General features: G+C 41.2%; 8 protein-coding genes, 1 long non-coding RNA gene and 3 pseudogenes across 15 annotated transcripts in view; 7 read left to right on the top strand and 5 right to left on the bottom strand.

The window, feature by feature from the left end:
- The window catches only part of gigyf1a (GRB10 interacting GYF protein 1a), a 27,833-nt gene extending 697 nt beyond the window's left edge, over window positions 1-27,136 (bottom strand). The window contains exons 1-26 of one of the 2 annotated variants that reach the window (XM_085143360.1): window positions 26,910-27,136; window positions 21,016-21,649; window positions 20,847-20,910; window positions 17,945-18,074; window positions 16,970-17,065; window positions 16,677-16,794; window positions 16,101-16,209; window positions 15,575-15,774; window positions 14,865-15,094; window positions 14,650-14,770; window positions 14,322-14,507; window positions 13,295-13,452; window positions 11,588-11,753; window positions 11,230-11,453; window positions 10,840-10,943; window positions 10,622-10,722; window positions 10,443-10,516; window positions 10,206-10,343; window positions 9,776-9,985; window positions 9,432-9,652; window positions 9,171-9,328; window positions 8,863-9,026; window positions 7,113-7,157; window positions 6,721-6,865; window positions 2,635-5,903; window positions 1-1,490 (exon numbers count right to left, since the gene is read on the bottom strand). The exon at window positions 1-1,490 is cut by the window's left edge and continues 697 nt beyond it. In XM_085143360.1, the coding sequence (XP_084999486.1) occupies window positions 5,836-5,903; window positions 6,721-6,865; window positions 7,113-7,157; window positions 8,863-9,026; window positions 9,171-9,328; window positions 9,432-9,652; window positions 9,776-9,985; window positions 10,206-10,343; window positions 10,443-10,516; window positions 10,622-10,722; window positions 10,840-10,943; window positions 11,230-11,453; window positions 11,588-11,753; window positions 13,295-13,452; window positions 14,322-14,507; window positions 14,650-14,770; window positions 14,865-15,094; window positions 15,575-15,774; window positions 16,101-16,209; window positions 16,677-16,794; window positions 16,970-17,065; window positions 17,945-18,074; window positions 20,847-20,881 (3,201 nt within the window). In that variant the 5' untranslated portion in view covers window positions 20,882-20,910; window positions 21,016-21,649; window positions 26,910-27,136 and the 3' untranslated portion in view covers window positions 1-1,490; window positions 2,635-5,835. The remainder of the gene's footprint in view (window positions 1,491-2,634; window positions 5,904-6,720; window positions 6,866-7,112; window positions 7,158-8,862; window positions 9,027-9,170; window positions 9,329-9,431; window positions 9,653-9,775; window positions 9,986-10,205; window positions 10,344-10,442; window positions 10,517-10,621; window positions 10,723-10,839; window positions 10,944-11,229; window positions 11,454-11,587; window positions 11,754-13,294; window positions 13,453-14,321; window positions 14,508-14,649; window positions 14,771-14,864; window positions 15,095-15,574; window positions 15,775-16,100; window positions 16,210-16,676; window positions 16,795-16,969; window positions 17,066-17,944; window positions 18,075-20,846; window positions 20,911-21,015; window positions 21,650-26,909) is intronic. The other variant, XM_085143368.1, reaches the window with a different exon arrangement.
- Window positions 27,137-27,280: 144 nt separating this feature from the next.
- On the top strand, window positions 27,281-34,836 carry LOC146521610 (endonuclease domain-containing 1 protein-like). 2 transcript variants are annotated; one of them, XM_085143419.1, is made up of 3 exons: window positions 27,281-27,700; window positions 30,808-31,121; window positions 32,369-34,836. In XM_085143419.1, the coding sequence occupies exons 1-3, from the start codon at window positions 27,610-27,612 to the stop codon at window positions 32,987-32,989; spliced, it is 1,026 nt and encodes a 341-aa protein (XP_084999545.1). In that variant the 5' UTR covers window positions 27,281-27,609; the 3' UTR covers window positions 32,990-34,836. The 2 variants fall into 2 exon arrangements, with proteins under 2 accessions (XP_084999545.1, XP_084999536.1); XM_085143410.1 differs by lacking the exon at window positions 27,281-27,700 and having other exon boundaries at window positions 30,258-31,121.
- Window positions 34,837-35,342: 506 nt separating this feature from the next.
- Window positions 35,343-37,536, top strand: LOC146521609 (endonuclease domain-containing 1 protein-like). The gene is made up of 2 exons (XM_085143446.1): window positions 35,343-36,054; window positions 36,175-37,536. The coding sequence occupies exons 1-2, from the start codon at window positions 35,764-35,766 to the stop codon at window positions 36,766-36,768; spliced, it is 885 nt and encodes a 294-aa protein (XP_084999572.1). The 5' UTR covers window positions 35,343-35,763; the 3' UTR covers window positions 36,769-37,536.
- Window positions 37,537-38,776: 1,240 nt separating this feature from the next.
- On the top strand, window positions 38,777-41,519 carry LOC146521608 (endonuclease domain-containing 1 protein). Its single transcript, XM_085143432.1, has 2 exons — window positions 38,777-39,562; window positions 40,621-41,519. The coding sequence occupies exons 1-2, from the start codon at window positions 39,239-39,241 to the stop codon at window positions 41,200-41,202; spliced, it is 906 nt and encodes a 301-aa protein (XP_084999558.1). The 5' UTR covers window positions 38,777-39,238; the 3' UTR covers window positions 41,203-41,519.
- ufsp1 (UFM1-specific peptidase 1) lies at window positions 39,931-43,010 on the bottom strand. Its single transcript, XM_085143459.1, has one exon. The coding sequence runs from the start codon at window positions 42,491-42,493 to the stop codon at window positions 41,735-41,737; it is 759 nt and encodes a 252-aa protein (XP_084999585.1). The 5' UTR covers window positions 42,494-43,010; the 3' UTR covers window positions 39,931-41,734.
- Window positions 43,011-44,323: 1,313 nt separating this feature from the next.
- On the top strand, window positions 44,324-46,438 carry LOC146521606 (zona pellucida sperm-binding protein 3-like; annotated as a pseudogene).
- An 11,945-nt stretch (window positions 46,439-58,383) lies between these two features.
- On the top strand, window positions 58,384-68,143 carry epoa (erythropoietin a). 3 transcript variants are annotated; one of them, XM_085143317.1, is made up of 5 exons: window positions 58,384-58,482; window positions 62,993-63,123; window positions 63,244-63,330; window positions 63,516-63,680; window positions 66,595-68,143. In XM_085143317.1, exons 1-5 carry the CDS (start codon window positions 58,404-58,406, stop codon window positions 66,745-66,747), a joined length of 615 nt encoding a protein of 204 aa, XP_084999443.1. In that variant the 5' UTR covers window positions 58,384-58,403; the 3' UTR covers window positions 66,748-68,143. The 3 variants fall into 3 exon arrangements, with proteins under 3 accessions (XP_084999443.1, XP_084999452.1, XP_084999461.1); XM_085143326.1 differs by lacking the exon at window positions 58,384-58,482 and adding an exon at window positions 58,544-58,911 and having other exon boundaries at window positions 62,990-63,123; XM_085143335.1 differs by lacking the exon at window positions 58,384-58,482 and adding an exon at window positions 58,545-58,911.
- A 55-nt stretch (window positions 68,144-68,198) lies between these two features.
- Window positions 68,199-71,705, bottom strand: pop7 (POP7 homolog, ribonuclease P/MRP subunit). The gene is made up of 2 exons (XM_085143349.1): window positions 71,583-71,705; window positions 68,199-69,250 (listed from the first exon to the last, which is right to left on the bottom strand). The coding sequence occupies exon 2, from the start codon at window positions 69,191-69,193 to the stop codon at window positions 68,738-68,740; it is 456 nt and encodes a 151-aa protein (XP_084999475.1). The 5' UTR covers window positions 69,194-69,250; window positions 71,583-71,705; the 3' UTR covers window positions 68,199-68,737.
- A 12,840-nt stretch (window positions 71,706-84,545) lies between these two features.
- Window positions 84,546-90,042, top strand: LOC146521603 (up-regulator of cell proliferation-like; annotated as a pseudogene).
- A 10,157-nt stretch (window positions 90,043-100,199) lies between these two features.
- Window positions 100,200-102,002, top strand: LOC146521602 (uncharacterized). Its single transcript, XR_014870375.1, has 3 exons — window positions 100,200-100,257; window positions 101,258-101,352; window positions 101,463-102,002. It is a non-coding gene; the product is annotated as an uncharacterized LOC146521602 (long non-coding RNA).
- A 12,082-nt stretch (window positions 102,003-114,084) lies between these two features.
- On the bottom strand, window positions 114,085-121,926 carry LOC146521601 (alpha-tectorin-like; annotated as a pseudogene). Its single transcript, XR_014873463.1, has 13 exons — window positions 121,126-121,926; window positions 120,431-120,666; window positions 120,052-120,208; window positions 119,837-119,924; window positions 119,666-119,728; window positions 119,324-119,523; window positions 119,073-119,204; window positions 118,792-118,979; window positions 118,260-118,411; window positions 117,913-118,158; window positions 117,671-117,830; window positions 116,201-116,287; window positions 114,085-115,491 (listed from the first exon to the last, which is right to left on the bottom strand). The product of XR_014873463.1 is annotated as an alpha-tectorin-like (transcript).
- A 13,059-nt stretch (window positions 121,927-134,985) lies between these two features.
- On the bottom strand, window positions 134,986-140,101 carry LOC146521600 (low affinity immunoglobulin gamma Fc region receptor III-like). 2 transcript variants are annotated; one of them, XM_085155173.1, is made up of 6 exons: window positions 139,853-140,101; window positions 139,442-139,477; window positions 137,757-138,017; window positions 137,432-137,677; window positions 137,159-137,356; window positions 134,986-137,071 (listed from the first exon to the last, which is right to left on the bottom strand). In XM_085155173.1, the coding sequence occupies exons 1-6, from the start codon at window positions 139,881-139,883 to the stop codon at window positions 137,022-137,024; spliced, it is 822 nt and encodes a 273-aa protein (XP_085011299.1). In that variant the 5' UTR covers window positions 139,884-140,101; the 3' UTR covers window positions 134,986-137,021. The 2 variants fall into 2 exon arrangements, with proteins under 2 accessions (XP_085011299.1, XP_085011298.1); XM_085155172.1 differs by having other exon boundaries at window positions 137,757-140,101.
- Window positions 140,102-142,668: the final 2,567 nt, after the last annotated feature.

Here is a 142,668-nt window from a genome sequence, read left to right as displayed (position 1 = left end):
TTTCAGACACACCACAGCCTGGTCGCTTCCGTATCGATTCAGTGCCATCACTGATGGTCAGCAGCACTATTAGATACACAGATTTTAGTGTCAAACCCCACAAATACTACCAACCATCATGCATGCCTGTTCTTACAAGCACTTCTATAAGACAAGTGTGAATCACTATGTCAAAACTGTAAAAAGATCCAACTCCTAAAACATTTTATTCCCCTGGAGTGTAAAGAAAACAAATCAATTTGAGGACGACCTGCCGCTCTGGTTCAGTTTAGCCGAGGACTGTATCCAACAACAGATACGACACAGCAACAAGCGCGTGCTCTGAGATGAACCTCTGCGTATTACCCAGTAAGCCCAGCTCCAGGCAGCACAGACTTCAGCCCTTTGTCAAGCCTGCACCTTCAGCAGTAATCTAAATAGGAAATCTCAACGAATCCACACTTTATTTGGATCAAAACGGAAAAAAAAGGGCAACAAAAATCCAACCACCAGTAAAATTAGATCAACCAAAAAGCCCTCATTGCTCTATTCTTTAGTTAACTAGTATCTTTAAAGTAGATCACATTTACACTTTTATACAGGACAAGTCTGTCAGCGAACAGACGTCTTGTTAAAACGTTCTTTAGAGTACAGTTAACGAGGTGGTTTCCAACTTAAACTGAGAACGTTTTCATTAAGCCATTTCAGACTGAACTATACAATTTAAGGCATGTTGAACAAAGAAATAAAGCAAAAGCCATTATGGAGAAAACTCAAAAACACTAACTTTTACATTATTTACAAAGCTCAGCGTTTATGCTGCTGGGCGTTGATGCTTGTGTGTCTTTGTGTCGTTTGATATTGTGTATCTCTGGTGTGTGTGTGTGCACGTGTGTGTAGACATTGTTCCAGAGGAGAGCCGATGTAACTTTAGCTGAATGTGTGCATGTAGTGTGTCTGCCTGCTCCTTTGGACTTGAGAATTTATTTGACATATGATAGTTTTGTGTTTTGTTTTCAAAAGTCCTTTTTTTCCTTGTACAATTCTTTCAGTTCATCCAGTTCCACAGCAGCAGCCTTTTGCGATGGCTGAGATGTAATCCGACCACGTCCACCAAAACTCATCCCAGCACACTGTCTCTGACATCTGGGCAGGAGAGCGGCTCGTCGGTCCCAATGGCTAGAAGACCTTTAAGACCACCATCCGAGAGTTTTCCCGGCTGAGGTGGATGATGAACTTCTGGGCAACGCAAGCCTTTGTATCCTCTTCTTAGATGGAGTGTGGGATTAAATCCTTAACCGAACATTTCCAGCAAAAAGGGGATGAAGAGTTGATAAACCTGTAACTTCATCTGTCCAACGTATAATGCCATTGGCCTGCCCACACTGAGGTCAAAAAAAGTTTCTTAGGGTCTAAGTTCAAAAGGACAGGTTTAGGGTTCACTGGTTCATGGGTTGGCTGTAGATAAGATCCTCCTTGCAGAGGGCAGCAAATAAAGCACAGCCAGACTCCTGTGAAAACACACAGAAAGAGTGCAAGACATAATCAGCAAAACTTGGACACAAACATTAACAGAGGACAGGACTGTATATAAATGATGGAAGTGGCAACTGTTAAAAGTTCTGTTGTGAAGCCTTGAGCTGAATATTTCCACTGTGGTGTTTTTGTGAGCGCTTATTGAGACACCAGAGCATAATGCAGACTCACAGGCTACCCCCACTTTTTCATGCTAACCGGCACCAAAATTTGTTAAATGAACATAAAAGTTTCAGCAAGACTTGAAATGCCCACAAGACCACAAAGTCTTTCACCAGGAAGGACTTTAAATAAGGTCACACTAAAGCTTAATTTTCTTGTAGCCTTCCAAACACCCTCTGCTGGACGTTAGAGAGAGAACGGAGTTACGGCAACGCTACACTGGCTTCACTTTTTATTCTGGCCGCTACATCTAGTTTTATTACAGCCTTACAATGATCATCTACCACAATTTTAATTTGCCATAGTAAATTATCCATTAATTTAACAAATCCATGAAGGTGCAAAAGCAACCTGTAACTTTACGAAAGCTTCATTGACCAATAATTTTTGTCATAGTTTGTTAGCAACCTTTTTCCTGCTGACGGAAACAAGTCAACTAAATGAAAATGTATGGATACTTCCATCAGCAAATAACAAGATGAAGATATTCTGGAGAGACTAGATCCAATCTGAACCAATTCATTAAATTAAGTAATCTCCTCGTGCAGCGAGGTTAGACGCACAAATTTGATCTGCCCCAGGAAAGAGCAAGTTTTCTTTTTTTTTTATGAGGTGGCGAGAAACGACACAACTCCCATCCTTGTTTCTCATGAAAAAGCAACAATTTTGAGGCTTGAGAGGAAGAGAAGACACATGTACACAGTTCACACGTCGAGGAAAATAAGAGGTTTTGCCAAACGTGTGGAGCGCCGCTCACCAGTAAAAACACGACAAATTCTAGATTTTGGTCAAATCGATTTTAGATTTACTATATTTAGTCAACTAAAAGAATTTAGGCAACTAAATTATGACTAAAAGTTAAAAGTTTTAGTCAACAGACTAAATTTACTGTGAAAATTAGCATTAAACAAAAACAAAAAGGAGAAAAACAATTAAAATTCTGGAAGAACATCTTACCAACGCCAAGCACTTGTCCTCCGGTAGTCACTCTGCAGCTCTTGAGGCTGTCATCAGTGTCCATCTCTTTACTGTGCGTGTTGATCAAACACTCTTGGTGGGCTCTTTGTAGCCACTGCAACATCCATTTTAATAAGTAGCTATCAGTCAGTCTTGGAGCCACTGCAGTATGGCCACCACCCCAGTCCATGTGGTTTTACGTTCCTTCCCCGATTACTTCAGGGCTACTGGCAAACTAAACTCTCAGCGAGTCCCATCTCAAACTAGATTAAAAAAAAAAAAGATTGGTTTTCTTGAAGAACATTCACTCCATATAATCAATGAATTTTCCTTCATCCATTTTGCATTTTTTTCTTTCTACTCTGAAAGGTAATACAAAAATATGGTTATGTACAGGAGGTGGGAGAAGACGAGCTTCTCGAGTCTCTTATTTCAGTTTGGGAATTTCTTTTTCAGTGACTTTGTCAAAGTCGTAGCAATCCTCCTGTTGTAATTGTGCTCCCATCCCCAAAATTGTACCTCACAGCTTGAATGAACAAAAGTGCATAGGTGAGTCGGTGAGGGCAGGGTGCGAGTGCTTTCGAGGGCCGAGGTGAAGACGAGAGCACCGAGCGGATGCGCTCATACCGTCCTCTCAAGTTCCCCCTCCAGGGTTTGCAGCCCTGCACTCGGTTCTCCACAAAACACAGCCACGTCCTTGATTTTTCTACCTCCGCTCCACGGCTGATCAAGTCTCAGGACCCACGACACAGATCTAGTTAGAGGATCCTGTCCATGTTGTTGTGATGCCTGCCACTCTTCCTCAAAAACAACGAACCAAAATAAACAAAAACACCACCACACCACTCAATGTCCTTATGGCAGAAGCGCACTTGCAAACCCCACCCGTCTCATGTGGGAACAAAAAGAAGATAAAACAAAAGAATAAAACTGCACCCACAGATATCCATGTGGCTTGTAAACAACCAAAGCTCCAGTATGGAATAGAAAGAGTCCTTTCTTTAGTCACCATTTGTACGACCAGGATTGTAGAGGCAGTGTGTTCAACTGTATCCATCTCGAGTTTGTCTCTCTCCTCCACTGTGTAAATGAAAAAAAAAAAGAAAAAGAAAAAAAAGACCCCGCTCAACTCTTTGAAGCTTTTTTCGGTTTTGTTTCCATTTTTGAAATCTTCTGAGGAACAAAAACAAAATCTTGTATCAGCACGGGTTTCTTGTCTTTTTTTTTTTTGGGAATACATTCAATATTTTCTTAAGAAAAGAAAAATAATACACACTTCACATGGCAAAAAATGAGAAAAAAAAATTAAGGAAAAGAAAATTAAAAACACACAACAAAAATAGCAGCCCCAAGTGCTCATCTTAGTCCAAATACTTTTTAAACTTTGTATATAATGTATATATTTATATATATTTTTCATTTAAAAAAGAAAACTCGTCATTATCAAATTGCAACAACGAATATGTAACACAATATGCTAACATTTCATGCACCGCTCTGTGCACTCGCACATTAAGATGCTGTATTTTTTAAATTGTTTTTTTGTGGTTTTTTTGTATTTCAGAGTCAGAAACTCGACACCTTTCATTCACAAGTTCGAGAGCTGACAAAAGGCAACGTGATCACACCCCCAGGAAAAACACGCTGGACTAAGCCTTCCGATGGATCACCCCTAGACTCAACTAGAAATATTTACCATAGAAACGTACATACTTTACATACACTGTGCTGAGCACTGACACGCACCACACTCGCTCTCAAAAAAGAGTTAATGTCTCGATGGCCATGCACCCTATCCAAGTTCTTAGGCACAAATGTGCATTCATACACATACAAGAAAACAACAACAAGAAAAATGAGTACCTGTAGTTTTAACTCATTTCTATGAACAGTAAATGAACATGTACTCTAAACACGCACGCTGAAAATCTCACTCGCATGCGCACACAGTAATGTCCCTCATGATTCGCCACGTCTGCTTAGTCCCTTCCAGGTCTAGAGACGGCTCCCCATGGGGAGAAGCTCAGGGAAATGAACTAGTGGTGGTCGTCATGTGATGAGAGCAAAGCTAACATTTACAAATATATGCATTTCTGGTTTTCTATCAGGGGATGAAGAGCTGGTGAGAGAAAGGATGTGTTGTGCAATTGCCCTCTCTCTCTCTCTCATACACACACACACACACACAAGCATTCAGTCACACCCATAAAACACACACGTCCTTGTCTGGAAAGGACCACACACACACACACTCACTCGAAACATGAATACAAAATGACTATCCAAACAGAAAAGACAAAAATGGCCTCTTATGTTTCATACATCTCGGTAAGCAACAAAAGACAAAAAACTTGTGCAGACTGTATATTACTGACACAACTCAGCCGCCACACATCAGCCACTCCCAGTCGCTCATACACATTCACAAAAATATTCACTTCTAACTAACCCCATTTGTTTTCTTTTTTTTTTGTCGTTTTTCTTATTTCGTTTTTTTAGGCAAGTGCAAATCTTCAAGTTTTTTTATAATCCATTTTTCAATAGCTTTACTTTTTTATATAAACGTAAAAAACAGAACCAAGAAAAAAAAAAAAATGCTAAACAAGAGAAATATCAACAGTGTTTGTCTTTTGAGAAAGGATTTGCTCTCTGATAAGGTTTCAACTAAAGGTCCCCCTGAATTTGAAAACCTAACGTCCCGCCCGCTCGGCCCTGCTCGCTGTTTTCACCGCCGCCTTCCAGTTCTGCTGCACATGCCGATAATGTGCATGTACACACACCGTATGCGCACTGATTCTGAACACGCACGCATACACACACACGAACAAAAAGAAAAACTATTCAAATCCCATCTCAATAAAGTGCATTAGTTCAGTATAAGGTGCTTAATCTTTTGAGTGCCAGAGGATACCCATCATCCTTTTAACCTCACCGAGCCTCACCCCCCCCTCCCCTGCTCTAGTGATCAACTGGTGCAGCAGGGAGCCCTTTTTTATTTTTTTCTATCCAGAGGGAAAGAACGAGTGGGAGGCGCTGAACTGGGCGCCTCCACTCCACACCTCCCCCTCACCACCATGCTTGCCCCCCTTTGTACCCCACAACCCCCAGTTCGGTTCCCCCAGCAGTGCACATTCGTCATCAGGTTTGTCTGATTAAAAGACAGAAGGCCTCAGGTAGCTATTGCTGCTGCGCTGCGTCACATCAGTAATCCTCCACCATCTCCATCTCATTCAGGCTCATACAGTCGCCCGTGTTGTGGAATGAGTACCCTGCAGGTAGGAGAGGGCACAGGGAAGAGAGGGGAGAGAGTACACCAAGATTAGAGAAGGGTGGCACAAGGGTTAAAGGCTGGCTTAGACACTGACAGGAGGGAATAAAGAAAACGATATTATAAGCTCTTGGCTTCTTTTTGGTTTCTTTGCTGATTCGGATTTTGTCTGAAAAGGTTTTCGGAAAGCGAATAAACAGCTACAGTGTGGGGGACGCAACCACAGCCCACTGCAAATTACACTGTGTCAGAGAAGAGTGAATAAGCTGTGTTTATATTTTTTACATATCAACGAGTTGGACTCTTAACGCTCCCTGAGACGGAGCATTGGTAGCTAGCTGATTTATTATTGCATCTCTGCTCTCGGTAGGTCATTTAAGCAGATCAGTGTTATACAGTGGAAACAACCTGGTTTCACTTCACAGATAATCCTACTGCACAAATGACTACATTTTCCACTTTGCGTTTCCATGCTAAGCATTTCCTCTAGTGAGTAACTCATGGACTTGATCTGGGCTCTGAACTAAAAGCTGAAGGTAGGTGTGAATAAAAACGACGGCTACGAAAAGGATCGAAAACTAACTCAAACTAAGCTGTGTAAAAAAAAAAACAAAAACTGGCAATATGAACATATATGGGAACTATAACTAACACCAACAGTACTAAATACACTCTAGAAACCTAGTGAAACAAAAAAAATGGACAGAAGAAAACTAAACAAAATTAAAACCTAAGAAAAAAGCTTTTTGGTAAAGCTGTCCATGTACGTGGTGAAGAAGCTCAAAGGAAAAACCTTAAAAGCTCTTGAGGTCGCATACCTAAGATGCTGGGGTCAGAATGCAGCATCATGGGCTGTTTCTTCTTCATCTTTCCTCCCTGGTTATCATAGAGACCAGCCTTGCCCATGTGGTTGGCCTGAAACATGGACTGCAGAGTGTTGGGATTCATACCTCGCATTGAATCCTAAAAAACACAAAGTAAAAATGATCAAGATCGTAACAGTGCCAGGTTGGACGTGACCCTTTGATGTTTCCGTTTTCTTTTCGAGTTTCGATCCAGGAGACTCCTCATAAAGAAATTAAAGTTTTCACTGTCTATGAAAAGTCTTTAATGCTGTAGTAAAGTTATAGTTGTAGTAAAGGGGAGCACTCATTGATGCTGTGTTAATAACAATTCTGCGTGTATGGCTTAGAGGCATGTCTGCATTTACCTGCAGAGGGAAGTTCATGTTCAATCCAGCCACTTCCTTTGATAACTAGGACACAAAGAGAAGAGGAGGAATTAAAGCCACTCTCAGCCTGTTAATAATACTTTTAAACACATATGTGCAAAGCCTGACCTTCATCCAAAATATTCACTTCCTACAATTTCAATCTAGCTAACCACAGAAGGTTTGTGTGTGAAACCACGTCCATAATGTCTTAAAGAGGACTTTTATATATTACGTCGACTATCAAAATCGTCGATGACTAATTTAATAGTCGACGCGTCGTTTGAAGCTTTGCAAGATCCCAAAAGACGCAGGAATAAGTAGCAGGATTTAAGTGTAATAACGGACTGAAACAGAAGATGGCAGCACTGCATGTACAAGGATGCCAGCTGCCGTTAAACCCCGAAGAAGAAGCTGTGTCCCAGAATTCATAGCGCATCCCTGCTCAGTTTCCAACAATGGCGGCAGCTAGTTAGTTTTAATATTACTCTTGTTAATCTTTCTGGGTCACAAAATAAACTTTTAACATATTTTTAGGCGAGAATGTTGCTGTGTAAACCTCAAATATCTGCTCAGTTTATCAAGACACCACATATTTTCAAAAGCGCTCCGACATTTTCGGAGACGTCTGTTACCCACTAGCTCGATAGCGAGCCGGGGGCAAGGCTCACTAGAGCCGTGAGAGCACCGGACTCCCGGGAAATCGTTTTCAAACCCACTGCCATCTTTCGATACTCAGGTTAAACATGATATATAAGTCACTTAGATAACTTAAAAATGTTATTATTTGGCTTTTTTTTGTATTTTATTTGTTTAAAGTTATAGTTTTCACACAGCTGAATAAACGTCAGGCAGACAACTGATTATCAGAAGTGTGAGATGCTCGAGAATTTACTCCGGTGTCCTGTTATATTTTAGATAGCAAGGAGCAGACGGCTGTTTCATTAAAATTTAATAAACTATCATCTTGTCTTTATTTTTAGTTAGCACATACCTTAAACACTTAAAGCTGTAAGCTAATGATAGTTATATATGAGCAGATGCTGCTGGTGCAATAAGCTGTAGGTTTTACGTCCAATGGATGATGATCTGATTAGTCGACTAATCGCAAAAATAATCGGTGACTAGTCGACTATCAAAATAATCGTTTGTGGCAGCCCTAATATATACATATACAACACACACACACACACACACACACACACACACACACACACACACACACAAGTATATACAAGTAATCCCTGAGCTTTGACTTCAGACTGCTCTAAACGTTCAGTTTCAGGCAGTTTTTCTGTTCTTGGTTGTGAATGATGGCAGTGAGGTTTAAGTGTCTCAAGCTGGCACTGAAAAACAACTCAGTGTTGGTCAAATAAAAAAAAAAAATGTCACAGCGGCTCCATCCATATATTTTATACAGCCTATGAATCCCCTAGGTTTCCAAGTTAAATTATACAAATTGAACACTACATCAAACACTTGTACAGACTAGAATGTGCCATCGATTCACACCTGAGAAAACCATCAGTTTCCGACTGAAAATGCAAACTACTGAACACAGTCTGTGTCTATTCACAATTAAAATGAACAATTAGCCACTCGTCATACTATAGATTAAAGGAGGCTTTAATGGGCAGGCTTTCTGTGTTCTATAAAGAGAACATTTCAGCAATGTTTTTCTTTTCTTTAAATTACACTGATGTCGTTTACTGAGCAGGTGACATTTTGGACCGATGCTCTTGCAGCCTACCTGTTGCTGCTGTCTCTGTTGGTTGGCTTTCTGTTTGGCACGTCGCTCCAGAAACTGTTTGGCGAACTCTTTGGCTTCCACTGTGTCCCCTAGGTAGGACCGGATGAAATCCAGCACTGCATAGGGAGACTCCACCTCCTTCAGGTATGCCACAATTGTGGCAACTTGATAAACACACAGCGTGAATGATTAGTGACACAGAATTGTTGCTGTAATTTACACAGACATCAATAGCTGATGTCTGTAAGCTGAGGGTAAACTCTAAACACCCTTTAGATTGCTAAATGTGATCAAGTTGAACAGCCTACCATCCACAGAGGAGGAGGAGTTGTTGGCAGACGTGTTGAGAGCGTGCAGCATCTGTTCACACCAGGTGGTGAAGCCGTCCTGAGGCTTCATGCCCTGCAGCAGCTTCAGCAGCTTCTCCTCCTCCTCGGTGCGCTTACGACGGATCATGTACTGATCACTGTGGAGGACACCCAGGCAAATGATATCATTACTATCATCAACTAAAAGAAATTCATTTATAACCTTAATCCACATCAGCTGAGTTGCCCAGACATGCTCACCTGAGTGATGGGCTGCTGCGGCTGTTCTTAAGGCCCATGTTGTTGTTGCTGTTCCCACGCAGGCCGGTCTGGTTCTTCACAGCCTCGTCCCACATGCCCATGCTGCCCGAAGACCCTCCACTACTGCTCTTACTCTCCAGACTACCCGGCCCTCCCCACATACCCACGCCATCCACCCACTGCCCTCCCATGGAGGAGCTCCCCATCGACAAACCAGAGTGCTGCAAACAGATAAAAACCAGACTCCATAAATGACCAACAATATGTACGTTTTTATTTTAAACATGCAAACTCCTGCTACATGCTAACATTATCACTGCTGTAGACCTGAATGGTGAACTCACGCGGTCTCTCTGCTGCTGGGCTCTCTGCTGCTGCTTCAGGAGTCTCTCAGTCTCCTGCTGTATTTCCAGCAAAGCCAGAGCCTGGGGCTTTCCTGCCTTAGAAAGCCCAGAAGAGGAAGCCCCACTCCAACTAGAGCTGCCTGCCCCCGGTCCTTGCTGCTGGGGGGTCTGCTGCAGCAATTTCATGATCAGTTCCTGCTGCTGACGACACTGCGGGAACATATGACAGATCAGGCTATAGCTGTGGTTCTCGTTTCTTAGAGGAAAGCAGCATTTAGTGCCGCTCAGCAAAGCAAATAAAATATCAAACAATATGAAAACTACATCAAAACGCAGCACGGAATATTTTTGCTTTAATGAACAAAGCCAGTAACATATTTAACAACCCCAAGGCAACACATGGGATAAAATGAATGCAAAATGTCTCCACCTGCTTGCGTCTGAAGATCTCCTCCTCCTCCCTCCTTTTCTGCTCCTCCTGTTGCCTTCTCTTCTCCTCCCTTCGCTTACGCTGCTCCTCTTCCTCACGCTTCGCCCTGAGTTCAGCGTCTCGCCTCTCCTGCTGGAGCTAAAGGAAATGCGGCATCAGGAATTCTGAATGAATATTTGGATCTGACGCTGGTATGACTCAATGGACTCACAGTAGTCACTATTCAACAGCCCTCACCTTCTGAAGCTGTTCGAGAGTTGGACCCTGAGTAGAAGGATTCATTGTTATGTCCCAAAGACTGGCTTCACCACCTACATGGAAATGAAGAAGGATCATTTTAGCGGCAGCAGCTACAGTTTGTGTATTTTAACTGTGCCTGCCTGTGTGTGCACAAACAGCAGCAGTCCACACTGTACCTGACGGCTGTGAAGCTGAGGTATGCATGTCCCACATGGACCCTGTATCTGGCACTGACATCGATCTGTTCATCGAAGGCATCATACTCTGCTCACTGCACCTGGGACATAAAGCGACACCCGACGTGTACGTTTACTTTGAAACTCAACATATCCTCCAAAGTTCAAACTATGACCGGAATGAACTCCAACAAATTTAGGGCGAAGCCTCCACCCACCTGTTCATGAGCTGGAATAGCTGCTGCTGCTGCTGGAGCTGTTGATAAAGAGCTGCTGCTGCGAGCTCCTGTTGCTTTTTCAGGCGCTCCTGGTCCAGGTTTCCCTGATGAAGGGGAAAGATTATGTCAACACAAAGGAAAAGTCAGACTCAAAATTACAATCGCAAATTACTGCATCTAGAACAGACTTGCTTCTGGTAATATTTCAGCTACATTTACACACTTTTATCCAAGTCAGCATGCAATAGAAACTTCATTAAATCAACTGTGTGACATTAAGAGGTGAGAATTTAAAATTACAATTCCTGCCACCATAACCTGTCTATAAATGTGCCCTCTCATTTGCATCCTCCCCTCCCCATCCTCTCGGGTGGCTGAGCTCTGACTCACAGTCCCGGCGGGCCCCCGGTTGGGCTGCGGGCGCTGCGTTGGTGGTAGCTGTCTCACCAGCAGGGGCGGCGGGGAGGGACCCGGGGCAAAGGGCACGCGGCCCCACATCTTGATGACATCCCCCAGGGGTTGGAAACCTTCATCACAGCCCCGCTTCACCAGCAGGGTCATGGTGAAGTAGCCCGCCTGAAACCACTCACACATCTCCACCGTGGTGAATGGACCTGGTTGGTGGGCAGGACAGAGGAGAGTTTGCAATGCAGAAACTGACCTTAGGTGGCGGACTAGCTTCATCTCACCTCAAGAAATTAATTTTTATTCATGTTTTTAGAAAGTATCATCAGGAGAATAGGAGTACCCTGGATCTCTCCCTGGGGGTCCTTATAGAACCACTTCATGGCAGCCTCGTGAGTTAGCGGCAGAGCAGCTGCTGTGTTCCTGCTCTCCTGCTGCTGCAGAGCCTGGGTGAAGCACTCCTCCTCCAAAGAAGTATCCTGCAGTGATGCCACCATCTTCTCTGCCTCCTACACAAATATAAACAAACATTCATTATGTAGTCGACAGAGTTGGTGTAGCAGGTTCACCCGTAGGATGAAAAGGTGGCGATGCTAACAGTACAGCTAAGACTCACAACTTTGAATGCACCGATACCGGCTAAAACAAAGCTCAGCAGGTTTTAGATCTAGTCAGACAAGGTTATGTTAGTGATTGTTTAAAGTAACATATGTGAAAATAGGGCTGGGCGATATATCGAGTTTTTAAAAATATCGATATATTTTCATACGAGATATAAGATGTGACAATATCCTTTATATCGATATAGTCTATGTTATAATTATACTTGTGGAGCCACAAGTTTGCCTCTCTTTCGTCCACTTTTGTCTCTACGCAACGTTACTCGGCCCGCCTCTCCTTCACTGAACACAACTCCCCCTCCTCCCCCATCGCTTCACCTGCAGGCAGTGACAAGATGGACACGGCAAATCTCCGTTAGCGAGTTGTGGGGCTGGACGGCGTCAACGTGTTAGCGAGCTAACCGCGCTAACGAGCTAACCATGCTAACGACATACAGCCCACAGGGGCTGCACGGCCTAAAATCCTTTCATTTTCTCAAAAGTTGACAGCGCGCCTTATGTATGAATTCTGGTTGTGCTTACTGACCGCAAACCGATTTTAAGTGGTACACGGCGCTCAGCAATCTGTCAAAAAATGTTTTAGTACGACTTTGGTAAGCTACGGAGATGCAGCGCTTGATGGATTGTCGGAGCATTACGGCTACCGTAGTCTGGAGCCTCGCGGAGTGATACGTACTGTGCTTCAACGTAATATTACCCTACTGTGTATAAGGGCCATAAATGGCACCTGTTAAGAGACGTGGTTACGAAGAGGATTTCAAACTCAAGGCTGTCAGTCACGCAGTAGAAGTTGGGAACAGAGCAGCTGTGAAATCTGTCTTTGTTACTATGCTCAGCGTCTGTTAGTTTACATTTTGACTGCACAATTATGAGCTTTTTGTTATGCACAAAAACAACATTGTTTTCTTTTATTTATGGAGCATGATTATTTAATAAATGCTCATAATTTCTTTTTGAGTAATTTCTTCATGTAAATCTATGCTGTATGTAAATAAAAATGCCTGTGTGACATCTGGGACACAGTTTGACTTACGGCTTTAAAACAATATCGAGATATATATCTTATATCGCCACCCAGCTAAAAAATATCGAGATATGAATTTTGGGTCATATCGCCCAGCCCTATGTGAAAATATAAACAATATATAGAAGAGCACAGAACGGACATGCAGACGTCCTTTTCAGTTTCCGGCACATCAATCAGCATCAAATGAACTGCTCTATATTTGCAGCCTCCCCCCTAACCATCGCGTTTTTATTCAAAGCAGTGAGTTTTATCAAAAGACAAAAAAAGAAAAGTGCAGTACTGGTTTTGAATATTCAGCAGCAAAATAATCACCAGTTTCATCCCTCACCTGAAGGCTGTGAAATGTAGTTTGATTAGACATGATTACATAATTTGTCTGAAATGTTCCTCTTGCTGCTCCTACCTGCTGCAGGTGTTTCATGCCTTCGTCGTCCTCGGCGTCTCCTCCAGATGGCGGGAGTAGAGGAGCAGCAGATGAGGGGGGTGGAGGAGGCAGGCTGGAGGAGGTGGCTGCGGCGCTGGGACTCGGCTGGGCCTTGGAGCCCCCTAATGGAGCTGCATCTGACATACGCACATGAAAAGAAAAAGAAGAAACAAGTAAAACAATGGCCCCTATTTTTAGTGTTTCTATTTATAGTTTAGCGTTTGGTGTCGTTTGATGTGAGCTGTAAAGCCGCCTACTGGCTCTGTGTCACATCCAGCAGCCACAGCCGGTTCAGTAAACAAAGTATCAAATGACTGAGGCAAACATATTCTATATCAAACCAAAATATCAACACGGCTGAATTTCCTTGCTCAAACACGCCGACCTGAGACTGAAAGGGCTGAGGTCATGAAACCAAAGGTTCAGGATCTCTCACTTTAGAAGCCTTTTTAAAATTTAAATCATTGCACAACAAAAAGTTGTCTAAATAACTTTATTTCCGGATTTATACAAAATTAAACAGTCTAATAATTACTGAAATGCAAAAGGATTATTATCAGGATGTCCTAAAAACTCACTGAAAAGCCTTCAGCTAATCCAAAATGCTGCAGCAAGAGTCCTGACAGGGACTAGAAAGAGAGAGCAGATTTCTCCTGTTTTGGCTTCATTGGTTTCTTCCTGTTAAAAGGGAGTTTTTCCTTCCCACTGTCGCCAAAGTGCTTGCTCATAGGGGGTCATATAATTGTTGGGTTTTATGAATTAGGATCTATGAAGCGCCTTGAGGCGACTTTTGTTGTGATTTGGCGCTATATAAATAAAATTGAATTGAAAAGCATGTATATTTAATATAGACAGTGAACATGTTCTTTTTTTCTTATAAGAGTTTAACACATTAATGAAATTGCCTAAAACAAATTTAAAAAAAAAAAAAAAAAAAAAAAAAGGATAATATTGCCGTTTTGTCCCGTTGGCACACTAACACAGAGGTATGTGGAACATGACCTACCTTCACCAGACGTGCTGCTGGCCTTCACAGACTGGCTGTTGCTCAGCTGATTATTATCCACCACTTGACTCGCACTGCTGGGTTTGGACTCCAGCGATGGAGGAGGACAGTGAGCTGTTGGAGAAGACGAAGGAGATGCTGGCTTTGTCTCACCATCTCCAACAACAAAGATGGCTTCTTTAATCTCTGTGAGGCCAGGAGTGGAAGAAAGGAAGGAAAAAAAAAGTAATGAATCCTCCATTGACTGTGATCAGTGAAGGTAAAAGATAGAAGACAACATGTAAATGTCTTCTACAAGATCAAATAAAGACATCTGGTCTCGCCTCACCCTTGTCCTTGTCTCCTTCAGCGCTGTTCCTCTCCATATCAGCAAGGCTGTCTCCCTCCTCTTCCTCTTCCTCAATCCCCTTAAACTCAAACTCCTCCAGGATTGTCTCCTTGCCACTCTTCTGATACAAGATACAGACCAAAAAAGTGAAGCAATCTCAACAAATAAATATTAAAACAATATCGTAACAGTAACAGAAAAATCATTCTGAGTACCTTCATAGGCATGAACGCTCCAGACGAGTCAAAAGTGCCCATCTCCCCATCCTCCTCATCTGTACACCACTCAGGCAGGCCGTCCCTATCGTCCTCTAGACCATCGCTGCCTGCGCGCCGACGCCCGCCGCCGTGACCGTCAGAGTCCCGGAAGTCGAAATCAAACTTCCTCCTCCGACCTTCTCCTGGACCGCTGTGGTCCCGCCAGCCCGCTGAGCGAGGACCACCATCTGGTAAACAAATGGAAAGTTATTAGCTTCAAAACTGCCCTGAGCCTCAGAAATTTATTAAACTCAATCTGGAGTTTCATTTTCAAGATATCTGGTTCGGAAAGATCATAATTCATTGAAGCCAACTGCTGAGTCTGCAGAAACTCAGGAAGCTTTAGTTTAACCTAAACCCAGCTGCTCGGTCTTCCCATCACTAACCACTAGATGCCAGTACAATGTCCTTTAAGCTCAAGTTAACACACACATTGTTAACATAGGTTTAAAAACTCAGGAATTTAACAGTGGAATGATGAGTAATACAAATCTTAGTGATTTTAATGAGGCTATACCAAAGTGTAGCTTCCACACTAATGAGTTAGGGCAAAAGGTTTATGTTAAAGGAACATTAAAAATTTGATCCAAGTCTTAGCTTGTGTTGACAGCAGAAAGAGGAATAAACAAAGAGTTTATGACAATAAAAAACGTTTGTGTTTATCACACCATCCCTACGGGATCCAGCAAGTCTCCAGTTACTGCCCGGCTCCCCTTCGTCTTCCTCCTGCTCCTCCCGTAGGGTGCGCCAGTTATCACTGTCAGCCCTTGTGTACTCTTTCCTCCCCGGACCCCCGGGACCTCCAGTTTCTTCAAAGCCAGGACGTCCCACCTCCCGCCGCAGCGGCTTTTCAAATCGACGCTCACCCCTGAGAAAAGGAGGGAAATGAAGGGAAAATTAGACCAGTTAGCAGAAGAAAACATGGGCCAGTTTTTAACCCAAGAGCAGTGTGTGCAACCAACACCTCACACCGGAGACAATACATTTGCACAGCTTATCCAGATCTTGGAAGGAAAACTGGAAGAAATACAAAAAATACCTGAAAGGATTACAGACAATGCTACACTGCTTGACAGCTCCTCTGAGTAGTGATAAAACAGGCTTCTGTTACAACAGAGCACTTGGAGTCATTATTTGCATGACCTTACCAACATTTTCAGGACAGTGCAGGTGCCGTGTGCAGTTTATCCTTACCGGTCGTCCCAGCTCTGGCTGCGGTGAATCTCTCGGACGCTGCGACCGAAACCCACCTCGGCATCTTCAATACTTCTTTGGTAGAATCCACCTTCACCACGGCCTCGGCCTGTTTATACACAAAGAGAACAAGGCATGTGTGGTTAAGTAGCTTCATCCTGCAGGCAGGTGCACACATCAACACACCATCGAACATCATTCTTCTTTTGTGGTTTCCTTTGCTGGGCTGAACTGTGCATGTGTTTACATTGGCATGTGTTGACAAGGTAAGCGCGTAAGCCCCGTGCTTTTAGGCTGCGGCTGGACAAAAGGAGGACTATTTTAAACAGGCCAAGAGGAAGTGTGTTTCACCAAGATGGTGGAAGAAAGAAGGAAATAAACACTTTAGTAGCTGCCTTAAATAAACTGTTTTATTTTAGCTGGGCAGCAGCCATTGTAGTTTGAGCCGAGGGCTTTAAGCAGCCCTTCTGTTGTTGTTGTTGGACTCTGGAAGCACAACTGATTGTGAACAGGCTCAATCGGGGCTATACTTTATTGCTTGTGTCCCTCATCCAACTTTTTTTCCCCTGCCGTTACCTCGACCACCCCGTGTGGCTCCTCGTCCACGGACCACTCCAGCTGGGGCCGCACCACCCACTCCTTTTCCCATGAGCCTCAGCACTGCCACACTGTTCACAGACATGGAGAAGTTCCTCTGCAGAGTGAGTTGAACGAGCCAAAAAAAAAAAAAGGAGAGAGGAATGTGAGGAATGTGAGCTCACAGGCACATCTGTCAACTGAATCTGTATGAGGGTGAGATACCACAAGATAGGGCTCAAACAGTTTAACATTTGCAGATATGCATTTGTGAGAGTGTGGCTGGTGCAGACCTGCTCCTCCTCAGTGAGAGGCACCAGTGCCAGTGGCTGCATGGGCTCTTCTTGCAGAATAGCAGCAAACTCCTTATCCTGCATGTCCTCTGGGACCTAAAAGCAAAAGCAGCAGCAACAAGAGGACAAAACCACCTCTTAAAAACCTGAACTCTGACTTCAAACATGTTCATATGTTTAAGGATACGGACTTATACAGCACTTTAGAGAGGTCCTATTGTGGTGAATTCAAGTTCTACACTATTTATGCTGCTTTGTATGAGTCGCAATTCAGAGTAAGCCTTATTTTCTTCTTTGTGGGCTTTGTTTCAGCCCGTCGGGTTATTCTGTCTGAAAGAAGCAGTTTTCCTGTACGGCCATCCTCTCTTTTCTTCTTCTCTAAGACAATTACTTCTGATTGACTGCCCCTCACAAACAGGGGTGAACTGCAGTTTGGTGTTCTGTGCTTACAGACAGATATTAAAGGCAGGGTTTTTGTCAATGCACTCCAAGCCCGGCATCTCATAACTTTATATTGTTTAATGTCTTTAGCTCAGCGGCCCCCAACCCCCGGCCTCGGACCGGTTTGGTACCAGGCCACGAGAGTTGAGGCTCAGGTGTGAAATGTATAGTTTTCAGGGTTTTTATCGGTTTTCAGCGTTATTTTGTTATCGTTTTTATCGTTAACTCGGTTTTCCTGGGTCTTTTCACGTGTGTTATGAATAACTCTTCTATTTTTCAGTAGCAGTACTAGTTTTATTTTGTTGTATTTATCCGCGACACCTTAAAGGCCGGTCCGTGAAAATATTGTCGGGCATAAACCGGCCCGTGGCGCAAAAAAGGTTGGGGACCGCTGCTTTAGCTGATATCCATCTGCTTGTGTCAACAGGTGACTGTAAGCTGACATCATTTTTGCCCCATGTGAATGGGATTCAGTGTTTCTCATTGGTATAGACTGTAATAAATCGAGAATGACTGAGTAAACTATTCACCAACCTTGTTGTCTTTGACATAAAGTGCTAACATCTCCTCTCGGCCGTAGCGGTACTCGGCCAGCTTGTACTTTGGCATGGCGGGGGAAGGAGGGGGAGACGTCACACTCCCCCCACTGGACAGTGCACGGAGCCTGTGAGTAAAAGACATAGGATAAAGTACTTTCAACAGCAGGAATTAAAGCAACTGTCCAGTACAAGAAATAGGTGTTTTGCAACTGCATGCTAAAGCTTTCAAAGCTGTGTATTTGCTCTACTTTTCCCCAAGCTAATAACGATCTCTAACATGTAATGTAAAAAACAAGCTTTATAAATAACTTGGTGCAAATTCCCCAGTTGGCTCTGAACGCACGCACACACACGAAAATCAGAGCAATTGCGTAACCTTGATAGAATTCCTTTTAATCTCAATTGAAGAAAAATAACTAATAGCATCCATCTTGCAGCAGGAAAATTTTTTTAGTAAATGTTCTGTAAAAAATTCCTCCCACACAGCTCCCCCTGAACACACTTGGCTCAATGCTGACGATATATTAGCTTTCCAATCTCAAGATTTCATTTTAAAAAGCTATTACTAGCTGGCCAACTTCCAAGGCCTGCTGTTTAACAATGGCTCCTTTCACATGCCTCTACAGAGTGTGTCAGTGACTCTCAGCTCCACATCAAAACCATATGCAGCTCAGAGATGGAGAGGCGGGTGTGGGGGGTAGAAAGGTAAAGGGAAGCTTCATGAAAGCCCAGTTGGTAGCATGTAGCAAATCAAAGAGGATAAAAATAAGTGGAGCAGCAACTAATATGCATAATAAGAGAAGCGCTCAGGAAGCAAGCCAGTGGGTGGGTTACTAAGAAATATTTGTGCATCATATGTACCCACTTCACCTGCATTTACCTGCAGCAAAACATGAGCTTTCCTCCCTAACAAGGATTCAAATATCCTCGACACACTTAAATCTCTACATGAATAATCCTTTGAGAGTCTTACAAAGATTGGAGTAAGAGAAACTACATCAACCTAAAAGCATGGCAGAATATTTTACTTTGAATTCGACCACAATGACTAACATAGTTGCGGGCTGCGCTGCCAACTAAAGCTCGAATGGTCTAAATAATTTCGTAAGGTTAACTGGCCTTTAAAGACGCGTAAACATGCTGGTCAGGCAGCTGTATGTGGCGAGCACATGAACCGGCCGCTCTGTAACTATATTAAAAAGGGTACGAGGATGAAAGTGAGCTACGAGAGCCACTGAGAGCAAAGCAGCTGCAGATGTGTAAAGGCAGAAATATTCTGTGAGACTGGCACTACACCAAGAATGCACACAGCAGTCACAGGCCGTTAGAGATGGAGAGCTACCAAACTGCAGACTACGCCCCCCCATTAATCGCTGCACAAACATTCACTGAGCTACAGAAACAGCAGAAGGAAAGAGAGAGATGGACAGGACAGAGCAGTGACAAAGCCGACACTTTGTTACCACTGAAATGACTAACCACGGCGGGGCGCCTGCAAGCAAGACTCATTTTTAAAGCACTTTCATATCAAGTTTAAGCGTCTTCAGCAACGTCTTTTTTTCCATGTGTTAACAGACTGTAACAGAATTTAAAACTGAGACCTTCCTCTGTACTATTTGTTGCCTTTAAGAACCTGTGGACTGATTTCTGTGTGAAGACTGACCGAGAATTTATTGTAAAAATCAGAGAATATTATGCTCGATTCTTAGTGTCTACCATTAGTGTCGCTCTTTTCTATTCCCAGCGCCAACAGTGAGCAACACTAGCCAAGAGTAGTACCGAGTCCACAAAAGCTCAAACACACATTCCAGAGAAAGACAACATTTCACTTATGAAAAGTGAGTAGCGAAGCTAGGCTTAGCCAGGTAGCTGATGTGCTTTGGGTATACCATGTAATTTCACCTAATGGTAACCATTAGCTTACCTGCTAACATGGTGACTAAAGCCACAACAAAGTCAGTTTTATCCAACTGAAGTTTGATCAAACAGAAAATAAGGCCTTCAGGGGAGAACTACAGTTTAGACGTCGATGATTCATTCTGGCTAACACTTGTAAACGAACTGCATGCTCTCTCCTGTTCCAACATATTGTCTTGTGTGGTAACTTGGCCGCCTATATTCAAACTGCAGAAAGATCCAACCAGGTTATGACATTACAAATGTTTATATTTCAATTTAAGTGTTCATTTTTTGGTCACATTGCCAAACCAAACACAAAGGATAGGTCAACACCCTGAACCCAACTGAAGAATGAAGGCTGCTTATACCATCTGCACAGCTAAGGTTACTTAACGGCATCTCTAACAGCCGTTTTCATACCGGTTTACTCTTACGATGATTTCCTCAGGTAATGCTGGTGCCACCTTCACACAACTCATTTTGTCCAACAAAAACTCAAACCAAAAGACATCAGCTCTACTTTAGTAAGAGACCATTAAAAAAAATCTAAATATTTCAGGTCATCTCTTCCATTTTGGGCCTTTGTTTTCATGGTTTTTGGTACGGACACTCTGAACCGTTTTGGTTGTGCTGAATTTGATCGAACAGCAGCTTATAACCTCACTTCACTAACCCCTGATCTTTTCCTAGTGTCATTTTCAGGGGAACGAGTCCATTTGACACAGGACGTTAAGACTTAAGCAAATTGCCATTGCGATTTAACGGCCACATTCAAGAAGGTCATTTGGAGGTTGCTTAAATCTGCACATTTCATTATGCCCAAAGTTTCCTTAAAAGTAAAAACAGAATGGCACTCAGCATAACTCATCCGCTTTTAATTTTCCCCCACAAATAAAACAAACAAAAAAATAAGCACTCTGTTCCTCTGGGAAATATTTCTTTATAAAAAAATTTAAAATATATAAATAATAAAATATAAAATAAAATACAAATATTACCATTCTGGGCCGAAGTTAAGAGTCTCAGCAGTCATATTCCTCACGTCCACACAGAACTGAGTATCTAAGGAGGAAAAAAAGTATCCAGGTTTCTTTGTGTTTTTTCTTTTTGTGACGAATAAAATGCAACTTTGAAAAGGACGGTTAACAAAAGAAAAAGGTTCCTTACCCTGTCCAGATAATCGGAGCAGGCTGGACTGGGCTGGACCAGGCTCGAGCTGGCTGGCTTTAGTTAGGCTTAGGTGACTAGAAGGCTGAGTGGTGCTTAAGCTGTGGTCACAGAGCTCCCCAAACACACAAAGAGAATAGCTGCCAGTTTCAGGTGCTTGAGGAATACCAGGTTATCAGGTCCTAACTAAGGAAGGGCTTTCAATGATAAGTTTGGAGAATGGAAGCTCCTGCTACTCACAGCCAAAAAAGGTTGTTAACATAAAAAAGAAACGAAAAGAACCTTAGAAATTAACAATGGAACAAAATAAAACACTCTTGCTAGTAATGTCTTCTTTTTTTTTGTTTGCGATTTCCTTGTTTTTTTTTTGTTTTTTTTTACAGCAGTTATATCTCACATTAACGTTAAAAATATGAACTGATTGATCAAAAGACGTAACGCAGGAACAAAATAACAGCCGAAAAAACAATGAAATAGGCTGCTGGAACAGCTGCCAAGAGCAGACGCGACTCGCACTCCTCTTCTCCTTTCTCTCACTCCCTCTGTGCCGTTTTCTCTCGCTCCAACTGAAATGTGGACTGACGGAGACCTTCTAGGTAACTCCTTTATTTCCTGACCTCCTCCCTTTGCACCACTGGAAAAAAAAAGAAAACAAAATACTGTTAAACAGAGACAGAATGAGAGAAATATAAAATTTCAAAGAAAAATGGGAAGAAGTAAACACTTCATAAATTAGCTCCTGCTCTTGAGATGCTTTTTAACCGCTTGGCAGTCCACCTCTGTTGTAAGTGAATGAAGGAACCATAATTTGATTTTCTCCGCAAAGACTCGACATACCATTTACGCAGCGTGCCTGGGACTCACCAACAGATACCCAATTTGATCAATGTGTTGCAGCACTCTGAGTTGAGAGGAAAGTGCTGTGGTATTCCTTCACTGAATAAATGAAAACTATTTCTAGTATAGCACTCAGTCATACTCCAACATTTCTGCTGCTCACAGGAGATTTTCCATCCTGAAATACACCGAGTCTATTTCAGTCATGTTGTGAACCAGATGCTTCCTAAACCATGCAGCTGGCTGGGGATGGTTCCTCAAAATGTCATGGCAACTAAAGCAATATCCAGGCAACTAAACTTCAGCAGCAAATGCTCACATACACATACATACATATATTGCCCCTTTAACATGAACACCACTTAGGTTTGCACACTGATGACTAAACACAAGCCATATTTTCCAGCTTCTTCCCATCTTGATGACTACTTTCCTTCAATATTCCCTCACCACAGACGCTGAACAAAAAAGGTTAAGTTCACAAGTTTTCACAACATTTCATTAAATGGCCATCATTGCATATAACCGACACTTGCAAAGTTACCTACACACTTTACAGAGATTGGCTACATGGTGCTAGCAAACTAGAGAAAATAGACATTGGTGTTTCAATCGGTTTTATTTTAAATTAGCTTTGTCATCTTGCATTTGCACGGATGCTACTTTCTCTGCCCTCTAATGCACTGTTTTGCTACACGCTTAGTTATGTTGGTAGTAAATACTGCACATGAGGAAAGCGTGAAGTGAAGAAAACTTTACTTAGGCTTATTACAGTTTGATTTATTTAAACTGAAACAAAAGATTCCCATCTATGTGAAAATAAATAGATAAATAAATTTAAAAAAGAAGATAAAATGATGTTGGCTAAGATGGTTTGAAGCCAATTTTTCCTCTCCCTTTTTTGTTTTTCCTTTTTTTAGATGAAGCCTGTTGCAACAGAGCCAAGAAGCTCTTCTGTTGATAATGTTAGCCAATGACACACACTGGTTCAGAGAAGCTGTATGTTTTATTATTCTTACAGTTGGGGCTGTGCCATCCTCCACAATAATATTGGTATAAAATATTTTCACATCTTATAAAACCGTCACAGTGCAATATCATTGCTATAGTAAGGCATGCATTTACAATCCCTAGTGTGCACTACAACAAGACAAGGCCCAGACATGTCTGAGAGCAAGAGTCACATGTCATTCTCCAACGACTATTTAACTAAAGACTGAGCTACTTAAACAACCTCCAACAAAGCACTATGCTAGGTGGAAACAAACTTTTCATGACTTGAAGAGAAAAAAAACAACAACAAAACACCGCCAACTACAACCAGGCTACAAATGACTCAAACTAGCATGGTTAGCTGCACTTGTTATGAAAAAGAAGAACAAACAGTGGATGGAAATTAGGAAATTACTGATGCAGTTACATGAAAAAAGAGACTTAAGCACCTGTTTAAAAAGCTCAGCCTTAGATAGAAAATACCAGGGAAAAAAAATACTGCTTTTTTTTTTTTTTTTTTTTTTTTTAAATGTGACAATATTGTGCAGCTTCTGTAACTTTATTTACTGCTAAACTAAAGTGTTACGCACTTATTCACACTTTTGCTTAAAACTTCCAGGGAAAACACTACCTGGGCTAACTGTGTCACTAACATTTAACTATAAACGCTGCCGCATGTTGTTTCATTAGACTCACAATTGAAATTAGTACACGTGCCATCAGTGACAGCAGCTCACCAGAAAATAAGGATGGAAAATGCACTTCATTTAGTTACACTTATAAATGCTGCTGCCTAGGAGTGGGCAATAGAAACAATATACGATAGAAACGATATAAATTTGGCCAACGATAGAGATTTTGACTATATCGCTCTATCGCGATAGCGCATGTTGATGATGTCATCAAGCTGCGCCTGTTTTGGTCGAAAGCATCGCAGCGGCTACAACCATTATCATCTGCAAATTATGGCGGGTAACAGTTATAGCAAAGAGATGAAGCACTTTTGAAATATGGGGAAAGGAAAAACTGCGCTTCCTCCACTTCCGTAACATTGATTCATTAATGTTGAATTCTCTCGCAGCTGCTCTATTCCCATGTTGTTGCAGTATATTAATAACTAACCTCGCATTGTGGATGAATAATCTCAGTTGTTCTCCTGACTGAAGTTTGGCCCGTGTATAGCATCCTGCTATGCAATTGCATTTGTCCCTGACCACCAGAATCCCTCACGTTAACTTTTACTGAGTGGATAAAAAGTTGGCGTTCATCCTCCAGCTTCACTGTGCTAATGATATGCTAACATAGCTGTGTCGCTAGCAATCACGTAGCACAACATTATATACCAGGTAGTCCAACTTCAGTAGCCCTGCAAACGCCACTGCTGTTTAGTTTTCTGTCTTCATTTAAATCGGAAGTGGTAGCAGAGCTGTACGTTTTACTTAGTTTCAAAAATCTCTCAGTCAGAACATGGTATGTCATGTTTAGGTGGAAACTAGCGAGCTAACTTCCTGTTAACTTGTAACTCCGTTAAATTTAATAAATTCTGTTTTCATGGATGCCTGGATGTTAAACTTAATTGTTACACCCGATAAAGCAGCAATGCTGATGATTTAATTAAAGATGAAAGAATTTGGACCATTTTTAACTCTTAGTGCTTGTTTGACTTTGGGACCTGAAGGGGACGGAGTTTTGGACCCAGATTACTCCACGAAGCTCCTCACTACGGCAGCCGTAATGCTCTGACAATCCATCAAGCAGTGCGGCTTACCAAAGTTGTACTAAAACATTTTTTAACAGATGCACGCCAAAATCGGTTCGAGATCAGCAAGCACCAGCAGAATTCATACATAAGGCACACTCTCGATTTTTGAGAAAATTAAAGGATTTTAAGTGTGCCTTATAGTGTGGAAAATACATTATACAGAAGAAAAGAATATATTGTGATATATATCGTTACCGCACATGCTTCAAATTATATCGCGATATGAATTTTAGGCCATATCGCCCAGCCCTACTGCTGCCTGCATTTTTCAACATTCAGTATTGTTTCTGTAAAATATAATTTTGAGGCTCAACTGGACACAGCCACTAACAATGTAGTTGCTGCCCTTTTAATCAGAGCATCTCAAATACAGACAGAAACTTTTTTTAAACTTTTCACCTAAACCTCTCTCCAGGAAATCCTAGCAGCTAGGATGCTGGCTTTTGTTATTTTAAAGCAAATGTCCAAAACTAGTTAATTAATCTGCTCACCTGTTTAAAGACCGCTAACCCACTCAACCAACAAATGAATGCAATTTCCTAGCAACTGCACAGTACATCCTCCTATTGTATTACTAAAGTTCAGTTTTTAAAAAAAGCCCCACTGCTCACATATCCCTGTTTTCTTGGTTTAAAAAAAAGAAAAGAAAAAAAGTAGGAAAATCGAGGTCTTAATTGAACTTTTGTACCTATAAGAAATCTGCTACATTGCCAGTAGATATGATTGCCTTATTTACATTAGTTATTACATCCATTATCATTTTAGAAGGCAATACAAATTGATGGAACTACTCAGTGCATAATCACTGCAACTGGTAAAATTTTTAAAGACAGAAAATACAGAAAAATTTAAAAAGGAGAATTTAATAATTACCAAGTAAGCAGATTTAAGAGCAATCCACATTAAACTATTAACACTGCAATACAGACATGTTTAAGACAAATGGAAGATACTGAGCAGGTCCAGTTTACATTCCAATATACTGCAAATATAAAATCTTAATTTAAATTTCTCTACTGAATTATTGGGGGAAAAGACAATTTTATGCATTTGTAAACCGAAAGCATAACAACTTCTACATGAATTTAAAAGACAGTAGGACCTAATGAACTGTCATGTGTGAACAGGAAAATTTAAACATGCCCTTTAAAACAGGATTCAAACCATTCCAGTCACACAGTTCCCAGTTTGTGTTTGTCAGACATGTTCAGGCTCCTGATCAGAATGCAAAGTACTTTTTTTTTTTTTTTTTTACATGAGTACTGTACTTTAAACAGGTGTACTTCGCAGGTGTACCAATTGTCAATTTAAAAGCAGCACAATAAAAACACCTGTAATACCAGGCTCCAGTTATAATGGCCAGATCAGTTATGGCTTAAGGGAAATCCAGAAAGAAAATAATTTCACAGAGAAAACCTCACCGAATAAAATGACACTTTATGGCTCTTTAAGCTACTAGCAGATATGGCAAATTTTTCTTTACTTTTATGCGCCGTCCAACAGACAAATTGTTTTTACTTCGTTTAATACGCTGTATCAACTTTGCTTAAAAAAATACAATAAATAAATAAATAATGCAAGGTCGGTATGTGGGATTTCTTGTGCGTATGAATATTAGCAAAACTCATGCACTCCAAAACGTGGCGGGATAAAGATTTCACTCTGAGTGAAAGGGAGCGGTACCAGTGGCTCAAAGTGATACAAGTGCAAGCAAACTTGCAACTCTGACTAAATTAACTAAACCGATGGTGCTAAATGTGGCTAACATTTAAACAGAGTTGACGTTAGCTACCGACAGTTGTGGCGAGCTACGCTAGCGCGTACCCTGCTCGCCTCTCAAGCCAATTAGAGCGAACTGATTTGTGGGCAAAGTGCAATAAAGCCCTAGTTACAACATAATTGGCCTCGATATCATATTTCTGTTGCATATGAGCAGTTGCTAGCTAGCTTGCTTCGTAACTTAGCACAAGGTATGCACTGATCGTAAAGGCCTTGGCTTGTAGGTTCAAATGACACCAGATATGTCGGCAAAGGGGGCGGAGTATTGGGATCTGAGTCCCCGGCCTGCTCCGCTAATGTGCGGACGACCACCAGCGCCACTCGGTTGTCGGTACTAATGCGTTGTAAACAAAAGAAACAACAGCAGAAACAACATAATTTTAGCTCTTAAATAACTCAGTGAAAATGTTTTTTTTTCATGACAGATAACACCGACCCGTTCGAGCTGCAGAAGCTATTAGCATGTTAGCTCCCGTTAGCCAGCTAGCTAAAAGACAGGCAGCAAAGAGGAACCATGGCTTACCTTCACTGTTTATAGCTACCAGACTGCTTGTCTGCACGGCGTGTCTACAGCCAATTTATCGAATGCATTGGTCTCTTTAAACACTGTAAACGTATTCATTCGACAGAATAGTACTTTCAGAAAGTCGTGCTCTGTATTTTATTTATTTTTTTTTTCCCCTCTCCACCAACGGTCGCTTCTGCGTATCAGTATGTGTCTGCTGGCTCCCAGTCGCTGCTCTTCTTGTTGTTTGTGTTTCGGAAACATGGCCGTCAGTGTGACACCACGTGACTGGACATTGACAAGCGCCTAACCAATGCTGTAGCAGGGCAAACACACCCCTATTTACCAGCCTGGACACTGGAGTGTACCGCACGCCGCGATGCTTTTACAGGCAGAACGTCCGGAAGGTTTATTTAGCCAGTAAGCTGGCGAGCGAAAGCATTTGCTAGCACGCAATTGTATTAAATGCACAACACAGCCAGAGCAATGCAAACTCGCGAGGCAACAGTCACAGAATAGCAATGAAATTAACTTCCATTAAACTTGCATTTACAAACGCTGCTGTCAGTAGCGTTGAGCGTAAAAGCACAGTTAAATATTGTTTCAACAGTGAATTGTATGCCTCGCAGTACTGGCAGCAAACACAAACACTTACTGAGCATGCGCAATGCTTTTCTGGCGGTAGTTGTAGGAGTTAGTCGTTAGAGGGTGCTGTTGAATGCACAGCAGCACAAGTGTGCACACAACCGGATGGTTTAAATGGGGATTAATGAAGATAAAAGTAGCAGTCCTGCCCTCTTCAGTTGCTGGTAAAGTAAATTTCAGAAATGTAGTTTATTAAAAACTAAAAACAAATAATAGGTACAACAGTATGTATGATAATTTTGCACAAAAAAATCTTACAACTTCTAATTGTTGTATGACAGCGGAAAGAAAAGAGGTTGAAGACTAATTTCATTACATATAAATATTTTCCATACAGTGTCATCGAAACACTTATTTGCAAATTTCAATATGGAATGTGGATTATCAGCTTTTCTTGAGGTGGATTCTCTCTAATATTTTATTCCAATATGCCATATATTGCAAAGTAAATAGTTTTCAACTCAATGTTAATCAAATGAAGCACATATTGGACAATGCTCAGATGGTTAATAACACCATCAGTTTGGGAAAACATGTTGGCACTGGCCCCCTTGACAGAGACAGTGGACCTCTACCAGTCAGCTGGTAGGGGATGTTGCAGCTGTAGATGGTGGTATATTGTTTGCCTCTCAACCTTTTCTTAAAGTTTCTGAAGGCTTTGATTAAGCAGAGGAATTTAGTTATACTACCACCACATTATTGAACCTCTGCTCAAACTGTCTGCAGAAACGTAATTGTTTTTTGAAGTGCCCAACCTTTTATTTCACCAGTCTTGATAGAGTTAATTCTTAACGTCTTTCTGGTCTTCAGGTCATGTCCCAGTTTGTCATGGTTTTACATCGTCCTATGAATTCCACACTGGATTCATGCAGAATGATAGCTCATTTGTGGGTTCAGGCGTACCCAGTTCTCTGCAACCGCACTAACACCTCTGGAGTTTCCCCCTATGGAGGATTTTGTGAAGGCTGCCAGATGTTCATGTCAGTTACATGGGCTCACTTATGCTTCACAGCGATCACATCAAAGCCATGTCCAGCTAGCCTGGTCCCAGGTGCTGTTCTTGCAGCGTTCAGCTTGGCTAGTGAAGCAGGAAAGTGGGCCGCGTGGCACACAGCCAGCAGCACTGTTTGAGATGCTGTGAATGAAAGGTGCAGGAAGAAGCCAGCTGAGTTTATTATTCTCAGTTGGACCATTTCAGCATTTCTGGAAAGGTTATTTTACATTAGCTGGAAGTAAGAGTACAACACTGTGGTACAATGTAAAGTGATATTTTACTAACCAAACATTACATTATTTCATTCTTCAGATTTTTTTACAGACAGGATGTGATTCAGTTGTTAATTAGATATTTTGTTGTCTTATTTACACTTTTACATCACCTCACATGCTGCATATGTATATTTAATGTAGACATAGTGTTTAATCTCAGAAGACAGAACACTGTAAAATATAATCCGTTATCTTTAACAGTCCAGGAATTCATTTTTACTTCAAAACATTAAATTGTGTTTTTATGTTTGTTGGCTACTGAGATTTTTGTCAAGGCTTTTAAAGCCATTACCAACAGACTCTGAAGCAAGACCCAAGAGTGAGTATTTGACTGTTAAGTGGCTTTAATGTCGTAGAGCATTGAGCAAAAACAGAGGAACTGAGGATCCACGGGAATGGAGGCGGCTACTTGGTAGAATTACCCTAGGACAGAGGAAAAGAAAGTCAGTCCAGACAGAATCTGATGCTGAGCTGTTTATGAAAGGTGTCAGAAGGTGGTGAGGATGCTTACCATGGGTAGGGCCACTGATCCGATCTCTGCAGGCTTTCCTAATTGTTGGAGGATGGGCAGGCAAGTGAGCTGCTGAGGTAAGTGTTTAAGCAAGGATTTCCTGAAAACATGGACCAGCTTGACGGTGACATGTGATTGCATCTTTCAGATGGTTTGTTCTTCCGCCACATGAGAGTCACAGAAATTTGAGAAAAAGAGGACATCAGTGCTTGGAGAATGCAGGCACCAAGGTCATCAAGGAGATGGATCACCACTCTAGTGAAGACGACAATCTGGTGGTGGAGCTGATCCTTAAATCCTGACAGAAGAACGGGACGTCAGGAGCTCAAATGAATCCAGCCCATCCTTGATTCAGAGAAGTGTTAGGGCACAGGAGACGACCAGTGCAGGAGCATGATAATGGAAATTTCTAATATTAAGGAATCCTAATTTAGAAACGAACTGCGATAACACAAATTATAAAGTAAAGTCAGAGAAGTCACATATACGTACATTACTATGACTAGTCAAAGGAGCTTGCAAAGAAAAGCGTCTGGACTTCTTTAGGTTACTTGAAGACGTTTCACCTCTCATCCGAGAAGCTTCTTCAGTTCTAAGGTCAAATAGTGGAGAGTCCCAGATATAAACCTAGTGGGAGTGTCCCCCCACAGAGGGACAAAAGGACCCCCTGATGATCCTCTAATCGCCTGAGCCAAGGTGTGGAACTGAGTGTGGGTCCCAATCAGCCAGAGTTTCGGGTGAGTTCATTGTGAAACCTGGCCCCACCTTATCATGCGAATTCCTGAGGTCAGATGGCCCAGGATGTGAGTGGGCGTTAAGGCGTCTGGGAAGGGATCTCAAAACTGGATTATAGATGGCAGACAGTTGGTGTCGTAAACCACCGCCTCTGTTCAAAGACGGTCGCTCACAGTGGACATAGATGGCTGTGACCACTGATGACTAGTTGCAAACTCAAGAGGAAGTAACTTGTAAATCATTGTGTCCTGCTTTGAGTTACATGTACAACACCCCAACGTTTTATATTGTACAACATCCATATCATCCATCCAGGGTGTCCAGTATCTTTGGAGTTTACATTTTTACATAGTGCATACTGATAAGACCATGTGCTGCATGAAATATAGAAAATATAAAGTTACAACAACACACGGGTGTAGGAAGCCTAGCCTATAGGGTGAACACGGTGATGTCATTTTTAGAAAGGTAGAAAACGAATGCAGTCTGACAAATGGCTGTGCAGACTTGCATGACTAAACCAGATAAGTGAGGTATCCAGCCAACCAGGCCAACCTGAGCCACTGCTGCTTTGCATAGAACGTCTCTGTCCAGCTGTCATTGTACGCGCCTGCTGAAGGAAATGCTGATACAGGATGACACGTTAAGCCGAACCGGAGTATGGAGTCTGAGTCTCTCGGTCTTTTATTGGTGCGCAACAGCCATAGCAAACATGTCAGACCCGATAAAGAAATAACCCAGTTATATTTTCTTCAGGCAACTCCAGCTGTGTGAGGATGCATCTGTTTTTCACGTCTTTATTCCCCATCACCCTGCTGATGGCGTCCCACCTGGTGAGCGCCACCGTGTCCAAGAGCTTCAAAGAGTGCAGCCAATTCTTCTACATGCAGACCCCGCCTGCAGGGATGAGAGGAACAAGCCTCAAGTGGATCTGCCAGAAATATGCAGACAAACTTCGCTACGCCACACTGTATGACAGCAGTCGCCATCTCCCCCTCTACTCAGCCTACATCTTTAAGAAGTCTGACGGGAAGAGGAGGATGGACACCCCCTGGATGTATGAGCCTCAGGTAGAGCCTCAGAGCAGCACAGTAGCTATAACTTGCCACTTTTTGAAGAGATGTTACACGTTTTGGGGCATGATAACATTTTGTTTAAAAAATATAATCTATACAAGAACAGTGCATATACCGGGTACTAGAATTTTTATATTTTTTTTCCCAGAGTTACTTTAGTTTACATGAGTTAATTTTACTTCAAATCAGTCTGGTGCTTGTTACCAAAGACCCAACAGCACAGTATGAGCTGTTAATCACCCAGACATGCCCCCAAACACACTTCTATTTTAAAGACACAGTTTGGCAGTTTGAAAGATGAGAGTTAAAGTCGAAGCTTGTTTGTGTTGGCTAAATATGTATTCTAAGAAAGCTGATTAACGGAGCCTCTTAGTTTACCAAAGTAGGTTTGGTTTATAATGATTCATATCCAATGGGCCAGAAGAAATAAACTGCCTCAAGTGCTACGGCTGGGTCTATTCTGGCTCTGGTTCAGCCTTGGACTCAAGGCTAAAAGAAATACCTTCTGGAGCTGAATTTGACTAATTGTTGCTCCTTGCTACATATTGATTTCACATAAATCACCGTATTTCATCTGTTTTCACTAAGTCTGTGTTTTAAGCTTTGACAGCATTTTACTGTTGAAATAATCGCTCGATCATGATGATTTGATAAGCTAACTTAAAAGACTAGCTTGGAATGTTGATCCATATTCTTATTCATCACTTTATTGAAAGAAAACATTGATATTAATGTTATAACATCTTTAAAATCAATGTCTAGCTTCAGACAATAATTAATCAGCATTTCGTCTGTAGCACATTCACTGTATTCATCCATAGCACACTTAGGGCAAGTTATTTTTTCTTGCTCATTTGATGTGAGTCATTATAAACCATAATTACTTTGGTATCCCTGCCAACCAGCTTTCCAATTATATTTTCTTGTGAGAGATGTGTGTGTGTTCAGTTTCAGCATCCAGAGTAGGGTTGGTTGGGTTATGGTAAGGTACATCTGACCTCCTGGATCTGGCTCTTTTTTTTTAAGATGACCTGAATCTGGCAACACAGGATTAAGAATCTGACACCTATATTTTTTAACTGTCATGTGAACAAACAATCAGGCTGTGAAATATGATGTGTAATACCTGCCTTAGATTAAGATGCTTCCAGGCTTTACTGCTCTTATTTAAGTGTCTTGGCCTGTGGATTGAGGACTTTAACATTGCTAAATGTCATGTCTTTTATTTCCTCTTCTTACAGCTGCTTTCAAATGATGAGAGTAGTAACATGAAGGCACTTCCCCTGAGTGAAAAGACTCCCCCTCTGATTGAGGACAGCCAGCTTGTTTTAGAGGACTACACAGATGCCATAGGATATCGACGTGGCCCACTAAACCCTGACCTGCACCAAGCAGAACCAGATGACAAATCCTCCACTTACACCCTGACCAACGTAGTTCCACTGATCACAGATTTCCTGGAAACCTCTTGGAACCCATACTTAGACATCGTTCGCCGACGACTCAACAATTTCTGCCACGGCAAATCTTTTGTGGTGACAGGGGTGACTGTTTCAGGGGCTGCCATTCAGCGTAATAACAGGGACCGTCTCATCATTCCAAAACACTTATGGCTGGCATACTGCTGTCCACAGTTTGATCATAACTCACCATATGAAGTGAGGTTTATGTTCCCTAGCTACGGGGGCTATGCACTGAATGAACAGGCTGGATTTAGTGTAGTCGAGGTACCTCTAAAGACTCTGGAGACATTCTTAAGGAGCCAGACTGACATAGACAGTGACATGGCCGTATTCTACAAGGGATGTGTGGCAGAAAATACCTTAAAGAAGAGGAGAGACCTTACCAATGTTTTAGTATGATGGAATTTTCATAGTTGATCTTCTACATGAAAAACAGTATTTTGTCAAAAGCTAGCTTGCAGTTAGTAGCCAAGCTAGTGTTAGCTAACATGAGCCAGCTCAGAGAAAACCTGAATAAAAGGAAAACATGTTTTCTAAAAAATATTCTGCAGCGTTTTTAAACGCTTAAAAAAATCTGCCAATTATTTTGTTAAAGTTAATGTTTAGCGATTAATGAATCAAATTAAAAGCCCAAACAACTACCCAGAGGTATTTTAAGAAAGATGACTTGATTTTAGAAAAACTTTATAATTGACTTGAAGTCTGTCCTGATTTCTCTGCTGTTTTTGTCCTACAGATAGACAGGCTTCATTAGATAAAACTAGCCATTAGCTAGCTAAGCTAATGCATTAGCATTAGCTTACCCTACTTTTATGGAGAAACTGGCAGCTCGCTGGCTAATGCTAATTTGCTTGCTTGCTAAGGTCACTTGCAAATCCCTGTCTGAAGCCACATGTTTTCTATTTTGAGTCCATTTGTATGCTATACTTGGCTAAAGCTGGTCAGTGCTATCTTTGGGAGCTGAGGAGAAACATTGTGACCATAATGGTCATGTCCTTGTCTCACTCACAGGCTCTTAGAGGCAACACAGAAATTAACAAACAGTATAACTTTAAAGTCACATTGCAGTCTGTTTCACACACTGGCAATAAAAAAAGGGTTTCACACATGAAAAAAAGTTGCAGACTTTTTAACAGGATGCAGAGTAATGCAGGAATGTTGAAATGCATCTATTGCAAAAACAGGACTAAGCCAACTTTACAGTGTTGAGCAATCCTGCTTCACATGTTATTGAATAAATTAAAGTATAATTCAGTTAGAAAGGAATAGAGCCATTGAATTGTTACAATTTATTAATCTTGCCTTTATGGAAAAAAATTATGAACCCAATAGCATCTTTATTAAATCCTTCCTGGGGTAATTGCCATAGCTGTTAAAATTTCCTGCACTTAAACTGAATACATTCAAGCCAAAATGACCTGACTTGTGATTTGTCCACATCTTTGTCTTTATCCCACCTATTGTTCTCCTCGACTCTATTTGTATTATGAACTCTAAAGTGCTCAATTTCAGAGTCCAGATGTTCAAACCAAATTTAAAACATTGTGCTTAAATATTCTACCTCATTTTTGATCTAGGTGACGGAGAAGAATTTGCCTGTTGCTGACCTGTGCTGTATATGGTAATGCTGAACAAATAAAGCTCAAATGTGCACTTATTTATATAGTAAAATACAATTTTCAGAAATTCCTCCATGGAAAGAAAATTATAGCCATATATAAGAACTGAGCAACCACGAGTATCTTTAACTTATATTCTGTCTTTATCCAAAAATGTTTCATTATTTTGCATTTCACAGGATGACCAGTAGATAGAAAACAGCATGTCACATATTGCTGCTGGAAGAAATGAGTGCTTCTATGTCTGGAAAGTGTTGAAAATATGCATTTGGTCACAATCACATATTTGATTTTGTTATATCTTCCTGAGAACTGAGGAAAAAATCTTCCCATTGAACTTTTTTGTGATTTCCTTCCTCTTTGGAGCTAAAAGGGACCGCCCAAACACACGAGATATCAGTGGAAAGCCCAGGATTTCCTCTATTTAGTACATCATCAAATGAGTCAAAAGATATAGACCAAAAACAAATGTCCATTACAGAGGACACAAATAAGCTGGTTTTAATGATATCTCAGGATATGCCTCTTTTGTGGCACAATCATTCTGTATTTTATTTATAATGTATTTTATTCTGTATTTTATTTTAGTAATCTCTTAATTTTGCAAATAAAAGTTCTTTCATGTTACTACCCTGTTGTTGTGCTGCAAGTTATTATTTTTGAGGCAGTTAGAATTAATAACTGTGGGGCTGAGGTAGCTGTTAGCAAGTTTATGCAGCTCTGTGGGAATTCTACAGCTACCAACAGTCACAACAGTCTTGATAACATAGAATGCAGCCATGATCATATCATAGCAATTGTAGTCATTTTAGTAGTCTGCATTCTGTACTTGCAGCATTTACATCCTTAGACGAGAGTGTAACTCATGTTTCTGTAAAAAGAAAAAACCCCAAACCTTACACATGTACCTTAAAGGCATCACATGCAGCGATTAATAGTTACTACTTTGAAAAAAAGGATGGCTGTAAGGATACACTCACTGTATACATGGGACCGTGCCTGTTAAAAATGAGGCTGTGCAGAACAGGCAGATGGTGGGTTTTTAACAACATGAGTGTACACACACAAAAATGTATGTTAATGTAACCCTAATATACTTAACTTGTATTTTTTCTGCATTTGTCAGTGATATCAGTAGTAGTAGAGTAGAGTATACACTTCATTGGTAGCAAATATAAAGTTCATAATGACGCACAACGATCTTTAAAAGCCCAAGGCACTTTAAAATTGCAAGTATAGCTTTGTGTTTTTGATAAATGCTTGACCATCTGGGAGGATGTGCTCAAAGAAATAACATTACTCTAACCAGTGTGAGGCACCATTGGCCATAGTCCCTGTTTCGCCAGCTGTGGGTGGATATGATAAGGTATAAAGATGGCATTACTTTGCATACTGAGGCCAGATTACAGAGAGCAGAGTGGGAAATGTGTATGAGCTGTTTTACTGAGCATAAAGACGCACGCAGTCATTTGTAGCAGAGCTCAAAAATATACCTAACATACTATTTAACAGCTTTAACTTGTTACCAGAGTGGCTTCAGGATCCCTCCTAGCTATGGCAGCTTGGGCACAGACAGCTTTTCTACTTTTCAGCATAATGTTAGCAGTAATAGGCAAAGTGGAAAAAGAGCTTTCTCCAGAGTGCAAAGAATTCCTCTACATGGGAACGCCACCGAGAGGACTGGAACACCACTCCGTCCAGTTCATTTGTCAGTACTACAACAAAAAGCCACGCTACGTGACTCTGTACAACACTGTGGACCATATACCGATCTACTCTGCCTACATATTTAAACGCTCAGAAGGGGAGAAATGTATGGATGTCCCTTGGATGTACGAACCTCAGGTAAAGAAAACTAGAAAGTTCACTGCTTTGAAATGTGTGTAAGAATTTGTTGCCTAGTTGTGTAATCGCATTCAGTCATACTCATGCTCTCATTTGCTGTGGGTCTGTCTCTCTGCACAGCTGTCCACATCCTCTGAAACAGACGAGATGCAGCCCTTTCCACGGAGTTACGTGCACATGAACTTTGAAGATGCCCAAGCTGTTCTTGACGATTACACAAATGCCATCCTTTACGAGCGCGGCACGCTCAACCCAGACGAGCATCAGAATGAGCCTGACGACAAAGCAGCTACCTACACCCTCACCAATGTGGTACCCGTGGTGCCTGAAGTCAACAACCTAATCTGGGACAAACAGGAACACATGATCCGCAAAAGGCTTAACAACTACTGTCGTGGAACGGCTCACATTGTCACCGGGGTCACCACCTCTGGCAAGATGATCCGCCGGGAAAACATGAACCGCATTGCAGTCCCCACCTACCTGTGGTCAGCATATTGCTGTGTTGACTATGACCACAACACACCTTTTATGAACCGTTATAAATTCCCATCTTTTGCTTACTATGGCCTCAACGAGGATGAGAACAATGACATGGTGGAAGTCTCCGTTCAGAAGCTGGAGGAGTTTCTCAAGAAGACAGAATTTGTAAGCCAGAACTTTCAGATCTTTGTGGGCGACTGTTCCATACAAGCACCTGAGAAAACTGCATAGGGAAAATATTTAGAGATATTTTAACATTTGACAAATTAAAGAAAGACAAAAAAAGTAGTCCTACCAGAAGAGTGCCAGTGTACCTTCTCATTGGTCTCTGGAACATCAATCTCTCAACAGACGTTCCTGTATCTTTTTTATTCCCTTTATTATTTGGTGTTTTTATGATTTATCTCCTATGATTATTCAATTGGGTTTTAATCCTGTTATTACAGAGGCCATAATCTATGAACTGCTTTAAATTCATCAAACCATTCAGTAATCCTCATGCCCTCTGGATTGGGGCACCGTCATCATAGAGGAGACCACACCCATCAGAATAAAATGTTGTAATCATAAAACAAAGGTTATGAAAAGTTTCTTTTAACTCACAGTGCCCCTTCTAAGAGAACACATAGAACTAAACCATAAAGGAGCTGTAGAGGTTACTAATTTTTCCTTTAATTTGTCACTGATCTTTGTGGTGTTTGTAAGTAAAAAGAGGTGCCATCATGTGCCAACAAAACATCCAGGTAAATTATGACAGTGTGACAGTGAGCTATCGCTAACAGCATCCATGAAATTTGCAACCATAATTTCTTTTGTTATCTACACCTGTGCTTTTTCTACTGTGCATGGTAATTTATATGACACGTTACATCAGGTAAAACAAAAGCTTCCAAGCGGGTCATAAATTCTGCAGACACTGGATATCGCGTGTATTTTTTGTTGTTCTGCGTAGCCTTTACTTTGAAGGCAGAGGCATAGCCAGCTATCAAGGACGGGGGGAGGGGGGGATTTACATTAGTAGGTTGTTCACGTGTTGGAAAGGTGTGGGGGAGGGGCCATACTGTACTTTAAACACTCTTGCAATGTAACAAAATGTAACTTTCTCATATATTTCACAGGAATAAACCACTGAATGAAACTATCTCTGAAGTTTTGTTTTTGACATATTCTGGCCAATTTGAAACCTGTCATCAGACGTCATATGTATATTAAGTTCAGTGTTGGGAAGGTTACTTTTAAAATGTATTCCATTCCAGAATACAGAATACATGCCCCAAAATGTATTCCGTTACGTTACTCAATGAGAGTAACGTATTCTGAATACTTTGGATTACCTAATATATTATCATGCTGTTTACAACTACATGAATGTACTATTGCTGTGATTTATTACTGTTACTGAAGGTCCGCGGCTCCGAACCGTAGTAAAGGGACCTCTGGCTAATACGGTGGGTTCTGTGTCGGGCTCGTAGCTGAAAACTAGCTTTACTTTGTTGTCTGGGTCAACTTTGCTAGCGAGAGACAGAGAGAGGCGTTGAAAGGCTGCTCCAACAGAACTTATTGTTTTTGGAGGAAAACACGAACACGGTGTACAGTCGAGTCTTAATAGCTTACTTACAACTGGGCTCGTCAGGCTCTCTTCTTGACTGCAGTGGTTATTATTATATTTACATGCTTCCAGCTCCCGTTTCTGCTCGATGACAGCTCGTACTTTTCCTTTATCTCCCGCCCTCGCTCACAGACACATAACGTGTATGGCAGTCCATTCTCCCTGCAGCACGGACTACACTGCCCATGATGCTACATTCTTTAGAGCTATACCTGTAGCATTCTGCCTATTAGCTTAGCACAACAACAACAAAAAGGCCTCTTTCACCCAGGAAACACGCAGAGAGAGCGTCACCCTGTAACCATGGCAACCGTGCTGCTGCCTGGAACAACAGAGCGTAGCTGTCAAACAAACCCCAAACAGTCCTGACCCGCCACAATATGAAACAGGGAAGTACCACCGTGTAATCCATTTATTTCAACAAAGTAACTGTATTCTAAATACCACCTTTTTAAACTGTAACTGTAACGGAATACAGTTACTCATATTTTGTATTTTAAATACGTAACGGCGGTACATGTATTCCGTTACTCCCCAACACTGATTAAGTTACAGCACCAGCTTATGATGGGATAGAGCTTTTTAATTTGCCGCTGAAATGAAAAATCTAAACTTGATATGTGGGAATTCTCCAATACAAGTCTCCTTCTACACTTTAAAACAAAAACTGGCTTTAAAACATGAGTTTCCCATTTCTACTCTTTCATTAAACTTCAGCTTCATTTCATTCACTGCAACAAGGCCGACGATGGAAGAAAGGCTATTTTTGAATTGAAGGTCTCAAGTGAGTGGCATTTGTCCTCTGCACTTTACAGTAATAAAATGCTCTCGGTGACTGATAACTAGTGCTACGACACTCATGGGAATTTGAATATATGGAAAAGCCTTTACAATGAGAGAATTGCTCGCTTGAAGTGCAGGTGAGGCATGAAGGGAAATGTGGGGTGTGATAGAGCTGGGACAGAGGCTGTACTTGTTAGGCAGTAGTAGATTGCAGTGGTGTGTCACAGGTGAATTAGAGACATATTAGCAAGAGCAGACACATCGAAAAAGACACAAAAGAGAGCTGCTGAGAAAAAAAAAGCTGCAGTGATGATACCTACATTTACAAATTGTGCCTTAGCAACGGCAGCTGCCATGATCTTCCTAATGTGTGGATTGCTTGAAGTGTCCCAGGCAGGAGTGGTAGGAGACTTCAACCATGCGGAGCGCTGCAAGGACTCTCTCTTTATGGGAACGCCACCACGAGGATACCTCAGCAACTCTTTTAAGAAGATCTGCCAGCGGTATGAGGACAAACCCCGCTATGTCACCCTGTACGACTCACACAAACACGTCCCCATCTACTCAGCCTATACATTCAAGAAGTCAGACGGGGAGAAGAAGGTGGATTTCCCTTGGATGTTCGAGCCTCAGGTGAGAGCGCTGGCGAGCTCAGTCGAAGATGAAACAAATAAAACAGAAGCCTGGTTTCATTCTCAATTTTGCATGTTTGCCCATACAGTGTGCTATATATCTATAATACTATTCACACTATATATACCATATATTCACAGTACTCTGTATCTATTCACATGCATTCAATGGAGATTTCCTGACATTTTTGGAAGTGTAAAGGCAATATCACCTGATGTTTCTTAACAAGCAGCTAAAGAACTGCAGCAACTATGCTACTGTAATAGAAACAATGTAAAGCTGAGATAAGCTGCTTTATTAGCTCTGTGTGCTATTTCACTGAGCTAGTGTTGCCATTACCATTTATGCAAATTTGGCATTTTTCTCTAAAAAATGACAAAAGTTAGTTTCTTTTCTGTAAGAAGTGGCTGTTTAATTGCAGAAAAGCACTGGCAGCTAGATTTGTCAACTTTTAACGGTGCTTTGTGTAAACTACAACAGAGTTTACAGTTCATGGCTGCACTTATTGTAAGCTTTAGCAGCTGACTCTCAACCCTTTGGACGCTGTTATACTGTTTGTGTCTTCCTATTTTAATTCAGTTTTATTTATATAGAGCCAAATCAAAATAACAGTTGCCTTAAGCTGCTTTATACTGTAATGTAAAGACCAACAATCAGATGAAGAGCAAGCACTTGGAGCCAGTGGGAAGAAAAAAACTCCCTTTTAGCAGGAAGAAACCTCCGACAGAAACAGGCTAAGGGAGAGGCAGCCATCTGGTGTGTCAGGTTGGGGTTAATCTTCATAAACAGATTTTTTTTTTAATATAACTTCAAGTCTTTGCCCACATACCATGAATTTTGTCTCCTATATTTGTATAAGTGTGACAAGATATGAGCTTATTCACATTTCCACTGAGTTACTGGACAACTACTGGTCTATTTAAACAGTCGCACAAGCAAACAATACCATCATATCATCTCTATTCCCATGAGTCTTTGCACCATTCCCAGAAAAAAAATATTGTGCAAACTGTGAGTAAAACTACTTTGCTTTTTCTTTTCTCTCTGTCTCTCCATAGTTGGCCTCAGAAAAGAGCAGCAGTAACATGGAGCCTTTTCCCCAGTCTGCAAACATGCACATGAACTTTGAGGACTCCCAGGCAGTCCTGGAGGACTACGCTGATGTGGTTCAGTATGAACGCGGCCAACTAAATCCCGATGAGCATCAGGCTGACTCTCTAGACAAGGCGTCCACCTACACCTTGACGAACGTGGTGCCTCAAATCAGGGAGTTCAACATGGGTCCTTGGGCGGAACACCGAGACATCATCCGAAAGCGCCTCAACAACTACTGCCGCGGCAAAGCCTTTGTGATCACCGGGGTCACCACTTCTGGACACACGATCCGTCGCAACAACCAGGACCGGGTAGCTGTGCCCGAGTACATGTGGTCGGCCTACTGCTGCACCGAGTTCGACCAAAATGCGCCGTACTTTGTGCGCTATAAGTTCCCTGTCTTTGGTGCATATGGGCTAAATGATCGTGTTAACAACCAAATGGTGGAGGTTCCTCTCAAAAACCTAGAGAAATTCCTCAAGGGGAGGATGGATGTGGACAAGAACTTCCAGATTTTCTATAAAGATTGTGTATCAGATAAATGATATAAAAGGTGATCTTTTGATCTCTTGGCAGAAATGTAGCTCAAGAAATAAATGGAACCCAGATGTCATGTCAAATTAAATTATATGATGCAAGGAATAAAACGGAGAATTGAGTGAGCCTAAATGAAGCTTGTCTCATTTAATATGTTTACATGCGTACAGATCTCTCTCTCAGTGCATATTGAAGCATTGTCCAGCACATATCATGTGTAGGTGATCACAAGATTTTCCTTCGTTTATGATGGCTTTGTGAATCCAGCATGATCAGAAGACACATGCATTTATAGTAAATGATCTTGTGCACAAAATGTAGAATACTGAAAAATATTTTTCACAAAAACACAAAATGAAGACATTTGAGAAGCCAAACACACTGTTTTGACCAAGAAATTAACCGATCCTCAAATTTCTAATAAAAAAAAGGAAAACAAAAACCAACATATTAGATTGGTACTGCTGCTCTTCAAGAGCTTTAATGAGTTTAACCACAGGATGGCACTGCAGCTCATTTTGAAACAACCATGCTGAATGGCTAAAACACATTTAGCAGTCTTGCAGTCTGTGGCAGACACAGATTATAAAATGAAGACTGATCCAGAGATGATACTCTTTTCCATGCCACCCACCCTCTCCTCTGCAACTCTGTCCTGTCCAGCTCACATCCATAGTAGTGCGGGTCGAGAACCAGCAAATAGCTCCCCTTATCCCCGGTCCACACCCCCAATACCCCCTTTGAGGAGTTGTCTCTGTCTCCTCCCATCATCACTGGAGAGTTATGCTTCTCAAAGTGCTGATGGAGCTCAGCCACTGCGACATGCTCCAGCTCGGCCCCTCCGCCTCTGACATGCACCACTTTGCAGGGAACATCGTAGAAATGGTCGAGGACTAGAGAGCATTCAAATGTTCCTATCCACTCCCTGGAGCCTGAAAAGGAGTCGGTTTTGTCCCCCATTGTTATCAACGCTTGCTGGATTTCGGGGAGGCTTGGTACCGGCCTGCAGTGGTTCTTAGGCGGAGAGCAGTTATGACAAATCCACGAAGACAGCGTTTGAACGGTCCTGTAGCCACACCCCCAGCCTCTGTCATCCTGTCCGTCGCATCCATAGTGGAAGTAGAGATAGTCTCCTTTTATTAGAGAACATTTTATAGCACCCGAAGGTGGATTAGGAAGACCAGTGTGCAGATTCTTCAATAAAGTTTTGTCCTTTTGTAAATTTTTGCTCCCTCCTGCTCCACTTCCTCCCCAGTCAATCTCCTCCTCTGACGGCGCTGGTACGGACTTTTTATCCATGTTTTTCTCTTTTCTTTCCTTTTTTATTTTTTTACAAAAACATATAACATCCAAACACTCGTCAGCAGTTTCAAAACATCCGACGCTTACGAAGTACAGCTACAATAACTATCCCTACGGAACACTAAGAGGAGTAACTGAGTTCCGTCTTGACATTGGTTCCACTCACAGTTATGCCCTCAAGAGCCTTTCGGTCTTTTCGTTTCATTTTGTTTCTAAACACACAAAGTCACCGGTTTCAGTCGTTTGAAAGTGAACTGTACGACTACTACTACTACTAAACAAACAAATATTCGAGTGTGCGAAAATATCGTTATCTTGAAATGAATATTTCCTCATAGATATGTGTGCTGATAAAATAGAATTAGGATGCAGTGTGTTGACAAGAAAAAAAGGTCACCAAAACAAAATTGCTTAATCTAGCACCTGTTTTTTTATTAAGTATAGCGTGAATAAAAATGTTTCTGAACAAAGAATTAATAACAGGGAGTGTATTTCCCCCCCACAGTCTTTGAAAGTAGAATCCACGGTCCAGCGCGCGAGAGCACGGCGCAGTACACCTGTGTACAATAGGGGTGGGTTTTTATAATCGATTTATCGATTAAAATCGATTCTGGCTTGGATTACGTAAAATCGATTCATTAAAATCCTGAATCGATTTTTTAATATAAATTTATTTTGCCCGAAATGCCAGAATCTCAGGTGAAATCTCACAAAACTTCAACAACCACCAAACAGCTAAAACAGTAAATGAGAGCAGGAACACGGATTCTGCACAAAGACTTAAACACACAGTGCAGCCCGCGGATCAGAATCAGATGTCGAATTTCTCACAGTCGGGGCTGAAAGCCGACAGCTCGCTGATTCTGATCTGTCGGCGGGTCCGCGCTTTGTGTTCACGCCCTTTATGCGCTGATTGTAAAGCTGTTAGTTTGATGTCTCTCCAAACAATATTGACCGAACCAGCAGCAAAAGAAGATCCAAACTACACTTCACATAAACATCGTCATGTATTCACTCTTACTTTTACTGTTTTGCTTCTACCATGATGCACAGCTCTCTCTCTCTCTCTCTCTCCCCCCCCTCTCTCTGTATGGTTTTCTGCATTATTCGCTTGCTTGTTACGCACAAGTCTACCGTTGTTTACAGCGCTATCGGCCGACTTTTTTTTCTTTCCGTTTTATATACTTCCGAAAAGAAAACCTAATTTCTGCCGTTCAATACTGAACAAATTTAAACTTTTTAAAATTATGCAAAATGCAAAATGCTTAGCCATGTCTCTAATAAAACAGCTGTAACTTCAGAGGTAACGTTCATGTGTTGATTAATGGTTTTCTTTCGTTTTTGATGTACTGCAGAATATTTTTATAAAATCCCAGGCCAGGAAAAATCACCTTCATGTGTTTCTGTGTTTTATCTTTGACACAAAGGCATCTGCTGTGACGCTCACACCTTTGATAAAGTCTTGCGTGTGTCAGCTTCCTTTTTATAGATACAAAAATATGTAAATGTACTGATCTGAATTATAATATTTCTGACTGTCAAAATTTCCCATATTCAAATCGAAGTGAATCGAATCGAATCGAATTAAATCGAATCGTGGATCGAATCGATTCTGGACCTTGTGAATCGGAATTGAATCGATTCTAGAAATCAGTGACGATACCCAGCCCTAGTGTACAACCACGTTAATTACTCAGGCCTTGGGTTTTTTCTTTGGCAATGGCTACCCAGGGAAAATACACCGGTGTCGCCTATATTTTCGCAGTTTGGCATATCTGCGTTTTGCCCCCCAAAATAATGTAGAAACCCTTTAACACTTCAAATGCAATGCGGCGAAAACAAAGTGAGAATAGCCGAGAAGCATTAGTTTTCCCAGGACAGACGTATCCGGTTCAGTCCCCAGTGTTTTCAACTTGGAGAAAACCTGTCCCAGGAAAGCTCCTGCAGACCAAAGGAAGCTGTGTCTGAAGCTGAAATGGTTATCTCTGCAGGGCTACGAGAATGTGGGACTGAGTCCAGTGTAAGAAAATAAGCTCAGCTGGTACACTTAAAGGATTAAAAAAATCAAGTTTGAATTCAACGTAACCGATAAAAGGCAGAAAATGGCATCTAAAAGGGAGATAAATTAAAGGGGGCAAATCATATGGCTCGCTAAAAGTATGAATAATGTAATGTGTTATTGTATACTGTTAAATGTGTTTTTTTTAGGAGTATTTACATAAGTGATTAATTATGTTGCTATAGCTAGTAGTTAAATTGTAAACAGTTTAAATGGCTGATTTATTTTTTTTTAATTGTTGGCTAACGGTACAAATTATATCACTGGCAAAATAGGCGAAGCTGGTCACTTTAGTGGCGTGAAAGTAAAAGCTGAATGATTAGAATAGAAAACCAACAGTGCAGGGTTCAAACGGTTAACAGTAACAAGAAACTTGTCCAGATTAAACTGAGTTCAACACCTGTGTGTTTATATGATGACAAACACTGGCATAACCTGTGTGTAATTTTTGTGTGAATACAGAAAGCAAAAAGTAAGTCGAGAACCACTAAGCCTAACCTGTGACATCCACGGGTACCAATGACATCCACGGTCAGTGTCTTTGGACTGCAGCACTTCTCCCTTCATATCATGGCAGGTTAAACTGAAGTCTTATTCATTCTCTAGTTTGGCGATATTGTTTGTATGTGGAGTCTAAATGAAGCAGGCACTGGAAAGAAAACATCTGTTGTTCCACAGATGTGTGCACCTCTCAGTGTAGTTCCACAGTGTATCAGCAGGGGGAAGCAGTGCTTTTAGAAGCCAGAGTGGAGGCCCTGATGCACCCTCCTGTCGACTCTTGCGCAGCTACACTGAAGCCTGAGCTTCTCTCCTTGCAAGGCTACAGGTTTATCACAAATCAGGGCTGAGTATTTTCTTTTGACTATAAGAAAAAAGTCGATACAGTTGTAGTCATTTGTGAATAGAACACGAAACACATCATGTCCAAGTTTGATACAGTCCTCCTGCATTACACATGTCTTATGGACAGTTTACTGCCAGACTCTCCATCTACATTCTACCATAGTAGTATCCAAGTATCCAAGCTTACCATTTGGCAAGTCTGAGGAGCAGGTAACAATATCTAATTGAACAGAACCTAATATGTAATCTGTTGTTTGTCAAGCATTTCACATAAATGACTTTAACTCATCTCGTTCTATAATTTGTTGGACAATTGGCAGTTTTTGTATTTTTTTGTGTCTGTACGACACCATGGTGGATTTAGTCAGTCAATATTTGACTGAAGTGCAGACTTTCTGCACTTCAAAGAGTTTTATAAAGGTGTATATTTCCAGCGATTTTTATACACAAACCCGCATCAGAGGCTGAACATTAACAGTACAAACTAACATAGATTTAAATATAAGGTTTCTATTTAATATGTGAATAAAAATCCCGAAGTATAGAACCCATCATCAGTGGTCTTGAAACTGTACCCGTCGGTCAGTTTCCAATTATTTTTGAGCCTCTGAAAATAGAAGACTGTGTATTAAAATTGTTATTTCTAAACGGGTAATGTGAATTTTTTTGTTAAACCCAGTAAAATTGAAAGTCTGCACTTCAGTCACATCTTTACTGTTTGATTCAAAATCCACTGAGGTGGTGTACAGAGGTTAAATTACAAAAAAGGTTAAATTACTGTCTGTGTAGAAAATGTTAGGGAAGAACTGTAATATTGTTGAATTAAATATTGGACTAGTGTGCTTAATTAATGTTTCTGTTTAAAGATGTTCATCAGCTGCCATCTCATGGCCACTTTGAAACAAAGCTTACATAGCAAGCTTGTAAAAACCTGCTTCTTTCACAGGCCCACCTTCAGTTTAGACTTCTAAAATTTTAAACATTGCAGTTTCATATCTTCATACTTGTCAGTTTCAGTTTCATCTCAGGTCACATCGACTGATGAGAGATGTACTTTTAAAGGTGTAGTTTCCCATCTAAAGGTCAGCATGTGTCTTTTGTTCAGCCAGCGTACGACAGAGGGAGACAGTGACTTGTCTGCTGGTGACACGCGACTCAGCTGGAGACAGGTTGGACATCCCTTTACAAACACAATCTACACAATCGTTGAGGTTATTTTTTACCAGTTGTTCTAAATGCAATATAGTATCTGTACTATTGGTGTGTTCAGGAATTTGTTAAAGTGACAGCATTTAGACAGGTCCCCTTTACCTTAATTTCTTTCACAGCTTCATTCAGACAACAGTGATGGAGAAAGATGTGGTGAGTATGACATTAGACGGTACATCAGGTGATGTAATGTATGAGGCCGGTTTGCTTTCTGAAACATTCAGTTTGTGTTATTGCTTTAAGGGCAGTCACAAGAAATATCCAAACATTCATTAATCTATTAGGATTGCTTACAATACTTGCCATTGTGCCTATTTAGACATTAAGCTGACATTTTTAACCTTCAGATTAATGTAAATAAGTTCATGTCTCCAAGAACTGTACATGTTTTTGTCAGAAACGAAGGACAAGGCTGACAAGACAGTTGGCCCTGTTCACATCTCTGTCAGTCACTGAAAACCCCTTTTTTTTAGCTGCACAATTAGGTAGGTACAGGGACTCTTGAGACAAACTTGAGGAGCTGAACAATGAATAACACTGATAATGAAGTGGTTTTCCTATGGATCAATTCATTTAATTGTAAAAATGTATACCCAGAGCTGTCTTTTTGGAGCTGTGTTTTCTATAACCATCAATAATCTATTTTTTTCCTGAAAATAGACAAATTAACAAATCTTATCTATGTGAGGACCAGAGGCAAGCACTTCTTGCCTTGCTTGTTCTCACAAAATACCATAATACAGGGGTGTCCAACTCCAGGCCTCGAGGGGCAGTGTCCTGCAGGTTTTAGATATCACCCTGTGTCAACATGCCTGAATCAAAGGATTAGTTCATTACCAGGCCTCTGGAGAACTTCAACACATGTTGAGGAGGTAATTTAGCCATTTAAATCTGCTGTGTTGGATCAAGGACACATCTAAAACTTGCAGGACACCAGCCCTCGAGGCCTGGAGTTGGACAACCCTGCCATAATGGTATTCACAATGTCACTTGGCACGTTCAGTGCCCTGGTGAGATGAGCTGGAGACACTGATTATAACAGGTCTTTACACTGAGCTATTTAATAAAGCACAATACAAGTACAGCATGTGGGGGTGGGATGGGAACAATTAAAGGCGTGATTAGTGATTTATTACATGCCATATGCAATGGAAACACTAATCTAAATGGTAAATGGTAAATGGCCTGTATTTGTATAGCGCTTTTACTAGTCCCGCCTAGGGACCCCAAAGCGCTTTTACACGTCCAGTCATCCACCCATTCACTCTCACATTCACACACTGGTGGAGGCAAGCTACAGTTGTAGCCACAGCTGCCCTGGGGCAGACTGACAGAAGCGAGGCTGCCATATCGCGACATCGGCCCTTCTGGCCAACACCAGTAGGCGGTAGGTGAAGTGTCTTGCCCAAGGACACAACGACCGAGACTGTCCGAGCCGGGGCTCGAACCGGCAACCTTCCGATTACAAGGCGAACTCCCAACTCTTGAGCCACGATCGCCCTATCTAGCCCTGTAAAAAGAAACATTAAGGACCAAATGGGAAACCACAGTGTGCTGTGTGATCTTATCACTGCAACACTACACCTGGTTCTATCCCTGAATATAATCTATTATATTAATGTAATAAAATTGACAAAGGGAGGTTGTGGACAAGGGATGTTTTCTCCTTTCTCTCATGCAGAATAACTTAACTTGTGTCACAGATCTCAGAGCAATGTTATTCTTTTGTAAAGGAATAATTTTGTGAATATATACCTAAAATGAGGCTCTTTAGGGCAGTATTGTAGATTTTTTTTATGTTTGTAACTGTTAATAGTTGATTTTTTAAAGTTAACTTCAACTTCCTCAAATTAAGTCCACTAAATCTCCACATGGTCTACAGCACAGGTGTCGAACTCCAGGCCTCGCGGGCTGGTGTCCTGCAGGTTTTAGATGTATCCTTGATCCATCACAGCTGATTTAAATGGCTAAATTACCTCCTCAACATGTCTTGAAGTTCTCCAGAGGCCTGGCAATGAACTGATCATTTGATTCAGGTGTGTTGACCCAGGGTGACATCTAAAACCTGCAGGACACCGGCCCTCGAGGCCCGGAGTTGGACACCCCTGGTCTACAGCACTGTGCAAAAGTGTTGAGCAACCCCTCGTTTTATGTTTAGCTAGGAAAATGGGAAATAGGTGCAGCGATTTATTGAAACTTTGGCAAACACGTGTAAACACCATATAAAACAGAGACCATTCTAACGAACTTGAAAGTCAATAACTGGCATGACTATTTTCATCATCACAGTCTGAACTCTCTCTGGCATCTTTCTTATTATTTCTCTAACTAGTCTCTCATTTGTTTTTTGATGTCATCTTACTATACGCTGTCTTGTTGAAAGACACGTTGTCACTGGTCAACTTCAGAAGCTGTACAGAGTCATGTATGGGGTAAAAATACTGTAAAGAGGAAGCAGATGTGGAGGGAAGCTGTGCTAATTGAGTCTGTTGGAGACTCCAGATGTTTGAAAGTGTGTTACAGCTTAATGTTTGCTGCATCTTCATCTTTGGATGGACATATCAAACCTGTCGTAAAACACTCTAAGGTCAGTGACTAATTTAAATGTTAGAAAAGGACAGTTTTGACCAGTTGTCAAAAATGCGTCAGTCTAGCTGTTTTCCAGTTTTATGGCTTGGCACAGGAGCTTTGCGTAGCTGCTCAGATTGCATTGTCTTCTGTGGGCCTCTTCCTTGACCTCATGGATGACCTTCAGCTCAGTAGACCATAGCTTGTCACTGTGGTAGACACGTCTCATTGTAGTGAGAATGCACACATCCTCACGAAAGCTGATATGTAAGGTCACGGTGTCAGTCACCTCATAGGGGTCAGTTGCTGCAGGATCAAAGACGACCTAGTCTGTGTAGTCAAAGCAAACTTGAAGTTCCTTCTTTGCCTTGTTGGTCCATCTTATCAGTGTTTTATACACAGGTTAAGCAGATTTCAGTCTTTGTTTGTATGATGAGAAGACATGAACCAGACAGTGACCTGAATGTCCAAAAGCAGCGTGATGTCCAGAATGATAGGGATCTTTTTGTGTGGAGGGAAGCGATTCCCAACCAGACGCAGAAGTACACCAGTACTGAGAGGTAGACTTTAAAATGGCTCAAATGAATTCATAATAGGTAGGAAAAAAAGCTGAAAGTATCAGATAGCAGTAAGTGTATAGCTTAAGCCAATAAATAGCTAAGATCATGTTTAAAAGTGAGTTTTAAAATGCATTTTAAATTAGATCAAATAATGGTTTTTTTTAAGGATAAAAGGCCACTCAAGTCCATCTGTGGGGGAACTTGGATGACAAAGGTTAGAAACCTCTGCTGTAGGTTACTGGATTTAAATAAATGTAGTAATTAAGTTAGTTAGCAAATGCATGTATATTCCAAAACTTCCCTCACTTTTGTCGAAGATGCACTTTCTGGTTGTACCGTACTGGCTGTTATCCTTTATTTGGATTGACAGCTTCTAGACTGTCTGCTTGTTATTGTATTGTATATGTTGCCTGATGATCATGAGATTTGCACATATCCAGTGGATAGAAGAGTTTTCTGTGTTTATTTTGAGCTCAGATGACATTATGCTATCTGATATCACAAAATCTGGGCTATAGCTTAATATACACTCAGATATTTTATGAGCTGTATTGACCGAATCTGTTCGAAGACCTAATAAGAAATGAGGGCTACAGCGTTGTTCACTGGCCTGGATAGGTGGTAAGCAAAATTAAGGGAGTGCTTTGTTTTGGAAAATGTTGGCGTCTTTAAACTGTATATTGTATCCGAGAGCCATGAGGTTATCAATTAAAGTTGGATGGTTTTAGGCTTATGGTGTTGTAAGTCAAAATGTGTGGTCTAACCCAGTGGTCCCCAACCCCCGGGCCATGGACCGGTACCAGGTCTGTGAGTCGTTTGGTACTGGACCGCAAGAGTTGAGGTTCGGGTGTGAAAATTATGGTTTTCAGGGTTTTTATCGTTAACTCAGTTTCCCTGGGTCTTTTCCCGTGTTGTAGTCGTGTGTCTTATTTTGAAAGAAATATTTTCGTGTTGCCATAGCGACCAGAAAGCATTAAGGGGCAGAGATGAGGATGTTACTCTCAATATTGTTGGCATATTTCAGGAGGACGCTGCTAATAAAGTTACACAATTACACAGTGAATTTACGTTTATGACTATGTTTACAAAATACCACAGTTTCTGTCTCGGTCGTATCATTTTATTTTGTTGTATTTATCCGCGACACCTTAAAGGCCGGTCCGTGAAAATATTGTCTGACATTAAATCGGTCCGTGGCGCAAAAAAGGTTGGGGACCGCTGCTCTAACCAGAAAAACTAAGAGTCAAAGTTAAACGTGTGCTCATTGAACAGCAGCACAGTGAAGAATGTAAATGGAAGAGAGAGGCTGAGGTGGAATGTTAAACCTAAATCTCAGGCCATAGAGGGCCAGCGAGTCAGTGAAATGGCAGGGAGGACGTCCTAAAGAGGGAAAAGGGCATTAAGTGGAAATGACAAGTGACGAGTGGCCAATAGATAAGAGGGAGTGTGACTAGGGGCATTTAGGTCAGAAGAAATACCAAAGAGGGCAGATGGGCAACAGGAAGAGGACTAAATGTAAGGAAAATAAGTGGTTATGCTTTCAAAGAATTATACAAAAGATAATAGGGAAAATCTGAGGAGCTATAACACAGAGTTAGTTACAGAGTAAGGAATGCAGTTTAGGTTACTCGTGATGTTGCATCACATCTGAAATGATAGTTGCCAATCTCTTCCTCGGATTAAGGATTGCATCTTTCTTGATACTGGATTGTATGCATTCAGCATAAGAGCTTTTAATTAGCTTTTTAAAAAGTGTGTCTGCATTCATGAGCAGCCTTCTGGACTGGATACCTTGAAGTGCATATTAATTGTCCACTCTGGCTATACTGGAACAATAAAACTGGTCTTTGCATCTAGAGGAGGCTCAGTAGATTAGCTGATGGTTTGTAGATTGCTAGAAGCACAGGTGTTCACACAAGCTTATCCTGATAGCCCAATTCTAGCTAGTAGGTCAGATGCTCCCTTTACAGGTATCCCCCTTTATTTGCAGGAGGAGCATTCAGTACAAATGAATATCTGTAAGTGATCACAGTGTTGCTTGTTTACTAGCATGGAGTTCCACTGGAGGTTAAATGACAGCATTAGGTCAAGGCATCGGTTTCACTGATGCAATCCCCGTCCCGGGACTCTTTCCAAGCTTGTGGCCATTACAATGGAATCACAATAACTTCAATAACATACAGTTCTTGTCACAGTATATGCCTGTAACCTGAAACAATAACTTCTGACTTTGTCAGTGACCACTGTCTTGGCTCCTGCCTCGGCTCCTGTGTCGCTCACGGTGAGTTTCCCCGTTCTTTTATGTCAGTTTCCTGTCTTGTGGCGCGCCAGAGGAGTAGACCTAGCTGGCTCCAAGCCAAAAACCTAGATAGAAAGTGAACACACACACACACACACACACACACACACACACACACACACACAGACACACACAAGCTAACAGCTGTGCTCTTTGGCTGTCTCCTATAAAGTACGGTGCAGCGTCTCCTGCAGTTCCCCCAGCATGTTGGCCTCACCCCTCGTCATGGCACAAGGAATGTGCAATTGGGTTCATCCCAACTTTACATCTCCCCTCCTCCAAGTCATCCTAAATTCAATAACTGTGTCCCATTCCAAACCAGGAGTCACTCAGACTGAACACCCCTGCCCCCGCACTCCCCACACATCCCTCACCTCCCACCCCAATCCTCTGCTCTGATCATGAAGCATGGCTCGCAGCACGTACCTTGTCTCCCTCTCCTCTCTCTCTCTCATGTTGGCCCAGACATAAGCAAACAGCCCTTTGAGCAAACAGTGCAGCACAGTTGTCAGCACTGGCTTCAGTTTAGCACCGCATTGACATGTACAATTAAAGCTGCCTCAGAATCTGGGTCTAGAGTTTTATCTATGAACTTACAAAAATACCTGAAATACATTGAATCAAGTTGTTTTAAGTTCATACTTGTCCTCCAGCTGGTGCTTTAGATGTTGCATGTTTAGGAAAGGAGCAAAAGCAGAAATGTTCCAGTTGTTTTTCTTGGCTTTTGATTAAAAGTGAATTGAGTAACTTTTTTTAATATAAATTTTTTTATTTACTGACATCAGGACAATCATGACTGTTGTAGTGAATCTCTGGTCATAGTTAATATCTGGTTATTAACTTCTCTGTGTGTCGGTGTGTGTGTGCCTATGTGCAACTTACATAGGATTTTTGAAAGGGTAAGCGTGGGGGTATGTAAGCTTGGTGACTTATCAGGGTTTCCAAGTATTTGTGAGTAAAGCTGTATGTGTCACTTAACATTGCATTGTTAGCTTACGATAATACATATGCAAACATACCTTTACTTCCTGTCTGATGGAGCTTTTTCATGTGGCCCCTGAAGGACACCCTTTTCCTTTATGACACACAGAAGGGACTTCCAGGAAATTTCAATATATTTCCTATACTCTGGCTCCAAAGGGACTGTCAGCACGAGGGCACTGGACATAAATACCCCTGACTGACGTGCAGAGAATGAGTGCTGCATAACATTTTTAACAGACCTGCATTGAGCTTTTACATGACATAATATCAATTTGATCTTATTTAGTAAATAAAACTGATTAAATTCATTATTGTGCACAGAATTAGTAACGCCATTCTGGTTCCTAATGTTTGTCCTACTTCTGATTGTTTCGTTGTCTCACGAGGAAGTCATATTGAATGAAAACTATTCTAAGAATATCATGAATGAACTCCAACACTCACACTTTCCTTTAAATAGCCTTCATCTTCCTGTAGCAGATGCTTTGTTTAGATGATGGATGAGATTGCTCTTCCATGTGCCTGGGTCAGTTTTGATTTATGTTTTTGTATGTAGTTCAGTGAAACTGTAAATAGGTTGTGGTCATGGTGGGGTTAGAACTTAATTAATTTGAATGTGTTGTGATTTTTAAATGGTATTCCTGCAGCAGCATAATAGTATCTTAAGTAAAATTGTTATGAATGGTGAAGTCGAGTAATTTCTGAGTGGCTCGACTGCACCATTCAGACACTATACACTATTATACTGTTGCAGGTTCTAACCCCACCATGACCACAACCTATTAACCTAAGCTTTTTAAAGACACAGATACCTTCCACAGATTAAGTAATGTTCAAGGTTAACACTGTTCATAGGGATTCATCCATCCATCCATTCGCTTCCGCTTTTCAGGGGCGCTGGAGCCTATCCCAGCTGTCATAGGGCGAGAGGCGGGGTACACCCTGGACAGGTCGCCAGTCTGTCGCGGGGCCAACACACAGGGACAGACAACCATTCGCACTCACATTCACTCGCACATTCACACCTAGTGGCAATTTGGATTATCCAATTAACCTATCCCCACAAGCTGCATGTCTTTGGACGGTGGGAGGAAGCCGGAGTACCCGGAGGGAACCCACGCAAACACGGGGAGAACATGCAAACTCCACACAGAAAGACCTGATGGTGGAATTGAACTCAGGACTTTCTTGCTGTGCGGCAACAGTGCTAACCACCGTGCCACCGTGCTGCCTAGGGATTTTATTTTCCAATTTTTAGAGGTTTGTGATGGTTGGTACAGTTGACTATTTTTTTTAATCTAGTCTCTGAACTCTACTGGAGAGACAAATGCACAAAATCTTTGTAAATTCTTTGCATATTTAATGTAAGTTCAGGTTAACACATGCTAACAGACTTTGTAAAGCAATAAGTAACTTAAATCACTAAATAACACTAAGCTCATTGTGCACTTGATTAAACAGAACTAGTTTTAAACATAGTAAAAAAATTAAGCTGTCTCAAAAACCAAGAAAATTGAGAATTTTATTATACCAAAAGGGAAATCATTTATAAAGTTCCAAAACATTTCTAGTTCCACGAGACGAGGCGAGGCTTCTTGGGTGGAAAGAGCAAAAGTTCTCCATTGAGAAACATCAAGTTGAAAATGGCAGCTAAGAGTCTCCCACTCATCACAGGTAAGGACAACCTGCTGAATGTAAAGCTAGAACTTGTACAAAGAACTATACGAAGACACCAAAACCACTTAAATGCCATTTCAGCATTTAAGTCTGTTCTTTATTTTTCTATGTGTGTTTGTTTGTTTTTACAGTGACGTGAAGAACATTCAGAATTTCCTCCTGAATGAGTGCAAGTTGTAACATTTGAGGATGCATGTCACTGGTTGTGGGAAGTTGGGGGTGTTGAAAGTTATACTTTCCTGTGAGCTATGTACTACATTGTCTACCAATTTGGAGGTTACAAGATGTGCACAGTGAGAACATGCCTTCCTAAAGAACTGCCTTGATTCTGTAAACAAAGTATAACAAGTGCTTCCTCAATGAATCTCGTAGTAATAGAACCAGTAATGATTTGCCAAACACAGTGGAGGGAAGATCCATTCAATAAGTTTTATATGTGTCAAACTGTTTCGATGTAAAATTTGTTCCGATGTTGGCAGGTGATCGTTTAAATATCATAGACGAGAAGAAATTATATAAAAGCTTGCACAACAGGCTTCTGTGCTATTCTTTCATGCGTGCATGCTTACTCCCGTCATACTCTCACATTGATAGAAAACCTTCCAGTTTTCTAGATGCTATTGGATAATGAAACTGACAGAAGAATGTGCCTAATGTTGCAGATGTTAACTATGAGAGATCCTCATCTTATAAGAATGAGAGCATTAGTGTTGTCCCTCCTGTCACTCAACTCGTAGCAGCTACATTACCTTCAAAATTTGCAAAAAAAATATTTCACTCTCAGAATATGTCTGTGAAGGTTCTCAGTCATCCAGGTCATCGAAGTCAAAGGAGCTTTCAAAGAAAAGCGTCTGGACTTCTTTAAGTTGCTTGAAGACGTTTCACCTCTCATCCGAGAAGCTTCTTCAGTTCTAAGGTCAAATGTGAGTGGGCGTTAAGGCGTCTGGGGACGCCCACTCTCATCCTGGGCCATCTGACCTCAGGAAATCGCATGATAAGGTGGGGTCAGGTTTCACAATGAGCTCACCCGAAACCCTGGATGATTGTGACCCACACCCGTTTTCACACCTTGGCTCATGTGATTAGAGGACCATCAGGGGGTCCTTTTGTCCCTCTTTGGGGGAAAACTCCCACTGGGTTTAAATCTGGGACTCTCCGCCATTTGACCTTAGAACTGAAGAAGCCTCTCGGATGAGAGGTGAAACGTCTTCAAGCAACTTAAAGAAGTCCAGACGCTTTTCTTTGAAAGCTCCTTTGACCACTCTCAGCATAGCTATCAGCCATCTCCGAGATACAAGATAAATAGCAGCATCGTGAAAAGTAGAGATAACAAGGTTGAAATAGGCACATTTATGGAAACAGTAGGAAAGACTTGGTTGTGCCCCACTTGAAAGTTTCAGTGGTTTCCTCATTTGGACAGGAGGGTACATGTCAGAAGGTGAAAGCTGTGGAATGCTGACAGGGGAAGGTCAGTCTTTCCACTCACCATGTCTCTGCAGGCTTCCATGTGCTCTCCCAAGCCATATGCTTTGATTACAGGCAGAGCCAGAGAGAGTGACAAAGTGACTGCAATGTGTGACGTATTAGACACATGCTATAGGAGGAGCTGTTGAATACGAAGAATTACCATGTTGAGGAGAGTGAAAACTGCCTGATGAAGTCACTGTTATCTTTTGCATAAAGGAAAAGAAAAATGTCCTCCCACTGAGCCATGGTGCTTCCAGTTTTCCTATACAGCAAGCACCAGAACTGTGAAAATCTAAACGAAAGGAGTATTCTTCAGAAGCATTTACTTTCCGTGAAGACATGCTGAAATTCATAGTGAGAGATGAGGGACACCTAGACCACATCTGGAATACTATTATAAAGTTCATTTGGTGATGGCTGTCTTAAAGATCTACATTCATATCCACAGAACACTACTATTAAACAGTCTGACACAATGCCAAAACTGACTTTCTATGTTTTTTTGTTTTTTTTAAATCTCTATAATGAATAAAATCCTTCTAAATGTGTTTTGTTTCATGCTTCTTCATGCTATGGTAACTTCTTGGATAAATAATGCATAATATTTGAGTCAAACTGACCCCCAAATATAAATGATGGCAACAGAATTGTAGATAACAGGGAGATTAACAAATGTAACAAAAAATGTCACATTTTTAAACCAACTGACCATGAGTGAAAAAAGTGATTGTCCCCCTTGATTAACCATTAATTAACAGTACTCCAGAAAACCAAAATGAGAGCCATCATCCACAAAAGGTTAAAACACAGAACAGCGGTGAAACTTCCCAGCGTACCAAAAATACTTCAAGAGTGCATCGATGACACATCCCGGACATCACAAAAGAACCCAGACCAACGTCTAAAGAACTACAGGCCTCACTTGCCTCAGTTAAGTTCAGTATCGATGATTCAACAACAAGAACGCCACTGGGCAAAAATGTCATCCATCTGAGAATTTCAAGGGAAAATCACTGCTAACCAAAAAGAACACAAATTTGATTCATTTCCCCTCCTCACTTAGATATGTTTAAAGTGTTGCAAAAATGTATTTGATGTGTTCTGGTTTTATTGGTCTATGGTTGCTAAGGAAGGTACGGTAGCTCAGAGACGGGGCGATAAAATGGCTAGTGCAGTGATATTTGAAATGCTACATATTTTCTGTAATAACTTAAGAAACAGCAATTACCTATCCAGGTTGCACCTTGCTTCTCAGTTTGGATAGGCTAGAGGATAAGGTAGATGGAATTTAAAAAAAAGAAGAAGAAAAAAGCCTATCACTTTTTCTTCCGGAGAGAAGAAATGTTAAAAAAGGGGGGAAAGGCACAAAACAGAGACAGGATGTCACTTCAGACAGGAAATACAATCCGTGGCTAGAAGATGGGATGAGAAGAGCAGAGGAATATCAAGAAACGGGAAAGTGAAACCAAATATCCTTTATTACAGAGCAATTGAAAATAACAAAGCCACAAAATAGATTAATAATATATTTCTACATAAAATATAAACACAAACACTATTCTCTTGAGATCTAAATGTTAAATAAACTATTTGCCTTCTTTGTTCAAAGTTTGTCTTTGATAAATATTTAACAGCCCATTTTACACATGACCCAATTTACCTGATCACAGGCTGGTGGGCACAGAGTGTCTATGTGAGAAAAAAATCTATTAACATAGAACAAAAGAGAAGTTGTTTAAGAAAACGTAACTTTTGGGGGGTTAAAAAGAAGCTGCTAATGTATGTAGACTTTCCAAAACACCGTCCCTCTTTACCAAACTCCACCTCAAAACAAATACGCTTTTTTTTAATGAAAAACGGCATATAAAACAAAGAAAGAGAAAACAAACGAAAGCATTTCTGAAGTTTTCTTTAGTAGACGAACCTCATTGTCATTTTATAATAAATATATTCTAATTAGCGTTTCTGAAAGCACCCAGACAATGAATGGGAAGTGTCTGCGCGGCTTTTTTTGAGGCATTATTTACTTTTTGTTATCTAAACACCGATGGTGCTATTATTTGCATAACGATGAAAGAAAACATTTTGCCTTAAGGGAGGAGCGGCTTATATTGTCATCAGTAAAACAATGCAACTATATTTTCAAAGTCATCAATAAAAAAAATCAAACGGCATCACTTTTTAGAAACACCTACCGGATAAGTGCACAAGAGATCCACAAAAGAGCTTCGTTTCCAATTAATGGGCAATAGACGGACCTATGGGCCAAACCGCGAGGACCCTGTGAGGGGCTATGCGGATGCCGCTATGGAGTTTCCCAGTGAGTTATGGGCATGCCTTCATGTTTTTTTCTCTGTACTCTGGCTTTACTAGTTACTCTATTTTCACTCTTTACGCAATGAGTCACTGCATGGTGGGTTGATGTTTAATGTCACCGCGGTACGTAGAAAGGCGCGTAGTCGTTCTTGCGGGCTATCACGTTATCACTATATCCTTGGGGGAGGTAAATAAAAGGTTTTGCCAAAGCACAGCGGTGATGCAAAGTTGGAAGGTGACTGCACGGACCTATTTTTTTACACGGACCTGCACGCTGGTCGGGATTCGCGCAGAGACCAGCGCACTTGGTGGCGTATTGGATCTGTTGGACGGAACCTGAACCTCAGTTTTGCCTGCGCATGTGTTTAGTTGTTTCACGATGTGTTTTAAAGATGCTGCACCTGTTTGCGAATGTTGCAGAAAACAGGTAGAGGTAAGAGCGCATGTGAGATTTCTATTTTGGTGCCTTGCTTGGTGTGCATGACCTGTGTGCCACAGCGGTCTCTGTGCTGGGCATTTTTGAACACGCTCATCACGCTGATGACACATGGATGCTTGCATTTAGGCTTCTCGGTGTACAGCTTATCCTGTATGGAAGAATATTGGTTCTGGGGTTTGGGATTTAAGCATCTGGAGATAAGTTGCTACTTTTCTCGCTTTTCCCAAAGTACTGTGACAAACTACATGTGCTACAGGATTGCCATTTTTTTTTGTGTGTTAACCGCGCTTTAAGACTGTAAAACATCCAGAGGCTCTTGATTATTTAAGATACTAACATTTAAAAATGAAATAAAGCCAAAAAACTTGTATGTGGTGGAACAAATGTGTGATGGAGTGAATATGCATGTTTATGACAAAAAAAGTCTGCTGATGAAGCATGAGGTGCTGAGTATTGAGGACTTTTTTTGTCTCGTTCACTGGGGAAATCTATCTCCACTGCGTTTTTCTAGCGTGACACAGCATACTGGAAATTTTTCAAACATGCAAGCTGAATCTGTGCTTTCTCGCACAGTCATCGCATACTTAAGTCTGCAGTAAAGAGCAAAGGGTTATCAAAGGGCGACAGCTATAAGGGATTCCAACAGAACAGGAAATTATGTCAGACCTGTGTCATGTGATAGCTACCTATTTACAACTCTGCACTTTATCATGTGGAAGACCTGTTCAAAGTAGAAGTCTGCAAAGCATTCAGCAGCAACCATTCCACTGGCGATATGTGTTTTAAATAGGATCTCCTTATCAGCCCTGTGTGCCATCTAAAATGCTACGGTCTTTTTGCACGTGTTTGTGAGAGTTAGATAGAATAACGCATACCAAAAGTGCCAACTTTAAGTCAGCCGGTCACCTTTGCAAAGCATCTGTCACATACCTGGCCTGAAGTTTGCCATTATCCAAAGTACTGCCACTTGTGGACTGCTGATTTCAATTTAAAATAGCAACATGGTTTTGGCAGCCATTGGCAGACGAAGCTGTTAACTTCCAGTCTGGCCGCAGTCCTGGGCCGCAAATTCCACCATCGTGGTGAGAAAGTCGAGAGTGGATGCATGTGCGTACACTTTTTAGATTGATGAATTCTCACGTAGGCAGTGGTGGAGTTGAAAAGTTCGCTGATAACCCTCAAGCTGAGTCACACACACTAACAAATGCCAGATCGGATGGAAGAAAAAAAAAGAAGCAGAGACCAGTTTGCCTCTCAAACTTGCATATGTTATTTTATCAAAGAGTGCACTGGTAACTATATGTTGTTATTTCTCAAATAACAATTAAACATTCTGTCACTGAGGGTGAAAAAGCCCAGATTCTAGTTATATAGAAGCAGATGTGCCACTGACAATCCTCATGTCGCTGCCAACGAGGAAAACAGGAGGCGTAGAGGTGAACCGGATGGGGCTGTTGACCTCTTCTTGATGTTTTCTCTTGCGTTATCACTTTCAAAAGACTTCATCTACTATTGGAAACCATCTCAATTTGTTGTAGTTATTAGGAGGTCTGAGAACTTAATGTGACCTGTATCAGCCCCATCTGCCTGGGAAAATCATTTGTATTTTCTGTCATGCTTTTGCGTCACACAGCCAGGCTGCTGTGAAAGAGCGCATTCAACATGTGGCACAGAGGAACAAGGCTGATGCCCACATGACCCTCAAGATTTCCAAGTGTATCGTTAGAGTTCAGAATGTGGTTTGATTTCTATTAATGTGACAAGTTTCTTTTATGCTCATGGGAAAAAGTTAGAAACACAGCTGACTAATGTCCCAGCTGTGGAAATACCCTGTTACAGCAAGGATTAAACAAGGTCATTCCTGCACTGTCATGGTATCTGCAGGTTTCTGTTCATAATGCAGCAGATCACATGGTTTCATTTGCTGAATCATGCTGTCGTGACACAGCTTAAACAGTAATGCATCACATACTAAGACTGAGCAGCTCAGTCAGTAGCAATGCATCAAAGTTAGGTACACTATTCCTAGAAAGGCTTTTGTTGGCTAACTGATACAGTCCTGTGGTCTCACATGTTCTGGCACTGTACACAGGTCACAGGACAGCAGGGGTCTGAATTAAGTGTGACAACAAATAAATAGATTGTTTTGTGTTCTTCAGCATTCGAGTGCAGTTTCCTTTAGCTGATGTCTCTTCTGTAGTTGTGTATTTAAAATAGTTGCCACAATTTTATCACTTGGTAGAATTACTTTTTCTGAAGGATCCCTGGCTATGCGGCTATACCACACGTTCTCACTCCCAAAGCGTAACATTTTACGCTAGGTGACAAATCGTCAACATATTACGTTTTCGGCTACCCACCACGTTCCTGAATGACGACCTCGGAAAAATGAGGAAATATGAGAACCGTATGGACTCAATCTACACATGTTCGCTCTTTTTCTTCAAATCGCTTAGAAACACGCTATTTAACATAATTAAAGTCTTGGTTAAAGTCAGGAAAAAGGTTATGGTTAGGGCTAGGGATAAGGTTAGGTTTAGGGCTGGAATACAGGGCTGGAACGTCTATTACCGCAGGAGCGTCATTGCACTGGATTTCGGCCATAACCCGCCGCGTACCATAAGAACGCCGAAGGTCTCCTTTCGCGTTCCTCAGGAACGCCGCGGGACGTCACAAAACGTCGGCATGTTACGCCTTGGGAGTGAGAACGGGCTCGGCTATAAGTACGAAAATTCCCAGAGGGGTAATAAGTGAGAAAAAAAAAAAAAATCTGGATGGATCCACTGAGATGATCTGACCTGGTTCTGTTAGCCAGTGGTGGATATGTTGCTTGCATAGTTTAGGTCCACTTGTTTCCTCAGCAGATCTCTGTAAATCATCTGCTGTGGCCTTTGTAGGCACCAGCTCTTAACCCAGTCGAACACCAATGGTAGAGTTTGGGCTGGCGTGCTAGACCGCGCTCAAACATCAAATGAGACAATATCGTTTGGTGGATCAATGTTCCATCCTTCCAGTAGAGTTACAGATAGTTGAAGTACCAATACCAAGGAGCACTGAGGTACAGTATCTTACTAAGATACTTTATTTTTTCTTATAATTTGTTTTCAGAATGATGGACCTGACCTGGGCAGAAGTGTTATTTTAAGACTATGTAGAACATTTGCTCTGCTTGCTTCTTTGTAAAGTTTCCCAGCCATTGGCATCAGAGCCTGTACCTCTTGGTTTGTCTGGTTACGTTAGGCTGCTCTATGAACTAGATTACTTTATATTTTGTATCGGTCTGGATTTAGGTTTCTATCTGTTTGCTCATGCTGGTTAGATGGATGCACAAAAACGTCAAGAGGCTCATCTTCTCTATGTTCCCCTAAATAAAATGGGTTTTTTTTACGTGAAGCATGTCATGAAAGAATGGTCAAAGTTGACCTACAAACAAGCAGAGAAGTAAAACAAATGGAAAATTACCTCACAGCTCTTTACCTGAGGGGTGACCTGCAGAGTCTGCATGAGAAAGACATTTTAAAATGTTAGTGAAACAATGAACCATGCTTAACTGTTGATGTGCATATCACTTGCACATTGTGGTGTCACACACAAAAGTTTAGATTATGCTTATATTTGACTATGTTTATCCCTTATATGTCTGAAGTCCTCCTGAGTGCCATGATTATAATATGGCTGTTATGTCTTAAACTAAACTTATATTATTCAGTATTCCCACACTTTCTCTCACAGCTGTTGCCCTCTTACAAATGCAAATTATTCACCAAGCCATGCTGTTAATTTGAAGATGTATATATGGATGGTAGAGAAAAATCTGATATGATTTCAGCATAAAAATTATGTAAATGCTTAACTGCAACATGCAATAAAGACAGATTTATCATTAGAAACACAGTGGATGGTTTGAAAACTAAGTTACGTTTCTTTTGTTAATGAAAAAGGTAAAAGGTGTTTTCAGCTCAGAAGAAACTCAGTGTCACAGTTTCAGTGCTGGTACTGGACATGTGAAGTGGTATCGAACCATCGGCAGACTTTGATGAAATGTGTTTGTGTGTCCGTTGTGTGTGTTAAGCAGGACTGCTTGCCTTGCTGTTGTTAGTGTTGGACTGGACCCAGCCAGGCTTGTCATCCCCACTGAGGCCAATTTGTGACCTGAGGGTCCTGAACCATTTCATACAGGAAGCACGAGACGCAGAAGGTGCTATGGTGAGAGGAAAATGTATGCATGCATTAAAACCTGAGAGCAGCTGAAGGTTGCTTTATGTTGTCCTCTAAAGACCCTTTGCCTGCTGAAGTCGTCAATACTCTCTCTCTCTGTTTTTGCAGAAGTCATGTAGAGAAGGCTGTGGCCTGTCCCAGTCTGTCACCGTCCCCCAGACTACAGTAGACTTTGATGTATGGGAGAAGAAAAATGTAAGTAATCACTGATGACAGCTGGATGTTAAGCAGCAGATTTAGATCACCTATCAAATTCAGCCGACCTGTGGGCAAAGCTGTAGTACCTGTTCATTGCTAATCTGACCATTATTACTGGCTTCGTTTGTTCTAGTATAGGGACGGTCTGTAAATCCTGCCCTCTGTTTATTGCTTTTTGCAAGGCACTGGAGCAAGCCCAGGAGGTGCAGACTGGCTTATGGTTGTTACAACAGTCCCTCAACACGCTACAGACGTCGGTCACCAACACAGCAATGCACAGTCACATAGACAACACCATCAGAAACCTGCTCAGCATCAACGCTGTGCTGCGTAGTCTCAACATCCAGGTGAGTTGGAGAAGCTTCCCAGGTAGTAATTCAGGAATAACAGGTCAGCAGCTGCCCAGCAAACATCACTGTGTTGTCACTGTGTACACGGGCAAATGGTCATGGTCAGGTGCCAAAATGTGCAATATTTGGTTCACAGCCAAAGGGGATCTTGCTTTGATATCTGATTGTTGTCCATTTAGACCCTCTTTAATGAGCAGTATAAGCTGTGGTAGTGGGTTTTGAAAGCAGTCAGCTAATTTAGTCGGGTCAGGCATGTGCAGAGGTGCAGTGCTATTTGTTTTAGTAGTGGAGCACATCAGTCAGGCACTTTTGAGTTATCTGCTTCTAAAGCTCTAAGTTTTTGACCATTATTCAACTATAACTAAGCAAATGGGATCAAACTGACTTTAAAAATATATAAAGTCTTCTGTCTAACCATGCTTATCACTCCGTACTTGTCGCTCACTGCTCTCTCCTCCCTGGACACATCTACTCTCTCTTTTCACATTACTTCCTGTGGGATAGATGTCCATGCACTCCCTAACTATGATGCCATCTCTCTCCCTCTCCTATTCTCTGGTGAATTTTGAATTCTACTGCATGCATTTACAAAGATAATATCAGAGTTAGAGAACTGCAGCAGTTTGACACTTCAGTAGTGTATATTCAATTCAGCGCCAAATCACAACAACAGTTGCTTTATATTGCAAGGTAGACCCTACAATAATACATACAGAGAAAACCCCAACAATCATATGTGCCTACTATGAGCAAGCACTTTGGCGACAATGGGAGGAAAAAATTCCCTTTTAACAGGAAGAAACCTCCGGCAAAACCAGGCTCAGGGAGGGGCGGGGCCATCTGCTGGGTGGGAGAAGGAAAACAGGATAAAGACATGCTGTGGAAGAGAGACGGAGATTAATAACAAGTGTGATTCAACAGAGAGGTCTATTAACACGTGTGAGAAAGGTGACTGGAAAGGAAAAACTCAATGCATCATGGGAATCCTCCAGCAGCCTACGTCTATTGCAGCATAACTAAGGGAGGATTCAGGGTCACCTGGTCCAGCCCTAACTATATGCTTTAGCAAAAAGGAAAGTTTTAAGCCTAATCTTAAAAGTAGAGATAGTGTCTGTCTCCTGAATCCAAACTGGAAGCTGGTTCCACAGAAGAGGGGCCTGAAAACTGAAGGCTCTGCCTCCCATTCTACTTTTAAATACTCTAGGAACAACAAGTAGGCCTGCAGAGCGAGAGCGAAGTGCTCCAATAGGGTGATATGGTACTACAAGGTCAATAGTATATTACAGATTTGAGAGCAGAAGAAAAAGAAACGGATATTAAATGATTTGTGGTTTGCACAGACAGTCTGCACCAACGAAAAACATCTTTGGGTGCTTTAAAAGCTACTTTTGGAATTTCCCTCTCAGAACACAAACATAACAGTTTAACACTAAATTTAACATTAAAAAAAAAGCACGCGTTGTTGGGTTGCCACAGTTAATGTGATTTGTGTTCAATGAACGAGTGAGTAACTGGTACTCTGGGAGATGGCTCCAGCTGTAAGTGCAGTGCCAAAACTTTGTCCTGTCACTTCCCCGTGTTCTCACACTGCACGTTTAGAGCCAAGTCCCTTCCTGCTCTTCACTTATGATGTTAATATGTAAATGAAACCAAGCAGAATAGACTGAGCTGAACTTTCAGGCTTTTAGTTGCATTTCTACCTTAATATTGATACACAATTAAAATATTTATAGAAGTGTGCACACAGCTGTTAATGGGACTTTGTTAGTGTGTCACTATTAGTGTTTGAATCTTAAACTACGTAATACTACATTTATTTATTACAGCCTGCAGCAAAAAAAAGGGCATAGTTGCACAATAGTACCTGGCATAGTAACGTTATCTTCATTGATCGTCACACAGACACACTGGGATCCGACAGTAAATGTTTTCTGTTCTACACATTGCACAAATCAGCTGTTTACACACAGATTTCAGGTTTATACAGTTTGATAGTTTCTAATAATGCAGCTCTCCCGTGCTCCACCACACACAGTCCCCAGCAATGTCAGAAAAGTTAGCCCTCATATCATAAACATTCAGCCTCCTTTCATTAATGTCAAGTGCTACACTGTTTCCATAGAGAAACTGATGTGTAAAACCTGAGCCTCCACAATATTACTGTTACTAGGACAGCACTTGACCCTCATTGCGTGTGCTAATTTTGGAGCCACTAATTTGTGCAGCTCTTAGTAGTTGAATATTGAAACAGACTGCATCTTTATATATAAATTAGTGCACCGTGAGTCCTTCCACTCCTATGGTTCATTTTTGCGAATGCTCTTTGCTAAACAGGATTTTTGATGTGCAAAGAAGTTTTTGCACCTGTGCAGATGTTAGTAAATCTAGCCCTAAATACCACGATCACAACTTTGACCACACATTTTTTGTTGTTGTCTGTCTTAATAACTGTGATAACCAATCGAGCCAGCTGTGAATATTGGCTCAAATTTTGTCATTTGGGGGAAAAAGCGGTGAAGCATCAGTACAGTGTGTTCCAGCACATCCACGCCTCTGGACATGTGATAGGCAAGATTAGGAAAAGGCATTGCAGAAGAGTGATGCATGTTTTATTCTTATCATTGCTACTTTGCATAAACCGTATAAAAAAAATAATATTACTGTTAAAAAATCTGGCACTGGAAAATGTGGGGAAAGGTATGTACTTGATGATTAGAGCCAGTGTATTTGTTTCTAAGATGGTCTCACTTACTGCATTTAAGTTAAATAGAGACTCTTTCTTTGGCAACAGACAAACGGAGCACAGTCACAGACATTCAGGTCCAAACTGTCCTGAAAGACAAACTCCTGTCGTAAGAACAGCGCGTCATGCCTCAGGGGTCACATCGTGTTTCTTTGCATTCTCTTTCAGGAATTTACACCACCAGCAAATGCAACAGACCTTGAGGGAACATGGAGGGTGTCCTTAGCAACAGATCTGCTTCAGGTCTACGTCAACTTCCTGCGAGGCAAAGTGCACCTTCTTCTTTCGAGTGCACAGGCATGCAAGCCAGATGTCAGCTGATCGACCGATCGCCCCATCCCGGGCGAAGAAATTTGTGTTTCCAAAGGCAAGAGGAGAAATGTGACACTGGTTAACCTGCACGCTGCTGGAAGCGGTGTGGAATGAGAAAGACGCAGCAGTCGTCGCATGCAGAGGAAGAGCTGAAAGGATAGGACTGTCTCAGCAACGCTTTGGATGGACAGGAGATGAACGCACCTTGGAAAGTAGATGTGACTCATGGACACTGTGACAAAGACCAAAGTGATGCTTTTGGGAAGCACTGCTCCAATAGCTGTTTTACTGGCACTCTCTTGCACTTTGTGTGTGAATGTACTTCAGTGTGGGTGAGCTAAGACTGAACGTTTCAGTGTCGTCCGTGTGCGTCTGTTTTCAGCGAGTCTGACCCTTACACTTATTTCTTTAGAGGGAAACACCCAGTTAATACTGACTACACCTGGGCATCAATTTCACTGCTGGAGGCAGAAACTAACGTGGCCTCACTCATGGTTTCCACATTTTTCAACTTTGCCTCACAGAAACAGTCTCTCAGAATTTTTTTCAGTGAATATTTTAATATATTTTTAAGTTGAGTAATTACTATTTATACAAATTTTTCTACTTTAAGCTCAATCTTTGACGTAGTGTCAGGTCTAACATGCTGGTTGGGCTCTTTGTCATGTTTTGTTGTGTAACACTGAACACATTTGCTGCTCTTTCTTCTTTTGTTTTTTGATGATTGTGTGTACCTGATTGGCTGTCTGACACTGCATGTCCTTTCCAAATAACAAAGGCTTACATAGCTGATGTTCAGTTCCAGTGAGTTTGGGGGTGTGAGAGGTCAGTGAGGAAGGTTACATGAGAACTGTGAAGCTGCTACGTCATTGTCCATGTTGTTGTTTTTGCCTGACTACACTCAACCAGTCTCTACACGCTGATAGCCAGACTGTCTGGAAAAACTTACAATTTACATCCTGTGGGGCTGTAATCGCAAATAGTTTTCCAGAGGCTGACGCGACAGTCTTCTCCCTCCCTCTATTGTTCGTCATCAAACCTCAGCCAGGCAATCAGTGAGCCCTGGGAACTCGAGGCTTTCTGTAAAATGGATGCTCAACTGTTTCAGATTAGTTAAGTGTTCTTCCTTGTTTTTTCCCTTATTTTTATATCTTGTCGTGCAAGTGCAAGATGTTTTTAAGGATGTTTGTATGTGTTTTCTTTCCTGTTTTGTGTTGTTTTGTCCCATCACTGTATGATTCCCTATTTAAATACGAAATGTTGTTCTCGGATAAAGAAAGGATGGATGGAAACACAACAAAGGGGAAGTTTGTGCATCTCATTCATTATTTTTGCCTTTTTCCCCCCTCTCGATGGGGTGAACAAGCACGTGCCGAGTACAAGCTGCCACAGCAGAATTTACTGGTTCCACATACAAATTTTCCAGTCACGAATACAGAAATAATAGTTAAAGAAAGATACACTCTGGCAAGTTTTTATTTTTACCCAGATTTCAAACAATCCAGCATTCATTATATATATTTTGAGCAGCAGTTCAGAGACACAAATCACATTTAAACAGAGTCTACGTCTCAGTGACCCTCAGCTGAACTCACACTGTAAACAATTTGACAAAACACTGTTGTGATGGAGCTACAGAAGTTAGTCTGCAGAGTAACAACTTCCTGGCATGTTTATTGTAGCTGCTACTGCCACCTAGTGGAGATTTACAACAATAACACCTGTTTGCTGCTTTCTTATCGGCATCTTTAAAACCTGAACACACAAACATTAAACACATAAAAAAAAAAGTTGGCACAGCCACATATGTATAAATTATAGTGCACACTAGTGTTGCTCCAAAGCATGCAGACTGAAAAATGCATACAACACAAGAATAGCAAAGGTGGCTCTCCACATAAACTCAGTGTTTTGTGATTTACTGGTTAACAAAGGAACAAACAGGGCCTGAGGGCTAATGGAGAATCTCAGGCTGATCCACAGGAAACCTCCTGATTGGTCACTGAGCGTCAGGATAGAACACCTTTATGTGAATGGCTGAATTGTTGCGTGTACGCGTCATCGGCTCTCCGGCCTCGTCCGGATCTTCAGGCTCCAGGTCGTCCACAAGCTCCACTGTGGAGGTGTTGGCTGCCAGCTGTAGCGCCCCCTGACTGCTGGCCTGCAGCTGAAGGGCAATGTTAATAGCCCGGTTGATGGCCAGGCCCAAGCCGTGAACACAGATCTCTCTGTGACCCCCACCTTCCAGAAGCTTCTGACAGCGCGCCAGCTGAGCCCGGAAGTCCGTCTTCATGTTGACGTAGACGTCGTTGCGTCTTTTTGGGAGCTTCCGGGGAAGACGCTTCCTTAGAGTGTACTCCACTGGATCCATCTCTACAGCAGGTGAGCTGGAGTCTGTGTGTGCAGGGCCCGTTTGAGGGATGGAGGACATACTGGGGTTGCGTGGCTCCGTCATGTTTAGATTTGTACCAGGGGATCAAGTTGGGGTATCAGGTGGGGCCACACGAAGAAGCTAAGGAAAGACAACAGAAGGTGGTGTAACATGGTCAGATTATCCTCAGGATACCTTTAATCGGATAAAATATTTGGGATGTATCTAGCAAAAAAAAAAAAAATACAAAGCAGGTATGGACAAACATTTTTTTAAATCAAGATCGAAATTTAGGAAACACAAATTAAGCTACTGGAAACACTGCCACTTCTTGTTGCCCCTGAGATAAGGGAAACTCACTGTTTCACCTCCAACAGCATAAACACAGGGTCAGTTGCTGGGTTAAAAGAGTACCTAATCTGCTCTCTCTGACTCCTTCCCTCCTGCTGAAGGATCTATTAAATAAGGTTCCAACGATTTAAACTGCCCAAGCTTACATCTTTATAAATACTTAAGTCCAACCACAGAGGATTGTGTATAGCAAGGTTGCATTTATTAAGCGTTGACAGTACAGCAACCAAGAGGTCATGCGGAATTTATTCTTATCTCAGAATAAAATCTAAAGGACCTCATATCTGTCCAGAGCATTGAACAATAACTTGTAGTAATCAGTCATTTTAACATGAGATGATATTTTGTACAAGATGAGCATTTCTAAAATATATGATTGTACAGTTAAATTAATTACAGATTTTAAAATGGGATTAAATATACACTACTGGTTTTGGATCACCCCAATTTTTCCAGTTATTTATTGCAATTCAAGTTGTTCAAGTCCAATGAATAGCTTGAAATGGTACAAATGTAAGTGGTGAGCTGCCAGAGGTTAAAAAAAGTAGGGTTACACAAAACTGAAAAATAATTTACATTTCAGAATTATACAAAAAGGTCTTTTTCAGAGAACACAAAATGCATTAACAATTGATCAAGCCTTGAAAGCTGGTGCTGCTAATTCCTACTGGGGTTCCAGCTTTTCTGGATTACTTACAACCCCGTGTGTCTGCATAAAAGCAGTGTTGGAACACACTTGTGAGCATCAGTTGAACAGTATTGCACTGCAGAAAGTAGTGTGTTGCTACAAAAATGGTGGGGAAAAAGGCAATTAACAATACAAAAGAGACAGACCATCATAACACTTCAAAATGTAGGTCTTCCCTACAGAGAAACTGCAGAGAAAGTCAAGTTGTCAGTGAGTACAGCTTCCTTCACTATCAACAGACACTCAGAAATAAGTTCAAGTTATGCCAGAACTACCTCAGGAAAAAAGACCAAGATGGTAACCCTGAAAACATGAGTCTCCAGATTTAAAAGATGAACTGGACAAAAGAGTGAAAGCAAAGCAACCTACAAGTGCCACACATTTATGGGAACTTCTGCAACAGATATGGAAAGAACCTTCTGAAGAATATTTTATTTCTATTGTAGAAAGAATGCCACGGGTGAGTTCAGCTGTTATTTGAGTCAAAAGTGGCTACTTTGAAAAGTAAGAAGTTTAGAATACATTTTGGTCTATAAATTGACTCCATGATTATTATTATTATTTTTTTTAACTCCAATTACTTATTTGTACTATGCTTTCATTTCAGAGTGCTGTGAGACATTAAACTGCATAACTTTCAATAAAAAACTGGAACAACTGGGGTGTTCTAAAACATTTGAATGGTAGTGTAGTTTAAAGTGAATTTTTAGATGCAGAGCGCAGTAGTTATATATATATATATATATATATATATATATATATATAGAGAGAGAGAGAGAGAGAGAGAGAGAGTAGTTTTGTAGAGATTATCCACATATCTCTATAATCTAAACTGCACTACTGTAAATGCTGTATAGACAATCATTCTGTACAATACAATAATTATAATTCTATAAACGGTTAACTTGCATAGTTCATATCATATTTCTGTATAGCTTATATTTAATATTTCTGTATAGTTTTTTTTATATTTCATATTTCTGTATAGCTTCATATTTATATCCTGTTCATAGCCTGTACACTCACTACAGCCTGTACATACTTATAGTTATAGCTTATTCATAACATACCCTCATACTGTGTACATTGTAGCATACCCATAATAGACCCATATTTTTGTACCCTCATACCTATAACAGACCCTTTTCTGTAATATATCTATATTATTGCTAATATATATTTTGTAATATACCTATATTATGTCTAAAGCACTTTCTGGATGGATGCAAACCGCATTTCGTTGCCTTGTACTTGTGACATGTGCAACGACAGTAAAGCTGAATTCTATTCTAGCCTATGCAGACCTCTTGCATCGACTCGATAATATCACAGGAGGGCTAACCCTACACAGCAGTGCTACGACTCAGGTAAGCTAACCGTCTAATTTAGTATGAAGCGTCGAAACAGAGCAATTCCTCTGTAAAGAAAACTCACCTTCAAAGGACAACTTCAAATCAAAAAGTTTCTTTATATCATGGCCGAGAGCATGTACAGCGGTTTCTTCGTTAAATAACACCGGAAGTGTAGTCCCCATAACCCGGAAATAATACTGCCTCCTTGAGACTGTTTGAACCAATGACTGTAGAAAACTGTTTTCTACAGTCATTGGTTTGAAGCTGGAAAGACTAAAAAAACAAGTTAGGAAAATTGCTTTCGGAATATATTCTTGCTTCTATCAAACAAAGCTCTTAATTCACCTGATAAAAGACTCGGCAGTCGTAATAAAGCAGTTAATTTCAAGTTGTAGAGTCAAGCTGCTCTTCATATGTTTGGCCACCAGAGGGCACTAAATATGACTGTGTTGGCTTCGAGAAATGAACCATTTTTCTATACAAGCTTCAATCCTTTAGAAAGCTTCACTTTGCCTCCAGTAAAGATCTGCAACAGCGCAGAATAAACAGAAAGAGAAGACTGCGCTTTAGTAGTTTTTCATTGGTGTCAGTGGTCAGAGTCATCGGTGTACAGTCATTGGTGTAAACTAGTGATGTGACGTTCTGTATCGAGGCTTCGAAGCTTGTGTCGAGTAATTGAGGGGGCATTTCCGCGATGCGCGTATCGAGGCTTGCTTCATTTATGGGAGGAGCTGAAAATGATGACGTCCGAAGCCTCGCTGCCCGGCTGTACCACGTGACTGGTTCATGAAGTGGTTCGAACTTTGCCGCGAGCCATGACAGCGATATAAACTCCTCAGACTTCATTCAAAATGTGGGTGTTTGATGGAGAGTTGCGGTTAGTGAGAGTTTGGAGGTTTAGGAGAGTGAGGAGAGAAAGTCAGGAGAGAATGGAGCCAGCTAAGAAGAGGAGGATGTCCTCCCCTGTGTGGGAACATTGTGATTTTATTCCTCCCAACAAGGTATGTAAATTTCTACAGAAGATGTATTTTCATAATACTGATGGTGCCATAAAACTTATGTTAAACTGTCTGTACTTTTGTACAAGGTGAAGTGTTTGCTATGTGCCAGGGAGCTGGGATATAACAACAACACCTCATCCATGCTTAGGCACTACAGAGCTTTGCATGAGAATAAGGGGAACACCGATTGTGGAGCAAGACCAGGTGAGCCATCAAATGCCATGATAATATAGCATGCAGTAATGTTACTAAATGATATAACAATATTATACAACTGTAATAAGTTACGTGTGTGATATTTATATTTGTGCTTTGTTTTTGTTGTCTTTCCTCAGTAGAACAATCTCAAATACATAAAACCTGGTTAGCATGGTGATTGAGGACTCCCAGCCATTTAGCATTGTGGAGGACAAAGGATTTAAAAGATTTGTTAAATCATTAAATCCTAGCTATGTTCTCCCCACTAAAAAGGTCATAAAAGCAGTGAAAATTTAGCTTTTACAGAATAAAATGTGGGCAGTGTGTAGCTGTCCATACCTCAACGTTACAAAAGCACAACCACTGTCCACACCCCAACCACACCTCACCTCACAGTAAATGATCATTTCCATTTTAAGCATTTCCAAATAATCATTTCCCATACTGCCAGTATAAATATACACAGTATACTGCATCACTACAATATACATGTTTTACACACTCCTTTTGTTGTTGACATTTACAGGCTGTGTGCAAAAGGCCACACTCTTCAAATTCATGCCAACTAATATTTTTACATCCAGTAGGTGTCCTACTAGAGCAAATGAAGCTTCAAGACGCTTTGCGCTGGGGTGAACCAATTGGATGAAAAGCTTCAGTGCTTCATGAAGCTTCATCTGCCCATCACTAGTGTAAACTGTAGGGTAAGTGCAGTGGCTTGGTCATAAAACCGGAAGTGAAAGTGTTCATCAAACTGCGTAACAGGAGTGTTCTAGAAGGTGAGTGAAATGTGCTTCTGTGCTCTACAGTAACGGAAAAGTTTGCTTGTAAATCTACTGCATGAAGGAGAAAACAAGAGCCTGAAGGGGAGAAAAATACAAAGGTGGGTAGCTTTTTGATGTTGTTTTGTCTGGTATGTGTATATGGTATGTTGCATGACACGCATAGAGCTTTACTTGGGTTTCCATAGTTTCGTTTTTAGAGGTTTGATTGGGATTTTCCCCTGTGATCATACATCATTCTCTCACTGATGGATGTGTCGTCACAGTCTCATCGATTTATGGTATATTTCAGATTTCTGTCGGAGATACAAAATATTGGCGTATCTACACAATGGAAACCGTTCGGCACAAGAAAATAGAGTGATGCAGATGTGTAAGTCTCACCGGTTCGTGTACGAATATAATTAATTTGTAGTTGTTGATGCTGTATAATGAAAAATTGCATTTTTTTGTCTTACACCTAGATATGTGTTAGCACATGAAAATTCATTCTTTAAAGGCCGATTCCGAGTACACGATAAGGAAACTTCAAATCTGTTCACTGAAGCATCCGTTTTTTTTTACTCACAACAAGCGTGACACAACCTGGAAGCACACTTTTTAACTTTTTGAATAGTTTCTGCAGGAGAAAATATAAGAGGAACCACGTGTTTCTGTCACTTTTGCTCAACTAGGACTGCTGGAGTGCTATGAGGGTTCTCAATTAAGTGTATGTATATGTAAGGGATAAGTAATACGTTTTTTATGTAATTCAATAAAGATTATTTAACTTTAATAATCCTACGTTGGGTGAACATTATTAAAAAGAAAATAACTTTAAAAAATATTGCAGACCTGTTCCAGTCATGTCTAATGCTTTTGGAATCATGGGTAACAGGGATTCCAGGTCAGCCAATCAGTTCTTTTGGGTTACTTAAGAAATGTTTTGATACTTATGCATAGCAAAGATATATTGTTTTAAAGATTTTTTTTTAAAATAACGAATTACAAGAGGTTTACATGGTCTGCACATAATGTTTCAATTTATTCATGGACATATAAAAATTTATAGCAACACCTTTACAGAGCATCAAACCTTATTTCCCTCATTTGCTGTGTATTAAAAAATTTACTTATGGACAAAATTAGATCTGCTGGCTTGCAGGCCTTAGGCTTTCCACCCAAATGCAGGTGCTCACCCAAAAGGACTAGCATCTATGACTGACCCTCTATGATCACTGCCACTATGTATGCAATTTGTCACCAACAGACGAAAGATGCACTGAAAGCTTTAATTTCTTTGTAAATATTACCTTAGTGGATTGACATTAGCAGGGCTCTAGAGTGCGGCCAATTTGTGACCTAATTTCTCAATGGTGCGACTAAAAAAATCTTAGGTTGCACCAGTGCGACCAGCTGTTCGAGTAAAAAAAAAAAAAGTCTCTGCAACTCTGAAAGTCTCCGTATAGTCAACAACAGACACACTTTATGCCCATATTGTGGTCTAAACAAATCCGAGATAGTCAGGGGCGGGACCTCTCTGATTGGCCGTGGTCCAGATATTCCTGTAGTCCTTTGTGTGTACGTTTGAAAGTGCAGGTGGATAGAGGGAGGTGAGTAGCTTGAATAAAGCGATATTGATTCATAAAATCCCGAATCGACTTTTAATTATAAATGTATTTTGCCAGAAACACCAGGATCTCAGGTTAAAGCTCACAAATCTATTTCAACAACCACCAATCAGCTAAAACAGCAAATGAGAGCACGTAAACGGATTCTGCACAAAGACGTAAACACAAAGCGCGGACCCAATGTATCAGAATCAGCTTTTCTGTTTCTCGGCTTTCTCACCCGATGGCACGTACATAGACACACCGTCGGGGCTGAAAGCCGACGTTCCACTGATTCTGATGTGTTGGGTCCGCGCTTTGTTTTTATGTCTTTTTTGTGCTAGACTCTGAGCTGCAGGTTTTGTCTCTCTCCAACCAAAACGCACTGAACCAGCAGCAGAAGAAGATCCAAACTGCACTTCACATTTGATAAATGTCATCATTAATTCACTTTTACTTTTGCTGGTTTGCTTCCACCACGATAAAAATCACACTTCATCCACAGCTCTTTCTCTCGGTGTACTTCAAGAACAGTTTCCCATCCCAGATCTCTGTTTCCTTACTACCCACCTTGTTTACAGCGCTGTCGGCCTCTTTCTTTCTTTCTTTCTTTCTTTCTTTCTTTCTTTCTTTCTTTCTTTCTTTCTTTCTTTCTTTCTAACTTAACTTAAATGACCTCAGACAAAAAAGCCTCATTTCTGCTGTTCAAAGAAATTTAAACTTTTTAAAATTATGTGAAATTGCAAAACGCTTTGCTGTCTCTAATCAAACCTCTGTAACTTTGCTCTGCTTCACTTCAGCAGCATTAGGTAATGTTCATATGTTGATTCATGGTTTTCTTCAGTTTTTCTTCACTGCAGAATATTTTTAAGGTTATCTGCTATAAGAAGCCAGGCCAGGAAAATCTCCTTCATGTTTTTCTGTGTTTTATTCTCAGTTACTTTAACACAAAGACATCTTCTGTGGTGTTTACAACTCTGATAAAGTCTCACAAGTGTTAGTGCTGATAAATGATCAGAATTATAATATTTCTGACTGCCTGAGGCTAAATTGATTCGAATCGGACCTTGTGAATCGGAATCAAATGGATTATAGAAATCAGTGACGATACCCAGCTAGACCTGCACAATAAATCAAAAATTTCTTGTCATCGCGATATCAGCCTGTGCGATGGGCCCATCGCAAAACACGGCGTAAACTGCGATAATTGAGTGCCCTAAAATGTTTACACACGTGCTATAAAGAATTTACCAAACAAAGAAACCCCTTTACACATTTGACCAGTCGAATAGAGCCCTTCACAACATTAACCAATCAAATGGATTAGAGGCCCGCCTCCTACGTAGGTGGGGAGCGAACAACGTTGCAGCAACGAGCTACTATGAACTCGTGGCTAAAAAAAAATAGTACCTCGCTTATTGTACTATGTGTCTCCGAACACATCGGAGCACTTTTGCAAATATGTGATGTCTTGATAAACCGAGTAGATATTTGAAGTTTACGCAGCTACATTCTCGCCTGAAAATATCTTAATTTATTTTGTGACCCAGAAAGAGTAATAAGTAGGGATGCACCGATACCGATACGGGTATCAGGTATCGGGGCCGATACTGTAAAATGTGTGTGTACTCATACTCGTAAAAGTTAACCGATACCATGAACCGATACCAACTTATTTCATTAATCAGAGGGTGGCTTGTCATTTCTGTTGTAGTTTTTCAGATTGGCCACTAGGGGGACATCCCGCGCTAAACAGGCACAGGGTTAGGCGAGTGAGCCTGGTGGCTCCAGATAAAAAAGAGAAACTGGAGGCTGCTGTAGCTAGGTTAAACAAAATGTCAGCAGTGTGGACCGGAACAGCCAACTTTAACTCAGGTTTTGGAAAAGCGATGAAAAATGTCAAGAGAAAATCCACAGGCAGTTAAAATAACAGAGGCTCTGACTCATTTTATCGCTCTGGATGACCAGCCAATGCCGGTCATGGAAAGCATAGGATTGCACCGTCTTCTCAGCATACTCGAGCCGCGATATGAAATTGGACACTCTGCAATAATTTAAAAGTTCATTTTATTCTCAAACCTAATTTGTATTTATTTTATTCCAAACAGAAGTGTTTATTTATTATTCTGAAAGCTCGAGACAGTGCCCAATAGTTCAGTGATATTTTGTTAAATTACAATGTGGAGACTCCGCAATAATTTAACAGAAGTGCTTATTTTTCACTTGAAATTTTTTTTGTGGTCATTTTTATTAAGATTTTATTTTTTATCGGCAGAGAATAAAATAAAACCTGTCTTCTAATTCATTGTATTTGTGTGTGTGTGTGTGTGGTAGAAGTATCGGTTTTTGTACTCAGTATTGGCAAGTACTCAGATCCAAGTATTGGTATCGTATCAGTTTGAAAAAATTGGTATCGTTGCATCCCTAGTAATAAGAGTAACATTAAAACTAGGTAGCTGCCGCCATTGTTGGAAACTGGGCTGCGGTATGAATTCAGGGATATGGTGGGCCACGAAGGATGCACCCGACCCAAGTCTGCGCATGCGCAAATATATCGCCCATCGTCGATTATTGGACTTAAGATGGTCTGTTGGAAAATTTTTACATATCGCCCAACCCTAGTATGGGGAAACCCTAAAATCTGGTGTTGTGGTAACAGTGTGGGGAAACAAATCATTCAGAAATAAGTCGCAATTATTTCTATTGTGAGTGCCATGGCATGGCTACTTTCTACCCTCTACATAGTATAAAACTAGTAAAGACATCCGCTTAAATTTATATTGATGTCTGCTACTCTTAGTGTAATCTAACACTAACTGTGGGAATCACATATATTCTGCACCAGTCCGGCACAATGCATCTCTATAATCATCATCACAGTACTGCAAGCTAACCACTTTAGCCTGTACTGTCTGTTATTTAAATACAACTTTTGAATAACATAAAGTTACTTCAATTTGTTTTGCAGGACATTTTATGATACATAAAAAGCATAATTTCATCAGCATACATCATGTTTATATCCAGCATCTGTTAAAAAAATCTCTAAAATGAAATGGGGCATTACAGCTAAGCATTAAATTTCCATGTTGGCATGTGAGGTAAGCAACATACATATTGATACATCAGTAGGATTGTCTTTTATGTTATTTTATTGTTAAGTAAAATGCAGATGTCTGAAAATCATATTTAAGTCCAGTAATGAAGTATTTTTACTTCCCACTTCTGGACATGTTGTTTTTTCCTACTTTCATATTTTATACTTTATTTTATACTTTGTTCTAAAGGGTTCCATTTTATTTTGGAGGTAAACTACCTTTTTGGGTTGCATTGTACTTGATAAATTTTTAGTGTACAAGTTAAAGATAAAGGAACAAGCAGGTACTTCACTGAGCTGAATTATATTGTAGGCTTTCCTGCAAAGCAAAAAGAAAGAGAAAAGCCTTGATGTTCTTATATCTGGTGAAGTTATAAACATATTGATTTTTTTTGTAAAGCTTGAATTCTGTAAAATGCAATATAGTCCATGGAGTATACAGACTTAGACCTGTCTCTCATCACTTTCAGAGATGGAGCCTGAGTAATTTAGAACAACAGTTGGATGACAGTCTGCACCCACAATGGAGGTAAGATGATATGTTGTGCATCATTAAATAAGTGCATGTAAGATAATATGTGTAGGGTAATTGTATTTTGATGTATTTGATGTATTTTCTAAAATACAGCGGTCCCTCGTTTATCGCGGAAGCTACGTTTTATTTTTTACAATCATTATTGATGTTTTAAGGCTGTAAAACCCCTCACTGCACACTTTATACACTTTTCTCAGACAGGCATGAACAATTTCACACTTTTCTCTCCTGTTCAAACACCCTCAAAGTTCAAACCTTCGTAGAAAAATAAGTCAAGTATTATACAGGGTGGGCCATTTATATGGATACACTGTAATAACATGGGAATGGTTGGTGATATTAAAGTCCTGTTTGTGGCACATTAGTATATGTGAGGGGGCACACTCCTCAAGATGGGTGGTGACCATCGTGGCCATTTAGAAGTTGGCCGTCTTGGATACAACTTTTGTTTTTTCAATAGGAAGAGGGCCATGTGACACATCAAACTTATTGGTAATGTCACAAGAAAAACAATGGTGTGCTTGGTTTCAACCTAACTTTATTCTTTCATGAGTTATTTACAAGTTTCTGACCACTTATAAAATGTATTCAATGTGCTGCCCATTGTGTTGGATTGTCAATGCAACCCTCTTCTCCCACTCTTCACACACTGATAGCAACACCACAGGAGAAATGCCAGCACAGGCATCCAGTATCTGTAGTTTCAGGGGCTGCACATCTCGTATCTTCACACCATAGACAATTGCCTTCAGATGACCCCAAAGATAAAAGTTTGAGCGTGTCAGATCGGGAGACCTTGGAGGCCATTCAACCGGCCCATGACGACCAATCCACTTTCCAGGAAACTGTTCATCTAGGAATGCTTGGACCTGGCACCTATAATGTGGTGGTTCACCATCTTGCTGGAAAAACTCAGGGAACGTGCCAGCTTCAGTGCATAAAGAGGGAAACGCATCATCATGTAGCAATTTCAAATATCCAGTGGCCTTGAGGTTTCCATTGATGAAGAATGGACCCACTATCGTTGTACCCCATATACCACACCAAACCATCACTTTTGTTGTACCAACAGTCTTGGAGGGATCCATCCAATGTGGGTTAGTGTCAGACCAATAGCGATGGTTTTGTTTGTTACCTTCACCATTCACATAAAGTTTGCCTCATCACTGAACAAAATCTTCTGCATGAACTGAGGGTCCTGTTCCAATTTTTGTTTTGCCCATTCTGCAAATTCTGTGCGCCGATCTGGGTCATCCTCGTTGAGATGCTGCAGTAGCTGGAGTTTGTAAGGGTGCCATTTGTGAGTAGCTAATATCCGTCGAAGGGATGTTTGACTAATGCCACTCTCCAGTGACATGCGGCGAGTGCTACGCGTGGGATCTTGCTGAATGAAGCTAGGACAGCCACTGATGTTTCTTCATTAGTGACAGTTTTCTTGTGTCCACATTTTGGCAAATCCAACACTGAACCAGTTTCACGAAACTTAGCAAGCAGTTTGCTAACTGTAGCATGGGAGATGGGTGGTCTCGTAGGATGTCTTGCATTGAAATCTGCTGCAATGACCCGGTTACTGCATTCACCAGATATCAACACAATTTCGATCCGCTCCTCACGTGTTAACCTTTTCGACATGTCAATGTGAACAAAGAGAAACTTGTAAATTCATGAAACTCATGAAATAATAAAGTTACATTGAAACCAAGCACACCATTGTTTTTCTTGTGACATTACCAATAAGTTTGATGTATCCATATAAATGGCCCACCCTGTAGAATGAAACCAAAGATCAAAGCCTGTTTTCAGGTCCAGAACATGGAAATAGAGCAGCTGCCAGAGAATTCAACATTATTGAATCAATGGAGGAAGCAAGAAGAATCAGTTGAGTAAAGTTTGACTTATCTGACTGTTTTGTTTCACTTATAATTCGAAAAATACAGTAACTTCCTTTAGCATGTCCAGAAGTCCAACTTTTTGTGCGATGGTTAGCATCTTCCTCTGCCTTTTGGGTGCTACTGCAGGTGCCTTCGACGGTGCAAAACGTTTCGTCGACATTGTTGTGTGTGTTGGGGAGAAAACTTATAAACATACAGTACAGCCCTTCAGAGTCACACTGCTAGCGATTGAAGATTTATGTAAATTTGACAAGCTGAACTCATTCTGTACTGTACAGGAGATGAAATGGACGACCTCAAAGGCCAGTCTGTTGAGACATCTGGAAACAAAGGTAAGCAAAAGAGGCGAGTCATAGCTGTTGGAAAATGGAGCAAACCACAATACTTAAAAAAGTACAGACATTCTGTACTTAAGTAGAAGTACAGATACTAGTGTTAAAAATACTCTAGTAAAAGTTGAAGTACAGCTTCAGTGTCTCAAGTATTTTTGAATTTGAAATGTGTTATACTTGGCTTTAAAACTGTAATCAACACATGCGCTGGTCAATTTGACCCAACACTGCTCGTTTCTTTGAAATTGTGAGACTCCGAGCACAAACACACAGCAGACATAAACAGTTGACAGCCCTGGAGGCTCTGGAATTCAGCTTTGATCATAGAGGAGGAACATGTGTCGTCAATGCCCTGTACCAACACAGAGCAGAGCAGCTATCTGAACGCTACCCCAACAGAGGTAGATTATCTTGTTAATAATTTCACCTCCTCACTACGTACGACTCTGGATACTGTAGCTCCAGTGAAAACTAAGGTCTCTAATCAGAAGTACCTGACCCCGTGGTATAATTCTCAAACACGTACCCTAAAGCAGATGACTCGTAATCTGGAGAGGAAATGGCGTGTCACAAATTTAGAGGATCATCATTTAGCCTGGAGAAATAGTTTGTTGCTTTATAAGAAAGCCCTCCGCAAAGCCAGAACAGCTTACTACTCATCACTGATTGAAGAAAATAAGAACAACCCCAGGTTTCTCTTCAGCACTGTAGCCAGGCTGACAAAAAGTCAGAGCTCTTTTGAGCCAACCATCCCTTTAACGTTAACTAGTGATGACTTCATGAACTTCTTCACAAATAAAATTTTTATCATTAGAGAAAAAATTACCAATAATCATCCCACAGATGTAATATTATCTACAGCTACTCTTAGTTCCATTGATGTTAAGTTAGACTCTTTTTTTCCAATCGATCTTTCTGAGTTAACTTCAATAATTACTTCCTCCAAACCATCAACGTGTCTTTTAGACCCCATTCCTACAAAACTGCTCAAAGAAGTCCTGCCATTGATTAATTCTTCGATCTTATATATGATCAACCTATCTCTAATAATCGGCTATGTACCACAGGCCTTCAAGGTGGCTGCAGTTAAACCTTTACTCAAAAAGCCATCTCTAGACCCAGCAGTCTTAGCTAATTATAGGCCAATCTCCAACCTTCCTTTCATATCAAAAATCCTTGAAAGAGTAGTTGTCAAACAGCTAACAGATCATCTGCAGAGGAATGGTTTATTTGAAGAGTTTCAGTCAGGTTTCAGAGTTCATCACAGCACAGAAACAGCTTTAGTGAAGGTTACAAATGATCTTCTTATGGCCTCTGACAGTGGACTCATCTCTGTGCTTGTCCTTCTTGACCTTAGTGCAGCATTCGATACTGTTGACCATAATATCCTATTAGAGCGATTAGAACATGCTGTAGGTATTACAGGTATTGGACTGCAGTGGTTTGTATCATATCTATCTAATAGACTCCAATTTGTGCATGTAAATGGAGAGTCCTCTTCACACACTGAGGTTAATTATGGAGTTCCACAGGGTTCAGTGCTAGGACCAATTCTGTTTACATTATACATGCTTCCCCTAGGCAGCATCATTAGAAGACATAGCATACAATTTCACTGCTATGCAGATGACACCCAGCTCTATCTGTCCATGAAGCCAGATAACACACACCAATTAGTTAAACTGCAGGAATGTCTTAAAGACATAAAGACTTGGATGGCCACTAACTTTCTGCTTCTTAACTCAGATAAAACTGAGGTCATTGTACTCGGCGCTGAAAAGCTTAGAAATATGGTATCTAACCAGATTCTTACTCTGGATGGCATTACCTTGGCCTCCAGTAACACTGTGAGGAACCTTGGAGTCATTTTTGACCAGGATATGTCCTTCAACGCACATATTAAACAAATATGTAAGACTGCGTTCTTCCATTTGCGCAACATCTCTAAAATTAGAAATATCCTGTCTCAGAGTGACGCTGAAAAACTAGTTCATGCATTTATTACTTCCAGGCTGGACTACTGCAATTCATTATTATCAGGATGTCCAAAAAACTCACTGAAAAGCCTTCAGTTAATCCAAAATGCTGCAGCAAGAGTACTGACAGGGACTAGAAAGAGAGAGCATATTTCTCCTGTTTTGGCTTCCCTTCATTGGCTTCCTGTTAAATCCAGAATTGAATTCAAAATCCTGCTCCTCACATACAAGGTCTTAAATAATCAGGCCCCATCTTATCTTAATGACCTTGTAGTACCATATCACCCTATTAGAGCACTTCGCTCTCGCTCTGCAGGCCTACTTGTTGTTCCTAGAGTATTTAAAAGTAGAATGGGAGGGAGAGCCTTCAGTTTTCAGGCCCCTCTTCTGTGGAACCAGCTTCCAGTTTGGATTCGGGAGACAGACACTGCCTCTACTTTTAAGATCAGGCTTAAAACTTTCCTTTTTGCTAAAGCATATAGTTAGGGCTGGACCAGGTGACCCTGAATCCTCCCTTAGTTATGCTGCAATAGATGTAGGCTGCCGGGGGATTCCCATGATGCATTGAGTTTTTCCTTTCCAGTCACCTTTCTCACTCACTATGTATTAACAGACCTCTCTGTATTGAATCGTATCTGTTATTAATCTCTGTCTCTCTTCCACAGCATGTCTTTATCCTGTCTTCCTTCTCTCACCCCAACCGGTCGCAGCAGATGGCCGCCCCTCCCTGAGCCTGGTTCTGCCGGAGGTTTCTTCCTGTTAAAAGGGAGTTTTTCCTTCCCACTGTCGCCAAAGTGCTTGCTCATAGGGGGTCATATGATTGTTGGGCTTTTCTCTGTATCTATGAAGCGCCCTGAGGCGACATTTGTTGTGATTTGGCGCTATATAAATAAAATTGAATTGAATTGAATAGATGAAGACCGTCTTGAGGTTAATTCTGAATCTAATGATTCTAAACCAAATAAGGAAACTGCTATCCATATCCCTCCAAGCAAGACAATCACATCTGAAAATGGTGGAATATAGTGGTCATCATCCTCAAATACACATCAGGCAAAACTGTCTGCACAAAATATAATAAAAACAATGCCAGGGCCAGCATGAATGGCAGTGACGCGTGTGACAGACATCAGTCAGCTTTTGAGCTGTTCATGCCCAACTCAACACAGAAAATCATTCTTGAATGACTAATCTAAAAAGATGGTGTTTTTTGGGAGAGAATTGGAAGAATGGATATTTGGGGTTCTCGTGCTGGCTTGGGTCCATAAGTCAATGGATGAATTAACAGCCAGTCTGTGGGACGCAGAGGCATATTTTGTTTTTGCCATAGTGTCTCTGGAGACTTTGTACTTTTTCCAGAGTAATACGATTTGATGATTGAGAGACAAGTGCTGTGAGATGGGAGAGAGATCTGAAAAAATATTCCATTAAAAAAGTAAAATAAGTAAACAAGTATTGTAAAATATAAAATAAAAAAATAATTAAAAAATCAATGTCATGAAAAATTATTGTATTTGTTTGAAGGTCCTTCCAAAGTACATTTTAAAAAAAGTTTTAAAATACTTTTTTAAAATGAAAAATGGGTGATATTTCTTCATTGAACCATGATCTGTGAGATGTAAAGAACACTGCTGTAGTGGAATTTCTTGGTTTCTGACACTGTTAGATCACTAAACATACCCCAGGTCAGTTGGAACCAGGAAAATCATTGCTCTACCTGAAAAACAAATATGAGAAGAGACTTAATGTCAGAATAAAATAATAGTAGATGGGAATACAAATGTTATTTCAGTCTAAGATTTTATTCTAATCAATGTACTCAGCTTGAATCAGAGAAAAAGAAGGAAAATAAAAAATAGCTCTATTTTCTGTTGCATCTGTTGTAGAAGGTGAGTTTGCTTATAAACAAAAAAATGAGTAGGAAAGAGGATAAAGTGGGATGAGATGGAGATGGACTGCAGAGGGAAGGCAAAGGGGCCAACAAAAAACCATTTCTGGTGACGACCTCATGAAGCTCATCGAGAGAGTGCCAAGATTGTGCAAACCAGTAATAAAAACAAAGGGAGGCTATTTTGATGAATCTAAAATATAAGTAATAAAGAAAAAACATTAAATGAGAAGTTGTGTGCAAACTTTTGACATAGTGTTCCACAACTTATGGACATCTGCACTTGTTCCACTGCTGTGCCAAAAAAAACAAAAAGAACCACTGACCACTTCAACCTCTGACTTTGGCACACAGTTTTGCCTCTTTCATCTCTTTTCATCCGTCATTCCATGGCAGTTAATAAACTGCCTTGCTTGTGATACTGTTTAGGTTCATATTAGTTTGATGTTTGAAAGCTCGTTGTGACGTGTAATAATAACGTCCCTCAAATGTTAAACCAAAAGTAATGACCCTGTTCTATATGTTCTGTTCTGTGTTTATTTTCACAGTGACAAAGCTGGAAAACTTAATGAAGGATCTGGACATTGAACAGTACTACGGAGAGAAGCTAACACTTGGCAGAATACTTGAGATTAATGAGAAGACCATCACTGATCAACCTGTCAAGAGTAACTCAGACCTTCCATGGTGTTTTCTAAAGAAACTGATGATGGTTAATGTGACAGCTAGAAATGTGAAATCACTGTGTGAATCAGATTCTGATGATGAATCACAGGATTCAAACTTAGATTTTGATGATCTGTTTAAGAGCCCAGACGCAGATGATATGCTAAACCCCCTGGACATTATCACTGCTCTCTTTCTGTGTTCTGATGGTTTCCTACAGCAGGAAATAGCACTGAAAATGTCCATGTGTCAGTTCTCTGTTCCTCTGCTGCTTCCAAATTGTGACACCAATCAGTGTACACTCATTCTGTGGGCCATGAGAGACATTGTTAAAAAGTACAGACCTCAGTCTCTGTCAGAATCCAAGGGCTTCATTGAAGACAGAATCGTTCTCTCTGAACTTCCAATGATCTCTTTTGTCAGACTGGGTGAGTGCTCTTTATCCAAGTCAGAGATTCTCAATAAGCTTCTGAGCAATTCTCAGCAGTACCATGACACCTTTGTTCAACACAACATGGAGTGTGGTGACAGTCCAAGAAGAATATCCAACGGACTGACTGAAATTACTTGGTATCTTCCTGGTGGAAAAGCAAACATTGATATTTTCAGTCAGCCAGTGGCTGTAGCTAACCTTCGTGGGGACATTGCTTCATTTGAAACACAATACTCCTTTCTGTGTCAGACATCTGCAGCAGTTTTTGTGTTCTTTGACCATTTGGATTTCTCTAAGTGCAGTCTACTTAGCAACCAAAAGCATAAGACAAAGGTGTGCTTAGTGGGTAACTATGAGAGCAAGCGCTTCAGTAAAGATGCTTTAAAAGAAGTAGCAACCAAGTTGGGCTTGACTACAACATCATTATTAAGACAAAAAGAAAAAATGATGCAGACTTGGTAAAAAATCTGAGAAAAACAATCACAGATGTAGTTGAAACTTCAAAGATGAAGGTGACAATAGAGCAGATGGCAGACATTGCCCATGAACTGGGAATCCTGGTTGATGAAGACTCTCCAGAGTGCCAGATTGCAAAGATAAATGCTGAAGCCATCACTGCAGAAATTCAAGACATCCTTAAATACAAAGAAGATCACCTTCCTCGGCAAGGAGAAATATGGAAAGAACTGACCTGCTTAGAGAAAGAAGAATTTCGCCTTCGAAAAGTTGGATCAAAAAATATAGAAGATTATAAAAGTGATCTTCATCTGAAGAAAGAAAAACTGAGGAAAAGGCAGAACTCTTATGACATGTCGACAGCTATGACATGTTTCATCAATGCAATATCAAGCCCAGGAACAGAGAGGTTTTATTTCCTGAAATGGATGCGAATGAACCTGGATAACCTGTCTCGTACAAAAATGTCTGAACTTCGGATGAAATATAAAGAAAAATGCAAGAACTCTGAGAACAAGAAGGAGATAAAGGAGATTGACAGACAAATTTCCAACAGCTCACTGGGGACTGAACACTTCTTCCGTGAAATGGGTCAGATCTATGAAGCCTCACTGTCCCTTCCACAAACAGATCCATCACGTCAACAGTTGCAGCATCTGCCCAAACTGTGTGCAGAGTTGTTGCTTGATGGATTTCCGCTTGAGCTTGTAGATGGAGATGCATCCAACATCCCTCTCAGATGGGTGAGTGATGTTCTCTCTCAGCTCAGTGACTTGGTGTCTCCAAACAGAAAGATACTGGTCGTCACAGTTCTTGGAGTTCAGAGCACAGGAAAGTCCACTCTCCTTAACACCATGTTTGGAGTGCAGTTTGCAGTCAGCAGTGGTCGATGTACTCGAGGTGCCTTTATGCTGCTCATCAAAATCAATGAAGACATGAAAAGAGTCCTAAACTGTGACTTCATGCTGATCATTGACACAGAGGGCTTAAAGTCACCAAAACTTGCTCAACTGGACAACAGCTATGAGCACGACAATGAGCTTGCAACACTTGTTATAGGACTGAGTAATGTCACCATTGTCAATGTTGCAATGGAGAATTCAACTGAAATGAAGGACATCCTACAAATAGTTGTGCATGCTTTTCTCAGGATGAAGGAGGTGGGCAAAAAGCCGAAATGTCAGTTTGTTCACCAGAATGTTTCCGATGTTTCAGCCCATGACAATAACTCACGAGACAGGAAACTACTCCTGGAACAGTTAAATGAGATGACCCAGGCAGCAGCCAAAATGGAAAAGAAAGAGGAGAACAAGAGCTTCACTGATGTGATGGAGTACAGTCCAGACACTGGGAACTAGTACATTCCTGGACTCTGGAATGGAAACCCACCAATGGCACCAGTCAATGCAGGCTACAGTGAGGCTGTATATGAGCTCAAGAAACACATCATCCAACTGCTGGGAAACTGTGAGTCATCTGCTAATGATATCTCTGAGTTTACAGAGTGGATAAAGAGCCTGTGGAATGGAGTAAAGCATGAAAACTTCATCTTCAGCTTCAGAAACAGCCTCGTAGCTGATGCATACATGAGACTCTGCACAGAATTCAACAAATGGGAGTGGGAATTCAGAAAAGAAATGTACACCTGGGTAACCAACGCAGAAACAAGAATTTCCAATTTTGGTACAATTGCAGCAAAATCTCACTTTTCTGACTTGACAGTATTTCTCACATCTTTGAAGAGCGAAGTCTCTACAGTGCTGTCTACATGGGAGACAAAACTCCTAGAATATTTGACAGAGTATTTCAAGCAACCAGAGGGTCATGTTTATCTTGTTGAAGGATACAAAGAGGAATTCTCAAACAGTGCAAAGAGCCTCTGGCGTGAAATGGAGAGATCTGTTTTTATTCAACTCACGATGGCAGTAGAAATCAAACAGGGAATGACAGAAATTGATAAAATCAAAGAGAACCATAAAAAAGAGATTGAAAAGGCAGTTCATGTGTTGATAGATATGTGCAGAATGAAAAAAAGCCCAGATGAGTGATGAAGAGCTGGACAAAGAATTTGACAAGATGTGGAATGAAACTCTGAAGAAGCTTTCTTTTTCTGAACAACAGATCATAGATGTCTTCACCAGCACATTTCACTGCATGAGAATCAATCTGTCACACAGAGGGAGTCATGCATGTGAATTACTAAGTAAAAAAAAGTCTGCAGGATTGTGGAAAAGAGCCTTTCAAATATACACCTGAAGGTTTTTTTTTAAAAAATTCAAACACGTTGTCTGGAATTTGTTTAGAAAAGAAGATTACAAAATAGCTGCACAAAAACAGGCTGACAGCATCATAGATGTTTGCAGTCAGTTTGTGAGAGAAAAAGTGAAAAAGAAAAGAAATTACTCTGATACATCCAGGAGATCCTACTTATGATTGACGAGAAACTGCAAAAGAATCGAGATGTTAACAACGACACTGACTTTGAAGTTTCTCTCAAACAGCACATCTGTGGATTTGCAGCCAGAGAGTTCCAGAAAATGCACGAAGATTTCATCCAAGAAAATGATCCCTACAGATGTCTGATGAAAAACAAGGAAAAGTTTCGTGATGATTTCAAAGATGTGTTCCATGAAAGAGACCAGTGTCAGAAGAAGGCAGAAGAATTCACCAACAAATGCTTGAAGCCTGCTGTTGAAGATTTTATCACTCGATGTCTGGGACCTGATATCACTGGTGAAATGCTGACATGTGAGCAGCTCAGCAATCGAATGTCCTTCCAATATTCAGTTTTACTGGATTTACTTTCAAAAGATGATTTTAAAAACTATGTGAGCTATATTGACTCATATGAGAAATTTGTCAAGACATGGATTCACCATCAAATAGTGGAGCACTTCTCAACTGTGTCAGTATCCGAGTTTGAGGACCGACACCTGCAGTCATGTATCAGAAGCATAAATGATGCCATTGAAAAAGCCAAAACAGGAAATACGGATTCTGAATTGGGGAGATTTGTTGAAGATATTTGTAAAGAACTTGGTAATAAACTGGTCATTTCCCAGGATGCTCTTGGTGCGTTCATGATCCTGAACAATGCTGACAAGGAACAGTTTGCTCACTGGCTCACGGAGTGTGTAAAGGACATGACACAAGATCTTAGAAAAGCGTTTCAGGCACTGAACTTTCAAACGAAACTACAATGTCTTCATGTGCAACCTGAAAATGAGCTTTTCAACAAACTGATTGGTTGTGGCAAACAGTGTCCATTCTGCAAAGCTCCCTGTGATGCAGGAGGATGTGGTCATACTGAGCACTTTGCTTTACTGCATCAGCCAGAGGGTCTGGGTAGATACAAGTGGGGCGATACAAGAAAACTTGTCACTGACATATGCTCATCTTCTGTGATCAGTGACAACAGCTTTAGATGCAGTGCTACAAACCATGAATGTCACCCTTATGTGCACTAAAAGGAAATTTTTCCAGACTGGAAAATCCCTCCAGATGTGAGCCTTGAAGCATCAGACCACTGGAAATTTATAATGGTTAAGTACAATGATAATTTTGCCAAAGAATATAATGCAGAACCTGCTGAGATTCCTGGAAGTTGGACAAGAATTACAAAAGAACAGGCCGAAAAAAGTCTCAAAGAGTCATTTAACATCAAGTAACAATTCACATCTCAAAAAGTATCTGTCCTTTTTTGTGTACATCTTTCATTTTGTTTTTATTATTTGTTTTCTTTTTTTTAAACAAATTTAAGGCTTTATTATAAATCATGAGAAAATATATACATTAAGTCACTAATGACCTTTGGAATTTTTAAATATGTGTGTTATATGAGCATTTATTGTTTCCTTTTGCTTATAATCAGATACTCATATGTTATGGAAAACTTAGTACAGAGAGTACCACTAACATATACACAGTTACATGCACGACATTAGTTTGTGTTAGCTAATATGGTGTGAGGGGATCTTCAGCCGACCACGGTCCTGTGTCACATCATCGATAAACTCCAGTGTCCCAGTGCAGGCAGCACACCCAGGCCATCACACTGTGTTCACCATGTTTTACAGATGATGTGGTATGCTTTGGATGATGAGCTGTTCTCCATACTTTTTTCTTGCCATCATTCTGGTGGAGGTTGATGTTGGTTTCATCTATTCAAAGACTTTTTTTCCAGAACCGTGCTATCTTTTTAGATATTTTGTGTGTTTGTGTGTGTGTGTGTGTGTGTGTGTGTGTGTGTGTGGGGGGGTGTATTTATTTATCTCAGACAAAAAATTCAGTATGTGGTTCACAGAATACCTTCTTTGCATGTACTTAATATTTTTGTTTAAAATTGAAACAAAATATTTGAGAAATAGGTATCTATACTCATCAGTATCTTGTACTAAAATCATCAATTATTCAAATCAATGCTATTTATTGTCAGCAACTACAACTGAAAAGTGTAAGTAAAACACGATAACGTAGAGTAATTGACTATCATGAGCCTTTTTCGTTGTTTTGTTCATTTTGTTTTTTAAATACTCTGAGCTTTTGTGTTTGCTCTCCTAGGTTGCCATTTATCCTTCAAGTATGTAAGGCTTTGAGCTAAAAGGGAAAAGGCTCTTGTTTTTTTAGTGCTTGTTTATTTTAGTTATTGCCATATTTATGAAAATTTAATTTTTGTTTGGAAAAATGTTTAACATGTGGTCATTTTTCATACATGCATTATGAAACACACAACTACATATTAGTTTGTTTGTTTTTTTAAGGCTTAGACTACCAGTGAAATACAATAACATTGATATTTGAATGTTAGGGGGTGATCGTGGCTCAAGTGTTGGCAGTTCATCTTGTAATTGGAATAACTTTTAAGCTTTAGTTATTCAATTGATCAAGTATATTGAACAGATTTGACTGGTTTCCAATCTACTCAATATTTTTAAGTGTAAAAGTGTTGCCTCAAAATTTTTAAGTAAATGTCAGTTTTAGTTTTTGGAGTGCAGAAAGCAAGCATACATACGTATATCCTCCTGACTACCAGGAAAAAAATGTTGTCCAATCAATTTTTTTTTTAATTCCCCCAATGTTTGTAAGGTAATCAGAAGAGTGAAATAATTTTTTTAGGAAAAAAAGTTTTTATGTTTTAGATATCACATGTCCACTGCAGAGGACATAGGAAGGCCAAACATGTAAAGCTGAACTTTTATGGCAACCATTTGCTTCAACCTTTCACCAAGGAGCAGTTTGAAGTCAGAGAACTAGTGGTTTGGTGATTGCCAGATCAAAAAAGTAGAGAACTGCACGTACTGTCCATTTCCGAGTGCGAGAGACCATCCTGTAGAAACTCAGCATTCAGTCACCAAGGTCCACGCCACTGGTGCCGGGCGGGAGAGATCCTCCGCTCGAGCGTTGTGCTAGTTGGTTGCAATATCTGCAGTTATCCAGCTGGCTTGTTCCAGGTTTATCAGGATTGTGGACTGTATTACATTTTGTGGGGCATATGAGCTAGCTTTACAGGGATCAGAAGAATCCCCGACTTCCCTTCAGCAAGGTGTGTTTCTGGATGTCCGCTTTGCTGTGGGATGCACACTTTCTTTTCTTAGCTTTTTTCATGCTTGTTGATATTTTATACAACATTCTTCAAAAATGGACCGCAGATCTCAGATTCAGACAGGAGAAATTTTCCTACTCCATCGATGAATTGAAGAACAAGTTAACCATCTAAACCAGAGGCAGACACAGCTCAAGCTACAGCAAGGCTGACAAGATGCAGCGGGCTATAACAGTGTTGTGACATAAGGATGGAGCAGTAAAAGGCTTGCTTTGAGAAAGCTCAGCACATGGTGTCGTTTGACTTCAATGAAAGGGTAATTAACATGTTTGCATCCCAGAAAACTCAACGATGTGATCTTCTCTTTAAATAAGGTAAGCCCGACCCCTCTCTCCCTCTCTCTTGCTCTCTCTTTCTCCCCTTTAAATACGTAACATGCTTCTTTCCTGTTACCTGTTACTCTTCTTTAAAGATCAATATTTTTGACTATGGATACCAACTCCTTTCATTGGTGACATGTCGTTTGAGTCTTCTTCTGCTATTACAAGGTCTTCTGGCTGTAATGTGGTATCAAGGATGTGATGCTGCTGCTAATAGTGTGAACTATATAATGCATTTGTTAGCCCACCCTCCCTATATCACTACTATCCGCCACTGGATTCTGGTATGACCAACCAGTGATCAGATAATAAATTTGGTTGTTAATATAGTAAATTGTGAGATGCTTTCTGTTGAGAAACACAAGTGATTTACTGTATGAAGGAAAGACAATTTGATCTCACAAGTGGATAGATGAAAGTGAGGGTTGAATGAGCGGAGACTTTTAGTTTCCTGTTTCTGATGTATGGGTGAAGCTTGCACCTAGACAAACACACCTCTGATTACATGGGAACAAACTTTGTAAAATACATGACAGCATGCCATGTGTTTTATTTTTTGGGGAAAAAGAAGAAAATCTCAATAAAATTATTGGGTCTGTGACTAAAATGAGTGCAACAGTGCAGACCTGGGGAAGAAATTCACATTCCAGTGATGAGATATTGCAGTGAAGTGTTTAGGAAACATTAGTGTTGGGTGAACTGTGAAGAGATAAGGTGTGCTTTGGATTGAGTGATTTTATCCATTCCAAAATCATAAAGAATAGTTTTTTTCTTTAAAAAAACAGATGACATATTGTTGTTAGTGGATACTCAAATATGTGCGTGTGAGGCTCCGCTATCAGCACTAACTGGTATGAATGCATGTCACTGGATTGTGACGGACTGATGGTGTGCATTGAAGCTTTCACTGACTTAAAACTAATACTAAAGACTGTACCTATTTTAGGATTATTCACTTCTAATACCTAAATCCTACCCTAGCAGTAAAAAAGGATGTATGTATGTTTGTTTTTGCAGGAGTAGAAGGATGACAGAAACCAGAGGAGGGGAGAAGACTGTAGGTTCACATGATTGGGTGTGGGGCCTAGAGACTTAACCTGTTTAGCTCCCACTTTTCTGTGTTACTAATCTAACTTTTTGTTATTCTCCTAGTTCTGGTGAGTTAACGCATGGGAGGGACCATGTGTGAAAAGGTGATTCCCTCACATACCCACATAGCAAAAATGGTATGGCCCAGATCTGGCCTACACAATGTTCTTACACCTAGCCCACATACCGGACAAGTCTGTCTGTGCTACCCACATAGCAGACAAGTCTGGCCCAGATCTGATGTCAAGCCAGCACTGCTGACTGACTTCTGGAATGGTAAGTGGTATGTCATCCAGATGTGGGCAAGGCCTGGCGTAGATGGCACTGTTTATGTGATGGCATGCCACATCTGGCCCAATTGTGGTTTGGTTTATGTGGCCCAGGCTCATAGAAAACAGGTCTGGCCCAGATCAGGTATCAAGCTGGCACTTCTGACTAACTGGTGTCATGGCAGACTGTATGTCAACCAGATGTGGGCCAGGTCAGACAATGATGGTACTATTTATCTTCCTATTTTTGTATTTTAGTTAGAAGACCCAAATGCCATGTTGCAAAACTGTAAGGAGAAAAACCTCAGGAAGCAAAGAATCACGGGCCCAGAGTTAATTCATGTACATGGGCGATTCCAGAGCACGATCTGTCAACTACAGAGTCCTGCAGGAATGCGCGCCGGGCATCTGCTCAAACTTTATTATATACTGTCTTACTCATGGGTGGAGTACAAGTTAAGGAAAAAACAACTTCTTATCTGGTGATTGCATACGAGGCTGCACAGGATGCAGCCTTGCAAGACAAAGAGGAACAAGTTGCTTAACGATCTTGTAGTGGGTTAAAACAGTACATGTGGGTGTTGTCTAAACTTGAGCAACTTCCTCATGTGGTCACTTTGCTCCAGTTAAAGAAATGCTGACACGCTATGTACAAGCATTACTGCGAAATTCAAATAAAGCTAAACATAAGCAATTATCACAGTTCAAAATCTTTTAACATTCCCTCCTGTTTTAGCTGGATTTGAAATGTACAGCAAAACACATATCATTTATCAGAACATAACTTCTTACAACATGTATTTTCAGTTAGTTCGTCATAGAATGCATTTGCTGGTTTTTATGGGCAACTTAGACACTTGTATCAGAGTCTACATCATAGTCATCACTATCATCATTGTCATAGTTAACATCGTCTTCTGGCCTTGTTACGTCATGACACAAGCTCCTCATCTCAGGAGGGTAAATCATACCATTAGCATGCTAGATTCACTCCAAACCAACCATCAGCTGCACAACACACAACATAAGCCTAATATGTTATTAGCTATGAGTTTAATCCCCAGGTCTGTGCTTCTCACTTATTTAGGCCACACACACCCATTTTATTCAGTTTTCCTTTTTTCCCATCATCATAAAACATGTGACATGTTGTCATGCACTTCACAAAAGAAGTTTGTTCTGATGTATTCAGAGTTGTGTATCTAGGTACAGGATTCACTCGCACATCAAAACAGGAAACTCAGTGTTTTAGAGTCTCCACTCTAACAAACTCCAACACATCTCATTCACTCGTGCTAAAATTCAGTCACCTTTCCTCAATCTAAGAACGATCAACTAAATTTGCATATCAGCTATTAACCCACTAAGATGACAGGACAACAGAAATGCATATTCAAAATGTTATCACAAAAATAGAATTTCCCTCATACAGTAAATTACTTGTGCTGCATCAATCAAGCAGAAAACATCTCCCAATTTACTGTATTAACAACTAAATTTATTGTCTGATCACTGGTTGGTCAAACCAGCATCTTTTTTCCCACAAAAGTTAAACTGTTGTCCTGCAACCTAGAGAGTCAATTTTTTCATTGGATAATTTCAGCATTTGATAACAAGTGTCTGTTAAATTCACACTATTTTAACACTGATGAGAGATAACAAGCTAATTTTCATTGCATGGGTGTTTGTGTTATTAGGCAGGTTTAATGCATGTCTGTGGAGCTGCATATCCAGCAGAGCATGTTCTTAAAGCTGCCTTTCCTACACATTTCTCTGCTATTATTTGATCATCTCTTAACTAATGTGCTATGAGTCCATTGATCTTTGCATCACACTAAGTGACTTGGACAAGATGGTAAACAGACTCGCATGCTTAAGATGTTGTCTAATCTTCATGAGTTCTCTTGTGTTTGGAAGTGTTAGTAGGGTTAATGCATGTTCTGCTTGTGTGTGTTGTAACAGTTGCTATTGTAATGCAGTGTATCACCACATGGCGGCGCCTCCTGTCTCATGACTGGTGGGTCACCCCCTTTTTGTTTCTTCTTCGCACTCCTCCTGTAATGGATGCTCCCGTGTGTACGCGGACTAGTGTGCTCTTTAGTAATGTGTGGTAGAGGTAGCACTTTTATTTTTGATATTGTAAATAAATGAGTACTTTTTGGAAAGTCAGAAGCTGTTGCTCATTCGCTATCCACCTGCACACCTCCGCGGCTGGCTTCATCTCCACCGCACGTTACAACTGGCGCCCGAACCTTTTCCCCTTGGACTTCAGACGATTTTTGTATCCCGCCGAGGATTCTTCTCTTCTTGCACGTGAACTGTCTCGGAAATCCCCCCACTTTTGCGGACGCTCGGACGTTTTCCCCAGCCATGGCCGCAGCCTCAGCTCAGGTGGGACCAGACTAATTCTGGATACCGCGGCGTGCCGCTGCTCCGCTTGGGAGAAAGAAAAAGAAGGAGCTGACTCCCCGCGATTTCAACGATATTTGCAGGCGTGGAAGACCACCGACCCATCGCTTGACGCGCTCGCCTACCGAGGGAGAGTACTCCGTGAGTGACTGTACGGTCCGTCGGACCGCCAACTCAGTGCTGTTGGACCGTTACGACATCGGCGGCGCTAAAGCTAAGGCTAATGCTGCAGTGACTTTGACTCAGGGTTTATTCAGAGGGTCGTGTTGTTTTGTGTAAAGCATTGAAGCATCAGAGTGTGCATGGACGCTCTCGGTCTGACTGATATATGCGCTTAGGTACTGTGTGTGAACGCTCTTTTCACTTCGCCATAACTTTTGTGGGAGCGAGTTGTTTCCACACTTTTAAAATGGCGTCCCACGCAGACACGAGGAGTGAGGAGGATGGCTGCGACCCGGATGCTGAGGCGCCTGGCCTGACAAAGTACATCATCCCTCACTCTACACCTCTTTACCTCAATTTTGAAGTGGTAAACTTGGAAGCTGAGGTCGAGAAGCCACGAGTTTGCTTACAGGCTTCGCTGAAGTGTCTGGATCATGGAGCTACGGGAGAGCCGGGAGAGCGGCCATCTCCCCAACGAACCCCGCCGGTTCCCCGTAATGACCGCTGGTTGGACGGGTACCAGGTGGACTAACTGTTATCATATGGACGAACTTGAGGTTGACTGAGGGTTGGTTTCATGCAAGATGTATGTGATGTAATTATTCTGTTCGTAAGGGATGATTACCTGTTCTGTTCCACTGAACCCTCGTCACCACAGCCCGTGAGAGGCTTTTGGTTTGGTTTTCTGTTGTACTGATTTAAACAACGGGATGTGTTGTATTTTTGACTGTTTTTCCCTTGTCTAGGACAATCTCAAGAGGATGAGTACCCAGTAACACTGACTGTTCTGTATTGTTTGCTTGAGTCACTAATTTTGTTTATTGATTGTATTGACTGTACCGATGCTGTATAACAATTCCTCCACAGCCTGCTTACTACCTAAAGTAGCTATGTATAGTGAAAGGGGGTAGCGGGAGGAGGGTTACCTGTGTACGGCTGAGGACAGCCTTTTTCTCACCAGGCTTGATCTGAAGTGAAATGTTTTGGTTAAACCTCTTTGATGCTGTCTTGTTGCATTGCTATTTTGAGTCATGATATGTAGATGTTTCTGTTTGCTCTACTTAATCCAGTTTTATGGCTCTTTATTGCGTTAAGGTTCATTCTTGGCATTTACTTTAAAAAAGAAAAAAAAGTGAAAAACTAAGAAAACTGATTTTCCACTGTACATATTCGTCTTATTTTCACCAATTTCATTTTTAAATGGTCTTTTGCACTGTGTGTGTGCACCGATCTTAGCTGTAACGTCTATGTATAGGGTACTGTTAGGTGTGGTGTGTGCTTTTTCAGCTGTGTACGGCTGAGGACAGCCTTTTTCTCACCAGGGGGGACTATGTAACAGTTGCTATTGTAATGCAGTGTATCACCACATGGCGGCGCCTCCTGTCTCATGACTGGTGGGTCACCCCCTTTTTGTTTCTTCTTCGCACTCCTCCTGTAATGGATGCTCCCGTGTGTACGCGGACTAGTGTGCTCTTTAGTAATGTGTGGTAGAGGTAGCACTTTTATTTTTGATATTGTAAATAAATGAGTACTTTTTGGAAAGTCAGAAGCTGTTGCTCATTCGCTATCCACCTGCACACCTCCGCGGCTGGCTTCATCTCCACCGCACGTTACAGTGTGTGATTTTGTATGTTTCTTTTTGCAGTGTTTCAGACTCCTTCACAATTTTCCCACTTAAGCAGTCAGTTTTGTTTTTCCCAGGTTTGCTAACCCAAATTTTGATTTCCCACTTTAAACACCAGCATTCTCACTTACTCTCACTGTTGTCCTCTCCTACTTCAACAGTCCAATAGCAGGCAGTTCTCTTTCAGCTTTGTCCTGTGTTTCACTGTCTCTTCTTGCCATTTTCTCCAAAGGTGGCAAATGTCAAACTCCAACAGTCTCCTCAGTTCTCCTCAAACGTTCTTTTCACATGCACAGTGAATTTGCAGCTTGTTGGGAACACAGTGCCATTCATCCAATCAGGCAGGATGATGGGTTTGCTCTTCTTCTCTGATGCTGTTTGTCCACACTGCTGCTGCTTGCTGGGACTCTTTTCTCAGGACTTTGCTGCTGTCTCTTTATCTGCCATGTTATTGCTCTTTGGAGCTGCATTCCTTGTCTTCAGGGAGGAGTGAGAGCTCGCTTGTGAGTTTGAGAGACACATGGAGCTGTAAATAGCTCCATGGAATCGATTATTATGTTCTTCCTGATATGGGTGAGTGTATAACGGGTGGTGCTGCAGATGCGGCTGCAGGAATGGGTGGTGGATTAATAAAAGGATTGCGAGGACTGCACAGTGTCTCGTCTGGTTTTACTAAACTGGCAGTTTAGTTCTGTTTTTCTGACTGTTTATCTTCTTTCTCTTGTTTTTTCTTTTCGTCTCGCCTAACTGCTTCTTTTAAAGAGCTTCCTTCAGATGTGTTAATGCTGAGGGGCTGCATTTCCCTTCCCAAGTGGGACATTTCGTTTTCTTAGAATTTCTCCATCTACAAACACTAATTTGTCCGGCGCCTGGACATTTTTTCTCTAGCCACTGCTCGTCAGCAGTGAGTTTGGTGGGCTGATTACCCATTATCACACAACTGCAGAGCCGTCTCTGGCACGAGACGTGGGGGTGGTTGCTGACACGCCCTTCTACTTCGTGCTACTCACGAAGCGGTGTCAGTTTTATGGGATGAAACCCAACCTTTCCCCTTTGTCACCAGTACTTGAGCTCCTTACAGTAAATAAAAAGACAGTAACAATGGAGGTAGTTCAGCAACTTATTGTGCTGTAAAAATCACTTACTTCCGACACACAGAAAACACAGACATTTACACACAGTCACGCAGATCCTTACAGCGGATCACTCCTAAACCCTTGCGGCGGGTGAGACCTTTTTGGACCCTTGCGGCGGGTTAGACCTTTTTGGACCCTTGCGGCGGGTTAGACCTGTTTAGACACTTGTGGCGGGTTAGACCTTCTTAGACCCTTGCAGTGGGTCAACCTTATTATACATTACAGTCCTTTCGGCGGATTAGTCCTATGTTCGTTTTACGCGAGTGTGATTGAGTAGATTCTTTACCTTTCCAAGATCTCTCCGTCTATGTTTGAGGTCTTTCACTGGATCCTAGCGTCGCGGACTACTGATAAGAACACCGGCCACTCCTTCCATGGAGGAGGCTGTCGGCAGACCTCGGTGTGGGGTCCCCACGATGACAGGATACAGCGTAGATCTCTGGTTTGGAGTCACAACAATCGAGTTGCTTTTTCCAAATCCGGCTCGGAGGACCAAGAAATGTTAGGAGAAAAACCTCAGGAAAGCAAAGAATCACGGGCCCAGAGTTAATTCATGTACATGGGCGATTCCTGAGTACGATCTGTCAACTATCAGAGTCGTGCAGAAATGCGCGCCGAGCATCTGCTCAAACTTTATTATATACTGTCTTATCTTGCATAACACTCATGGGTGGAGTACAAGTTAAGGAAAAAACACTTCTTATCTGGTGATTGCATACGAGGCTGCACAGGATGCAGCCTTGCAAGACAAAGAGGAACAAGTTGATTAACGATCTTGTAGTGGGTTAAAACAATACATGTGGGTGTTGTCTAAACTTGAGCAACTTCTTCATGTGGTCACTTTGTTCCAGTTAAAGAATTTGCTGATACGCTATGTACAGGCATTTCTGTGAAATTCAAATAAAGCTAAACATAAACAATTATAAAGGTAATAAGGTAAAATCTCTTAACAGTTTCCAATTTTCTTCACGTGATACATTTAATGAGCCGCTGAGTGAGTGAAATGTCCTGGTTGGTCGTCTATGGAAGAAATATAGTATCATCAGAATTCAACTATTTTTAGACATTGAATTTATAACACTGCATTTTTATCCTCCAAATTTCCCTGCAAAAATATTCTCCTGCAAAAATTCACCTGCAAAAATTCACCTGCAAAAAATTCACCATCAAATATTCACCTGCAAAAAATTCACCTGCAAAAATTCACCTGCAAAAAAATTACCTTCAAAAATTCACCTTTTTCAGGCAGTTTTGAATTTAGGAGCGGCAAGATGGCAGCGGCAAACCCTGGCGGTTATCCGGTAAGTGTATTGTTTTTTATCTTCAAGTTTGTCTTTTGAAACGTTAATTTTATTTAAATCCGTTGCTCACGTATAAAGTACACAGACGGGGTCTTTGCTCAACTCGTCTGAGGCGTGTCTCACTAAGCGTTACATGCTAGCATCTTGCTAACCGAGCTACCCTTTACATGCTGTGCTTTAGAAAATAGGATACTCGGTACAAAACCATACTCCGCAGATATTGATAGATAGACGAACACTGCAAATATAATGTTGGAAACGAGAACAGCCTTTGGTGAAGGGGTAAAATACACCATGAATAAAGCCATAGAGTGAATGGCTGTCATGGTTGCAGAACGGCCTGATTTAATGACAAGAATGGGGAAGAGTGAGGTGAAGTGAACTGAACCAAAGCCACAAAACACGGTCAGACAAGGCGGGAAAAGGGCAGTGATCTGTCTGTCAGTATGAAGTTGGTGTGTGCTTTGGTGAACAAAAACTCGAGACCAGTAGCAGGAAGATGGGAGACTCATGTTTCACTGGAATAGTGGTGAATTAAAACATCCTTTGTTGGGTGTAAATGCATCCATACAGGCGAGACAGAGGCAGACCAGACAGTGAAGAAAACAAGGCAAACATTAGAATAATTAAAACGGAAATATAGGATTAATATAACATACAATTAGGGAAAATGTAAGGAACACAATGTAAATGATATTGTAAAGTCATTAAAACAGCATACTCTGATTAAAAGAAACATGTAATTGGGTAGGATGATAATAATAATAATAATAATAATAATAATAATAATAATAATAATAATAATATTAAAATCATGTACAAGATGGGTATGTATACTTGTACCCAGAATTTAACAACGATAAAGTTGTAGCATGCCAGACCATCTTGATTGAATGTAACTTCGCTCCACACAAGTTTTATGGTAGACATATTCACATTGGTATCTAATAAATGATCAATTCTTATTTATAAATTGTTTCTGTCTTTGTGTTTGTTTCAGATCATGCAAGATGAAATGATTCAGTCAGCAAGACACTTGCTGCAGTTGCTGACATCATCCAACCGAACTGCTGCTGTGATGAATCAGAATACAAGGTTTACTTTAGCAAGACTTATGAGTTAATGCTACATTTAACTAAATTGTTATATATTTTTTGTGTCCAATATTGTCTCCATATGATTTTGTTTTTTGTAACATCTTGCAGAGAACAGAGTCAAGGTGGCCAGGGTACCAGCTTGGTCAACCCTGAAAGACCATCCGTTCATCAAGAAATGACCAGGTGAAAAAGTCATAAACTAAACACTCTGCATGAGCATGGAATTTAGGATGCAACTTTATATCTTACCTGCTCTACACTCAGGGCTTGAATTACAACAACAGTCAATCACATAAAAAAATATACTTTTGGTAGTTCTGTGTCTCTGTCTCTCTCCTCCAAATCCAAATGGCTGCTGGTACTGAACCGGGTTCTGGTTCTGCTGGAGGTTTCTTCTTGTTAAAGGGGAGTTTTTCCTCTGCACTGTCACTTCATGCTGCTCAGTGTGAGGGATTGTTGAGGTTGAGTCCATATGTCCTGGGAACAACTGCTGGGCAATGACACCATGCAATCCTCTGGGATTCCTTAGATAGAAAACCTGTGAACTGCACTTGTCCTTGGTCTTCACAGCTCACCTTTTTACTGTTTATTGAATCAAAATGCCCCAGTGACATGGATTCTACATTGTAACTAATGTGATGTTCTATAAAGTGGTTTTAATAAAAAAAGGCAAAAATTTGTTTGTTTCTTTATTCAATTTTTGAACAGTGATACTCAGTCAGTACATATTCAGTAAATGCTAATTATTTACACGGCAGTGCACTACAGGCATAAATCTAGACCCCTAGATAAAACATTATGGCATTATAGCAGTGACAACTCCTCCACAGTAGCAGGTGGGATTTTTCTTTTTAGAGGACGGCTCCTTTTATCTGTCACTACAGATGGTCTGTTTATGTTTTGATCAAGAGCCTTTTTTGGGGCAGCTGAAGAGGAGAAGTCTATCTTATGGCCAACCACTGACTGTATCTTGGTCATATTACCCAGCAAACCCCAGTATGCAGGTTCATCTGTAACAGTCCTTGTGCCACAGATCAACACTGTTTTTTTTTTTTTTTTTTTTTTTTTTCTTTTTCGCCTGTCCCATTTGGTTCTTTAGCCGTCAGAATTGTTGTCTGAAGACCAACAAGGATACCCAATGGATTTATTTTGCCAAATGGATCATCATGGCATTGCCGTATTGGTCCATTTGATCGACCTTTGTTTTTATTATTTATTTTATTTTCAGTTGTTACAGACGGGACAGACATGAGTGAGGGATAGGAAAGGGAGAAAGAAAGAGGAAGGAAAAGAAAAACAGAAGGGGAGAGGGACAGTGAGAAAGGGGGGAAGAAAAAATATCTCCGGGATCACCTGTTGAGAGAAAAAGAATAGAAAACAAGCAAAAAACAAAACAAAACAATGCAACATACTATACACAACACCATCGCATTAATCTAGCTAAGTGTAAACAGCAGTAAATACTAAATATTGAATGTTGTTGTGCAGCACGCAGGACAGACAGCGCACAATGTGCTTTGAAGTAGCAGCCAAGAAAGGTGTGATTTAAGTCTACGAATAGTGAACACCCATGTGCACACCTGTGTGGATCGGCGCGCTTGTATTCAAATGGTTTCCCCATGTAATGGTCTGCTAGAGGATGCAGAGAGCCATAGCCCCGTCCCCCAGGGCATGAAGCAGGCATGGAGGAGATCCAGGCCCCAGACATCCAGAGGCCCCAGAGTGCAAGAGCCCAAGGAGGACCACCGGAGGGGCATCCGTGCCACCTTCATGGGAAGGGCTGAGGATCCCCAGATGAGGGGTCACCCAGTAGCCACCGGGCAGAAGCTAGAGGGGGCTGCACCGGCGTGCCCGCCGGCTCTGCCGGCGGCCAGCTGTGCCAGAGTGAACCGAGCCGCAGGCACAGAGGCCGGAGGCCCGAGGGCCCCCCGCGCCACGGAAGAGGCCTGACCGAGCAGCAGGCGCCAGGCCCCGCCAAGTAGTCACCGGGAGTGAGCTGGTACATACCTGAGCGCCCAGCCCCGGACACCAAGAACCACCAACGCACCGACCCCTGAGGGCATCAGTCACCGGCAGGGAGTGTGGTGAGGGGAGATAGGCCTCCACACTTTGGAGGGCCTTGGAGTTCCCAGAGAGGTGAAGTCTAAGACCCGACCTGACATATAGACACAGACGAACAGGCACACACAGACACAGACATGCATTCCCACCCTCATGCACACATATACAAACACTCAGCACTCACCCAACGCAGGAATAAACGTAAATGGACATGTACACACAATCACACTCCCCAAACATACTCTATACCCCGGGTCCAGGTATCCTCACCCCCAGAGATGGAAACGGCACCCAGACCCAAGAGATGTTACCCTTCCCTCCGGGGTGGAGGCAAGCAGACCGCCCCAGGCTCCGCAGCAGCAGGGAGGCCAATCGGACAGCCAGCATCTCTTCCCAGCCCCCCCGCCCCGATGGCTAGCAGAGAACAGGGGTGTGTTAAGACCCCATACCTCCCTCCTCCCGCTCAAGTGTAGTGTTGCTGCGTGTTGCTCTAAAGTGTATTTAAAACAAGGGAGAGCATGGTGCTGCTGCCAGAGAGCAGCAGGTGTTAGCACGGCCCCTCCCGAGAACCCTCAATGTCTACAGATCAACACTGTTGATTCTACATTAAACAGAAGAGCAGTGACGTGGGTGCAGGTCTCCACGACTCCAGCCATACAGGTGCAGTGGGCGGCTTCAACCTTCCCTGTGATGCTCACAGTGACCCATGCCTGCAATGCTGGTTCATTCAGTCTTTGAGAGTGCAGTGCCTGAAACACACACAAAGTTAATTTAAAGACAAGAACTATGAGCCAAGGCCGACATAAATGTGTTTAATCTACTTTATCATAAATGTAACAAAGTGTTTAGAAAGTTAGCACATACATGTAATTTTTCATTTCTTTATGTGTCCATCTATAGAACGCTGCATGTTATAGTGTAAATCTGCCTGTTCTCTGTCAGAAACCTGCAGAAAATGAACCTAAAGTATGTAATGCAAGGATGTCATCACTTTAGAGATGGAGAAAGCATAAAGTGACAATTATGAATCACTTAATATGATAAAGAGATTCTGCAGGTCATTAATCAATGTATAAAATTAAAATAAAATGTATTTTTAGTGACACAAGATACAAATATGGAAGCAAGATGTATTATCGCTCAGTTTGGGGAAATTGTGGGTAGCCTGCAAGGGCCTCAACTTCTCCATTCCCACAATGTGCAACAAATGGGCACAGCTGATCTTCAACAGTGGAACATCGGCCAGTTACTTCCAACTTTAACGCAGCTTGTAGTCTTGGAGAGCAGCACACCAAAACTGCATGCACAACTTCTGCTAACAGTGGAAACGGATTAAGAAATCCATGCAAACAGATTCATAAACCGAAAGAATATTATTTTACAGGATCAATTATCATATCAGCCACTGGCTGATCACAAACCCTGAGGGTGTATACGAGAAGCAAAAGAAGCAGAGGGAATATCCCATTTAAGTTTAGATAGTATTTGTAAAGATATTGACCATATCCTTTTCTGAAAGTGTGGATATAATGGATGGGGTAAGGTACTGACATGCTACAACTTTATAGTTGTTAGATTCTGGGTACAAGTATACATACCCATCTTGTACATGATTTTAATATTATTATTATTATTATTATTATTATTATTATTATTATTATTATTATCATCCTACCCAATTACATGTTTCTTTTAATCAGAGTATGCTGTTTTAATGACTTTACAATATCATTTACATTGTGTTCCTTACATTTTCCCTAATTGTATGTTATATTAATCCTATATTTCCGTTTTAATATTTCTAATGTTTGCCTTGTTTTCTTCACTGTCTGGTCTGCCTCTGTCTCGCCTGTATGGATGCATTTACACCTAAATGTCCCCAACAAAGAATGTTTTAATTCACCACTATTCCAGTGAAACATGAGTCTCCCATCTTCCTGCTACCGGTCTCGAGTTTTTGTTCACCAAAGCACACACCAACTTCATACTGACAGACAGATCACTGCCCTTTTCCCACCTTGTCTGACCGTGTTTTGTGGCTTTGGTTCAGTTCACTTCACCTCACTCTTCCCCATTCTTGTCATTAAATCAGGCCGTTCTGCAACCATGACAGCCATTCACTCTATGGCTTTATTCGTGGTGTATTTTACCTCTTCACCAAAGGCTGTTCTCGTTTCCAACATTATATTTGCAGTGTTCGTCTATCTATCAATATCTGCGGAGTATTTTTTTTAAACGAGTATCCTATTTTCTAAAGCACAGCATGTAAAGGGTAGCTCGGTTAGCAGGATGCTAGCATGTAACGCTTAGTAAGACACGCCTCAGACGAGTTGAGCAAAGACCCCGTCTGTGTACTTTATACGTGAGCAACGGATTTAAATAAAATTAACGTTTCAAAAGACAAACTTGAAGATAAAAAACAATACACTTACCGGAGAACCGCCAGGGTTTGCCGCTGCCATCTTGCCGCTCCTAAATTCAAAACTGCCTCTGCAGACAGGCAGGGGAGGCGTGGAAATTGTCTTTGAGTTAGTCAAACGTTTTCCTTAGTTTGAGTAGATGATAAAATAAAATAAAAATAAATGGGATTTTAAGTAGGACTAGGCGTTCTGTAATGATCTCTATTTAGGAGAAAAACTTAATCACTCACCTGACACCAACAGTGTCATGTGATTAAGCATCGTAATTTAATTGGCTGAGAGCCGCTCGACTCGATCTAGTGCTGATTGCTCTGGCTTGGGTCACTCAAGTTCATCAATTTTGCAGTTGAATTTTTGCAGGTGAATTTTTGCAGGTGAATTTTTTGCAGGTGAATTTTTGCAGGTGAATTTTTTGCAGGTGAATTTTTGCAGGTGACTTTTTTGCAGGTGAATTTTTTGCAGGTGAATTTTTGCAGGTGAATATTTTTGCAGGGAAATTTGGAGGATAAAAATTCAGTCTTATAAATTCAATGTCTAAAAATACTTGAATTCTGATGATACTATATTTCTTCCATAGTCGTCTGTAGCCTGCCAGTCCAGGATCAGGGTGATGGTCCATCTCAAATACAGACGATAAGCAGATAGGAGGAAGAAGTTGGAGTTGATTGGCTGAAAGGAAAACAAGTGATGTGGCAGAGATGATGGAGTGTTGTTCAGCAGTCACACTGAGGTCTGGTTTATCTTCTCAGGTGGTTTCCACAGTGACTTGGACTGCACAACAGGTTGATGACTTCAATGATGATCCCTGACATCTGATTGGTCCTGATCCAGATCCTGGATGTGTGAAAGGTTGAGCTCAGGGCTGCTGTGAATGCCCACAGCTGGAATATGCAGTTGTTTTAGTGAAAGCTTCATGGGACAAAGACTAAATTGTTGTCTATGAAAAACGATGACTCTACACCTCATCTTTACTCAGTTTTATTGGACTCTCGGTGATGGGAAGAGTGTCTGTAATTAGTATGGAATGATATTATGGGATGTTGGTGAATGTATATCTTTGAAATACAAATTAAATGAACTGAACTGAACTCAGATAAGTATATATGTAGTACATCAACAGTCCTGAAACATATAAGGACCTCCCAGGAGGCCTTGAGATTTGTAGGCTGTCAAATGTTGGATTAGAGTCAACACTAATGACTCTTTTGTCTTGTACATCCTAAATATAAACACATCTGTGTTCATAGGTCTCATAAATCCACAAGTGTTAAAGCCTTCAACCACAGAAGTATTTTTACTTTGTAAAAATTTGTCGGGTATAAAGATGTGAAAGTATCTAGCATTTGACAGGAAAATGAAAGGATTGGAGTTTGAGAAAACTATAGTTTGTGGGCAAAAATTGCTTCATAGAAAATTGAAGAGATATATATATATATTAGGGGTGCAACTATACACAAAATTCACGATTCGGTTCGGTTCGGTTCCATACTTTGGTGTCACGGTTCGATATTTTTTCGATACAAAAAAATGTTCATGCTTTTTTAATTTGTCATTTATTAAAATTATAAATATATATTTTAAATTTAATGTTGATGAAACAAAGTAATAAACTAATAAATCTATCTGATCGAGAAATCACTCATCTTTGGAAAAGAGAGTTTATTACAGAGAAATGGCTCTTTCCAAAATAAAAGCTATACTATACGCTTCTTCTGGGCTATATTCTCAGCAGCATATTAAACATATCAGGTCCCCATAAGGAGAATCATGTGCTAACGGCTGTCTAAATGACTCCGGTAAAGTTTATAGCATGCGTGCTTGTTGTTTTTGTCTGCTTCCGCTTGTCTTTGCACTAGGATGATGTCGGCGTAAATGTGCAGTCATATTCGTTGTGTTCCCACTAGTGCTGTCAGCGTTAATCTGAAATGAGGTTAACACCACAACACAGCAAATCTCCGTTAACGAGCTACCTCGGATCGCCCCGTGCGTGCGGCTGGACGGCGACAACACGTTAACGAGCAAACTGCGCTAACGCAGTAGTTCCCACCCATGTAATTGAGCATTGCATGGCACATCCGACATACGGTTTTACTTTTGTCCATGACGCGCTTACCTTCAGGGTCATACTTCACACCAAAATAGTTCCAAAGGCCAGATCTGAATGAGGGTGGGGGAGGTTCAATTTGTCATGTTGCAACGAGCTTAGCTTCTGTCTTGCTAGCTTGCGCTGCGCTCAGTGGATCTGCACTCGATAGTGCAACCTAGGCGGAGTAGTCGAACGCAGATCCACTGAGCTTTCAACACAGAAAGCATCGTCAGAAGAAAAGTTGATAAAATAAATTTAAAATTTTGTATTGTTTGATACATATGCGTACCGAACCGAAAGCACTGTATCAAATGTACAGAATGCACCCCTAATATATATATATATATATATATATATATATATATATATATATATATATATATATATATATATATATATATTCAAAGGTTAAAATATCAGTACTACAATCTAAATATCAGGAGAGCAAATCAGTATGCTTTCAGATGTGTGGCTACATGTTGGTGACCTTTTCCTGGATTCTAGCTCCACTGACAGGTCAGTCATGACTGGTAATCGGCGTGGGTGGCATGTTGAACCTCGCCTCATCAATTAACATCACATTTAGGAGGTCAATTGAAAATAAATGAGAATATATATATATATATACACACACACCCAGCACGCCCCTGCGAGCGGTTTTATCCTTCAAGCTTGGGTCCTCAAACCAGAGGCCTGGGAGCTTGAGGGTCCTGCGCAGTATCTTAGTTGTTCCCAGGACTGCGCTCTTCTGGACAGAGATCTCCGATGTTGTTCCCGGGATCTGCTGGAGCCACTCGCCTTGCTTGGGAGTCACCGCACCTAGTGCTCCGATTACCACGGGGACCACCGTTACCTTCACCCTCCACATCCTCTCGAACTCTTCTCTGAGCCCTTGGTATTTCTCCAGCTTCTCATGTTCCTTCTTTCTGATGTTGCTGTCATTCGGGACCGCTACATCGATCACTACGGCCGTCTTCTTCTGTTTGTCTACCACCACTATGTCTGGTTGGTTAGCCACCATTTTGTCCGTCTGTATCTGGAAGTCCCACAGGATCTTAGCTCGGTCATTCTCCACCACCCTTGGGGGCATCTCCCATTTTGACCTCGGAACTTCCAGGCCATATTCGGCACAGATGTTTCTGTATACTATGCCGGCCACTTGGTTATGGCGTTCCATGTATGCCCTGCCTGCTAGCATCTTGCACCCTGCTGGTATGCGCTGGATTGTCTCAGGGACATCTTTACACAGCCTGCACCTGGGGTCTTGCCTGGTGTGATAGACCCCAGCCTCTATGGATCTTGTACTCAGAGCTTGTTCTTGTGCTGCCATGATTAGTGCCTCAGTGCTGTCTTTCAGTCCAGCTTTGTCCAGCCACTGGTAGGATTTCTGGATATCAGCCACCTCCTCTATCTGCCGGTGGTACATACCTTGCAGGGGCCTGTCCTTCCATGATGGTTCCTCGTCTCCCTCCTCTTTCTTGGGTTTCTGCTGCCTGAGGTATTCACTGAGCATGCTGTCAGTTGGGGCCATCTTCGTGATGTATTCTTGGATGTTCGTTGTCTCATCCTGGACTGTGGTTCTGACACTCACCAGTCCCCGGCCCCCTTCCTTCCGCTTAGCGTACAGCCTCACTGTGCTGGACTTGGGGTGAAACCCTCCATGCATGGTAAGGAGCTTTCATGTCTTTATGTCAGTGGCTTCTATCTCCTCCTTTGGCCAACTTAATATAACAGCTGGGTACCTGATCACGGGCATGGCGTAGGTGTTGATAGCCCGGATCTTGTTCTTACCGTTCAGCTGACTCCTCAGGACTAGCCTGACCCTCTGCAGGTACTTGGTGGTTGCAGCTTTTCTAGCGGCCTCTTCATGGTTCCCATTCGCCTGTGCGATCCCCAGGTACTTGTAACTGTCCTCTATGTCTGCAATGTTGCCTTCTGGTAGCTCGATCCCCTCAGTTCGGACTACCTTCCCTCTCTTTGTTATCATCCAACTACACTTCTCCAGCCCGAATCACATCCCGATGTCATTGCTGTATATCCTGGTAGTGTGGATCAGTGAATCAATGTCTCGTTCACTCTTGGCATACAGCTTGATGTCATCCATGTACAGGAGGTGGCTGACAACTGCTCCATTCCGTAGTCGGTATCCGTAGCCAGTCTTGTTAATGATCTCACTGAGGGGGTTCAGGCCTATGCAGAACAGCAGTGGGGACAGAGCATCTCCTTGTTAGATCCCGCACTTGATGGTACCTTGTGCTATGGGCTTGGAGTTGGCCTCTAGTGTTGTACACCACATCCCAATTGAGTTCCTGATGAAGGCTCTCAGGGTCCTGTTGATCTTATATAGTTCTAGGCATTCCAGGATCCAGGTGTGGGGCATTGAGTCATAGGCCTTCTTGTAATCAATCCAGGCAGTGCACAGGTTGGTCAGTCTGGTCCTGCAGTCTCGGCTGACTGCTTGGTCTGCCAGTAGCTGGTGTTTTGCCCATCCCTTTCTGTGCCCCGCTCATGTATTAACCCATGTGCCTGTTCATCTTAGCCGCTATGATACCTGACAGGAGCTTCCACGTGGTGCTAAGGCAGGTTATTGGTCGGTAGTTGGAGGGGACCGGCCCCTTCTGGGGGTCCTTGAGGATCAGGACTGTCCGGCCTTCGGTTAGCCATTCCGGGTGTCTCTCGTCAACTAGCAGCTGGTTCATTTGTGCTGCCAAGCGCTCGTGAAGTGCAGTCAGCTTCTTCAGCCAGTAGGCGTGAACCATGTCAGGGCCTGGTGCTGTCCAACTCTTCATACTGGAGACCCTTTCTTGGATATCTGCCACTGTGATGGTTACTGGACCCTGTTCGGGGAGGTCGCTGTGGTCTGCCCTCAGATCCACTAGCCACTATCTCTCTGGTGTACCTCCTCAAGCGGCTGGCCAAGGCTGTGAGTCGTTGCTTGGCAGTTTCCAAGGCCTCATGTATGGACAGCTTCCTGTACTTCTTAGGCACCTTCCTCATCGCGCCTTTCTGCAACTCCGATAGTTGGCTAACCTCCCTCCGTGCTACCTTGATCTTAGCCTCTAGCCTCCTTCTCCATGGAGGGTACTGCCCCTTGTGGCTGTTCAACTTGTAGCCAAGCATCTCACTGATCACTGCTGCCGTATTGTAGATCAGCTTGTCGGTGTCGGTAATCGTGGCTGTAGGTATCGTCCGTAGTGCTGCATTAACATCATCTAGCAGACCTTCTGAGGGAACTTCACGTAATCTTGGTAACCGGCTGCGGGGGGTTCAGGTTTCAAGCTTGGTCATGATCCTATCTTTCAGGTCAGTTCCTCTCGCACTCAACGATCCTTCTGCTATCGCACTTGGGGCTTGGTACCCAATCTCGGGTGGGGGTGATGATATCTCCCCCCTGACCTGGCGTCCTGGTTCCCCTTGCCGTAGCATTTATGTTGTACCTTGTCAATCTCTAGCTGTGAGAGCAGCCCCTTCTTTCGAATGTTGGAACACTGAGCTACTAGTTGTTTAGCCGTCATTGTGGATGTTGGGTATCGAAGAATCCATAGGTCCCTAATCCTATTCATGTAACCCCTTCCGCCAGGGTTACTTGCGTAGTAGCATTCCAACAACGCCCTGTTTTCGTCTCTTGCCCACCGATGCCTTCTTGTTCCAGTAGCCCACTTCTCGTCAGGGTGCCCTATATATATATATATATATATATATATATATATATATATATATATATATATATATATATACCAGGGTGAATCATTGAATTAGGAGTAGTATAATTAGTTAGTTAGAGGTGCATTCAAAAAAAGTAGAAAAAAAGAATTTTATTTTATTTAAATTCTTAATCTTTAAGGACAATGTTGCTGGTATTAACTGAATTATACCAGTTAAATACATTTCATTTGACTAGAGTCCAGTAAATAGAACAGTTTGCACTTTATCTTTGTTGCCTATGTTAAGACTGCATTTGGGGTAGAAAGTTTGTGTGTGCTACCAGGTTACTTGCAACAACATGAAAATGGCATGATGAGATGTTCGTATGTACATTACGAACATCTCATCATGGCTCCCGATTCATTTTTCCCACCAGAGTCATTCTGTCTTGTGTACCTGCTTGCTCACACTCACCACAGCTGTAGAAGCACAGCTGGATCAAGGGTATTTTTGGGTTAACGGCATATGAAGAATCTTTGCAACACTGGTCAAGAGTATCTGCAATGTGCATGTTTTAAAAATCTTATATTGTGATAAAATGGCTACACATGATTTCTCAATGTTGTCAGTGTGTTGGTGGTGAGTTAAATAACACACGGATGAACACAGCAGCACATTTTTCACACCCTAAAATGTCTTAAAGTCCCAAAATTTTACTTAAGTCAAACTCTTACCCACTTTATTCCCAGTGTGAGCGGAAATCAGCATTATGACTAATAAAATGAATTCCAGTTTATTCAATAAATATCCATCTTTAAACACTGACTTGTGTGTGGAGCTGCTCAGCTTCAGGACAAACTGAGCAGTGACAGGAAGCTGCCAGGAGGTGGCAGCACACAAAAACAACTGTACCAGAGGAGCTTCAGTCGAGTCAAAAACAGGTGTCACACAGCTGGCAATGTGATGGCTGTTTATTTCATGTCTATTTCATGGTGAAACTGGTAAAACAAAAACCTTCCTGTTGTGTTAAAAAAAAACCTGCCCAGCTTTTAGTTTTTAGATGCATAAAAGTATCTTTTAAATTTGTTTATTGGACCAAGGTTTTATTTGACTTTGTCAGGAATCTCTAATTAAACAGTAAGAGACAAAAAATAGAATTTCACTAAATTATGAAATGCTCTGGTGAAAGTCATGATGTTTGTAATGAGTATGAAATGTGGATCATATCTTTGCTGAAGATGAGGAAGAACCAGAACAGCAAAGCAATATGGATGAGCCTCTTCCTGAGGACGATACAGATCCACTAGTGAACAAAAATACATCTGATGAGCCTGAGGAGGTCAATCCCTGGACATAAGCCTTTCCTTCGGACTGAGAATGATCACATCCAGTGTTAAACAGATGTACCAGTTTGTACAGCAGTGGCTCTGACCTTTCTAAATGGGCCACACCTGACCTCACTCCCAGCTGACTGAGAGTCATCAACTGTAAATGATGTAATCTCTAGTAGTCACAGCTTAAACACTTCATAATCATGGCATTGTTGCTGAAATAACATTACATGTCATTAAGTAAAAAGGATTCTTTCACCTGTAATCTTATGAGGCTGTTTGTGTTCTGGTTGTGTTGTCAAATAACTTATAAAGTCTTCTAAAGGAAACTGTCATGGTCCTGGGTCACTGATCCACTCCTTTGTGTTTGTGGACCTCTTGAATCTTGATTAATCATTGATTAATCATCATATGTTTCTAGAGTGACTCATATTTCCTAGTTTAGTTTTCTTACATTTATTCATTTTTCTGATTGTGTTAATCCCTCGTGCTTCCGGTTTAGTTCTCTTAGTGTTTTCCTTTCCCTGTGTGTTGTCCGCAGTGTTTGTCAGTCTTGTTGTCATGTCCCGTTTATTATAGTTGTCGTCTCTTTAGCACACTCCTTACACACTCCCTCGCCCTCAGCGTCCCTCTCTCTCACTCCGTTAGTGGTGTCTCTGTGTTTCGTCTTCCATATCTGTTCCAGTGTGGCTCTCCATGTGTGTCATCTCGTCTCCCCAGTCTGTCATGTGTTTCATGTCTGCTTGTTACCTGTCCTCTTGTCAAGTTCGCATGTCTTTGTCTTTGTCTGGGTCTCAGTGTGAGTGTCACTTATTGTTTTATTATGAAGCTACCTCATCTCATGTGTTTTATTTTCAGTTTTGCTTCCCTTGTTCTGTTTGTCAGATTTATTCCATCTGTGTTTGCCCCTGTTGCCCATCCTCTCATGATCCTGTGTATTTCTGAGTCCCCAGTTTTAGTTTTGGTTCTCAGGAATAAAGCTGTTTAAGTTCATGTGTCGTCTCTGGGGTCCTGCATTTGGATCCACACTGTGTGTGGTCTTGCAGACTGGGTCTGGGGCACAGGCTGTATCCAGAGGAGACCTGTTGTATTTTACATCATAAACCTGAAATTTGAGTTTATCAGTCCAGTCAGATTCCTTTTGGACCACATTTCTCTTTTCCTAAGTCCTTATCAATTCTCCTTCACACATTTCCTTGACTTCATGACCAGGAAAAGTGGCTATTCCAATGTACCAAATCACTAAGGACATAAAAACTCATCTCCACAGCAAAACAACAAGTAGTGAAGAGAGGAATAACAAACACAGGGACATGACAATGAAAAGAAATGACAGAGAAAAGCGAACAAAGGCAGCATGGGAAGACAAAGCAGTCAAAAAATATTTGACTGCTTGATCTACATGTAAAATAAAGTAGCGATATAGATCAGACTCTCCACCATTTAGTCTTAGAACTGAAGAAGAAGCTTTTCGTTCTTCAAGAAACTTAAGCAAGTCCAGTGGCTTCTTTGTAAGCTGCTTTGACTCTTTTACCCAACAGTATTTTAATGGGTTCTTATCTTACATCAAATCAGCTTCTGAACCAAAAAAACTGAAAGAAACTGAGATTGGTTTTTAATCATCCCTTTATTTGATTTTTTCCCCTATTCTAATGGAACAAATAATGAATAATATGGGAGATGGAGAGAAGCAGCTCAAATCAACAAAACAGACCAGCTCCACTGTTTAAAAAAAAACAAAACAAAAAACCTCAAACATCTGCCATGGTCTCAGATTCAGCTGAATGCTGCTGTTGTTGGATAGGACAGTATTCTGTCACGCAGTGATTCAGTCTTTACTGACATGTGCCAATAAATCTGATCACCTTATCAGTTTGTCCACCTTAATAACCTTGAATTTCTATAACCATCGACAAAATCAGGTGCTGTCCTTCCTCCCTCAACTTTGACAGGTCTTGTTTCCAACATTATCTATGTGCAGCATATTTAATCAGACTCTGAAACCTAAAACATTTCTTGAGTTTAATTAATTGGTCTCCTAAGAAACTATAATTAGAAATCCACCCACATACCATCAACAAGAAAACCAAGAGTAGGAAAATAAATGATAAAACTCTCCTTCTAATGATTCACCATGGCAAAGAGCTGATGTTAACATACTTCAGTACCTTTAAAGCAGCCTTTTGTTTTAACAGTCCCCTAATCTTTGCATTTTTTGTCAAATGCTCGATAGTTTCATGCCTTCATGAATAGAAAAGTCTTCAGCTTATATAAACCTGAGAGGTAAACACGCCAACAAGTCATTACTCTCAACTCCAATCCAACATTTGACAACTTAGAGGATTCCTGAAAGGTCCTCAAGTGCCTCCATGCATACTTGGATATATTTTAGGAGTGTTTATGTACCACATAGATATTCATTTGGATATATATCAAAAACAGACACTATTCCCTTCACCAAGATATCAATAAAACAGTGTAAACATCAGGTATAGAGTCATTATCTGTTAGAGACGACAGTTTGTTCTTGTCTTCATTTCCACTTCAACATCATTTCCACTGCTGTGGTCAGTCCGTGTCACCATGGAAACCACCTGAGAAGATAAACCAGACCACAGCGTGACTGCTGAACAACCCTCCATCCTCTCTGTCACATCCCTTAGGTTTCTTTTCAGCCAATCACCTGCCACTTCTTCGTCCTATTATAATTAGTCATTGAGATGGACCTTCACACTGATCCTGGACTGTCAGGCTACAAACAACCAACAAGAACATTTCACTCACTCAGATCAAACTCATAGGATGGAAAGTTTAGAAACATTTATTTTTATTGGCCCTTTTCAGCCTAATTGACAGATACAAGAAATTACAGGAAAGCAGAGGGAGGGAGAGAGAGAGCGGAAGATACGTGGCAAAGGACCGCGAGCCAGACTCAAACCCGGGCTGGCCACTCTCAGTCATAGGTCATGTGGTTCCCTGCTCAACACACTGAGTTTATAGATTTATTATGGCAATACTGAAAACATTTGCTTCAAGTAATTGAAAAGACATGAAATCAAAGTCCATCAGTAAAATTATTGTAGCATTTCTTTCAGCCTTTATCAGTGAGGTTTGACATGTGTCTGTTAAATTTACTGGAGAGTTTTCTCTGTCTGAATCATTTTGCTGCTTTAACTTCACTGATCTCTTCCCCCACAAGTTTTTTTTCCCTTTTGTTCAGTCAGACCTCCTTTAGTAATAAACATAACTGATTGTCAGCACAGGTCTCAGAATGGTGTCATCGAAAACAACAAACTCTCTCACCTAATGAGTCCAGGCCATGCTGATGAAGGCTTCACCTTCATATTTGGACCTGGCAGATCTGCGTCTGCGAGCACCTGCAGGACAAGTCTAAAGACAAAGAGAGACAAAGTCCAGACTTTAGAAGATCAACACTGATCCTTTCATTCAGGACTGAATCTGCTGAGAACATTTGAGCTTTTGTGTCAGAATCTTTTAATTCAACTATTTTAATGTTTTCTTCTACTTTTATAAAAACAAGAATAAATTAAATCAGTTTAATAACCATAACAGATGAGGGTTTAACTTGATGTCACATGTCAGATGGCACTAAACATCTTCTAAAGCACTTATTTCTTAAATTCAGCTTCAGTGTTGAATCTATGGCAACTTTTAAAGAGCAGAGCTCTGTGGTGTAAATTGGCCTTTACATATTTATATACTGTAGTAGTAATTTAAGTCCACTTTAACAGACGCAGAATTAGGACACAGTCTTGTTCAGACAAACATCTTGCATAAAATCAGTAAAATGCAGCCATATTTAATAAAGAAGCTGTACCGGGACCAGTGTTGGTCAAGTTACTTGAAAAAAGTAATCAGTAACTAATTACTGATTACTTCCCCCAAAAAGTAATCCCGTTACTTTACTGATTACTTATTTTCAAAAGTAATTAATTACTTAGTTACTTAGTTACTTAATCCATCATACAAAATGTAATCAAATGGAAAAGTCTCTTTTTAAAACTTGTTTTATTAGTTTAAATCTTTTAACTTTATGCATCAAGCAAACATTTAATTATATGCAACATTCTCTGACTGGAAGAAATTTGTTCAATATTTAAACCTATTTTCTGCACATTCCAGCACATAAAATAAAATATGTTTTGTGTTTACACTCACTCTTTCAAATAGATGCAAGTAAAACACAACAGAAAATAAATAACATCAAAGACTAGCGGTCCTTTTGCTCTATTTTCACCTGTAAAGCAGGAGTGGGTGGGCGGAGGTTTACCCTGGTGCAGGTGTGCACAGCGGTCAGTGGAAGAATCCGCTAGTTTCTCTGTGAGTTTCCCATTACGTCGTTGCGCACTCGGTGCTTGCTTGGAAGTTTAGGGTTTTTTTCGCTGTAAAAAGAAGTTTTCTTCCCACGCACAATGGACACTAATGTTTTTGTCACTTTTTATGGAATCAAACTCAAAGTAAGGTCAGTACTTCCACGCTTTAAACGCTGCACGCTCATACTCTCTCCGCACTCGATATATTATCCATTGTTGATCTGCACACAGCTGTTGTCACCAACGTCGCACTCGCTTACGTCACTGTCATGAGACATTCTCGCAAAAAAATCACGTTTTTAGTAACGCAGTAACGCAGCGTTCCTACGGGAAAGTAACGGTAATCTAATTACCGTTTTTGCAGTAGTAATCCCTTACTTTACTTGTTACTTGAAAAAAGTAATCGGATTACAGTAACGCGTTACTGCCCATCTCTGACCGGGACACAGTTGTTCTGTTTGGGGCACAGGTGGAGTTTGCAGTGCAGGTAGACGTCACCAGAGCTCCCAGTAAACTGGAACATGTTGAAGGAGAAGTAGTTGGAGGTTCCCAGTCCGTTCTCCTCCACCTGCACAGTCTGGTCAGCAGGGTTGGCACAGCTGCTCACAGACAGGAAAACACAATTTGTTCAGGAGTCCATGAGAGAGATCAAAACCACATGACTCTCTGAGTCTGTCTCACCCGTTTATGATCAGGTTGTATCTCGGAGTGCTGTCGGGTGATGGCTGGTTAGTGGCCCAGCAGGAGTCGGTCACCACGACGACCACGTCTCCGTCCAGCCCGTCAGTCTTCAGCTCCACCCAGATCTTCTGGTTCAGCTGCACCTCAGTGCTGGACTCCACAGCTTGTGTGTGGCCGGCATCGGTGAAGCTCTGCATGGTCAGAGTGTAATCCCAAACTCCAGATGTGATGTGCTGGATTACAGAGCTGCAGAACACAAACACACTTCAGCTTTCTCTGACTCACAAACCTCAGGAGAAGCTTCACATCTTAAAGTAATTCAAAGAAAACCAGCAGCCACCACACACCTGTCTCTGATCCTGAAGGTTGCAGTCTTGATGTCCGGCTGAGTTTGGACGCAGGAGAAGTCGATGTAGACTTGGTCGTGACGAGTGATGATGTCAGAGGAGCTGTTCTGGGTCATGATGGTGTTTTTGTAGATCACTTGGCTGTTGTTGGTCTGCAGAGTCACACAATCAGATGTTGCTACTGAATATTTTTGTTCATTTTTCCATGTTCCGTGTTTAAAACCTGACAGTTTTCAGGAGGTGTTAAAAACAACTCTGCTAGTGAGAAGAAATGCAGGAGTAACATTAATGGGGGCTCATCCAGGATATATATAAAAATTCAAACACTAATAAAAGTACTGTAAAGTTAATGGCTGCAGCTTGTTGACCAGGCTAGCAGTGTGAATTCCTGCTTTTTTTGACTGGTTAGTGACAGAAGCTGATTGACTAAAATAAACTTCACAGATCATCAACATGATGAGAAGCGACAGAGGTCAGAGGTAAAGCTGAACCCACAGAAAGATCCCAAACTGGAGGGGGAGATAATACTCACCGTGACCACCGTCCCACAGCTGTTGCTGCTGTTGAAGCTGAATGTCACCATGTTGGTGAGCTCGTCCATCTGACCCCTGCAGGTCGGGTCGTTGAGGTGTAAGGCAGAGTAGTCGATGCCTTTGTCCTCCAGGAGACAACCGACCAGAGTGACTGAAGCAGAGTCCTGCATGCAGATTGTTGGATCACCTGAATGTCACAATATCAGTCAGAAAAATCACAGTTAGAAGTTTTCCTCGATTATTCAGCCCTGTTGTCATGATGATGTCACAGCTGTCGTACCCAAAGAGTTGTTTTCTTGGTACTTGGAGGCAAAAATGGCCCGACAGAAGCAGCGAGTGTCACCACTGTCCGTCTTCTCACCACAGAACTCGTGATCGCTGCAGGTCCTGTCCTGACAGAAGGCCTCAGTGGCTACAGAGGAACACACTGATGTATTATCCTGAAAACATGTGAGCTCTAAAAATCCACAGTTCAATTTTTAAACAAAGAGAGCTTATTAATGTCTTATTAAGGTCTTATTAAGGTCTTACAGCAGCCAGCGTTTGACTTCCAGCCATCCAGAGCGTGGTTGTGTAGACTGCAGGCTCTGGCGTAGGCCTTCAGGAACTGACAGTTGAGTCCGTCCACTGCAGGATATTTACACAAAGTGTCGGTGCAGGCGGTTATGTAGGGCCCTGGGTCGATGTCACTGTTACAGGAGGAGAAGGGCGCCTCCTTCAGGAGATTACAGCTGTACCACCGATGGAAAAACATAAAATAAAGAAAAGTGATCATGTGTGATAAGGTGTTTTTATCTTTCATCTGTGCTAGAGTCACATGATCAAAGTTTAACACAAACAGATGTTTCCTGCTGTGTGGATCAGTCTGCTCACCGTTCAGTCACACTGGTGCAGTTGATCGTGCTGTCAGCAGGTTCACTGTACTGCATCTCACAGCTAGGGGGCGACAAACAACAAAGTTCAAGCTCATTCATATATACACAGAATATCTGCAACATCAGAGTCAGCAGTCAGAGGGACTTTGAGCTTGTGATGAGGTCTTACCTGGTGGAGCTGTACTCAGAGAGTCTCAGGTCACTCAGAGACCTGCTGGAGTTTCCACACAAACCCTCCACAGATGAACCAGCAAGTCCTGCACAGGATCAGGACAGAATGAGTCAGATCAGCATCAATATTCAAACTGGACTAACACAGCAGCTCAATAAATAACAGCACAGTTTAAAGTTTATGTTACAAGAATTAAACTTTATCTTCTGTACCTTCTAAGAGGATCTGTGCAGTGTAGCCATCAAAGAAGACAGAGATGTTGAGGTTGGAGAGCGACAGCTTGGCGATGACTCCAGTTTGGTCCTTAGAGAGCTGCACACCGTGAACCAGCTGAGGCGAACTGCTGAGGGTCAGCATGGAGTCGTCCAGCTGCATCACAGCAGAGACAAAGTGGAGGAAACACTGAGTGAAACATGTCAAACACACAAGCAGGCTGATTTCACAGCAACAACCACTGAGTTCAGCAGCTCTGAAAGAACTGCTTCTAACAGCCCTGAGAAGAACGATGAGAGGAGACACAGCAGAGGATGAGGGAGGACTTTGGATCAGACTCCACTCTTGACACATGAACTGTGGCTGTAGGTCGCTTACCTGAACTCTCCCACCTTGTTCCAGTTGAATGTGATGCCCGTCCACACGCAGCGTCACACTGTCCAAAAAGCTCACATCTTTACGACGTCTGTCCCTGAAGTTCCCCAGAACATGGAAGTCTGGGAGTGACAGTCGAGAACAGAGAGTATGCACAGCGATCCTGGATGGAGTTAATCTGGCCATGGACATTGATGATAGTGGGGCCGGTCACAGTGCAGGTGGAGGCCAACACACAGCTGACAAAAGAAAAGAAAAAAAATGAGCAACCAAAATGATCATCATGAACTGGTGTTCAGTGCTGCAGCCACCAGGGAGAGTTCTCATGTTCAAGACATCTCAAAGAAAGACCTGATGGTGGCGCTACAGAAAATACCAGCATGACAAAGTGAGCAGGCTGCATGATGTGGGACCATCTGCAGCTACATTTAAGCATCAGGAGGAAGCAGTCAGTGTTTTATTGATTCCTGATTCATCAAATAATCCACTTATGAATCAGCAGCTGTGTATGAAGTGTGAGCCTTTTATCAAACTCACTGTTCACTGATGTTTTTGCTCTGATTAGAACTGCTGTTCAAAATGAATTTCAGTCACTGCTGATGTAATACCCACACTTCCTGTTGCTGCTCCTTCACAATAGACAATGAGTCTCTGTGTGATCACAGCTTTTCTTTGAAATACAAAGATACCATATTTACATGTTGTTGCCTTGACTGGAGTTGTGGAGGACTGCGTTCTCATCACAGGTGAGACTCAAGCAGGTTTCTGGATCAGAGCTGATCACTGTACCAGGTTGATACATCTCACCTAAGGATTGAAGAAGGGTTTATTTGAGTTCAAACACTCACAGACTCGTCTAACAACTGTGAGCGCAAACATCACTGCAACTGTCATGGTCTGACAGCCTCCGCAGGACTGCCTGCCTATTGTGTCAGTGTTTTGTGTTTCTCTCTCCGTCCCTCTCTCTCTCTTATGTTCAAGAATGCAATGCATAATCTAGGAAGAACACTACAAATAAAGTTATAAATAATACAAAATAAATAATTAATGTGATGACGAGTGCTCCCAAGAGTGTTCCTGCACTGTGGCTAATTATCCACCATCTTTGGGCTGTCTACTTAACGGTGTGATCGGGCTTCAGTCAGCGCTGGATTATTGTGTGGAACTCGGTAGCACTGCTCGGACGTGTTTTCTGTGTGAAAGCTTACTTTAAGCAAAGGACTGTCTAGTCAGCGTTTTGTATGTGTGTTTTGTCACTAGGAGTCGGGAATGGAGAGAAGTCACGGGTAATTGTTTGGGGGAAGTCACTGCATGTGTGTTATCACTTCACGGCCACAAGCACTGTCAGGAGGTGAAGGAAGAGACCGCAGTTGTGCACTTTCCACTAGGTATTGAACTGTTGTTTATTCACCTCACTGTAAATAAATCCACTGTTTTCTTTAAAGGAGCTCTGCATTCGAATCTGCTCATTCCCACACCACCCCTGACAGCAACATTTAAATAGTTCAATTTTGCAGAATTGAACTATTTAAATACTATTATTACAAATACTATTTACTAGTATTTGTTCAGACAGTCCAAGCATTTTACATGGAATAATGTCTCCATTGCTGCTCCCCTGTTGACTTTTCCTAGTGCTACTTCCTGGAGCAAAATCATTACATGTCTGTATTTGCATTTTTATTTCAATATATTCCAACTTTCAAAGTCAAAATAAACTTTATTGTCATCACTGCTATAAACAATACAGTATATAGAGAGACGACGAGGCTCCAGTTGTCATTTTTCGGCTGTGTCCAGGCAGGAGAAGGACCCAAACGCAAAACTCACCACACCAGAATTAAACTCAAAAAGCTGCTTTATTGCAGAATGGCACGAAAAATATAACTAAACTGGGACATGGATAACTAACACACAGGGAAACACAGCCATGAGGGGGACTACGACACTGACAAAGAGAAACACCGGGCTTAAATACACAGAGGGATAACGAGGGAATGAGACACAGAAGGAGAGCACAGCTGGGAGTAATCAGGCTGGACGAGACAAGGGAAGCAAAACTAGAAACACTCACATGAGACGTGGACCTTCAAAGTAAAATAGGAAACACACTGACTGAACTCAAAACATGTAAACTTAACAGCAACTGAGACAGAACATAGGGAGCTGAAACATGGGACAGAAAGGTAAAGTAGACACAACATGAACATAACGACGCCCACAGGGAAAGAGCAAAACAGAGCACCGAAACACAGGACCTCTTTCAAAATAAAATAGGAAACAATGAAACACTGACATGACTACATGAACTTGACAACATAAGAAACAGACATGAAACACATGAAGGATAAAGCAGGCTTAACACAAGGGTAGAAAACACAAGGGGAATATAATAAGCAAATGAACATAGAAATCTAATGAGCTTAAACATAAACTATAAACAGCAAAATGAACTAAAACTCAAAATGCTGGGTCATAAGACCCAGCATTGTAACACCAGTTCCATCCGGTCCAAAAGTCAACAGTAAATTTAAGAAGAGTAAGAAATAAATATACACTTTAAAATTAAGGTAAAGGGATCAATACCAATCTAGATTTACAGTTCAATGATTTAAAGTGACCTTGAATCTCCCAGGCCTCATGTGAACAACTGTGTTTATATATTAGGCATACCAGTGTATTCAGATGATTCTGATTGCAAAAGCTGTTCAGGTTTGAAGTCAGTTATGACAGTGCTGCAATTCCCAATCTTGTAACATGCATTTATGTTTATTGGTAAAAATGTCCCTTTAGGGTATGCCATTACTTTCACAACAAATGACTACAGAATCAGAACTTTATGAAATATGTGATTAAAAAAAAGAGAATTCTTTGATGTGGATACAAAACAAGCTTTTATCAAATGAGAGAACGTGTAACTCCATACAGCATTTAAAGCTTCCTTCATTACTCCTCGTCACTTTGTTCTTCTCTGGTTTTACTGTTGCTACTCAGGTACTGTGAGGAAACATTCAAAATGACCGCTGGGTGTGTGTACTTACCTGCCAGTGCAGTAAGAGCAGACAGGAAGAGCAGGGGGCGGAGCATCTTGTATGGAGCCAGTCAGCCGACAGGGAACTGAAAGACACACAGGTAGATATGTCTGATTGGACAGAAAGTCCCTGCCACATGTGCTTGCTCTACTTTGCCATCATTTATGGCATTTATGTGGCACAGTGTATTTATCCAAATGAAAAAAATAACACAACACCAGACTCAGTGTTTGAACTAAAAACGTATAATGAGTCTGTCTCCATTACCAGTCTGTAAAACGTGATTCCTCGCACTGATATTTCACAGATTTCTCTAGACTGGAACAGTAAACAATTAGCAAGAAAGCTTTTAAAATGTATTAATAAAATCTATAAGTTTGAAGCCTACCTCACCTATGAAATAAGCATTTATCATAACCTTGTTTGTAATAAAGTCACTTTGTTTTTTTAATATACGGCATTTTAAATACCAGACACTATTTCCTTTCTGGCATGTAGAGTTTGTGTTTGCCGTGCTGTGTGTGTCTGTGAAAAACACACCTGTGCTGTGGGTGAAGAGTCACTTCTCAATTCTACATCAGATAATAAAAAAAAAATCAGTTACAGCAGTTTTAACGAGTCATGTAGTGGAAATTTTTAGAGCAAACATTTCTTTTTTGTCTTTGGAGTTGACAAAATTTAAGGACTGCTTACAAACAAAACTTGTGGGCTAGAAGCAGCAAATTATACAATACTAAAGTAAAAATGTAAGACTGAGGCCCCATTGCAGTAACCTGAGTAAACATTGTGTAAGATTATTGGTTCACTGCAGAAAAGACACTGTGACTGTTGAGCTGTCACAACTGGTAATGTTGGAAACTTACCAAATTATGACTAAAAAGTGGCTCAGATAAAAGTCTAAAATTAATTTCGGGCAATCATTAAAACAGATTTTTACAACAGAGGGGCTGGATTTCAGGAAAGCATCCCTCTTTGTCCATTAAGAAGAGTAGGAATGTTTACCATGGAAAAAGTTCATTTCTGTTATTTCTACTGCTAAAGCCTCAGAGCTGCATGTGGGTCTCAGCCTGTTTTTGTGTACTTATTGTTCTTTGGTGTTAAGTGAAGTTTATTTATATAGTTATATAGTTATTTCCACAGAGATAAAAGTCACAAAGCACTGAACAACAATTAAAACACACACAATATCTAAAGACAACAATGTTAAAACTCAATAATAATAAATAAAGTAAAGGTGCAGGTTTGCCGAGGAGGGGTGGAGGTATAGTTCACAGTGGAGCTGCCTGATGGAAACTTCTCAGTGATGATTCAGTCAAGCCAGTCAAGCCCTGGTTAATTGCACCACCTGCTTAAAAAGATAGCAAAGAGTTAGTCGGGGTTCTGGGACTTCACAACTCACAGTACTGCGAGTCTTGCTAGTGCACCATCATTTTTCTGCTTTAGTGCCTTAATTTCTATTTCTGCTCCTAGTGTTCCTGGTTACTGACTGCAGCAGACACAACTAACTTTCTGTGAAATGAAGCACACGATGTGTTAGCCCTGTCTGTTGCAGGGCTAACACATTATGCCCTTTTTCATAGATTCAACAAAAGAAATGCAAACAAATGATGTATATTTGTGACAGAATGCTAGTGACAAACTCCCTCCGATTTAAAACTGGTTCTTTGCTTTTGAGTTGTCTGGTATGTGTAGATATAAAAGTGCTCCCTTAGTCTGGTGATCTTTTGGCTTAACACAACGATTCTCTAAAAATGGTCAACTAGCTCACGACCTCTTCTGAAAGTCTGTCTCCTTGGAAACAAAATATAAAGAAGGCTGTTGTTACTGTTCAAAACACTCATTCCATAATTTGTTATTATGTCATAAAACAAAGTACATCGTGACCTGGGTTATTCTTGATTTAATGCCAATCCGGTGCACTCAATTAAAATGTTCTTTCCTCCTGACTGCTGTTCAAAGCCTGGAGGAAAGATTCAGCCTAGGCTTCATGCCAAACCTGTTTACACACTTATCTGTTTTGACACCTTTAATGTGGCCAATGCTTACCTTTTTCAGGACCTGATCAACAGGTCCTGAAAATGGTACAAATGTGGGTGGGCTTTGAGACATAAGATGCCTTTAAAATCACTTTTAGTTTTACATTATATTTTACTCTGGCTTAAGTGTCATTAAAACCAATAAAATATAAAAATATAATGAATCACTGGAGCAATTGCAAACCATAGTATAATATTTAAAAGAGCCACACAAACTTTACTAAAGAAAAAAAATCTGCTAATGTTGCACGGGTTAAAGTGGGATTTGACAGATTGCGTGAGTCATTATGGCTGCTTTCCAACCCTTAACCCATATAATCTTAAATTTAATCTGCCAAATGATTCCAAAGAACATCATAAAATAGTTAACAACTTCAAACACTTTAAATTGTTGTCCTGTTAACAGGTGCACTGCAAATGAATTTTCAGAGCTCAATGTTATACTTCCTGTAGCTGTTTGTAAAAAAATGTTCTTTCTGAAGGATTTTCAAAGTTGTCTTTTACAAGATGTCCAGTATATTTGGATATTGGATGCTTTTTCACTCATTTTCAGTCCCTTCCTTGTAGGTGACCATTTTTGCAGGAATTCTTGATACAGATTGAGAGACATAATATAGGATTTTTGCACCAAGATGGTGATTCCCAAAGAGCTTTTAGCAGAAAACTTCTGTATTTCATTGTGGTGTGCAGGGTTTACTTTGTGGAACCTTTGTGGAAATCTACAAAAGATGGAAATAAAAAAGAAAATATAATATAATATAATATAATAGAATAGAATAGAATAGAATAGAATAATCCTTTAATTGTCCCACAAGGGGAAATTTGGTTGTAACAGCAGCCAAAAAGACAAATATACTACAAACAGTACACAGGACACGGAACAGAAACATACACAATTTTTCTTACATATTTACATTAAGGACAATGGTTACTATAAACAGAGAGTACTGTACAGTTATTAAATTAAATAAAAATAATTACAGGTAAGAGGCAAACCAGGTTGTAGTGCGAATTGGTTAATTAACTAACTTGTTGCAGTTACAGCATTGATGTAAACATCTATGTTTGTTGGGAGCATTTCAGATTGTACAGTCTGACAGCTGCAGGGAGGAAGGACCTGCGGAAACGCTCCTTCATGCATCGAGGATGCAGCAGTCTGTCACTGAAGGAGCTCTGCAGTTCAGCAACATCTACATGCATGGGGTGGGAGACTCTGTCCATCAGAGATGTTATTTTGGCCAGAGTCCTTCTGTCTCCCACCACCTGTACTGGGTCCAGGGTGCATCCCAGAACAGAGCTGGCCTTCCTGATGAGTTTATCCAACCTCTTCCTCTCAGCTGCCGATAAACTGCTGCTCCAACATACTACACTGTAAAAAATGACAGATGCCACCACAGAGTCATAGAAGGTCTTTAAAAGCACTCCCTGGACTCCAAATGACCTCAGCCGCCTCAGCAGGTAGAGTCTGCTCTGACCCTTCCTGTAAAGAGCATCAGTGTTGTGGCTCCAGTCCAGTTTATTATTCAGGTGAACACCCAGGTACCTATAAGAGTCCACTATCTCAATGTCCACTCCCTGGATGTTCACCGGTGTCAGTGTGGTGGGTCTGCGTCTCCGGAAGTCCACCACCAACTCCTTCGTTTTCCTGGCGTTGATCAGCAGGTGGTTCTGCTGACACCAGTCAACAAAGTCCAGAGTCCACTGTCTGTACTCTGAGTCATCCTCACCTGTGATGAGGCCGACTATGGCAGAGTCGTCAGAGAACTTCTGTAGGTGGCAGCGTGGGGAGTTGATGGAGAAGTCTGCAGTGTAGAGGGTGAAGAGGAACGGTGCCAACACAGTTCCCTGTGGGGCCCCCATACTGCAGACCAGCGTGTCAGAGACACAGCCCTGTGACCTCACATACTGTGGACGTTCTGTGAGGTAGTCCAGTATCCACTGGGACATGTGGTGGTCCACTCCTGATAGCTCCAGCTTGTCTCTCAGAAGTCGTGGCTGGATGGTGTTAAAAGCACTGGAGAAATAAAAGAACATGATCCTCACAGTGCTTCCAGGCTTCTCCAGGTGAGTCAGAGCTCGGTGCAGGAGGTAGATGATGGCGTCCTCCACCCCAATGCCAGGCTGGTAAGCAAACTGCAGCGGATCCAATAAAGACCTCACCAGGGGGCGCAGATGGTTTAGAACCAACCTCTCGAGGGTTGGCACAAGAGTTTTGCACACTGTTGTGCATATCTTTCCTGTACATTCTTCTTGTGCCTTTGGTGCAATGTACCAACGGCAAAGTACATCATGAACAAGGTTATTGTGGATTTCATATCAAGCCTGTGCACATCATTAATTGTGTGACACTTCGACAGCTTTGCTGTGGCCACATTTGTAGCACTGTGAGGACCTGAGTGGCATCATTCTGTCACTTTGAAGAGGCCTCAGAGACAAGTCAGCAGGGACAGAGCACATTCCTGGAACAGGGTTTCTCATCCTTTTGCTCCTGCTGAAGACAGCAGCAGCGCTGTGTGCATAAATTCAGATTTTCACCTCCTGTATGTGTACTGTTGCAAGTATTTTTTGACCTAAACGCAAACGGACCTGGCAGGGAGGCAGGCAGGTGATGTTCCACGATGAAGGGAGTGCAACCTGATAACAGAAAACCAGACAGAGGTGCGTGTAGTTCAGTTTGACGACCAGGTGGGTAGTGAGTTAGCAGTAGATCTGGCAGAGGTCTGTTGTGAGTGCTGGTCTTAAATGCTGGTGACTTGATTGCAGTCAGGTGTGAAGGCTGATTAGAGTCTCCACCTGAAGGTAGAGCCCAGCAGAGTGGAAAAACCCCGCACTCACCCAGACCATGACACTGAAAGCAAAGAAAAAGGAATAACAGGGGTGCACATAAGTGGTCCGCAGGTGCGCATAGGCTGTCAAAATGAGACGCGTGTTTGTGTACATAAGATTTTCTGGAGGAGGACAGACATTTGTTTAGAACTCTTAAAGATGTCGAAGAAGCAAGCTCCTTAAAGCAATTACTTTGGTGTTCCTCCACCTCCAAAGAAATGTCAGAAGGAACCGCAAAAGAAGCGCGTATTCTAGGAAGTGGTTCTATTCGTATTCTAAGTGGTTGCAGGAGGTGAGCTGGCTTCAAACAAATGATGAACGCACAGAAATGTGGTGCAGAATATGCTGTGAAAATCCCACACTTGCGGACAAAACCAGTGCCTTTTATATGTACGCAAACGCCCGTTGCAACTTCTTATCTGTTGTGCCTCTTTTATTTTGACAGCGATTGCGCACCTGCGGACCACTTATGTGCACGCCTGTGAATAAACCCTCTGTCAGCCTGACTGCAGAACAGCAGAAACCCTGCTAAAGCAGTTTGCGCCTCTTTATAAGGTCCATGTGTCCATGTGAGAGGCTTCTATCCTCGCTCAGAGCCTGCAGCAATTGGTTTTGCCCACTATGGGTTTTGGGACCTGATGGGTGTCAGCTTTATATTATATATTAATATAAGACTGCAGCTTATGTGTCACCATGGCAATTAAAGTTGCAATAATCTTGAGCCACCTCTCATTTCTTAATTAGCTTCTTCTAAACAGCGTTTGTGTAATTTCCAAAGTGGTCTTGAGCAATAGTTCTCCAGGTTTTCTAAATGTCTTTCAGATATTTCAATTGTTTCCAGTCCCATCCTTGTGTCCGGCTACTTTCAGAAGAATGTTTGATACAGTTTGGGAAACATGAAATAGCATGTTTGCACCAATGAGGTGATTCCCAAAAAGCTATTAGCTAAAGACTTAGCATATTGTGGCATGGTGTGCAGGGTTTCCTTAAAAACTGGACAAGTGGAGAACAAGAGAAGTATCAGGCTTAATAATAATAATAATAAGTAAATGTATAGGCTGGGTCTCAGGAGGGTATATTATATAATATACAGCAGAAAATGAAGAAAAAGAAATTTAGAAAATGATCAGGTACAAGGATGGGACAGAAAATCAATTAAGTAAATCTGCCAATATCCAAAGAAAAACTTTGAAAGACCTCCAGAAACCATGTTGAACTACTGATCAAGACCACTCGAAAAACTTACAAGAACATCTGGCTGCTTGGAAGGAAAAGACAAAGAATTGAGGGGTGGCTCAAGGATTTTACTCAGCACTTTGCATATCTTTGCTGTACATTCTTGCTGTGTGAAACATTTGACTTCTGTGCTATGTACCAAAAGAAAGTACATTGCGAACTCGATTTCATGCCAAGCCTGAGCTGACTTTAATAATCTGACACTTTGATTTGACCACATTTGTACCTTTATGAGGACTGGAGTGGCAGCATTCTGTCACTCTGAAGATGCCTCACAGATGCGTCAGCAGGGACACAGCTCATTCCTGGGACTTTTGTTTGATGTCCTTTTTTTTCCTGAAAAAGTTGTGTTTGCAAAGTCTTGAGCCAACTTTATTGTCTTTAAATTTTTCCCAAGCAGCCAGGCGTTCTTGTAGATTTTTTTTAAGTGGTCTTCAGTTATAGTTCTCACATCATTTTACAGTCCTCATGACAGTGTTGTTAATTAAAAAAAACAAAGTTTGTTCTCACACAAAGAATGCAGACTTTGTGCCAAGAACCTTTATGCTCTTTTAAATGTTGTGCAGACACTTTGGCAGCTTTAACATGGTTACATATTTGTGGTTTCATCAATACTGAAGATGTATTAAAGTAAGTCACAGGGTGCAGTGCTGGTTCTTAGGAATGGATGTACTACACATGATCATCATGTACTCGTACAGTTTCTCATTATTACTCATACGTTTTTCATCTCAGTACACAGACTCAGATCTAACTCATTATCCAATTAGGTGATCTCGTCAGTTATTCATGACAATTAAAATGTCCAAATGCACAGCAGAAATAAACATGTTTGTAGGTTGGTGAAAAAAATATAATTACTTGGACCTCTGTGGGTGATTTTTGCCATTTATGATAAATTGGATATTTTTTTATGCTTCCATTTGAACAATGTTAAGGTTTTATATCAGGGTCAGCATCAGAAATCACGCCATGGTGTCATGGTAGCTTCGTCCATCTTTATACAGACCATGGGCTCCTGACAGAAACTACACAATTGTCTGCATTGGTGTTGGTGTGGTACCAGCTCAGAGTCTCACCTGACATAGATCCAACATGTGACATTATGTTTCTGTCATGGTTGCACCTCAGGCTGTCCAAGCTTAGTGATGCCCTGGTCTATATCTGGGAAGAGATGCCCCAGCACATCATCTGTCACCTTATTAGGAGCATGCCCTGACATTTTCAGGCATGTATACAAGCAATTGTGGTCATACAAACATATGACAGTGCCTCTCATATCCAAGGCTTAAGTCACATTAGTAGTTGTCATGCACTTGGATAAAACCTGGACACAAGCCCACAGCGGAAAAGTAAAAGTTAAAGGAAGTTTACTACTGACAGAATGCAAAACACATTTTTTAACAGAAGATGACAGGAGTGGTCCCTCAGCAGCTCCCGTGCATGGGCAAAAGAGGAGGGCAGAGAAATAATCAATACAAGTAATTGTTCTCCTTTCTGATGCTCCTGACTCCAATCATCTCTCCACAGCACTCCTCACACTAACTGGTAGCAATTGTGGGATAACTCGCAATCAGCTCCATGGGACACAGGTGCATAATACATTTGCGTTAGTAAGAGAAAAGTCTAAAGCACCGAGTGAAAATGTGTTAAATTTGATTCATGATGTTAGTGGGCTCTGTGTGTGTTCACACTGCTGATTAAAGACATTGAAATCTGACAGGAATGACAGTTTGCTGACTTTGCCCCAAATGTAGGCTTAATAGGCGAAAAGCGCTATATAAATGCAATCCATTGTTTATCATTATGAAGTTATCCAAAATGTCTTGGTATCCTGAAGTGTTACCACCATAGCCTGACATTCTTGCAGACTCAGGGAGTTCTGGCGTGTTGGTCAGGAGAGAGGAATTCTGACAGCCTAACAGGCATAGGAGTAAAGGTGGAGGTTAACACAGAGAGACAACTATTCACATTTACCCCAATACTCAATTTAGAATCACGAGTTTTAACATCGAACATCTGACTTTAGTGTCACTCTGGGTTCTTGGCTAGCTTAGCGTTAGCATGCAATCTGTGCAAGTACCAGTAAAGAGCCAAAGTTGTGTGAGCAGGATGATTTAACTTCATCCTTTAGAAATGTCCATATCCACACTGTAGTCGGCGCCACTATTTTCCTCCAACAGAGAAGTGAAATCAACTGATTATAGGGCAAGTGAAAAAGGCAGCATGATTGATAGGTAGTTAGGTAGGCTCATTAGCGGTTTTTGATACGGGCGACACGGGCGGTTGCCCGGGGCGGCATCACCGGCAACCGTTCGTACTCATGCTCGTACTCATGCTGCCCCGACGTCATGCAAGCGCATACTGGAGATAGCATAGGCACCGATCGGTTTTCTATCGCCCATTTGCTGAGAGTAAGGGCGCCCTCCATTTGCGAGGTGCCTGCTGCTTGCGGCACAGGGAGGAGAGGGCGGGGCGGCGGCGGGGGATTCTCTGGCTGGCTGGAGCAGCGTGTAATAACTAACTCGCAAAATAAAACAAAATAAAAACAAAACAACAAACACGAAAACACCAGACATTATGATACAGACTTAGAATTTGCACCGATGTTTTTTCGAAATTCTGTATGCGAAAAGTGAGCGGGAGAGCCCTCGGAGCGCCTGCTTGCTGCTGAAGTCAAAGTAAACTTTATTTTTATCTCCGCTGCATGCAGTAGAGAGAGACGAGAGGACGAGGCTCCAGTTAAAGCAGTGCAAGTAAACAAACAAGTTATATAGTGCTTTTCGGGGCCCTCAAAGCGCTGTACAATTCCACTATTCATTCAGTCTCACACACTGGTGGAGGCAGCTACAGTTGTAGCCACAGCTGCCCTGGGGCAGACTGACAGAGGCGAGGCTGCCATATCGCGCCATCGGCCCCTCTGGCCATCACCAGTAGGTGAAGTGCTGTCCTACAGCTTTTATTTTTAAGCCATGTGACAGTAAATCCCTCCATGCTCCACCGTGTAAAGTCAGAGTTGTAATGTAACTATAAGTACTTTTACTTTACACTAAACTTTTTTAAAATCAGAAGCCAACTTACTTCACAAAATCAACTTTTTACACATGAAAAAAATGAAATGCTGGTTTAAAAAAATAAGTTGAGCTAATATCATCAGCTGATTATACTTATAAGCAGCGTGTTTGACTTTGGTTATTTTTACATACAGAAATGTTGCAGTTCTTCACTTCTCATCTGCAATGATTTCATGCTTTTTCTTTGAATCTTTCTTAAAAGTAATTCGGAGTAGTTAGGAGGGTTGTTTCTCCCCTCCATTTATTCTCTTTTCTTTTTTAAACCACAATAAACACAAATCTGATTAAGAAAAAATAATATATATATTTTTTAATATTAAGACATTTACTAATTGCAGCTTGATTAATAGCAACAACAAAAGTCATTATTGACAATTTAATCATATATAACTAACAATAATACATTTTATTTAAAAGTGCCTTTCAAGACACACAAGGACACTTAACAATAGAGTAAAACACATAGTAGAACGATGACAAAATGAAGAACAATATAAAACAAGTTCAAATAAACAAACATTAAGTTCACAGTGAATATGCAGATTTGAACAGATGGGTTTTGAGTTGAGATTTAAACTGAGGGGAGAGAACCAATGTTTCTTAAATCTGGGGGTAGAGAGTTCAACAGCAGCTAAAATCTCTGCTTCCCATAGTGGTGAGGGGGAAGGAAGGCACAGAAAGCTGGATGGAAAGAAGATGTTTGACATAAGCAGGCAGAAAAGTGCTTAACAGGTCAGAAAGGAGGAGCGAGGATATGAAGGGCCTTGAAGGTGAGCAGAGAAAGCTTGTACAATAGCCGGAATTTCACTGGGAGCCAGTGAAGTTCCTGAAGGATAAGGGTGATGTGCTGGAAGGAGGGGGTTCTGTAATAATGTGGGGGGCTGTTTTGAACTAGTTGAAGCCATGGTGGGATTTTTGGAGGAGACCATGTAAGAGAGAATTGCTATAGTAAATGAAATGGGTAATGAGACTATGAACAAGAATGGACACAGACTGGGTGGAAAAAAAATAGGACTTAATCTGTTAATGTTGTGTAGATGGAAATACGAGATGTGATTGGAGCCAGGCTAGGGGTGTGTCGGAGACGTAAAGAGACGAAAGTCTGTTTAGAAGGATGGAGTGAGAGATGGTGTCAAAGGCTGAACTTAGATCCAAAAGAGTGAGAATCATGAGAAGACCGGAGTCAGCTCCGATCAGAAGATCATTAGTGACTTTAAGTCAGACAGACAGAGGAGGAACAAGACGCAGATGCACACAATCCACATGAAAATGAGAAAGTAAAACTAGATCTGAAACACAGGAGACGACAAATAAGGAAATGAGAAACAATAGCTAAACGCAAACACAAAAGTAAACGACACAAAGAGAAAACTGAGATGGAGACTAAAGAAGAGGGAGAAATGATTACTTGAAAATATAAATAGAACCTAATCTACCAAATGTGAAGACAAAAACCTAAGAAAAGCTGAAACATTCCAGCAATCATATAACCCCCTATGAGCGCTTGCTCATAGGGGGCAAGGCAACAACGGGAAGGAAAAACTCCCTTTTAACAGGAAGAAACCTCCAGCAGAACCAGGTTCAGGGAGGGGCGGCCATCTGACTCAATGGGTTGGGGATGAGTGGATATTACTGGAGCACTTTGCAGTGTTTTAGCACTCATAAGTAAATAATGTTACTGTTTCTTCCTAGCTGAGGGTTCACAAGGTTGAACTCCAGAACTGAGGTTCTGCACGGACGCCCAGTACAAAATAAAGAATGATTATTTTCAGTTATGAGTCATGCAAAGTTACTCCAGCAGAGCCAAGGAATTTAAAAAAAATATGGCAGTGGAAAATAGCGGCTTATTTTGTCGAGCACACTGGACAGTCACAGGCTCTACTTCGAAGAGTTTGTACAGAGGATGATTGTGCTTATTTAAAGCAATGTAGCTGCAGGACTCCCAGCCCAGCAGGGGGGCAGTTTTAAACCTGCAGCCAAGTTTAGAAAGCATTTTTCTGAAAAGCCTGTAGAGGAGCAAAAACCACAGAAACCACAGCATATGTTCTGAGGAGGAGTCACAATGTCCGCACTTTGAAAGCCTGAAACTCTCCACAAGCGTGAACGAGCACACGCAGTCTTGGTTTTGCCATTTAGGAGGACAGAGGCATCATTTAAAGGAGATCTGAAGTGTAAACCCAGACTTCAGCTTCACGGGCTCAGTGTGTTGAGTCTGCAGTGTTCAGTAAAAGTAAGAAAAAGAACAAAAAAACAAACTCAAAGAGGATGTGTCGCTCTGTCAACCACAGCCAGACCACAATAAGCACACAGACTTTCCATCTAACTGATGAGTGGAAAAACACTGTGAGTGCCTCTTTATTGAAAAAACAAAACTTTATTTATTAGATGAATATAAGCATAAATATAGCATAAATATAGCATATACATATATATGTACAGTGTTGGAAAGGTTACTTTTAAAATGTATTCCACTGCAGATTACAGAATTCATGCCCCCAAATGTATTTTGTAACGTATTCGGTTAAGTTACTCAATGAGAGTAAAGTATTCTGAAGACTTTGGATTACTTAATATACTGTCATGCTTTTTACAACTACATGAATGTACTACTGCTGTGTGGTTTATTAGTATTACTGAAGGCTACTCGCCACCGCACTAACATTGTTAGCTGCCGTTTGCTGAGGTTAGTTCATGGACTGCTTTCAGAACTGCACATGATTATTTGCAGCTAACAGGTTGTTAATCCTATCCATCAAGTCTAACAGTCTGCAGTCTATGAACTAATCTCAGCAACACTGTCGCCAAAGTGCTCGCTCATAGGAGGTTATCTGATTGTTGTGGTTTTCTCTCTTTTCTCTGTATTATTGTACAGAGAACATTCATTGTACTTACAATATAAAGCACCTAAAGGCAACCTTTGTTGTGATTTGGTGCTGCATTAATCAAACTGAATTGAAAACGTAATTGTTTTTATGCCAATAAAGAGCACTGAATATAAATCCTAAAGAAAAGAGAGGTCCCAACGGTTAAGTATTCATAATAATAATAATAATAATAATAATAATAATAATAATAATAATAATAATAATAATAATAATAATAATAATAATAGTAACAATAATACATTTTATTCAAAATGTGCCTTTCAAGACACCAAAGGACACTGCACAATAGGATAAAACACATAATAGAACAATGACACAATGAAGAACAATAAAATAAAAGCACAAGATAAAATGAACAAACAGTGGGTTCACAGTGAATATGCAGATTTGAACAGACGGGTTCTGAGCTGAGATTTAAACTGGGGGAGAGAACCAATGTTTCTTATATCTGGGGGTAAAGAGTTCCACAGCCTGGGAGCAGAGCAGCTGAAAGCTCTGCTTCCCATGGTGGTGAGGCAGAAAAAAGGCAGGTCAGGTGCTTAACAGGTCAGAAAGAGGAGGAGCAAGGTTATGAATGGCCTTGAAGATGAGCAGAAGAAGTTTGTACACCATCCGGAGTTTCACTGGGAGCCAGTGAAATTCCTGGAGAATGGGGGTGATGTGCTGGTAGGAGGAATTTTGAACCAGTTGAAGCTTCTGGAGGGATTTTTGAAGGAGACCATGTAAGAGAGAATTACTATAGTAAATGAAGGAGGAAGGAAGAGAACGAGACTATGGACTAGAATGGACGTAGACTGGGTGGAAAGAGAAGGACGTAATCTCTTAATGCTGTGTAGATGGAAATAGGCAGAAAGGGAGAGATTACTGATGTGAGATTTATAGGAAAGTGAACTGTCTAGAACGACACCAAGGCTCTTAACCTGAGGAGAAGGGAAAACTGTGGAGTTATCAATGGTGAGTGAGAAATGATTCGCCTTCAATAGGTTGAATTTGTGCCAATAAGGAGGATTTCAGTTTTATCCTCATTGAGCTTTAGAAAATTAGAGCTGAACCAGGATTTTATTTTAGATAAGCATTCTGTAAGAGAAGAAGGTGGGAGGGAGGAAACAGGCCTGCAAGATGTCGTCAGCAAAACAGTGAAAGTGAAGATCAAATTTGCGGAAAATGGTACAAAAAAGGAGGATGTAAATTATGAAGAGAAGAGGGCCTAAGACTAAAACTTGGGCACACCAGAAGTGAGCACAATATTCATCAATTAAACACTCATGGACATAAAAAGAAGAAAACAAAACTCTCTCTCTTCGGTGATTCACATATTGATCCTAAGAATGTATTTAAGAAATTTTACGAGTGAAAAGCAACAAAAACAACTGCTATTAATGTTTTTAAAAGGATTTATGGAAAAAGCCTAAAAAAACAGGGGAAGATCAGGAAGCAGACATATCTTTGTACAAAGAGTCTATGTTGACTTTTCTAAGCTGCATCTCACACTTGATGCTCAGTGGTCAGTCAAACAAGTCGTCAGGCAACTTTTGTCCAGTGCAGGTAGGTGGTGCTGTTACCAAAGAAACAAGGAGCGCCTGTTAAATAAGCTAATCCCAGATCGAGCTTTAAAAATATTCGAGGGGAATCAAAGTGTTACCTTTGGCTCTGCGTCGACATAAAGACACCATGAGGACAGTGGCAATGAAGTACGGACAGAACACCAGCAGGTGGAAAGGCAGTCTGAACTCAAGCTGGAGGGAAGGGGCATCAGGGTGTGAAGCTGATCCAGGGGTGAGGGATGTAAATGTGGGTGGTGGGGGTGTAGATGTAGGCAGGGCTGTGGTTATTGGATTACCTGTAGAGAGAATCCCACCTGTTCAGGTGAATATGTGGATGAAATCAGAGCTGAAATCAGAGTGAAGCTCCTCACCTGTGACAGTGATCCAGCTGGATGGAGACTCTCCATGACCGCTGATGTCACACTTGTAGAGGCCTTCATCAGACCTGGAAACATGCTGGATGGTCATGTGACCTGTAGGCTGCTTCCTGATGAGGGAGCCATCTTTATAGAAAGCAGCTGGGAGGTTGGAGGGAGTGGTCTTTGTTTTACAGAGCAGAGTGACGTCATCTCCCTCCATCACAGGGAGGACAGGACTCTGCAGGATCACTGATCCACCTCAACACAGAGACAAACTACAGCATTTCATCCATTTACACACAGCTTCATCAACACTAACTCCACACACTCAGCTTACCAGTGACTGTCAGGTTAACCATGTTACTGATGGGACCCTCACTGGACTCACACCAGTAAACTCCACTGTCCCATGGGAGCGTCATGCTGATCTTACAGGAACAATTGGACCATCTTCCCCACGTTTCTCCACAGTGACTCTGTCCTTCAAGTGTGCTTCTCCTCAGAGTCCATCCAGCAGAGTTTTCGGCCCCCTCACAGCTCAGAGACAAAGTCTTTTCTTTGAAGAACTGAGAGCTGTTTGGGTTCACAGTCAGACGAACTGAATGAAACAGGGAAAAAATACTTGGATATGAGAAACTGTCAACCTGAGCACTGATCACAAAGGTCAAGCAAGTTTCCACCGTAAATGTTGAATTTTTAAAAATATGTAAGTGATCCATTTTTGGCAATCACACTGATCCAGGTACAGACTTTTAAGGTTTATCAAATCTGGATTAGCAGGACGCTAATTGGGATTACTGGCAGTTCCTAAATTCATTCAAAATAAACAATGTTTAATTACCTGTGTTAGGTTTGAAACTAAGAGGTATTTCATTAGCAAGGCATTAATTTTTTTACACACAGCCATGTTTACCTCGCATACACAGTGACACAGAATCCCCTGTAGGACCACAAAAGCTACAAATAGGAGAGAAAAAGTTGCCTGCTGCTGTTAGCTAGAAGAGCTAGCAAAAATAACAAATGCTTCCAATACGAAGCACCAATCTTTCCACGCTTTTGTCTTTATGCCTTTACTCCACTGGCTAAACATTAAGACCATATGAACAGATTCTTATCTCAACTCTAATCTACTTATGAGCACCCTTGAATGACTTAATTCATAACATATTTTTAAATGAATGTCTTGACTTTACCAAACAGTTAACAGTTTGTCTTTATAATTCTAATTAATAAAAACGTCTTAATATAAAGAAAATATTGCATACATAATCATTAAAAACCTAAATGTGTACTACAAAATAAATATACTACTTCTGCTATATTTATTTAATGGTACTGACAAGTGGAGGTGAGATTTTTAATTGTTCTAAAAGCACATATAAGATGTCTCTGCTCCAGTTTTAGTGATTGAAATTTTAGGATTTTCTTTGGATGTCACTTAGCACTAACTGGCTAGCATTAGCCAATAGCTTAGCATTGACCTCTCACCCAAGTACGGACACTTCTAAGTACAATGTTCCCGATTGAAGCTAAAACTAAAGCTTTAAACAGTTCACTAATCATTAACATACTGTTGTTCCATTTGACTTCAGCCATCTTTTATATACAGTTTATAGTCCCAGACTGCACAGATGAACAAGCTCTGGTCACCTGCTGATGAATTTTCTGCTCTCATGCTCCGATCACTGTCTGTTTGTCTCTGTAACAGCGTCACTTCCTCCTTTTCTGCTTTCATTATCAATGAGGCCACCAATGGGAGCTCTTGTTAAAACCATCTCCTCCCTTTGTAGCTGTTTGTTTCCTTTTATTTTATTTTATTTTTTTCTCTTGGTACAACACGAGTTTGACCTTTTTCATGTTTTATACCATCATGTTGCCCTGTGAAGCATCAGGGTGAAGCAGATTGTATGAAATGAGAGTTTAATCATGTCATCAATGAGTAATAATAATCAAAACTTTTCCTTAAACCAACACCTGAATGTTTAAATTAAGTTTTTACTAACAAAGACGAAGCTCACTGACCTTGGTTTGTCGTGTAGATCAGCAGTGAGGTCAGGACTGAAGACAAATGACACTTGGGTTAGTTTTTAATTTGAGAGGTTTAACGAAGTGATCGGAGGGCAAAGTGAAAAAAAAAACACTGAAGAAAAGTCAGCAAAGGAAGGAGAAAAAGTGCTGAAAACAAGGAATTGAATCAAAAGTGGAGAAAATTTAAATTTGTTACGGCCCTAGCAGGACGTAACAGTATTAAAATGTATTAAAATGAAAAACATGCAAACTTCCTGTAAGAGTATCATTACGACCTTTCTGAGTAAGTCTCACAAATTAATCGTAACAAAGCCAAACATCCCTAAAAGCATACTTCAGAGAAATGTTTTTGTTCCCTTTTGCGCCTATCTTTAACTAAACTTTGTAGAAACAGAGGGAACTTACAGAGCAGCCACAGCACAGAAACTTCCCCCATCTTCACACTTGGTAAGTTAAAAGTTTATAAGTGATCAGTTTCTATGCACACCCTCCTCTTCCTCCTCCCTCTGTGACTGTGGTTTCCTCTTCACTCATCAGTATGAGGCTTTTCTATTAAATCAAAGCTCTAATATCTAATATGAAGTAAATATGATATTAACCATGAGCTCTTTGATTCCCTTTCATGGGGAAGAATCAGAGAGCTTTAATGGACAATGATTGCAATCATTGTCCATTAAAGCTCTCTGATTCTTCTGATGAGGTGATGACCTGTTATGTCCGAACATTAGGTTTTGTTTTCCTGATAATGAGAGCAGTTCACATGAAAGGAAGTGAGATGGAGGTGGTGTTGTGCTTCTCTCTCTTTTAACCACAATCGGGTGGTTTGTAAATGTGTCATTAGACAAACTTCCTTATGCCCTTATGCAGTAGAGGTTTTTTGATACAGGCGACACGGGCGATTGCCTGGGGCGGCATCGTGGTGGGGGGCGGCATCATGCGCATGGGCAAAAAACAAAAACTCATGCTGCCCTGATGTCATACCAGCGCATATTGGTAATGGCATAGGCACCGATCGGTTTTCCGCCCATTTGCTGGGTGTAAGGGCGCCCTCCGTTTGCGAGGCGCGCCTGCTGCTTGCTGCACAGGGAGGAGAGGGCAGGGCGGTGGGGATTCTCTGAGCGGCTGGAGCAGCATCTAATAACTGTGTGTCTTTGTCCTGTCTCCCTCCCCTCACCCCCAACCAGTCACACAAAATAGCTGCCACTAAGTGTGATTCTGTCAGGTATTTCTTCCTGTTAAAAGGTAGTTTTTCCTTCCCACTGTTGCCAAGTGCTTGCTCACAGGGGGTTGGGCTGGGTTGTATTATTGTTCGGTCTTTACCTTATAACATAAAGCACTTTGAGGCAACTGTTTTAGTGATTTGGCTCTGCATTAATAAAATTGAAATGAATAGAAATTATTTATAAATCAATAAGTTATTACTACAGGTGAATACTACTAGGCTGAGCTATGGCAGAATAATGAATGAGAAATCCATAGAAGTTGAATAATAGTATAATAATTCTGTTTTCTTTTTATGGCTAAAACAGACTTTTCTGCATCATTTCACATGGAAAGTGTTTCAGCCCTTCAAATTGAAAAAAGTATGAAAAGATTTTTTTTATTGTGAAATACTTGCAGAAAGTCTGAAATATGAAAAAATGTTAAACTGTGAAACATCAGGAATATAAATGGTTTCATTCTTCACACCATAAAAATGAAGGTTTATTGACATCTAGTGGTTCAAAACAAGAACTGTAGTGAACATGTGTGAGCACTGTCAATCAATTTAATCGAAAAAGTATTTTCTTAAATTAGTAATTATTATTAGAAATCATTTTCTGTGACACGAAGCAGGTAGGATAGGCTGAGACTCTGCACGTGTTTCATATATCACAGTAAAGCCTGTGATATTGTAAAGTGAGGGTTCATTGTGTTGATCTGAATCTCTCTGAACCAGGGGTAGGGAACTCCAGGCCTCGAGAGCTGGTGTCCTGCAGGTTTTAGATGTGTCCTTGATCCATCACAGCTGTTTTAAATGGCTAAATTAGCTCCTCAACATGTCTTGAAGTTCTCCAGAGGCCTGGTAATGAACTAATCATTTGATTCAGGTGTGGTGACCCAGGGTGAGATCTAAAACCTGCAGGACATCAGCTCTCGAGGACCAACATCCCCTACCCCTGCTCTGAACTAGTAGAAACAGCAAGATGGAGACAAATAATTTTCTTAGAAGCACCTTTACTCTCAGGACACTTCAACAACAACACTTCCTTTGTCAGCCCCCATGTGACTTCACTAACCAATCAGTAGCCAGGAAATCCTAGACTTAGGTAAATGCAGGAAAACAAACTAGGTAGATTTGACACATAGTTATTACTATGTGTAATAACCAGATACTTGATCAGGAGTTGAGGGGACAGCCTCTGATTGGTCTATCACCCCATGGCCAGAGGTGGGAGTCGTTACAGTCTCAGGAAGGGGTTCAAAGAAGAATGGGAAAGGCAATGTTACTGGTTTAGAGGTGCTGGATGACAAACCTTAGGGTACCAAAGAGGTTACGGGGCTGTGGCCCTGAACATTCCAGCTCCTCTTAGCTGTGGATTTTAATGTTTTGAAAGGCAAAGCACCTGATAATGCAGTCAACTGATGAAGCTGGGACTGTAGAGATATTTCACCAGCAGGTGATTTGGTCCCAACTTTGGGGAAAGTTGGGTCCATTGTAAGGCCTGAGAAGATTATAGTGAATAATTTGAGACTTTGGCAATTGATCAAGGAGGCAACAAATCTTGAATGTGACACCAGGAGTTTCTTTATCGGATCAAAGGCTCTCCAATATCTCAAACGGGGCCCTTCCAATGTAGTGCAAGTTTCATTTAACTGTTGTGGGGTCATTTGACCACACAAGGTCATCAGGAACGTAAGGAGTGTGTTTGATACACCTATCATACTGTTGTTTCTGCTGGTTGTGGGCACAGTCTTCTGTTCCATGCAGCAGTACTGAAGGCAAACTGAAGCCTCTCAGTTAACATAATCAGCAGGACAACCTGAACCAAATATTTCAGCTGCCACGTTTTGAGAAGTCCATTGGAAGTTCAGTGAGTGCATGTAGGGGGACACTGTGATGCACAACGTTTTTGCAATAACATGAACAGGGCCCCAGGAATGCATTTGCTTCTGTTGCTGTTCGTGGGATAAGCAAGTCTTAAACACCTTTCACATCTCTGCAGTCAGGCTGAATGCCA

This window comes from Neolamprologus multifasciatus, chromosome 3, assembly GCF_963576455.1.
Source record: "Neolamprologus multifasciatus chromosome 3, fNeoMul1.2, whole genome shotgun sequence".
In the NCBI taxonomy this organism is placed as follows: domain Eukaryota; kingdom Metazoa; phylum Chordata; class Actinopteri; order Cichliformes; family Cichlidae; genus Neolamprologus; species Neolamprologus multifasciatus.
Note: the sequence above shows the minus strand (reverse complement) of the source record. Positions and strands in the feature narration are given on the sequence as shown.

Excerpts from the sequence above, each read along its gene's own strand:
- LOC146521609 (XM_085143446.1), top strand. The coding sequence starts at position 35,764 with ATGGCAGCTTGGGCACAGACAGCTTTTCTACTTTTCAGCATAATGTTA. Across the intron at positions 36,055-36,174 it reads CTTGGATGTACGAACCTCAG|CTGTCCACATCCTCTGAAAC; the intron begins GTAAAGAAAACT and ends CTCTCTGCACAG.
- LOC146521600 (XM_085155172.1), bottom strand. The coding sequence starts at position 138,138 with ATGGATCACTTACATATTTTTAAAAATTCAACATTTACGGTGGAAACT. Across the intron at positions 137,678-137,756 it reads GGTTAACCTGACAGTCACTG|GTGGATCAGTGATCCTGCAG; the intron begins GTAAGCTGAGTG and ends CTCTGTGTTGAG. Across the intron at positions 137,072-137,158 it reads ATGTCGACGCAGAGCCAAAG|CACCACCTACCTGCACTGGA; the intron begins GTAACACTTTGA and ends CTTTGGTAACAG.
- LOC146521610 (XM_085143419.1), top strand. The coding sequence starts at position 27,610 with ATGCACAGCAGCACAAGTGTGCACACAACCGGATGGTTTAAATGGGGA. Across the intron at positions 27,701-30,807 it reads CCTGCCCTCTTCAGTTGCTG|GCAACTCCAGCTGTGTGAGG; the intron begins GTAAAGTAAATT and ends TATTTTCTTCAG. Across the intron at positions 31,122-32,368 it reads CCTGGATGTATGAGCCTCAG|CTGCTTTCAAATGATGAGAG; the intron begins GTAGAGCCTCAG and ends CTCTTCTTACAG.
- LOC146521608 (XM_085143432.1), top strand. The coding sequence starts at position 39,239 with ATGATACCTACATTTACAAATTGTGCCTTAGCAACGGCAGCTGCCATG. Across the intron at positions 39,563-40,620 it reads CTTGGATGTTCGAGCCTCAG|TTGGCCTCAGAAAAGAGCAG; the intron begins GTGAGAGCGCTG and ends GTCTCTCCATAG.
- pop7 (XM_085143349.1), bottom strand. The coding sequence starts at position 69,193 with ATGACGGAGCCACGCAACCCCAGTATGTCCTCCATCCCTCAAACGGGC.
- ufsp1 (XM_085143459.1), bottom strand. The coding sequence starts at position 42,493 with ATGGATAAAAAGTCCGTACCAGCGCCGTCAGAGGAGGAGATTGACTGG.
- epoa (XM_085143317.1), top strand. The coding sequence starts at position 58,404 with ATGGGCAATAGACGGACCTATGGGCCAAACCGCGAGGACCCTGTGAGG. Across the intron at positions 58,483-62,992 it reads TGCCGCTATGGAGTTTCCCA|GACTGCTTGCCTTGCTGTTG; the intron begins GTGAGTTATGGG and ends TGTGTTAAGCAG. Across the intron at positions 63,331-63,515 it reads ATGTATGGGAGAAGAAAAAT|GCACTGGAGCAAGCCCAGGA; the intron begins GTAAGTAATCAC and ends GCTTTTTGCAAG.